The 144,179-nt window shown below is 41.8% G+C and overlaps 3 protein-coding genes across 3 annotated transcripts; all 3 read right to left on the bottom strand.

The window, feature by feature from the left end:
* Positions 1 to 30,439: 30,439 nt before the first annotated feature.
* Positions 30,440 to 79,912, bottom strand: LOC104338186 (mucin-5AC). Its single transcript, XM_075427124.1, has 31 exons — positions 79,717 to 79,912; positions 56,535 to 56,600; positions 55,876 to 56,137; positions 55,353 to 55,467; positions 54,635 to 54,725; positions 53,663 to 53,772; positions 53,236 to 53,452; positions 52,152 to 52,277; positions 51,558 to 51,675; positions 50,599 to 50,737; positions 49,479 to 49,589; positions 48,834 to 48,903; positions 48,019 to 48,156; positions 47,770 to 47,934; positions 47,203 to 47,297; positions 46,284 to 46,410; positions 45,278 to 45,533; positions 42,686 to 42,738; positions 42,224 to 42,324; positions 41,229 to 41,380; positions 40,657 to 40,795; positions 40,456 to 40,569; positions 39,746 to 39,925; positions 38,277 to 38,516; positions 35,592 to 35,748; positions 35,176 to 35,304; positions 34,681 to 34,807; positions 33,932 to 33,975; positions 33,643 to 33,840; positions 31,362 to 32,350; positions 30,440 to 30,661 (listed from the first exon to the last, which is right to left on the bottom strand). The coding sequence occupies exons 1-31, from the start codon at positions 79,910 to 79,912 to the stop codon at positions 30,440 to 30,442; spliced, it is 5,247 nt and encodes a 1,748-aa protein (XP_075283239.1).
* Positions 79,913 to 89,512: 9,600 nt separating this feature from the next.
* On the bottom strand, positions 89,513 to 101,384 carry LOC104338187 (intestinal mucin-like protein). The gene is made up of 15 exons (XM_075427123.1): positions 101,181 to 101,384; positions 100,238 to 100,412; positions 99,808 to 100,058; positions 98,178 to 98,361; positions 97,587 to 97,785; positions 96,454 to 96,632; positions 96,169 to 96,238; positions 95,750 to 95,850; positions 95,356 to 95,387; positions 92,866 to 92,988; positions 92,660 to 92,758; positions 91,794 to 91,919; positions 90,939 to 90,996; positions 90,249 to 90,354; positions 89,513 to 89,738 (listed from the first exon to the last, which is right to left on the bottom strand). The coding sequence occupies exons 1-15, from the start codon at positions 101,382 to 101,384 to the stop codon at positions 89,513 to 89,515; spliced, it is 2,133 nt and encodes a 710-aa protein (XP_075283238.1).
* Positions 101,385 to 101,555: 171 nt separating this feature from the next.
* Positions 101,556 to 136,366, bottom strand: LOC104338188 (uncharacterized). Its single transcript, XM_009944210.2, has 30 exons — positions 136,294 to 136,366; positions 132,731 to 132,802; positions 131,462 to 131,723; positions 130,309 to 130,423; positions 129,745 to 129,835; positions 129,232 to 129,344; positions 128,515 to 128,731; positions 128,043 to 128,168; positions 126,892 to 127,009; positions 125,561 to 125,699; positions 123,793 to 123,903; positions 123,313 to 123,382; positions 122,386 to 122,523; positions 122,137 to 122,301; positions 121,283 to 121,377; positions 120,133 to 120,259; positions 119,303 to 119,558; positions 118,653 to 118,702; positions 117,955 to 118,055; positions 117,677 to 117,828; positions 116,984 to 117,122; positions 116,773 to 116,886; positions 116,265 to 116,444; positions 115,535 to 115,774; positions 114,790 to 114,946; positions 114,025 to 114,153; positions 113,541 to 113,682; positions 112,261 to 112,304; positions 111,955 to 112,161; positions 101,556 to 110,671 (listed from the first exon to the last, which is right to left on the bottom strand). Exons 1-30 carry the CDS (start codon positions 136,364 to 136,366, stop codon positions 101,556 to 101,558), a joined length of 13,059 nt encoding a protein of 4,352 aa, XP_009942512.2.
* Positions 136,367 to 144,179: the final 7,813 nt, after the last annotated feature.

The raw sequence follows: 144,179 nt of genomic DNA, 5'->3' as shown, positions 1-144,179 counted from the left end.
CACACAGCATGGAAGTAAGAAGTGGCTAAGTACTTTCTGACAAACTTCAGGACTTAAATTCATGTGATACAGAGCCTCATTACCTGATGACCCAGACTCAGCCTTCATATTGAGAGAATGTTTCAAAAGAATATAACATGATCTGTGTCTTCACTATTGAAATATAGCAGAAGTGCTAAAATGTACCTCAGAAATGGCTCAGCCTGTTGAGATAATCTGAATATTTTTATACTGAAGGTGATCCATTACTGCTATCTTCAGTGAGGGGAACATAACAAATAGTGAAAGCAGCTGGGAAAATCGTGGAGCTAAATTTCTTCGGTGTTGTGGTATGGTCAGCTGTCAGCAAACAGCATGACAATAAGGACTGTGCTGTGACTATCTCTGTATGAACAACCACAAACTTGCTGTGATACTGGAAGTTAGAACACAGCATTTTTGTTTCTTTGTTGCTTTTATGTTTTAAATAAAAAAGCTTGTTTGTGCTGTTATGTGAGTTGGGTTGGATGGGGTGAAGAAAGCTTATGCAAAAGAAATCTTCAATCCTTTTCTACCAGAGGCAAAATCTAGTTAAGCATCTTTACTCTCTAGAGGTGAAAAGGCAGAGGCTTTAGAAAGAGGAATAAGTAAAATGGATTCGAGATCTGCAGTATCTTAATTTTTAGATTCTAAACTAGTGTAAAACAAATGGAGTATGATTGGTCATTTGAGGAAGGTCAGCATACTGTGTTTTAATAGTCCCTTCTGACTCTGTGTAGAAAAGAGATGTTCTTTAGTTTGTAGCCAATTTCTTATAATGTACGAGATCCCCCAAATCATGAAAATGTCAGGGCTGTGTATGACAATCATACATCGGGCATATACCTCCTATTTTGCACATATCTCCTATTTTCAGGATTACAATAAGTGAACTTTATATACTTCTGTTAGCTACTGGTGCAGTATCTGGGGAGCCTGATAAGCCAAATCAGTGACTTATCCTCCCGTTGGCAATGTAATCTTGAGGCTGAGGAAATGAAAGTGTGAAAACAGAAGATATAAAAGTAAAGGTATCCATAAGAATGTTCTGGTATAACTCATTGCCAAGAAGTATGTTGCCTCTTAGAAAATAGAATCTGTGCACTATCAACAGATGGAGTTGTGTTATGTGTAGTGGCCAAGTTAACAACGCAGAAACCCCATGTTTTCTTGAGAATCAAGTAGGTGACATGAATGAACATATCAAACTCCTTAGACATGATGTTACTGTCTTAAAAACATGGGAAGTGCTGTCAAATATCAGTAGAGGGAGAGAGGTAAGGGAGGTGAATTAAAGTCAGAAGACAAAATCAACGAAATAGCTCCTTAAATCACTGCATGGAGGTGCAGTTTCAAAAGAGGAGGAAACAGGATAAGTTACACTGAAAGGGGGGGGGGGAAGAGAAATGTTGGCATAAAGGGAGAAGTATTTCTCTTGTTTAGTATTCCTGTATCATGCAAATTTTTTAAAATATGCAAAAGACTTAGGCAAAGATTGATAAATAGGGACCTACTGTTCTTTATTAGCCAAAGTAATTTGGAGCTATTGTTTCCCAGTTTACAGGGCAATTGATTTAATCTAATCTTTAAAATTACTTTTAATGTATTTGGTGTCCTGGGTTCGGCCAGGACAGGGTTAATTTTCACCAGAATCCAGGAAGGGGCACAGCCGGGTGGGCTGACCCAACCCCAACCTGGCCAACCACAGCAGGGTATTCCATACCATATGCCATCATGCTGGGTTCCGGTGGGGGGGGCAGCGCGGCGGGAACTCACTCGCGGCGCTGGTCCTGTCCGGGAGAGCGGGTCTGGTCTGCAGTCTGTTTTGTCGTGTTTTCTCCTTATCTGTATCGTTGTTGTTACTGTTCCGTTTGTTTGCTGTTCTGTTAAACTGCCCTTATCCCGACCCACCAGTTTTTTGCCTGTTTCTTTCCATTCTCCGGCCGCGTGGCGCTTTTGTTGCTGGCGGCAGCTGAAACTAAAACATTAAATTTGCTGCCCAATGTGGGGCTCAATTACGGCAGGGCTGAGCAGCGTGTGTTAAAACAGCTTTCTTAGATTTTGTTATAATGTGTTGTACGTATTTACTGTGTTAGTTAAACAGTCGCCAGTAAAAATGTTTCTGTCTTTGATCGGATGGCTGTGGTTTTTGAATCCATACTTGCTGTACTTGTTCCCTGTGGTGCTGTTCATCATCACGGGGAAAAGGATCAGGATTATGATTTTACTGTACTGTACGATATCGGCTTATGACATGATAGCATCACTGTGCATGAAATTAGGCTTGTATTTGCATGTGGCACTGCGGTCATTTTCGTACCTCGGATCCTATGTTCTAGAATTTGTTAATAATCAAACCCAATCTGTGGGGAAAACCGGAGGGGATACCTTCCCTCACTCTGTCACCCCTCCTCTCTCCCTCAGGCTGGTCCTAATGGCTTTTGAGAATTTCGAGTACCCGTGGGATGCTCAGGCCAGCACTCTCCTTTTGTTCTGCCTCCTGAATGGGTTTTGGGCCTTGTTTAGGGTTAAACAAGTCGTTAAGAACACTGTGCAGAGACCTGCCCCGGGGCCAGATAGCTGTGAGTGGCTGGGTGTGTGGGACAGCATGGGCAAGTACCTAGGGCAGTGGGCACCACCGGTGTTTTTTAAACTCACCCCTGAACAAATACAGAATCCGGACAATCTGGTAAAATATCTGCAAAAAGTGTGCTGCCACCTTGGGAACTCCAGAGAGACACAAATCACTGCAACATGCTGGGGTCTGGCCCACGCCTACCGAGCTGCCCTGTTCAACACTGTTCAGTGCCCTAAAGGGGAAAAAGGGGGAAACGAAGCGGCAGGCACTGTGACTGGTGCTGCCGCCCCAGCCGGCCCTGCAGCCCCTCCAGCCCAGCAGGCAGTCACAGCCCCCCCGACCGGCAGCACGGCTGCTGCAGCCACTGGCGTGGTCCCGGCTCCCCCGGCGGGCACAGCAGCTGCTCCAGCCCCAGCTCCAGCCACAGGCACAGTGACTGAGCCCAATGACCAACCTGTGCCAGCAGCAGTCACCCCCGTAAAACTAAAGAAAGACGCAAAGAGAGCAGATCGCTCCGGGAGGGATGACGATGAGCCAGGGTCATCGCGGGAGATAGAGACAGAGATCATCACCCGGTCCCTGTCCCTGAGTGAGCTTTGAGACATGCGGAAAGATTTCAGCCGCCACCCAGGCGAACACATTGTCACCTGGCTGCTGCGGTGCTGGGATAACGGGGCCAGCAGCTTGGAGTTAGAGGGCAAGGAAGCCAAGCAGCTGGGATCCCTGGCCAGGGATGGGGGCATTGACAAGGCCATTGGGAAAAAGGAACAAGTCCTCAGCCTCTGGAGGAGACTTCTGTCAGGCGTGAGGGAGAGGTACCCCTTCAGTGATGATTTTGTATGTTATCCTGGCAAGTGGACCAATATGGAAAGGGGTATTCAGTACTTGAGGGAATTAGCTGTGCGGGAGCTGGTTTACTATGACACAGACGATGAGCAGGTACCCACAGACCCAGATGAAGTCCAGTGCACACAATCCATGTGGAGGAAGTTTGTGTGGAGCGCACCCTCCTCATATGCCAACTCACTGGCAGTTGTAAACTGGAAAGGTAAAAAGGCACCAGCAGTGGATGAGGCAGCTGTCAGACTCCGGCAATATGAGGAAAGTCTCTCTTCCTCCCTTGTCTCAGCTGTGAATAAATTGTCCCGGCAGTTCCAGCAATTCAAAGAGGATATGTCCTACTCCCCACCTGTGCGGGCCAGCATCTCAGCTATTAGGGGCAAGCGTTTCTCTGCTCAGGAGAGAGAGTACAGAGGCTACACACCACGGGGCACCCTGTGGTTTTACCTGCATGACCACGGAGAGGACATGAGGAAGTGGGATGGAAAACCCACCTGAAGTCTAGAGGCACGAGTGCATGAGTTACAAGGTAAAACAATCACAAAAGGGGATTCTCTTAGGAAAAATGCCCCTCCACTTTCCAGCAGCCAGCTCTCCAGACCAGGTAAACAGTTTGATCTTGATTCCAATCCTCTGGAAGGGACCTCCAAGTCATTCTTACAGCAGGTGAGCAGCAAATTCTCTGACCAGGATTAGAGAGGGCCTGCCTCCAGCCAGGTGGAGGAAAGGGACAACCGTGTTTATTGGACGATGTGGATTCAGTGGCCTGGCACATCAGATCCACAAGCGTATAAAGCTCTAGTGGACACTGGTGCACAGTGTACTTTAATGCCATCAGATTTCAAAGGGTCAGAGTCCATTTGTATTTCGGGATTGACAGGGGGGTCCCAAGAGCTGAGTGTATTGGAGGCTGAAGTGAGCCTCACTGGGCAGGAGTGGCAGAAGCACCCCATTGTAACTGGCCCCGAGGCTCCATGCATCCTTGGTATAGACTATCTTAGGAGAGGGTATTTCAAGGACCCAAAGGGGTATCGGTGGGCTTTTGGCATAGCTGCTTTGGAGACAGAAGAAATTAAACAGCTGTCCATTTTGCCTGGTCTCTCAGAGGATCCTTCTGTTGTGGGGTTGCTGAGGGTTGAAGAACAACGGGCGCCAATCGCAACCACAATGGTGCACCGGCGACAGTATCGTACCAACTGAGACTCCCTTCTCCCCATTCATCAGCTGATCCGCCAGCTGGAGAGTCAAGGAGTGATCAGCAAAACTCGCTCACCCTTTAATAGTCCCATATGGCCAGTGAGAAAATCTACTGGAGAGTGGAGACTGACAATAGACTACCGTGGCCTGAATGAAGTCACACCACCGCTGAGTGCTGCCGTGCCAGACATGCTAGAACTTCAATATCAGCTGGAGTCAAAGGCAGCCAAGTGGTATGCTACTACTGACATCGCTAATGCATTCTTCTCCATCCCTTTGGCAGCAGAGTGCAGGCCACAGTTTGCTTTCACCTGGAGGGGTGTGCAGTACACCTGGAATCGACTGCCCCAGGGGCGGGAACACAGTCCCAACATTTGCCGTGGACTAATCCAGACTGCACTGGAAAAGGGTGAAGCTCCAGAACATCTACAGTACATCGATGACATCATTGTATTTTGACAAAGGGGAGAAAATAGTTCGGATCCTTCTGAAAGTCGGTTTCACCATATCTGCAGTACATTGACGACATCATTGTATGGTGTGACACAGCAGAGGAAGTTTTTGAGAAAGGGGAGAAGATAGTTCAGATCCTTCTGAAAGCCGGTTTCGCCATTAAGCGAAGTAAAGTCAAGGGACCTGCGCAAGAGATCCAGTTTTTGGGGATAAAATGGCAGGATGGGCGCCGTCAAATCCCAATGGATGTCATCAACAAAATAGCAGCTATGTCTCCACCCACCAGCAAAAAGGAAGCACAGGCCTTCCTGGGTGTTGTGGGTTTTTGGAGGATGCACATCCCAAATTACACAGCCAGATTGTAAGCCCTCTGTACCACGTGACCCGGAAGAAGAATGATTTTGAATGGGGCCCTGAGCAACGACAGGCATTTGAACAAAGTAAACGGGAGATAGTTCATGCCGTAGCCCTTGGTCCAGTCCGGTCAGGGCAAGATGTTAAAAACATGCTCTACACCACAGCCGGGGAGAATGGCCCAACCTGGAGTCTCTGGCAGAAGGCACCAGAGGAGACTCGAGGTCGACCCCTGGGGTTTTGGAGCCCGGGATACAAAGGATCCGAGGCCCGTTATACTCCCACTGAAAAAGAGATTCTGGCAGCATATGAAGGCGTTCGAGCTGCTTCAGAAGTGGTCGGCACTGAAGCAGAGCTGCTCCTAGCACCACGATTGCTGGTCCTGGGCTGGATGTTCAAAGAGAGGGTCCCCTCTATGCATCATGCCACCGATGCTACGTGGAGTAAGTGGGTCGCGCTGATCACCTAGCGTGCCCGAATGAGAAACAGCAGTCGCCCAGGAATTCTGGAGGTAATCATGGACTGGCCAGAAGGCAAAGATTTTGGAGCATCGCCAGAGGAGGAGGTGATACGTGCTGAAGAGGGCCCACTGTATAACAAGCTGCCAGAAGAGAAGAAACAGTATGCCCTGTTCACGGATGGCTCCTGTCACATTGTGGGGAAGCAGCGGAGGTGGAAGGCTGCTGTATGGAGCCCTACACGACAAGTCACTGAAACTGCAGAGGGAGAAGGTGAGTCAAGCCAGTTTGCAGAGGTGAAAGGCATCCAGCTGACTTTGGACATTGCCAGTCGAGAGAAGTGGCCAGTGCTCTATCTTTACACCGACTCCTGGATGGTGGCCAATGCCTTGTGTGGGTGGCTGCAGCAATGGAAGAAGAACAAGTGGCAGCGCAGAGGCAAACCGATCTGGGCTGCCCCATTGTGGCAAGATATTGCTGCCCATCTGGAGCAGTTGGTTGTAAAAGTGCATCACGTGGACGTCCACATCCCTAAGAGTCGGGCCACTGAGGAACATCAAAACAACCACCAGGTGGATCAGACTGCCAGGATTGAAGTGGCTCACATGGATCTGGACTGGCAACATAAGGGTGAACTGTTTATAGCTCGGTGGGCCCATGACACCTCAGGCCACCAAGGAAGAGACGCGACATACAGATGGGCTCGTGACCGAGGGGTGGACTTGACCATGAACACCATCACACAGGTTATCCATGAATGTGAAACATGCGCTGCAATCCAGCAAGCCAAGAGGGTAAAGCCTCAGTGGTATGAAGGATGATGGCTAAAATATAAATACGGGGAGGCTTGGCAGATTGACTACATCACACTGCCACAAACCCGCCAAGGCAAGCGCTATGTGCTCACAATGGTGGAGGCCACCACCGGATGGCTGGAAACCTACCCTGTGCCCCATGCCACCGCCCGGAATACCATCCTGGGCCTGGAAGAACAAGTCCTGTGGCAACATGGCACCCCCGAAAGAATCGAGTCGGACAACGGTACTCATTTTCGCAACAGCCTCATAGACACCTGGGCCAAAGAACACGGTATCGAGTGGGTGTATCACATCCCCTACCATGCACCAGCCTCTGGAAAGATCGAACGGTACAATGGGCTGCTAAAAACCACTTTGAGAGCAATGGGGAGTGGGACTTTCAAAAACTGGGATACTCATTTAGCAAAGGCCACCTGGTTGGTTAACACCAGAGGGTCCACCAACCGGGCTGGTCCTGCCCAGTCAAAACCTCAGCGCCCTGTAGAAGGGGATAAAGTCCCTGTAGTGCACATGCGGAACATGTTAGGGAAGACGGTTTGGGTTAGTCCTGCCTCGGGCAAAGGCAAGCTTGTCCGCGGGATTGCTTTTGCTCAAGGACCTGGGTGTACCTGGTGGGTAATGCGGAAGGATGGGGAAGTCCAATGTGTACCTCATGGGGATTTGATTTTGGGTGAGAATAGTCAATAAATAAAATGTATGAAGTTAATTGTTAAATAACCCTGTCGCTGTCAGTTATCACTGTTATAATTGTTATGTGTTGTACCAGTAGTAGCATAGTAAGAATCATCCAGATTAAAGAAGCATGGACTTTTTTGATGAACACCTAGCAGAGTACAGCGATGATGGAACTGGACCTGGTTTTCAACAACTGGCACCCAACAACTTCATGAAGATCAACATCTCCTGCAGACTGTGAGCTCCGGATGCAGCAAGTGACCGCCCATCACCACACATCACCTCTCCTGCCACAGGACACCATTACGACAGATGGAGCCCGAAGTCGTGGATTAAATGAACTCAGCGGACACTTTAGAGTGATGATCCATAGACTAAGGGAATGATATCTGGAGACAGGAGAAGTGGTGGTGATCAACTGGACAATGGGGGACCTGGGCATGACATAGATGGTATGGAATAAGGGGTGGATAATGTCCTGGGTTTGGCCAGGACAGGGTTAATTGTCACTGGAATCCAGGAAGGGGCACAGCCGGGTGGGCTGACCCAACCCCAACCTGGCCAAACAGAGCCGGGTATTCCATACCATGTGCCGTCATGCTGGGTTCCGGTGGGGAGGGCGGCGCGGCGGGAACTCACTCGCGGCTCGGGAGCGTGCGACGCCGGTCCTGTTTGGGAGAACGCCTGTGTGGGGTCGTGCGGTTTGTTCTGTGTTTTCTCCTTATCTGTATTGTTGTTGTTGCTGTTCCATTTGTTTGCTGTTCTGTTAAACTGCCCTTATCCCGACCCACAGGTTTCTGCCTGTTTCTTTCCATTCTCCTCCGCACCGCAGCGGGGGGAGGGGCGGCCGCGTGGCGCTTTTGTTGCTGGCGGCAGCCGAAACCAAAACAATTTGGCTATTTTGAATGTTGTTGGCTTTTCTGTTTTGGAAAGCCTAGAGCAAGCATAGGTCACCAATTTGGACTGGGAGATAAAGGACCCTGCATATGAATGTTGTACAGCTATCTTACCCAGTTTAGATTGTTAGTGATATTGAATTCCGTCCTCCACCTTATGGACTCTGGGTATGTATTATAGATATCAATTTAATTTAAAACTTAACAATTGTCTTTCATGTGGTTAAGTATTACAGTTCCACAAATGCACTGACTTTTACAGAACAGCAGCATAACTTTCATGTTTGCCCAGTTTAGATCATCAGACAATCAAGCCTGTAGATGGTTTTATTCACAGTGGGATATTTTATTCAATGAGCTGTTTAAGATTCTCAGTATGGTCGACAGATTTTCTTTAAAAGGCATTATGTTGACACATCAATAAAATGTACCAACTGGGTAGTTTCACCATATACGTGTATATTACTACAGAACATTCCCTAATGCAGTAGTGTCTGTGACTGACTAGTTGGTGGAAAAGAAAAATGAATGTTCTGTTCCCTGATGTAGGTAAATGCTTTTCTATGGTAATTTTTAGGGAAGCATCAGTATATTTGATTATGTTAAATATCATAGGATGAAAAGTGAGCACTTTCTGATTAATACCCCGTGGAAATGACAAGAAAGAGCTCAGGATTTGTTTTGTATTATGTACTACCTCTGGTTTTAAATATTATTTATTAATCTGTAGTTCTATAACTGGAACTATTTTGCTGCTATAATTGTACATTTAACATATTTGGAAATTTTTCTGTAAAATTAAGGCATACATGCATTTTATAATTTCAAGTTCTAGGAACTTGACAGAATACAGAATAGATATATTTTAACATAAATGGTAACTTCTTGTGTATAAAACAAATGTATGTCTTCATGTTTTCCTATTTAGCTAATTTCTCTGCTTTGACGTAGTTACTAGAGGTTATTTAGATTTGTAATTGTAGTATAGCATTTGCTCCAGAGAGAAATCTACATGTTTATCTCCTCCTGAATCCTGTTTACTTAACATGCAAATTCCTTGGTTTTCTTCTGTGTAGGTTTGAGAGAAAAAGGTACAAAAATAATTTCCCTTAAAAAATGGAAGCTGTATTCTAAGGAGAACAGAGAAAATTCTGTTTCTGCTCTGGGCTAGTTTTCAAAGAAAAAAAAATTAAACCAAAATAACTCAAACCCCCTAAAAAACCCACTAATCAAGATTACCTCTTGTAAACAGTGAAATGTGGTGCTGATTTTTCTATTTTATGAATGCGGTACATGAACACTTGAGGATTGCAATGGCATCTTGAAATTAAACTAATGGGTAACTGATCAGCTACCTGGAAATAATGTGATGTTCAGCTTTGAGAAATAGCCTCTACATCTTCCATAATTCGGGAATTTAAAATAAAGATTTTTACATGCTAATGCAATTGATCTGTGGATGAACATGCTTTGCAAGGCTTGATGTTTCCAGTGGAACTAAGGGTTCCTGGTTTAGTTTTCTTTAGAGCAGAATAATGACCGTTAGAGGGCAGCTTTAGACTTGGAATATACTGCGAACATGTTAATACAGTGCTTTTAATTGTTGAGGGAAGCCTGTAGACCAGAAAATGTTAGGGAAGCTTTTTAAGTGGTGAACACAGTGCTCAGAACGTAGGGACTAGGGAGTTACGGAGGTAGAGTGGAAAGCACACAGATTTCATTGACTTCAGTCTGAACTCAAAGCCAACTTTCAGAAGCACTTACAGATGTTTGTTTGTTATATGTTACAGAAGTGTCGCTGGGTTGTTTGCGCTCTGCGCCCTGACCTGTCAGCTCTGCACTCATCAATTTGTCTAGCTTGGATTAGTATTGCTAGCTCTGCATTATAACGCCAGGTCTAGCATGGCTGGCAGATGTGAATGCCTCTCGCACAGGAAGCGCTCCTACAGCCAGCAGTGCTGTTTTTTCACTGCAGTCCAGTTCTAGATCCCATCAGGCTCCCTCTGTTCTTATGGTGCTATGCCCAAAGTGCTAAACCCTCTGGAAGCCAGAAACTTGGGAAGCTATGCTGAAGTTGTCCAACTGCTTGACCCAGTGGTTGCTCTGTTCAGTACTGTTTGGATGTCTCCTCATAGCAATGCCTGGCGTCTAGGGTCTGAGGATGCAGTGGTGAAACTGTAGAACTGCTGGTGCACAGCTGGTCTGGCTTCAGCCCAGGTCCCCAGTGAAAAGTGGCGTATTCCTGGCTCAGAGAAGGTGCAGGGAGTGGTACACCTGTCTGCTCCACTCACAGCTAGTAACCCTGCCTGGAGCCTGGTTACCTGCTGTCGGACAGACAAACCATGGATAGCTGAGAGGTGGATGGAGTTCAGCAGTAAAGGGCGAAGCTTACAAACCTGCCTACTTCTCCCCTCTGGTTAATCCTAATAAGATATCAGGTCATGCCTGTGAAGGCCAGTAGATAGGACTCTGCTGATTTTGTTCAGGGATTGAATTTCACTGCTAAATACACACGTATAAAATGTGCAATGATTTGATCAAACAGTTCCTCCTTTGTTTTTCAGCCAAGCCTTCAGGGCAGGTTTCAGGCTTTGTATTATAACAGCTGTTGATAAGGTGAGTGCTGCAAACAGTTCAGGTCAACATGATGAACTACTGTGGGAAAAGGCAGCCAATTTTCTGAGTAGTGTAAATCCATTCAAAATATCTTAGATAGCAGAGGAAACAAATGCACAGTTTAAAATCATATCCTGAACTTATTTGCAAATATTGATAAAATAACAAGCAGGAGAATTTTCTGAATTCCCTGCCTTCATTGACTTCACCTTAAGTATTCTTCAACTAATTAGAGCTTTCATTCATATGTAGGATTTGTTTCTTCAACTGAAGAAGCAAGTGCTGATTTCTACAGCCAGATACCTTTTGATCTAAAACATGAAATGGTAGTGATGAATGAAGTTTTCCCTCCTTTTTTTTTAATATTTGTCTTCTGGACCTCTCCACCAATTACAGGGAGAACAAGCTACAACCTGCCTGTTATCACACCATCTTGGCAACTAGAATACTGTGAGCAAATGAGGGTTTTTTTTATCTCTACCTTTTATGCTGGTGAGCAGTGCTATTTCGAGTTGAGTGGGTGAATTTAACCTGACGCAGTAAATAGGTTTTGAGAGCATCTTCATTCCCAAAGGCTGCTAGAGAATATACCCATCGGAGTTAGAAAAGTCCCTGACGCCATTGGACTCTCCATCATTTAGTTAATGAAGATGGGTATTGAACAGTCACTGAAGCTGAAAAACGCTGACAGTTTTATTGATCAAATAAGAGACAAAATGAACAAGAAACCGGTCTTGTACCTGTCATTGTGAGGTCTGTTAGGACTATTGCATCCATTAAAATGACTGGCAATAAAGCCTTCTCTACGCACAAGAGTTAAGTGCAAGGTAGCTACAATATTTTCTGATTTTCTTTTTGAGACACTGCTTAAACCTTTTTCCCCAAAATGTGATTTTCGTGATCAAATTGAAATATATTTCAGAAAAAAAAGCCAAGATTTCATTATTTGATTTTTTTTTTAATGAGTAAGAGATGAGAAAAAACAGAAACTGACATAAGATCTGTTGAAGAAGGAGCGCAAGTTATTCTGAGGAAAACATGATTGCAGCTTCCCTAGGATCTCCGTTTTCTTCTTCCAAAGAACATCTCTTTCTCCTGCTGATACTGGAAACCGTATGCTACAGTTGTTTTCGATTGGGAGTCATATGTTGCAGAGGTTTCTGAAGTGCATGCATTCGTACACTGACATTGTTCCACGTAGATGTAGTTATAACTTATGCTTGTTCCATTTTGGCAAGTCAGGGTCACCTCTCTTGTTTGGCTGCTGTACTCCCGACAGCAGCTACACTCATATTGCATCTGGTTTGCTTCAAGAGAATACCTATGTTCCAGCAGGAAAAGAAAATATCTTCTGATTATAAACTGTCACAGAGAAACCCTCCAGTGATGTTTGTTTTGGGGTTTATTGGGAGTTTTGGGAGTGGGTTTTTTTTATCCTCTCTTCATCCCTCCCACTCACACACTTATGAATGTGATTTTAATTCCATGTCTCTTCAATAGTGAAACTGCTCTTGCTTCCATTGAGTCTGATTCCGCTCAATGGGATTATATAAATGTATTAACTTTATTGCTATTGTGCAATCACAGAATCATTCAGGTTGGAAAAAGACCCTTAAGATCATTGAGTCCAACAATAAACCTAGCACTGCTAAGTCCACCACTGAGCTATATCCCTATGTGCCATGTCTACACATCTTTTAAATACTTCCAGGGGTGGTGGCTCAAGCACTTCCCTGGGCAGCCTGTTCCAATGCTTGACAACCCTTTCAGTGAAGACATTTTTCCTAATATCCAATCTAAACCTCCCCTGATGCAGCCTGAAGTTGTTTCCTCGTGTCCTGTCACTTGTTGCTTGGGAGAAGAGAGCAACACCTGCCTCACTACAGCCTCCTTTCAGGTAGTTGTAGAGAGTGATATGGTCTCCCCTCAGCCGCCTCCTCTCCAGACTAAACAGCCCCAGCTTCCCTCAGCTGCTCCTCAGAAGACTTGTTCTCTAGACCCTTCACCAGCTTTGTTGCTCTGCTTTGGACACTCTCCAGCAACTCAATGTATTTCTTGTAGTGAGGGGCCCACAGCTGCACACAGTACTCCAGGTGCGACCTCACCAGTGCCGTGTACAGGGGCACGATCACCTCCCTACTCCTGCTGGCCACACTATTCCTGATACAAGCCAGGATGCCGTTTGCCTTCTTTGCCACCTGGGCACACTGCTGGCTCATGTTCAGCCAGCTGTCAACCAACACCCCAAGGTCCTTTTCTGCTGGGCAGCTTTCCAGACACTCCTCCCCAAGCCTGCAGCATTGCGTGGGGTTGTTGTGACCCAAGTGTAGGACCCAGCACTTGTCCTTGTTGAGCCTCATACAACTGACCTTGGCCCATCAAGTCAGTCTGTCCAGATCCCTCTGCAGCGCCTTCCTACCCTCAAGCAGATCGACACTCCCACCCAACTCGGTGTCATCTGCAAACTTACTGAGGGAGCACTCAATCCGCTCATCCAGATCATTGATGAAGATACTAAACAGATCTGGCCCCAGTACTGCACCCTGGGGAATATCACTTGTGACTGGAAGCGATCTGGATTTAACTCCATTAATGCCACAACTCTTTGGGCCAGCCATCCAGACAGTTTTTTACCCAGCTAAGAGTAAGCCCATCCAAGCCATGAGCAATGAGTTTCTCCAGGAGGATGCTGTGGGAAACAGTGTCAAAGGCTTTACTAAAGTCAAGGTAAACAACATCCACAGCCTTTACCTCATCCATTAAACAGGTCGCCTTGTCATAGAAGCTTAGTCAAGCAGGACCTGCCTTTCATAAATCCATGTTGACTGGGCCTGATCACCTGGTTGTCCGGTACATGCTGTGTGATGGCATTCACGATGATCTACTCCATAACCTTCCCAAGGACCGAGATCAGTCTGACAGGCCTGTAGATCCCTGGATCCTCCTCCCAGCCCTTCTTGTAGATGGGCGTCACATTTGTTAACCTCCAGTCAACTGGTACCTCCCCTGTTAGCCAGGACTGCTGACAAATGATTGAAAGTGGCTTGGTGAGCACTTCTGCCAGCTCCCTCAGTACTCTTAGGTGATTGATTAACTTGAGAGACCAGTGTAAAGGAAGCCATAGAGATGCTAAATTACATTTTTGGAACTTACACTGAGGAGCCAGGACAAGTTCCTTCACAATATGCCAGCTCAACAGGTTCAGAAGATTCACAGTCATCATGGCTGATCACAGTTTTTTTGCTGTACGGTTTGCAGTTTGTGGCTTCGTAAAAAGAGGGGAGAAAGAACACATACGTCAAATCTCTAGCTCAGAGCTAACTGAATATTAAAACAGTTTCAAGGTGTATGATGTCTGATTATTGAGGATCTGCAGTATGTGACAGTGTGTGGGGGATACTGTGTAATGTATCTGGAGTTTTCAGGTTATTCTTTGATCTCAGTTGTACAGTGTCTTTGGAAGATAATGTGGAGGCTTAAGCATTGGTAGTTTGACTTGTGGTGTTCAGTATCAGTAAAAGAAATTTGCTTCTTCTTTTTGAATTGATAGTGAAACACAGGGTCTTGATAAATAGAATAAGTGAAAACTGGGGGAGTGAAGAATCCTTGCACCACTCAAAGATAGAAGTTAATTACAGGGCTCTTCAAGCAAAAAGCATGAACACAGCATTACTTACGTTTACATATTTTGCAGCATCCATCGTGAGTAGTTTCTGCTTCATCCTTGCAAAGTAAAGCAGGAGGATTTGTATTAATGTGCAGATGACAGCCATGAGTATCAATATGAATTAACATTACTGATACTGGGCAGAAGGCTCCTCTGTGAGGAACACTGAATGAAACCGTGGGTGTCTTACTGTCCCCACAATAGAAGTCTTGAATCCTTGTAGCCTCATGTAAAAACACTGGGCTTTTCTTATTACTGATGTTACAGCAAGATTAATTCCATTCTTAAGATATTCTTGCAACTTTAGTGAAAATGATTTGTCGTATTCTTCCTTGCCCTGCCTTGTTCATTTAAAGTGCATTCAGCTGGTGAAGAATTGATTAAAACTTACAGGATCGCACTCTCCTGGGTCGTACTCGGGGCATACTTTTTTAGTTTGGACTGCAACAAATTGATCTTCAATTTTTTCACATTTGTAATGGCTGCAATTATCAAGTGGCAGGATCTCATCAACCTAAGATTTTATAAGAAAAGAAAACAATTACTTTTTTAATTGCAATGACGTATAGTATGATTACTTCGAAAATGCCTGAGCTAATTAAGTTGTCACACCTCAAAGATTCTCAGATGCTTCTAAACTACTTTCAAGTGGCAAAAGCAAAATTTTGCACACTGTGGCTAACTTGAAAGTTTAAATCCTGAATCTGAACACTCACACCACAAATTAGAAACCGTTGCCCAGTTAACCACACACATCAAGAGTTTATTATTCCAAGTAAGCATTCAATTCAGAATGCTACTGTGTTGTTTTTAGAGTAATTTCAGTGTTAATTTCATTTTTACGAGTAAGGCATGTGAGTTTACTCTTAGCTGTTCTAGCCTGTGTTGGTAATAAAGAAATCTGAAAATGAAAGGAATACTTACATTGAGCACGTGAACAGTGTTGTTACTTAATTTGATTGTGCAAGATACTTCAATACACTTCCCACAGCACTCTCCATCCTCTGTCATATATTGATAACCCTACTCACAAGGAGATGAAAGAGAAAGTAGGTTGAGTTGGTGATGGAGAACTCTGGTAACTGAGAGCTGAGTGGGCAGCCTATAGAATCTGAACTCACCAGTGGGCAAGATGTTTCACATTGAACTGCTTCGCAATGCACAGTATTTGCATGAGTCACTGGATCTGTCTCAGAACTGCAGGTACAGTTCTGACATGAATTGGTTACTGTTGACATTCCAACCTGAAAGATATAAAAAAAAACCCCAACCAAACCCAAATGGCAACAGTTTCTGTATAATGTATAGGCAGAGTTGAAAGCATTGCAGAGAACCATTATGGTTGCTGAAATGCATGTGCAACTGAGTTCTTCAGCTCTCTTTGAATATAAAGTTGGCTTTATGCCTTGCCAGAAAGCACATGTTAGGAGGAAACTAAATGAAGCAATAGAAAAGAGAAAAGTAAATTAAAAAAATGTAGATAAGACTAGTTTGTAATGCCTCATTGTTTTACCAGCTTTTCAATGCTCCATTTAAGAATTATTTTTCCAGGTAAGTCATATTCAGTGGTTATAAAACAGTTGTAATTTAAAAAAGGAGATTAAAATAACTGGATACATATGCAGATGCATAAGCAGAGATACAAATTTACACATGGATTTTAGTCTTTTGGAAATATACCCCCAAAAGGCTCCAGTGCTAATGTTTAAATGTTGACTAGATGACCAAAGTACCAATGTTGGCAAAAGATTTAGGTATCAATTAAAGCAAAAATCCTAGCTTTATTTTTGAAGGTTCTCTGGTCTCATTTCAGAAAGTAGTTGAGTTTGGGCTACTGATCAGCTCGTTTGGAAAATTTGTTAATTCCAGAAGTGGGAGAGAGTTTAAAAAGAAAGTACATCACTAAAAATGGTACACTTTTCTTTTATGCTACATGTTCTATTCTTCCGTGACAATTTTTTTTTTTGACATTAGAAAAAACCCCACATTTCAGTTAAAAGCCAGAGATAAAAAAACATGTACTGGGAAAAACACTTTCTCAAAAGCTAATTTTGGTAGAAAGGGCGTACGTTTCACTTCCAGCAATATACCACTAGAGGTATAACATTCTTACCATGTATATGGTACCGTTAATCACACAGATGCCAGGAATTTGTTCTGAAAAACAAAACCAAAAAAACCCTGAGTGAACTCAAACTGTGAGACTCCCTGAGAAGTCAAGCTTAGACCTCATGATGAGTATAGCTGGAAATTTAAGTGAAGTTTCATCTTTGAAATATAGCTAGAAGAGTTGAGGATGAATGTCTTCAAACTTGAGCTATTCAAGTAAAATCCCTTTTTTGCCCTCTTGATATCAGGTTCACTTCAGATTAAATTAGTTGTTCCCTCTTTGAGCCCTAGAAGTCCAGTAACCTTCAAAGATGCCTTTGTGATTGATTCTTTATGACCTCTCAGATCATGGTTTGGATGGAAGATTGACTCTGAGCTGAGAAAAGGTATTCTTACCATGGTAATATAAATAATTTGACAACATGGCAGAGATCATTTGTGTCTTTCACACAACTACTTCAAACTTGGCTGTTCCTTTGTTCTGACCTTCCTGTTTTGGGCTTAATTTATGGCTGCTTTTTTCTTTTTATAATTTGTATAAGTATATATGTATAAAAATACATGTATATAAAAATTATGTATATAAAGAAACATATATAACTTGGATTTTTAAATTTTCATGGGCATTCAACTACAGTGTAGGTTTCATTATTATTTTTCATACATTGACAATGTAGTTACTGATTATAATTCACTTTGTATTATTGCTTCGTGTTACTTGCTTTTGTAGTTAACTGCAAAGCTTTCTGCTGGCTTATTCTTGTGCTTATGCATCTTAGTTTAGCTACAGTTAGGCTAAGGTTAATGTGCTGCAATGTTACATTAATAACATTGAATAAAATGCATTAATAACCTTTATAATTACAGATACATAGATAGCTGAGCTACATAGACCACCTGAAGGTTCAAAGCATTATCCTGCTCTCCCACCCATTCCAATTCTCTCAGCAAGCTTCACTGAAAATAACATTTTGTTTTTAAACAAACTTCTAATGCATATTTAGCAAAAAGTCGATGCATGTTCACTGAGCCAGAACAATTTAAGGAAGGTTTTGCTGTTATTGTGATACATGAAGAACTTGCTTAGATATTAACAGAAGGGCAAATGTAATTCACCAGGATGTGTAGCCTGGTAATTATATATGTATTTTTAATACTTACTGCATTCAAGTTCAGGACAACATTGGTCTTTTGATGTTAGTACAGGCATGGAAACAAATCCTAGGTCACAAACTGGTGTCTGAACTGTTTGGCATAACAGCGGCTGGCATTGTACAGTAGCATTGAGGGGATCACAGACACACTTCTGGCATTCACTTATCCAGTTGTCTCCAGGCTGAAAATACGTAAATGATTTATTCTTAAGTGCTCTCTCACCCTAGCTGTTCTGTTTCAACTTGAGATATACTCTCAAAATTGGTAGACAGTTCAGATAAGAGTTTTCTTAGCACTTGATTTCAGGCCTTAAGAGCAGGCAAGCTAAGAACAATCACGGAATTTTCTTCTGTGTAGAAAGAATGATGTTTTAACACTTTCATAGCTGGTCTACTTATTCCTATGTCATTTAAATGTCTTTTCTTAAAAGAAAACGTCTCTACCATGGTATTACTGACCTTTTCTGTCTCCAGATTACTTAAAAGCCTGGTAATGCCAGGTTGAAGAATTCTATGCTGTCAGGTCATTGGTAACATGGCAAACTTTGTTATTGAAATATATACAGGTTGGCTGGAAATGGCTATTACAGGACAGAAATTTGGCTCATTTTACAGTGGTTGTATATTAGAAAACAATGAGGGGAACCACCTTTCGTGGAGGATTGACATCAGTACAGTTTCTTTCTACTGAAGTAGTGAGGGATGTTGCTGTGGTTGATGAGACAGAAGCAGATACATGTTCTGTGGATGTTGTGGCTTCCCAGGTGACTGAAGTAAAAGGAGTTGTCGAAGGACATGGCCCCTGGAACGGGTCAATTTCGCATTCCTTACTGCAAAGTGCATAAAAACTACAGCCGGCTCTGTCTGTTCTGTTGTATACCACTTCCCCTGTAGAAGAAAATTGGAGGAGAAATTAAAAGACTGATGAAAATACTTAGGCGAAAAAACTCAAGAAAGTATTGTGAAAATATAAAATGTATTCGTGTATAAAAAGTTCTCTCTTTGGATCAGTGTGAATTGTTATCTTTAATTGAATAGAGTATCAAGGGTTTATATTGCTTATGAAAATTTTTATAACCATAAAATAAGACACTTACCAGGTGAAAAAAAATTACCAAACACGTGGCAAAAACATGGAGTTGTTCTGCTTGATGTAACATATGTACTTGCTTCTGTTGTGACAAGTGTGCTGGGGGAAGAACTGAAGATTGCAGAAGTGCTTGTAGTAATATGACTTGATAATGATGTACCAGTTGTAGCTACTGTTGAGCACAAGACACGCTTTAGTTTGCAGCACAACATTTTGATATCATAATTTTAACATATTGGAGAGGACCGTTCAACATTCTGCAAATCAAGCCAACGATTTTCTTGCATGCATCTATTTGGCCTACTGCTAAGTGCAGGTTGTAGAAATCTTTTAGCTTTATGCTGAGTATTATCTAGAATTTGGCAACTCCTATGACATTCAGCTCTAATGTTTTAAAAAGTTTCAAAGTTGCCAGAGACTCTGTCAAGTTCAGGATAAGTAATATCAAGCTATGGGGTCCACTCACAAGCTTGTCTAACAGATAATAGTACCAGAGGGACAGATAGATAAAAAAGTGGTTTATGTGCTGGAAAACAAAAGGATGATAGAGGAAGAAGTCACAGAAGACAATGATAAAGATGTTGTTCTACTGAAAAAGCTGCTTGTAACCTTTCCAGAAATACATGATGACATACCTGGGACAATTGTATTAGTGAAACTTCTGGAAAAAACAGTGGTAACAGTACTTCCTCCAGTAGAAGAAACAGATGTTGGAAGATTATCTGTACCACCTACAGTGCTTGTACTTCCTGGTTGGGAGAGAGTGGAGGCAGTAGTGTGTGATGTTGGAGGCTGTGTTGCCACACTAGGGGTGTGCGTTGGAACAGATGTGTCTGTGGTCTTTGTGGTGCTTCCTGCAGTGGTCCTGGAGGTGCTGGCAGTGCTAGAGGGTGAGGTGGGCACTGTTGGTGTGTATGTGGTTGTGGTGGTTGTACCTTCTGATTGAGAGGGAGAGGTCCTGGTGGTGCCAGTCTTGCTGGTGGTCGTGATGATGTTTGTGCCTTGTGTTGTTGGGGCAGTGGTAGTGGGGACAACTGTGGTGCCAGCGGTTGTTGTCATTGTTGATGGTGGGATGGTGGAGGCAGTAGTGGGTGCTGTTGGAGGCTGTGATTCCACACTGTGGGTGTGCGTTGGAGCAGATGTGTCCGTGGTCATTGTGGTGCTTCCTGCAGTGGTCCTTGAGGTGCTGCCAGTGCTAGTTTGTGAGTGGGACACTGTTGGTGTGGGTGTGGTTGTGGTGGTTGTGCCTTCTGATGCACTCATAGAGGTCCTGGTGGTGCCAGTCTTGCTGGTGGTCGTGAGGATACTTGTGCCTTGTGTTGTTTGGGCAGTGGTAGTGGGGACAACCGTGGTGCCAGCGATGGTTGTTGTTGTTGATGGTGGGGTGGTGGAGGCAGTAGTGGGTGATGCTGAAGGCTGTGTTGACACAGTGGGGCTATGTGTTGGAACCGATGTTTCCGTGGTCGTTGTGGTGCTTCCTGCAGTTGTCGTGGAGGTGCTGGCTGTGCTAGTGTGTGAGTGTGACACTGTTGGTGTGGGTGTGGTGGTTGTGCCTTCTGATGGAGGGGGAGACGTCCCGGTGCTGGTGGCCCTGGTGATGGTTGCGATGGTGGTTGTGCCTTGTATTGGTTTTGTGGTGCCAGCAGTGGTTGTCGTTGTTGATGGTGGGGTGGTGGAGGCAGTAGTGGGTGATGTTGGAGACTGTGTTGCCACAGTGGAGTTGTGTGTTGGAGCATATGTGACAGTGGTCACTGTGGTGCTTCCTGCAGTGGTCCTGGAGGTGCTGGCAGTGCTAGTGGGTGAGGTGGGCACTGTTGGTGTGGGTGTGGTTGTGGTGGTTGTGCCTTCTGATGGAGGGGGAGAGGTCCTGGTGGTGCTGGCCCTGCTGGTGGTCGTGATGATGGTTGTGCCTTGTGTTGTCCTGGTGGTGCCTTGTGTTAACCGGGTGGTGGCAGCAGTGGTTGTCATTGTTGATGGTGGGGTGGTGGAGGCAGTAGTGGCTGATGTTGGAGGCTGTGTTGCCACACTGGTGGTGTGTGCTGGATAGGCTGTGGTGGAGGAGCCTGTAGTGTTTCCTGCTGATGGTGGTGTCGTCTGGCACTGTTGACTATCACAGCAGAGCACCTTGATCTCGTAGTCGAAGCACATTGGGTATTTTGCGATTTGATCCTTATTTCTGCACACAAAACCAGTGTCAAGGCTGCACTCAAATTTCTGTTCCAGTATGGCCACAATCTTGTCAGAATAGTCTATAGCACGACACCTTATGTCTTGTGGATTGTCGCACAGTGCATACCCTGCAGCCCGGATTTTTTCAAATGTCTCTGTGTCCCCATTTTCACTACCAGGGCTGGGGGAATCCAAGTCAAACCACTGTGTCCAGGAACAGCGCTGCTGGCAGCTGTTTGTGGTGTTGGAGGTGGTGGCAGTGCTACTTGCTGAGGTGGGCAGTGTTGGTGTGGGTGTAGTTGTGGTGGTTGTGCCTTCTGTTGGGGGAGGAGAGGTCTTTATGGTGCTGGCCCTGCTGGTGGTCGTGAGGATGGTTCTGCCTTGTGTTGTTGGGGCAGTGGCACTGGGGATAACCATGGTGCCAATGGCGGTTCTAGTTGCTGATGGTGAGATGGTGGAGGCAGTAGTGGGTGATGTTGAAGGCTGTGTTGCCACAGTGGAGGTGTGTGTTGGAGCAGACATGGCTGTGGTGGTTGTGGAGCTTCCAGTAGTGGTCCTGGAGTTGCTGACCGTGCTAGTGGGTGAGGTGGGCACTGTTGGCGTGAGTATGGTGATGGTGGTTGTTCCTGCTGTCACAGGGGGAAAGGTCCGGGTGGTGCCGGTCGTGCTGGTTGTCGTGATGATGGTTGTGCCTTGTGTTGGCCGGGTGGAGCCAGCAGTGGTTGTCCTTGATGGTGGGATGGTGGAGGCAGTAGTAGGTGATGTTGGTTTCTGTGTTAACAACGTGGACTTGTGTGTTGGAAGAGATGTGGTTGTGGTGGTTGTAGTGCTTCCTGCGGTGGTCCTGGAGGTGTTGGCAGTACTAGAGGTTGAGCTGGGTACTGTTGGTGTTGGTGTGGTTGTGGTGGTTGTGCCTTCTGATGGAGGGGGAGAGGTCCTGGTGGTGCCGGCCTTACTGGTGGTTGTGATGATGGGTGTGCCTTGTGTTGTCCGGTTGGTGCCTTGTGTTAACCGGGTGGTGCTAGCGGTGGTTGTTGTTGCTGATAGTGGGAAGGTGGAGGCAGTAATGGGTGATGTTGGTTCCTGTGTTACCACAGTGGGGGTATGTTTTGGAGGAGATGTGGCTGTGGTGGTTGTGGTGCTTCCTGCGATGGTCCTGGAGCTGCTAGCAGTGCTAGTGGGTGAGTGGGACACTGTTGGTGTGGGTGTGGTTGTGGTGGTTGTGCCTTCTGATGGAGGGGCAGTGCTCCTTTTGGTGCCGATCTTGCTGGTGATCGTGAGGATGGTAGTGCCTTTTGTTGGCTGGGTGGTGCCTGGTCTTAACCGGGTAGTGCCAGTGGTGGTTGTCGTTAATGATGGTGGCAAGGTGGAGGCAGTGGTGGGTGCTGTTGGTTCCTGTGTTGCCACACTGCGGGTGTGTGTTGGAGCAGGTGTTTCCGTGGTCTTTGTGGTGCTTCCTGCAGTGGTCCTGGGATTGCTGGCAGTGCTAGTGGGTGAGGTGGGCACTGTTGGTGTGGGTGTGGTTATGCCTTCTGTTGGAGAAGGTGAGGTCTTTGTGGTGCTGGCCCTGCTGGTGGTCGTGACGATGGTTGTGCCTTGTGTTGGCTGGGTGGTCCCAGTGGTGGTTGTCGTTGCTGATATTGGGATGGTGGAGGCAGTAGTGGGTGATGTTGGTTCCTGTGTTGCCACACTGGTGGTGTGTTTTGGAGCAGATGTGGCTGTGGTGGTAGTGGTGCTTCCTGCAGTGGTCCTGGAAGTGCTGCCAGTGCTAGTGGCTGAGTAGGACACTGTTGGTGTGGGTGTGGTTGTGGTGGTTGTTCCTTCTGATGGAGGCGTAGAGGTCCTGGTGGTGTGGGTCTTGCTGGTGGTCGTGATGATGGTTGTGCCTTGTGTTGTTAGGGCATTGGTAGTGGGGACAACTGTGGTGCCAGCAGTGGCTGTCATTGTTGATGGTGGGGTGGTGGAGGCAGTAGTGGGTAATGTTGAAGGCTGTGTTGACACAGTGGGGCTATTTGTTGGAACCGATGTTTCTGTGGTCATTGGGGTAATTCTTGCAGTTGTCGTGGAGGTGCTGGCAGTGCTAGTGTGTGAGTGGGACACTGTTGGCGTGGGAGTGGTTGTGGTGGTTGTGCCATCTGATGGAGGGGGAGAGGTCCTGGTGGTGCTGCCCCTGCTGGTGTTCGTGATGATGTTAGTGCCTTGTGTTGTCCGGGTGGTGCCTTGTGTTAACCGGGTGGTGCCAGCGGTTGTTGTTATTGATGGTGGGAAAGTGGAGGCAGTAGTGGGCGATGTCGGTTCCTGTGTTGCCACACTGGTGGTGTGTTTTGGAGGAGCTGTGGCTGTGGTGGTAGTGGTGCTTCCTGCAGTGGTCCTGGAAGTGCTGGCAGTGCTAGTGGCTGAGTAGGACACTGTTGGTGTGGGTGTGGTTGTGGTGGTTGTTCCTTCTGTTGGAGGCGTAGAGGTCCTGGTGGTGTCGGTCTTGCTGGTGGTCGTGATGATGGTTGTGCCTTGTGTTGTTGGGGCAGTGGTAGTGGGGACAATCGTGGTGCCAGCTGTGGTTGTCGTTGTTGATGGTGGGGTGGTGGAGGCAGTAGTGGGTGATGCTGAAGGCTGTGTTGACACAGTGGGGCTATGTGTTGGAACCGATGTTTCTGTGGTCATTGTGGTACTTCTTAGAGTTGTCGTGGAGGTGCTGGCCGTGCTAGTGTGTGAGTGGGACACTGTTGGTGTGGGTGTGGTTGTGGTGGTTGTGCCTTCTGATGGAGGGGGAGAGGTCCTGGTGGTGCTGCCCCTGCTGATGTTTGTGATGATGGTTGTGCCTTGTGTTGTCCTGGTGGTGCCTTGTGTTAACCGGGTGGTGCCAGCGGTTGTTGTCGTTATTGATGGTGGGAAAGTGGAGGCAGTAGTGGGCGATGTTGGTTCCTGTGTTGCCACACTGGTGGTGTGTTTTGGAGGAGATGTGGCTGTGGTGGTAGTGGTGCTTCCTGCAGTGGTCCTTGAGGTGCTGGCAGTGCTAGAGTGTGTGTTTGGGACTGTTGGTCTGGATGTGATTATGCCTGCTGTTGGAGGCGTAGAGGTCCTCGTGGTGCCGATCTTACTGGTGATCGTGATGATGGTTGTGCCTTGTGTTGTTGGGGCAGTTGTAGTGGGGACAACTGTGGTGCCAGCGATGGTTGTCGTTGTTGATGGCGGGGTGGTGGAGGCATTAGTGGGTGATGTTGAAGGCTTTGTTGACACAGTGGGGCTATTTGTTGGAACCGATGTTTCTGTGGTCATTGGGGTACTTCTTGCAGTTGTCGTGGAGGTGCTGGCAGTGCTAGTGTGTGAGTGGGACACTGTTGGCGTGGGAGTGGTTGTGGTGATTGTGCCATCTGATGGAGGGGGAGAGGTCCTGGTGGTGCTGCCCCTGCTGGTGTTCGTGATGATATTTGTGCCTTGTGTTGTCCGGGTGGTGCCTTGTGTTAAGCGGGTGGTGCCAGCGGTTGTTGTTATTGATGGTGAGAAAGTGGAGGCAGTAGTGGGCGATGTTGGTTCCTGTGTTGCCACACTGGTGGTGTGTTTTGGAGGAGCTGTGGCTGTGGTGGTAGTGGTGCTTCCTGCAGTGGTCCTGGAAGTGCTGGCAGTGCTAGTGGCTGAGTAGGACACTGTTGGTGTGGGTGTGGTTGTGGTGGTTGTGCCTTCTGTTGGAGGCGTAGAGGTCCTGGTGGTGTGGGTCTTGCTGGTGGTCGTGATGATGGTTGTGCCTTGTGTTGTTGGGGCAGTGGTAGTGGGGACAATCGTGGTGCCAGCGGAGGTTGTCGTTGTTGATGGTGGGGTGTTGGAGGCAGTAGTGGGTGATGCTGAAGGCTGTGTTGACACAGTGGGGCTATGTGTTGGAACCGATGTTTTTGTGGTCATTGTGGTGCTTTCTGCAGTTGTCGTGGAGGTGCTGGCAGTGCTAGTGTGTGAGTGGGACACTGTTGGTGTGGGTGTGGTTGTGGTGGTTGTGCCTTCTGATGGAGGGGGAGAGGTCCTGGTGGTGCTGCCCCTGCTGGTGTTTGTGATGATGGTTGTGCCTTGTGTTGTCCGGGTGGTGCCTTGTGTTAACCGGGTGGTGCCAGCGGTTGTTGTCGTTATTGATGGTGGGAAAGTGGAGGCAGTAGTGGGCGATGTTGGTTCCTGTGTTGCCACACTGGTGGTGTGTTTTGGAGGAGATGTGGCTGTGGTGGTAGTGGTGCTTCCTGCAGTGGTCCTGGAAGTGCTGGCAGTGCTAGTGGCTGAGTAGGACACTGTTGGTGTGGGTGTGGTTGTGGTGGTTGTGCCTTCTGTTGGAGGCGTAGAGGTCCTGGTGGTGTGCGTCTTGCTGGTGGTCGAGATGATGGTTGTGCCTTGTGTTGTTGGGGCAGTGGTAGTGGGGACAATCGTGGTGCCAGCGGAGGTTGTCGTTGTTGATGGTGGGGTGGTGGAAGCAGTAGTGGGTGATGCTGAAGGCTGTGTTGACACAGTGGGGCTATGTGTTGGAACCGATGTTTCTGTGGTCATTGTGGTGCTTTCTGCAGTTGTCGTGGAGGTGCTGGCAGTGCTAGTGTGTGAGTGGGACACTGTTGGTGTGGGTGTGGTTGTGGTGGTTGTGCCTTCTGATGGAGGGGGAGAGGTCCTGGTGGTGCTGCCCCTGCTGGTGTTTGTGATGATGGTTGTGCCTTGTGTTGTCCGGGTGGTGCCTTGTGTTAACCGGGTGGTGCCAGCGGTTGTTGTCGTTATTGATGGTGGGAAAGTGGAGGCAGTAGTGGGCGATGTTGGTTCCTGTGTTGCCACACTGGTGGTGTGTTTTGGAGGAGCTGTGGCTGTGGTGGTAGTGGTGCTTCCTGCAGTGGTCCTGGAAGTGCTGGCAGTGCTAGTGGCTGAGTAGTACACTGTTGGTGTGGGTGTGGTTGTGGTGGTTGTGCCTTCTGTTGGAGGCGTAGAGGTCCTGGTGGTGTGGGTCTTGCTGGTGGTCGAGATGATGGTTGTGCCTTGTGTTGTTGGGGCAGTGGTAGTGGGGACAATCGTGGTGCCAGCGGAGGTTGTCGTTGTTGATGGTGGGGTGGTGGAAGCAGTAGTGGGTGATGCTGAAGGCTGTGTTGACACAGTGGGGCTATGTGTTGGAACCGATGTTTCTGTGGTCATTGTGGTGCTTTCTGCAGTTGTCGTGGAGGTGCTGGCAGTGCTAGTGTGTGAGTGGGACACTGTTGGTGTGGGTGTGGTTGTGGTGGTTGTGCCTTCTGATGGAGGGGGAGAGGTCCTGGTGGTGCTGCCCCTGCTGGTGTTTGTGATGATGGTTGTGCCTTGTGTTGTCCGGGTGGTGCCTTGTGTTAACCGGGTGGTGCCAGCGGTTGTTGTCGTTATTGATGGTGGGAAAGTGGAGGCAGTAGTGGGCGATGTTGGTTCCTGTGTTGCCACACTGGTGGTGTGTTTTGGAGGAGATGTGGCTGTGGTGGTAGTGGTGCTTCCTGCAGTGGTCCTGGAAGTGCTGGCAGTGCTAGTGGCTGAGTAGTACACTGTTGGTGTGGGTGTGGTTGTGGTGGTTGTGCCTTCTGTTGGAGGCGTAGAGGTCCTGGTGGTGTGGGTCTTGCTGGTGGTCGAGATGATGGTTGTGCCTTGTGTTGTTGGGGCAGTGGTAGTGGGGACAACCGTGGTGCCAACAGTGGTTGTCGTTGTTGATGATGGGGTGGTGGAGGCAGTAGTGGGTGATGCTGAAGGCTGTGTTGACACAGTGGGGCTATGTGCTGGAACCGATGTTTCTGTGGTCATTGTGGTGCTTTCTGCAGTTGTCGTGGAGGTGCTGGCAGTGCTAGTGTGTGAGTGGGACACTGTTGGTGTGGGTGTGGTTGTGGTGGTTGTTCCTTCTGTTGGAGGCGTAGAGGTCCTGGTGGTGTCGGTCTTGCTGGTGGTCGTGATGATGGTTGTGCCTTGTGTTGTTGGGGCAGTGGTAGTGGGGACAATCGTGGTGCCAGCGGTGGTTGTTGTTGTTGATGGTGGGGTGGTGGAGGCAGTAGTGGGTGATGCTGAAGGCTGTGTTGACACAGTGGGGCTATGTGTTGGAACCGATGTTTCTGTGGTCATTGTGGTACTTCTTAGAGTTGTCGTGGAGGTGCTGGCAGTGCTAGTGTGTGAGTGGGACACTGTTGGTGTGGGTGTGGTTGTGGTGGTTGTGCCTTCTGATGGAGGGGGAGAGGTCCTGGTGGTGCTGCCCCTGCTGGTGTTTGTGATGATGGTTGTGCCTTGTGTTGTCTGGGTGGTGCCTTGTGTTAACCGGGTGGTGCCAGCGGTTGTTGTCGTTATTGATGGTGGGAAAGTGGAGGCAGTAGTGGGCGATGTTGGTTCCTGTGTTGCCACACTGGTGGTGTGTTTTGGAGGAGATGTGGCTGTGGTGGTAGTGGTGCTTCCTGCAGTGGTCCTTGAGGTGCTGGCAGTGCTAGAGTGTGTGTTTGGGACTGTTGGTCTGGATGTGATTATGCCTGCTGTTGGAGGCGTAGAGGTCCTCGTGGTGCCGATCTTACTGGTGATCGTGATGATGGTTGTGCCTTGTGTTGTTGGGGCAGTTGTAGTGGGGACAACTGTGGTGCCAGCGATGGTTGTCGTTGTTGATGGCGGGGTGGTGGAGGCATTAGTGGGTGATGTTGAAGGCTTTGTTGACACAGTGGGGCTATTTGTTGGAACCGATGTTTCTGTGGTCATTGGGGTACTTCTTGCAGTTGTCATGGAGGTGCTGGCAGTGCTAGTGTGTGAGTGGGACACTGTTGGCGTGGGAGTGGTTGTGGTGATTGTGCCATCTGATGGAGGGGGAGAGGTCCTGGTGGTGCTGCCCCTGCTGGTGTTCGTGATGATGTTTGTGCCTTGTGTTGTCCGGGTGGTGCTTTGTGTTAAGCGGGTGGTGCCAGCGGTTGTTGTTATTGATGGTGGGAAAGTGGAGGCAGTAGTGGGCGATGTTGGTTCCTGTGTTGCCACACTGGTGGTGTGTTTTGGAGGAGCTGTGGCTGTGGTGGTAGTGGTGCTTCCTGTAGTGGTCCTGGAAGTGCTGGCAGTGCTAGTGGCTGAGTAGGACACTGTTGGTGTGGGTGTGGTTGTGGTGGTTGTTCCTTTTGTTGGAGGCGTAGAGGTCCTGGTGGTGTGGGTCTTGCTGGTGGTCGTGATGATGGTTGTGCCTTGTGTTGTTGGGGCAGTGGTAGTGGGGACAATCGTGGTGCCAGCGGTGGTTGTCGTTGTTGATGGTGGGGTGGTGGAGGCAGTAGTGGGTGATGCTGAAGGCTGTGTTGACACAGTGGGGCTATGTGTTGGAACCGATGTTTTTGTGGTCATTGTGGTGCTTTCTGCAGTTGTCGTGGAGGTGCTGGCAGTGCTAGTGTGTGAGTGGGACACTGTTGGTGTGGGTGTGGTTGTGGTGGTTGTTCCTTCTGTTGGAGGCGTAGAGGTCCTTGTGGTGTGGGTCTTGCTGGTGGTCGTGATGATGGTTGTGCCTTGTGTTGTTGGGGCAGTGGTAGTGGGGACAATCGTGGTGCCAGCGGTGGTTGTCGTTGTTGATGGTGGGGTGGTGGAGGCAGTAGTGGGTGATGCTGAAGGCTGTGTTGACACAGTGGGGCTATGTGTTGGAACCGATGTTTCTGTGGTTATTGTGGTGCTTTCTGCAGTTGTCGTGGAGGTGCTGGCAGTGCTAGTGTGTGAGTGGGACACTGTTGGTGTGGGTGTGGTTGTGGTGGTTGTGCCTTCTGATGGAGGGGGAGAGGTCCTGGTGGTGCTGCCCCTGCTGGTGTTTGTGATGATGGTTGTGCCTTGTGTTGTCCGGGTGGTGCCTTGTGTTAACCGGGTGGTGCCAGCGGTTGTTGTCGTTATTGATGGTGGGAAAGTGGAGGCAGTAGTGGGCGATGTTGGTTCCTGTGTTGCCACACTGGTGGTGTGTTTTGGAGGAGATGTGGCTGTGGTGGTAGTGGTGCTTCCTGCAGTGGTCCTGGAAGTGCTGGCTGTGCTAGTGGCTGAGTAGGACACTGTTGGTGTGGGTGTGGTTGTGGTGGTTGTGCCTTCTGTTGGAGGCGTAGAGGTCCTGGTGGTGTGGGTCTTGCTGGTGGTCGAGATGATGGTTGTGCCTTGTGTTGTTGGGGCAGTGGTAGTGGGGACAACCGTGGTGCCAACAGTGGTTGTCGTTGTTGATGGTGGGGTGATGGAGGCAGTAGTGGGTGATGCTGAAGGCTGTGTTGACACAGTGGGGCTATGTGCTGGAACCGATGTTTCTGTGGTCATTGTGGTGCTTTCTGCAGTTGTCGTGGAGGTGCTGGCAGTGCTAGTGTGTGAGTGGGACACTGTTGGTGTGGGTGTGGTTGTGGTGGTTGTGCCTTCTGATGGAGGGGGAGAGGTCCTGGTGGTGCTGGCCCTGCTGGTGGTCGTGATGATGGTTGTGCCTTGTGTTGTCCTGGTGGTGCCTTGTGTTAACCGGGTGGTGGCAGCAGTGGTTGTCATTGTTGATGGTGGGGTGGTGGAGGCAGTAGTGGGTGATGTTGGAGGCTGTGTTGCCACACTGTCGGTGTATGTTGGAGCAGATGTGTCCCTGGTCATTGTGGTGCTTCCAGCAGTGGTCCTTGAGGTGCTGGCAGTGCTAGAATGTGTGTTTGGGACTGTTGGTCTGGATGTGATTATGCCTGCTGTTGGAGGTGTAGAGGTCCTGGTGGTGCCGATCTTACTGGTGATCGTGATGATGATTGTGCCTTGTGTTGGCTGGGTGGTGCCTTCTGTTAACCGGGTGGTGCCAGAGGTGGTTGTTGTCGTTGACGGTGGGATTGTGGAGGCTGTAGTGGGTAATGTTGGATGCTGTGTTGTCACAGTGAGGGTGTGTGTTGGAGCAGATGTGGCTGTGGTCATTGTGGTGCTTCTGGATGACGTGGGCACGGTTGGTGTGTGTGTGGTTGTGGTGGTTGTGCCTTCTGTTGAAGGAGGAGAGTTCTTTGTGGTGCCAGTCTTACTGGTGGTCGTGATGATGGTAGTGCCTTGTGTTGACAGGGCAGTGGTAGTGTGGACAACCGTGGTGCCAGCGGTGGTTGTTGTTGTTGATGGTGGGGTGGTGGAGGCAGTAGTGGCTGATGTTGGAGGCTGTGTTGCCACACTGGTGGTGTGTGCTGGATAGGCTGTGGTGGAGGAGCCTGTAGTGTTTCCTGCTGATGGTGGTGTCGTCTGGCACTGTTGACTATCACAGCAGAGCACCTTGATCTCGTAGTCGAAGCACATTGGGTATTTTGCGATTTGATCCTTATTTCTGCACACAAAACCAGTGTCAAGGCTGCACTCAAATTTCTGTTCCAGTATGGCCACAATCTTGTCAGAATAGTCTATAGCACGACACCTTATGTCTTGTGGATTGTCGCACAGTGCATACCCTGCAGCCCGGATTTTTTCAAATGTCTCTGTGTCCCCATTTTCACTACCAGGGCTGGGGGAATCCAAGTCAAACCACTGTGTCCAGGAACAGCGCTGCTGGCAGCTGTTTGTGGTGTTGGAGGTGGTGGCAGTGCTACTTGCTGAGGTGGGCAGTGTTGGTGTGGGTGTAGTTGTGGTGGTTGTGCCTTCTGTTGGGGGAGGAGAGGTCTTTATGGTGCTGGCCCTGCTGGTGGTCGTGAGGATGGTTCTGCCTTGTGTTGTTGGGGCAGTGGCACTGGGGATAACCATGGTGCCAATGGCGGTTCTAGTTGCTGATGGTGAGATGGTGGAGGCAGTAGTGGGTGATGTTGAAGGCTGTGTTGACACAGTGGGGCTATGTGTTGGAACCGATGTTTCTGTGGTCATTTTGGTGCTTTCTGCTGTTGTCGTGGAGGTGCTGGCTGTGCTAGTGTGTGAGTGTGACACTGTTGGTGTGGGTGTGGTTGTGGTGGTTGTGCCTTCTGATGGAGGGGGAGACGTCCCGGTGCTGGTGGCCCTGGTGATGGTTGCGATGGTGGTTGTGCCTTGTATTGGTTTTGTGGTGCCAGCAGTGGTTGTCATTACTGATGGTGGGATGGTGGAGGCAGTAGTGGGTGATGTTGGAGACTGTGTTGCCACAGTGGAGTTGTGTGTTGGAGCATATGTGACAGTGGTCACTGTGGTGCTTCCTGCAGTGGTCCTGGAGGTGCTGGCAGTGCTAGTGGGTGAGGTGGGCACTGTTGGTGTGGGTGTGGTTGTGGTGATTGTGTCTTCTCTTGGAGGGGTAGAAGTCTCTGTGTTGCTGGTCCTGCTGGTGTTTATGAAAATTGTCGTGCCTTGTGTTGGCGGGGCAGTGGTAGTGGAGATCACCATGGTGCCAGCGGTGGTTGTCATTGTTGATGGTGGGATGGTGGAGGCAGTAGTGGGTGATGTTGGAGGTTGTGTTGCCACACTGCGGGTATGTGGTGGAGGAGATGTGGCTGTGGTGGTTGTGGTTCTTCTTGCGGTGGTCCTGGAGGTGCTGGCAGTGGTGCTCGCTGAGGTGGTCACTGTTGGCATGGGTGTGGTTGTGGTGTTTTTTCCTTGTGTTGGAGGGGCAGTGGTCTTGGTGGTGCTGTCCCAGCTGGTGGTTGTGACGATGGTTGTGACTTTTGTTGGTGGGGTAGTGGTACTGGGAATATCCGTGGTGCTAGCGATGGTATTTGTTGTTGATGGTAGGATGGTGTAGGCAGTAGTGGATGATGTTGGAATTTGGGTTGCTGTTGTGATTGTTTGTGCTAGAGCTGATGTGGTCTTGTATCCTGTTGTTGAGATTTGTGATGTCTTTGCTGTAGCTGAAGTTGCAGTCAGTGGTGTGGTGCTTTCTGTATCTTTCGGTGGTGTTGTGGATACTTCAGTTTTTTGCGGTACAGTTTCTTTTTTGACAGTTGTTTTTGTCTTCGTCTGTAACGTAAATTGTGTTGGTTTTACAGTACTAATTGTTGTGAATTCTTTTGTGGTGATTGGTGTTGTAGTTTGTATCTTTGAACATGGTATGTAGCTGCAGCATAATATTCTGATTTCATAATTATAGCACAGCATAGATTGTTGGTCTTTGTTATTGCATATTAATCCTCTGCTTTGACTGCATTGTACCGTTTGGTTAAGACTGGATATTTCAGTTTCTGGGTGTTCTTTGGCTCTGCATTGAACACCATCTGCATTTTTGCACACACTGTATCCTTTATCTCTGAGATTTTCAAATGTTTCATAATCTCCACTGTCCGTTTTGTTTTCAGGCTGTGTGCAGTCATACCATTCTGACCATGCACACACACTCTTCACACATACAGTTGGCACTGGTGTTGCGGTTGTCATTTCTGTAATTAAAAAGGAGGAAATGTAAGTCTTGTCTGTTCTTATTAAAGAAAGTGCCAGGAAAAAACTATTCATGTTCCATAGATTTTAATGTTGTATGTGTTAGTATGGTATTTTAATTTTAATGAACTTGTTTTGGCAGTCTTAATTTCATTTCTAAGATGGCTTTTGATCTCATGCCTGTATTCTTTTTTCTAGTGGTACTTTATATGAGATTTATTTAAAAGTTGTAGTTAAATGTAGCTAATATGATATCCTTTGTGTGGAATGTCAATATCTAGAATAATGTGATCTCACGATTGCTATGGTATAAGTAAGAGGAGGGTTTAGTCTCTTTACTATTATCTCTGTCCTTAAACTTAACTGCATAGCCATGCAGGCTTTAAAATATTTTTACAGGTTAATTACTTTTCTACTTATTTTAATATTATAACATGTAATATATTAATAAATACAAAAGATAAAATAGATATTTAACAGATATGTATTTTATGTATAATACATTATAATATAGAATACGCACGTACAATATATATGAAATATACAATCTAATAAGTATTTTCTATTTATTTTAGTAAGATTTCTTTGCATACTCTTAGCATTATGAAGATAGCCATGTGGAATTTATATCACTTTCTTCATATGAATTTTACTTAATAGAAGACTTAGAGTTGAATATTTAGTTCTTGCTGTAGCATTGTATAATTTTGTGGAAATATTTCTCGCAATTTCTCACAATTACATGTTCAGTATAATGAATTAACTGCAGGAATAATGTAGAAGTGTACTTCAGCAGTAGAAGGAAACTGTTGATTTGGTTATCAAATACAATTAGGAAAGGTTCCAAAGAAAGGTTTTAAATAATTTGAGCATTCTGTCAAAGCAGATATCTTATCTTTAGTTTGCACCCATATAGTAAATAATTTTTAAAATGGCAGTAATTGTCTTTTGTGTTTTCAGAAGTTGGTTTAGAACCACGAAGTTTTGTTTGCAAGGATATGAGGAGATTCTCCAGGGTGCAATGATTAATAAGCTCTATTATTTTTTTCCCCTTGAAAAACCATGGTGAAACAGTGGAGACTGAGTTTGTCAGAAATGCTGTACTCACTTCTACGTCCTTGATTATCATTATCTTTGCCAACTGAAGCTGCCAGATGGATTGGTGGCTCCAGCAGAAGTCGACAGTTTCAAGTGAAATGATATGCCATTAACTGATGAAAGAACTCTCCCTTTCAGGCAATTTGCTGTCCCTTTCTGAGATTTTTCTGTAATTTGAAAGAGTATTCATGCATACCTGAATCAGTAGTTGTGGGCTGACTTGTAGAAAATGTAAATGGTATTGTTGTTGTTAATACGTCACATTTAAAGATATTTCTGTTTATTGTTCCATTGACGTCGCATGTTGCACTGAAACACCATCCAGTTCCATCTGTGGTATTGTAGATGAGTTCACCGTATTTATAGCTGTTCCCTTCATAAATGCAGTGGCATGCTATAATGCAGAAGAAATTCATTGTCAAGCATCTGTGAAATGATAATATCCAGTATTTCTTTTTTTTAATAATTCTTCTTAGCTGTCTTACCTTTATCATCAAACTTGCACTGTAAACCTTCTGATGTGCATTCACTGAAATAAAAAACATAAAAACCCCATATATTTTTGGATTATGAGGTAATTTTATTAGTCATCTTTCTGCCAGATGCGAACATCAAAAGACAGGACACTTTGTGTTTGTTCCTTGAGTGTCCAGTTCATGTTGGCTTGTTTTTTGCCATTGTTTTCCAAAATCTTTCTTTATATTAAACCCAAACTTATAAACAGAAGTTAAGCTAAATATTATGTAAAGCTACATACAGAAGTCTTAAAAAACACTTTTCTTCTTTCCTCCTTGTCACTTTCCTTGCACCTGCAATGTTTTTGTACTAAAAGGCAGGCTAATAAGGGAAAGAGTCTAAATACTACAAGCAGTACAAGAATGTAATAAAATCCGTAGAAGTACACCCCTATTAGATATCTGTGCTCCTAGAACAATATTTTTCCTGCCACAGGAATGGAAAATAGAGAAAGCCTGGTCATAAAGGACATACTTTTCCTGTTGTATCTTTATGCTGAGGATTTACAACATAATCAGGAACAGATTCAACAGAACATAAAGTTATGTAAGAACTTCTTTCTACTAATGTAGTAAGAAAACTGGCATCAGATAGTAAGGCAATCCTTCTACACAGGCAGCAGAAACTAGTCCTGTCATGTAACAGGAACATGCAATTTCCCACTGCTGTTTTGATTGTTTTTGTTTGTACATGATTAGGCTGGTATGTTAAGTCTTACCATAAATTACATTCATCCCGTCTATATATCTTTCCATCTTCATTATCATAACAGTCGCAGAGACTGACGCACTTCATCTGATCCTCATGAAAATACGGCTTGTCTGGTGGGCAGTTAGGGTAGCAGCCTGAAGGAAGGAGAAGTGCATATAGAAGGCAGAAAAAGAATGAGATACAGCCAGCAAAAGTTTTATTTGTGCATAATGCGTTCGCAGGTCTTGTTTTTAATAGTCATTATTTTTACTACTTATTTTTTTCCAGTAATTCTAGGAAGTAATGCAGAGTACTAGCATCAGCAGATCCCGCCCACAAGGACTTAGTCCTTGGGAAGTTTTTAACTCCAGTTTCCATACTTTGACTCCTTTCATGTGGATGCAATGATGTTGAAGAGAATTGAATGGTGCAAATGCAGCTGGTGAGGGAAATACACTCCATTAAAGACCATTAAAAACATAATAAAATGTACCCACTTAAAGGTACTTGTAGCTCTTTTTACCTTCTAAACCCGGCAAGTTATGGAGGCATTTTCCACTTGGGTTCCTACAGGTCTTCATACAGGCGGCTCCACAAGGCTTATAGTGCCACGCACATTCCCCTTGTTGATTATAGTAATCACAAAACAGTGCTAAGGAGAAAAAGAAATTTGGACATGATCAGAAAAAAATAAAAGCAGTTTTTTTGACTCAGGTCTGTTTATCATATCCCTGCAATGCTGCTTGAACAGTCTTGAAAACTGTGAATGAGAACGTGAAATTGTGTGACCGTCTAAACAGCTTAGTGTGAAAAGTCTACGCAGCGAGATTATAATGCACATACTTAAGATACCCAGTATGTGTTCAAGGACAGGACATCAGCCAAGCACTGTATATTTAACCACACTCTCAGAAGAAGTGTTTATGACATAAAACTCACGACAGATTGATGGTGTTCTCCAGGCTATGCAGACACCAGCTTCACTACATGCTTGAGCATAGGCAGCTACTGCTGTACAAAAGCAATCACAGTCTCCTCCAGTGTCACATGCGCAAGCATCTGTCACACATGCTTGGTAATATTTTGCAGGTTCAACCTGTTATGAAAAAGAAATGTAATACTGTACATCCTACCTTCTAAATTCTTTCTTAGCTTTGCTATGGTAATCTTCTTAAAATTGTAATATCTCAGAAGAAAAGCCAACATCAGTAATTTCTTTTTCTTTTCTTTATATACACTGTTAAACACCAGAGGTGATGCCAGATGATACATCCAAATCACATACTGACAGATTCTTAGACACCCAGACTTGTGTCCTAGTAGAAGATTAGATTCATGTTCCCAAGCAACATTAGGCAACTGCCCTTGAAAATGAAGGTCTCTGCCAGTGGAAAGAACTGAGGTAAGAGCACAAGTTACCTGCATTGTTTGGTATGTACTTAGTGTCAGATAAAGGCTATGCTGATAGTTTGTTGCTATGTTATTATTTCATTGAGCTTGTGTTCTGTACATGGTATATGAGAATTTTTAGTTGTCACACTAAAAGAAAATTATTATTCATTTGTAATAGGTCAAGATTTTCTATGAACTAAATGTCCTTTTATTTCTTACAGATAGGGACTATATAGGGATGCGAAAAATAACAAGAAGGGCTTCTCTACAGGTATGTCAGCCGCAAAAAGATGGTCAAAGAAAGCGTACCCCCACTCATGAGCGAGACCGGCAAACTGGTAACAGCAGATGAGGAGAAAGCTGAGGTACTCAACAACTTTTTTGCCTCAGTCTTCATTGGCAACCTCTCTCCTCACCCCTCCCAAGTCGATGGATGGCATGAAGGAGACCAGGAGGGTAAAATCCCTCCAGCTGTAAGTGAAGACCAGGTTTGGGACCTCCTGAAGAACCTAAACGTACAGAAGTCCATGGGACCTGATGAGATGCATCCCAGAGTCCTGAGGGAACTGGCTGAAGTAGTTGCCAAGCCACTCTCCATGATATTTGAAAAGTCATGGCAGTCAGGGGAAGTCCCCATTGACTGGAAAAAGGGAAACATCGTGCCCCTTTTCAAAAAGGGTAGAAAGGAAGACCCTGGGAACTACCGACCTGTCAGCCTCACCTCTGTGCCTGGGAAGATCATGGAACAGATCCTCCTAGAAGCTATGCTAAGGCACATGGAGGCCAGGGAGGTGATTCGAGACAGCCAGCATGGCTTCACCAAGGGCAAGTCCTGCCTCACCAACCTAGTGGCTTTCTATGATGGTGTAACAACAAGGGTGGACAAGGGAAAACCAATGGACGTCATCTATCTGGATTTTTGTAAAGCCTTTGACACGGTCCCCCACAACATCCTTCTCTCTAAATTGGGGAGCCATGCATTTGATGGGTGGACCGTTCGGTGGATAAAGAATTGGTTGGATGGTCGCAGCCAAAGGGTAGTGGTCAATGGCTCAGTGTCCGGATGGAGACCAGTGACGAGTGGAGTCCCTCAGGGGTCCGTACTGGGACCAGTGCTGTTCAATATATTTATCAATGACATGGACAGTGACATCGAGTGTACCCTCAGCAAGTTTGCAGATGACACCAAGCTGAGTGGTACGGTTGAGACACCAGAAGGACGGGATGCCATCCAGAGGAACCTGGACAAGCTGGAGAGGTGGGCCTGTGTGAACCTCATGAGGTTCAACAAGGCCAAGTGCAAGGTCCTACACCTCGGTCGGGGTAATCCCCAGTATCAATACAGGCTGGGGGATGAAAGGATCGAGAGCAGCTCTGCTGAGAGGGACTTGGGGGTACTGATAGACGAAAGGCTGGACATGAGCCGGCAATGTGCGCTGGCAGCCCAGAGGGCCAACCGTGTCCTGGGCTGCATCAAAAGAAGGGTGGCCAGCAGGTCGAGAGAGGTGATTCTGCCCCTCTACTCTGCTCTGGTGAGACCTCACCTGGAGTACTGCGTTCAGCTCTGGAGCCCTCAGCACAAGAAGGACATGGAACTGTTGGAGCGGGTCCAAAGGAGGGCTACAAAAATGATCCGAGGGCTGGAGCACCTCTCCTATGAGGACAGGCTGAGAGAGTTGGGCTTGTTCAGCCTGGAGAAGAGAAGGCTAAGGGGAGACCTGATTGCAGCCTTTCAGTACTTAAAGGGAGCCTATAGGAAAGATGGGGACAATCTTTTTAGTAGAGACAACAGTGACAGGACAAGGGGTAATGGTTTTAAACTAAAACAGAGTAGGTTTAGGCTGGATATAAGGAAGAAATTCTTTACAATGAGGGTTGTGAAACACTGGAACGGGTTGCCCAGAGAGGTAGTGGAGGCCCCATCCCTGGAAACATTCAAGACCAGGTTGGACAGGGCTCTGAGCAACCTGATCTAGTTAGCGGTGTCCCTGCTCGCTGCGGGGAGGTTGGATTAGATGACCTCTAGGGGTCCCTTCCGACCCAAAACTTTCTATGATTCTATGATTCTATAAATCTGTCCCATTGGAGGGGATTCAGATGGAAGTTTTCCTGACATAATTCAAAGTGAAACATGCTATTAAATAAGGTACGCATGTTAAATGTGTGAGGATAGCAGCTTCAATAACACACCGACCTAAGTCTTTACACAGTAAACCTCTGCCCTGGTAATACCTGAGAGTGACAGGCAGCAAAGATGTTGCTGTTGATGATGCTGCACTTCTTCTCTGACCAGGACTTTCGATAAGGGTTGGTGGAACATGGGTCCTTTATGCTGTTAGCATCAGGACACGTAGAGGATACTTTCCAGCTGTTTCCAAACTCTAGAACATTTTCTACCACAGACTGACTCCTTGTAGTAAAGTCATTGATGCCGTTGCCATCATAATTTCCACAGAGGCCACAGATCTGGCCCTGCAAAAGGAAGTAAATAAAAAAATAATGGACGTCAGAAAACTTGAAAGAACACCTGAGACTGAAAGAATACTTGAAATTCAGGTCTTATCATGGTATCATTCTATTCTAACATTCCTGACCATCTTCATTCTTTGTTTCTTCAGCAACAGAACACGACCACTAAGGCTGGAAGGACACTGCGGCTGACATTTCCTCTTTTAAAACTGAACAATAAAACCTTCTTTGTTATTGCAACCTTCTGTCTTTGAGGTATGTCTTTAACAAGGAAAAGAGGACTCACAGTTAGCTGACTAAGCTTTTCATTTAAGCCTTGTTATATAAAATAAGATGTACACATAAAAAATAGCCTTAGAAAGGTGTCATAAATACTACCAGTCCAGCCACATAGTCTACTCATTGAGTCTTTACTGTTGTGACTGCTTACAGCTATAAAAAGAAATGACATTTTCCTTGTACATCCAGAAATATCCCTTGCTCTAAATTTATGGATCTCTAAAACAGTGATAGGCTACAATAGATGCTATGCTTGCTCTATGAATCTAAGGTGCATACTTTCCATATTACTACTACTTTCTTAAAGTGCCAGTGGGTGAGGCAGCAAAACAACCTATGATACTGAAATAAATTTGTATATCTGGTTCTAAATTACAATTAATTTGTATACCTATTTGAAATGTCACTGTGGTATACAATAAGATAGCAAATTCCTCATTTACTACAGTTTTTAGTGCTTCTATGTCATAAACTAGAAGAAGAAGTGCAACAACACAAATACATTTTCCTTATCGCCTGTGTAGATATATGCTTGAAAAAGACATGGTAGCATTTTATAAGAGGCTTTCACTCATAATATTTCACTTCCTTGTTCTTGAAGCATGATAATTTGATTCGTGTGTCAATCAGAGCTGGAATAATGGATTACTTTCAAGATCAAGACCTTTACTAAGGTTATGTGGGTAATTTTAAGAAAGTCAAGTCCAAAGAAGCTGTTTGCCAAATGTTCTGTCTGTCAGGACAAACGGGCACTGAAAGCTGCCTTCAGAGCTCAGAGCAGAAGCAGGATGATGACATGGCTTCCTGAGGGATCAGAGGAATGAAAGCAACTTGGGATGTCCTGCAGGAATGCTAGAGACATCACCTGTTTCAGATCTTGACAGGGTCTCAACAAAATTCACACCCAGTCCAAATCTGGACTGTAAATGGCCATGTAACTGCTAGTTTCGCACCTTAAAAGCAGGGCTGAGCTTGATGAAGATGCTGGTTTTCTTGTCCCATATGAGGATCAGTCCACTTGTGGTCTCAATCACCAAGTACACACCCATATAGCGGACTGTGTATGGCACCTCATCATTTTGTCCTCTCTTCACAACACTGACATGCTCCTCACCAAGTATCAGTTCATAGCTCTGAAACAGGAGGAGAAGGTGTTTAAAAATTAACTCAGTAGTTGCAGCTCTGCTCTTAAACATGTTTTCCTGCTCTTAACAGTACTACAAATAGTTTATATAATGAAAACAAATAATCCAAATACGATAAATCAAAACTATATAGTTCAAATCTCAGGTTCCTGGAACTATTGTAAAAAGGTATTTTAAAAGGCATAGGTCAAAAAAGAGTGTTTTGGTAGTCATGGAGGAACCACAATGCACAGAATAAAATAACCTTCTGACATGATAGGTTGAATTTCTGCTAAGGACAGTCTTCCTGTAGATCTGTAGTTTGCCCAAGAGTGGTATAAGATAGGGTGGGATATGGAAGATAGAAAGCTGGGAAGCTTTACAAAATGTTTCACTTGAGTCTGATTTAAGCTTAATTTACATGTTGATTTGCTCTTTAAAATATTTTTCCAAATTCCTTGAAGCAATGTATATCAAGTCTTCTCCTAAGCCCTAAACAGATACATAATAAAAATGGTCTGTGTGCAAAACCTTCTTACCTCTAAGAAAACTTTGATAGATTTTGAGCAAGTTGTCCCAGTGTTGCCACAGGGAATATTTTCAGTGATAACCCTGAAGGTCCCATTGGCCGTGCCACTCTTCCCGCAGTGGTCCTGGGTAGAGAATAACATTTAAAAATATACTATTTTTGAGAACACAATCAAGGTTACGTCTCATTTGCTGTTGCTAATTATCTGTACCTGGATTAGTGTGTATTCACAGTTTCCATTGAAGCTAAACGTTTTGTCATCAAAGGTATTATAATGACCATCTCCATAAACAGCACAGGTGCCCAGACATTGATCTTCGGTGCATTCCCACTTCCTATTCTTGCATACACTAGAAATGACAAGAAAACATTTTAATAATACAGCAACTCATCGTTTTGTGTAGATGTATCCCAGTAACTCAGTATTTGTCTGGCGGCAACTCTTCCCTGGTTAATGTTGTATTGATTCTGGAGTTAAAATAATCTTTTATATTTTTCATATGAAGAATTAAAGCAAAGTTCTATTCTGCTACTCTGAATGCATTAACTGCAAAATAGGATAATACTTCATGAACACTGTAGTCCCAAAGATTTGCTCCCACTCTATGCTTTGGCCATCTGCCTACATCAGACGGAAACCTGTTTGTACTGTTTAATCCAAACCTAAAAGATCCATCAGCTGATGAAATGTGCAATCCAAATCTTTCCTCACTGCTGTACTATTAAAGATCTTTGGAAAGGCAAGTGATAGAACTGGAGTGCTACTTCTGAGGAAATATTTACCATGTGTTACAGTCAACATTGATCTTTTCCCCGGGCTGATACATGGCTTCATTGTGAATACAAGGACAGTCCTCTTCAGGGATACAACCACCATTCTCATCTAACACAAGCCCAGCTGGGCACACGCAGCCAGATATGCATTGCGTGCTATACTGGAAAAGTCAAGAGGAAGATACAATTTCAGCATGAAATAATCACAATAGGAAAAGGAAGATTAAACTCTCATAAAACATCTTATATGGTCTTATTGCTGTCCAGCTTAAATGGGAGAGGACTGCAAAGTACTTACGGGACAATGGAACAAAAAGGAAGTTATTAGCCATTGATTCAATAGAATATAAACCTGTTCAAGATAAGTGTTTAATGTATACCAATCCTGATTACACTGTTGGAATCTGTGAAATTCAAAATACATTAATCTTAAGTCTTTCTCTGTGTTAGCTGAAGAAGCCTTACACTTTGTAGTGGGTGATTTGTGATTGAATGGAACTTTAAAAAGAAAATAAATAATGTATTTTTCAGTTTGGTTGAGTTACATTGAAATCTGTTTATCTCATATGGTATTTATTCATGAAATGGCATGTGGCTACCATGCACTTAGGTGGAGTAATATAATTAGATGTGCAAGAAGTTCACCATTGCATCATGGTATGGGAAACAATGATTTCTCCTCATCAGTTAATAGCCAGTAATTTTCTGCTTAAGAAGTAAAATGTGTGGCAGATCCCTAGATACTTTCACTACTAGTTACAGTTACCTGCAGTAGCTGAAGAAAGGTAGATGCTAATCTTATGGATTAAATTGGATGTTACTTTATTGTATTTTGGTCTAAGGGTCCCATTGTTCATGCTTCAAAACACAGTTTTAGGCTTTTGCTACAAGCACAAATTATATGCTTTGTAGATTTGAAGCAGATCAGCTAGATCAATTAATTTAGCACTAAGAGCACAGACAAAACCTGGAAGCACCACTTCATCCAGCCATGGCATACTTACACACTGCATATCCAAAGTCTGGCAACTTTTTTGACATTCTGCTCCAGTTGTTCCTGCAGTGATATTTCTACAGTTGAAGTAGACCATGGGAGATTCACAGACTAGAGGAAAGAAAGAAGTGAGAGCACAGGGTTTATCCCACAGCTGTAGCCATTAAAGCCATCTAGAAATTCTTTGGAAATTGTATATTCCAGTTAGTAGGGATTGCTGTCCCTATTCAGTCTGCTAAATAGATTCACGTCAGACCGCTCAATTCCCAGAACCCCCCCCTCCACTGCTTCAGAAAAGAAACGCTATGAAAAAGAGGTCTTAGCATTAATCTAGGTTCACTCCTGTCTTTTATGTTAACAGTTGCACTATAACTAAATGAGAAATATTTCTGTTATTAAAGATCCACTAAGAAAATATTTATGTCCAAAATCTGGCACAGAGAAAAGGATTAAGTCGAAGGTTTTTTTTTACCTGGAGTTGGATTGGGTACTCCAATGCAATTCAAACTTCCCTGGATGCAAGTGCTGTAATAGAGGGAAAACCATATTTTTTTTCCTCTCAAACCATGTATGGAGTCTGAGAGCTCCTTCTCTCTTGTCAAGTTCCAGAATTTTTGAAGCCACAATGCTGTTTTGCAGTCTCAGGAAAGAATGCTGTTTTGCAATCTCAGGAAAGAATTTCCCTCAGTACCACTACCAGTGCTGCTTTCATACAATATCCATTATTGCTTAACAGGAAAAATCATAGGTTGAAATGAGTATATGTCCCTACTTGTTAACTACTTTTTCATAAGATCTCCCCTTGCTAGGATTGTCATAATTTTATGCTGGAAAAATCATGTAAGTAAATAGAAAATGTACCTGAATACAATTGCTCTATCAATCTGGAAATATCATAGAATCACAGAATCATGTAGATCAGAAAAGACCCTTAAGATCATTGAGTCCAACCGTAAATGGACTGCCAAATTCACCAATAAATCATGTCCCTAAGCACCACATCTACGTGTTTCACCAACAAATCATGTCCCTAAGCACCACATCTACGTGTCTTTTAAATACCTCCAGGGATGGTGAATCAACCACTTCCCCGGCAGCCTGTTCCAGTGCTTGATAACCCCTTCAGTGAAGAAATTTTTCCTGAAATTTTATCTAAACCTCCCCTGGTGCAACTTGAAGCCACTTGCCCTTGTTCTATCACAGAATAGAGCTGCTGGAGCAGGTCCAGAGGAGGGCAACGATCTGAGGGCTGGAGCACCTCTCCTACAAGGAAAGGCTGAGAGATTTGGGGTTGTTCAGCCTGGAGAAGAGAAGACTGTGGGGACACCTCATAGCAGCCTTTCAGTATATGAAGGGGGCCTATAGGAAAGATGTGGAAAATCTTGTTAGAAAAGCCTGTTGTGATAGGACAAGGAGCAATGGCTTTAAACTAAGGGAGGGTAGGTTCAGACTAGATATAAGGAAGAAATTTTTTACAGTGAGTGTGGTGAAACACTGGAAGGTTGCCCAGACCAGTAGTGGCAGCCCCATTCCTGGAAATATTCAAGGCTAGGTTCGACGGGGCTCTGAGCAGCCTGGTCTAGTTGAAGATGTCCCTGCTCACTGCAGGGGGCTTGGGCTAGATGACCCCTAAAGGATCCTTCCAACCCAAAGCTTTCTATGATTCTATGATTCTACGATTCTGTGTTATCTGGGAGAAGAGATTGACGCCCACCTTGCTACAACCTGCTTACAGGTAGTTGTAGAGAGCAATAAGGTCTCCCCTGAGCCTCCTTTTATCCAGACTAAACAACCCCAGTTCCCTCAGATGCTCCTCACAAGAATTGTTCTCTAAACGCTTCTCCAGCTTCATTGCTCTTCTTTGGATGTGCTCCAGCACCTCAATGTCGTTCTTGTAATGAGGGGCCCAAAATTGAACACAGTTCAGCTCATATTCAGCCAACTGTCGACCAACACCCCAAGGTCCTTTTCCACATGACAGCTTTCCAGCCACTCTTCTCCAAGCCTGTAGCGTTGCATGGGGTTGTTGTGACCCAAGTGCAGGACCTGGCACTTGGCCTTGTTGAACGTCATACAATTGACCTTGGCCCATCAATCCAGCCCATCCAGATCCTTCTGTAGAGCCTATCTCTCCTCAAGCAGATCGACACTCCCACCCAACTTGGTGTCATCAGCAAACTTACTGAGGAAGCACTCAGTCCCCTTGTCCAGACAATTGATAAAGGTATTAAACACAACTGGCCCCAATACTGACCCCCACTTGTGACCAGCTGCCATATGGAATTAGCTCCATTAATGCCACAACTCTTTGGACCAGCCGTCCAGACAGTTTTTTACCCAGCGAAGAGTAAGCGCAATTCTAGCCATGAGCAGCGAGTTTCTCCAGGAGGGTGCTGTGGGGAATGGTGTCAAAGGCTTTACTAAAGTCCTGATAAACAACATCCACAGCCTTTCTCTCATCCACTAAGTGGGTCACCTGGTCATAGAAGATCAGCTTAGTCAAGCAAGACCTGCCTTTCATAAATCCATGTTGACTGGGCCTGATCACCTGGTTGTCCTGTACGTGCTGTGTGATGGCACTCACGATGATCTGCTTCATAACCTTCCCCAGGACCAAGGTCAGACTGACAGGCCTGCAGTTCCTAGGATCTTCCTCGAATCCCTTCTTGTAGATGGGTGTTACATTTGCTAACCTCCAGTCAACTGGTACCTCCCCTGTTAGCCAGGACAGATGCTAAATGATTGAAAGTGGCTTAGTGAGCACTTCTGCCAGCGCCCTCAGTGGATCACATCTGGCCCCACAGACTTGTGTATGTCTAAGTGGTATAGTAGGTAATTAACTGTTTCCCCTCGGATTATAGGGGCCTCGTTCTGCTCCCCATCCCTGTCTTCCAGCTCAAGGAAACATGTACCACTCTTAAAAGTTGAAAACAAAGCTGAAAAAAATGAGAAAGCATTGTATTTAAATTCAGGCAAGGCAGGGTGACACCATTTTAAATATAGCAGATTTGAATATGAAAATATATATACTATTTCTTAAGTATTTTGCTGAAGATTCACTTACCATACAAGCCTATTTTCATGGACAACTTCTCCAAATGGTATGGGAGATCCTCTGTAGTAGCAGGGGCATTCATTAGCAGGCACACATTTCCCAGTCTCATCCATGTAGGTTCCATTTACGCAGGTGCAGCCATCAACTGGAACAAACTTAATGCTGCATGTGACATCAGGCTCACTCAGGGACCGGCAAGTCGGTTGACAGGAAGAGATGGTATAGCTGTAGTTTAGGGATTTGGGACATGAGGTGGTGTATTTTGCTTGAGAGAGGAAAACAGAATAGGGTTGTTAGTTCCAGATGGTAATTTCTAGTGGGAAAAAAAGAAACCATAGGCAGCAGAAATAACATGTAAATGATATTGTGTACCTCTGCCTATGTTGCATCTTTCACGTAAATGTATGCCTGAGTACTTCCAGAGTTAGACCTGAAAAGCTACTGTACATGTGGAATGAATGATGTATGCAAAGAAGAAAATACTTTTTCAAATGAAATTTCAGAAAGAAACCTCCATTTGACACTGGCATTTGTTTCCTAGACTTCTAAACCTTTTGAAGTATTAGACAAACTGTCTCCTTGAATGTCTCCTGGTATGCTGAAAAGAGACCTACTGGATCAGTGGAACCCAGCATGCAGCTTCAGAGACCTTTCATTTGCAAGTCTTCTGGTTAGTATTACTAGTACTGTTATTCTAATACATCCCGTTTTCTCTACAATAACTTGTGATACATAAAGCTATAGTGGAATTCAAAGTTGCACAGAAACAGGTGGAGGCACTTCCATAACAGCAGTCTCTTTCCTAAGCAAGCTGTATCCCCCATCTATTCACATTCACTCTTGCTAGCAATGGATTGATTCTAGGGAAACAGTAAAGAATTACTTCCAGCAGTACACGTAACAAAATCCCTTCCTTAACACTTACTATATTTGCCCAGAAAGCAGTATAAAATAATCTCTGATCAGCAATTTTTATTGATGTGTGTTCTTAGGAAATGGGATAAAGAGTACTTACAGCAGACATCAGTCCTCCATCCATGCAGCTGGATTCCTTTTGCAGCACAAGCTCTCACATAGGACGACAGGGCTGCACACAGACAGTCCTCGCTATTTTCACAGTTACATGTGTCAAACATGCAGTTCTAAGAATGCAGAGAAAAATAAAGTCTCAGCACTGGTAATATTGTCAATCTGAAAAAATTAATGTTATCCTTCTTGTTGTATGCACTAATCCTTCTTCAGCTATGCTTACTTATAGACAAGACTAGCATAGCTTTATCACTTTCCAGTCTTTTGTCTAAGTTTCCTGGCAGGGGAGAATGATGGTAATGGAAATCCAGTCAACGTCTGCAGTTATTATTGGGAAATAGTGGTCTTAAGGACTGTTATACATTTAACAGCTTCTTGTTCCTCTCACCCATATTTATGAATATGCTGCACAATGGCATACAAATCTCTATTCACAGTATGCAGTCTAGACACATGATTTCACCAGTGTCCGTACCTGGATGATTCATAGTGAAAAGAAAGATTGGCAACACACTGATAGCAGAATGATGGTAATTAGCTGATGGGCTTTCTGTGCCAAGTATTAATGAGGTATGAGGCTGATGAGACAACAATTCACTGATATTCAAGCAAGCATCTGTCACGCAATTACATACACTTCCTACCATACGTACATATCTATCCAGGAGTAAATAGCTGCCTTTTCATTTGCAAGCAACTCAGGATCCTGAAGCCAAGACTGGCAATTGAAATAAGGTAATGTTACCAGACAGACAGAAATAGATGTTGAAAGAAGCAAGTGCTGCAATACAGAAATGAAAATACAGCCACTGCGTAAGACAAGAGACATGTCTGATTTTCTGGTAGCTAGTTGTAATGATCCTGTTTCTATTGTTTCTAAAGAGAAAAACAGTCTAACAAAATACCGTGTGGTAAACAGAGGGATTCACTGCATAGTGACAATCAGCAAAAGGTCCTTTGCTGTCAGTTAATAGTCCACACCAATGCTGAGCATATTTTTCTGTGAAGAGAACAAACAATACAAATGCACATTACTCTTTGTATTTCCTTAGTCACAAAAACACACTGCCTTGGCTTTATGAAGCCAATTCTGGAATTACATCAAATCTCTCCTTCTCCTGTATGTTTTTCACTCAGCTTCTACGCTAAGGTGAAGACGACTCACTGAAGGGGATGAGTAAAACATTTCCGAAGATACTCCTGCAATCCACTCCTCTGACACCAAGTTGTAAGCTTAGACATCCTCTCTGTTTTCAATGACAGTACAGTTTCCTTCGGTTATGTTTCTGTGACTCCTCCTTTATTTTGTTACTTATCCCTAGTGCTTTCATTTTGGATATTTGTTTCTGATTTCAGATATATGTTTTTACCAAGTGTGTAAGTCTTTATTCTCTTATGTTTGCTTTCCAACGAATGTGTTTTCCTCAGAGATGAGGAAAAAATACCTAGAAAACATTCTAACAAGCACGCACCATTGTCGATGCTGAGTGCGCAAGGGTTCTCAAAACTGCGCTGAATATTAGGGCATGAAGCCTGAGTTCTCCACGTATTAGCAAATGCTGTTGCTGTTCCTTCAATTACTCCACTTATGGCCTTGAAGTCATCAGTTTGGATGTCATTGAAATTTCCACAGAGACCTGTTGAAAAGCAGTGAAAAGTTTGTACTGCTCGTACTAGACAAAAGACATTAAGCAAGATGTTTTTATATTTCATTCACCTACCACAGGTCTGATCTTTGAAAACAGGATCCAGTCGCACAAACACTTGCATGATGGGTGTGAACTGGATTTCAAGGTGGACACCAAAATTTGTCTGCATCATGATGAAGAATGATGAAGGTCTGAACATGGTGACATCAGCTACAGATGCAAAACAGAACGATCACTTTCTGAATGAGGTCAAATGCTGAAAACAGTGTATACTTATACTGTTCTTCTTGAATTTCTATCATAATTGTTGCAAATTCTGAGGTGAAATAAAGCCAATCTCTATGAAAATGAATCAGAAATAGAAATCAAAATTTACAGTTCAGAATTTGCTTGTACCTACAAAGTTGTTACCTTTATTTTCTGTCTCAACATTAAGCAGCTGGAGGTTACTCCTTCCAAGAGAATGAGAAGCAAAAACTGTCTGGCACTGAGCATTAAAAAGAATACTTCTCTTTTTGTTTCTAGGCTTGTACAGCATACATTGGAGCCCTCACTCCACTGGAGAGGGAAACTAAGCAGATCTGGAGGTCAGAGATATCGCATAGAATCATTAGTTATTGAGACAGAAAGCAAAAATCAAATTTCTGTCTGAGTGTAAGTGCTGTTTGCTTCTGTTTGAACTCTTGCCTATGCTTGTACTTTCTCCCATTTCTTTGTGAAATAAGAGCACTTGTGTGACTCAGGAAATATCCAAAAGAGAACTGAGGTGTGAACATGCAGGTTCTGAACAACTCACAGTCCTTTCATCTGCCATAGTTTAAGAAAATAAGCTGATTGGAGTTGAAGATCTGATCTTATTGCTCATAGGCTGTTACCGAAAAAAATACCTGCTGAGATGGGCAGCTGGGTGTAGATGGAGTTCACAAACACACCACCATCAGGTTTGACCTCAATGAGCTGATAAGAGGAACAAGAGACAACAGTGTGAAGGATAATTACAGTCCAAAGAGTAATGACGGGGATGACTCCAGTGATATTCATTTTAAAATATTAAATAAAAAGGGGAGTTTTCTGTGATTTCACCTCCTTCCTCATTCCACTTTGTACACTTCACTAATTTCCCTGCCATAAAAGAATTACTTTTAAAGACACTTTCTCAAATCCTTAGGAAATTACATGATCTTGGTTTCTTTGAACATGTCTTTGTGATGAATTACATCCCTTACTGTTGTCCTTGTAGTTTCTAACCTAAAAGCTCAGGTTTTTTTCCATCTAATTGGGAGAGAAAACAGCTTTTTTTCTGCTTTGTGGGTACAATGTTTTTCTGCATGAACTTCCACAAAGCCAAATTTATGGCTGATCTGATTTTCATAATAAAATAAATTTATTTTCACTTTCTTAAAGTGACACACACTTATCACATATGCTGACCATTTGAGAGAGAAATGCAGTTCCCTGACTGATTAAGGCCTAGCTTCTTTGCTCCCCATATTTTTATATAGGCATTTCCCATGCTTATTTTGCATTCTTACAGTTTGTCCTTTTTTCACGTTGAGGGTCACTGCCTTTAAGCATGTCTCAGTGTCTGTTAGTCCACATTTGCGTAGTTCTACCAGGATGGTGAATGTTTCATCTTTACAGTGCTGAAAAAAAAATCCAAAAGTTATTTCATGAAAGGCTAATTACAGAAGCTTTCCCTGTAAAATTTTCTCTCAACTCTGAAAAAATATTTCTGTTTCTGGAGAATCCCAAATCCAGGCCTTCTTTGGCCTTTTGTAATGATTAGGAACAACAAGAGAATTAGAATCTGGTTTTGCATTTTATTGATTATATCCATATTTGGAGTTTTTATTCATGTCCACTTCTAATGTTTGATTTGATTCTACTGTAGCTCTCATCTTTCTGTACCTGGCATCAATGCTAGACAAAAATTCCAGATAAAACATTTTTTCAGGAGGACAGTAACATACAGCTTTTTTTTTTGTTTTTTAACTGAATTCTGCATATGGGGAAAAAGGAAAGCAAAGAACAATGAGAAAAAGCCCCTAAAAGATCAAATAATTTCACTTGCACATTGCTGTAATTAAATATTTTTATTGTAATTAACTTTTCATTTTTCTATTTCTTTTCACTTATTTTTAAATTTGTTTAAAAATGTTCAAAACCAAAATGAATTATATCAGTTGACTTGAACTGATTTTCTGTATTTGAATTTCCCAGAAATGAAAAAAAAAATTAGTCTTATAAATTCAAAATATTATTTCTTTTCAAAACAGTCAGTGTAGTTTTTCAGACTTGTACCATTTCACCCAATACCATATACTACACTAACATGGCAAAAATTATGCAACTCCGTAAGAAAGATAGATTAATTGCATTGAAGAATGTAGACTAGGCAAGTTCTTAAAACAGGCAATGCTATTCAGCAATTACTACATCACAGAACTGGAAATACCCCAGTAAACACCATACACTGTTACATGACATCCTCATAGTTAACTGACGATTGTCATTTGTATGGCAGCATATGTTCTAGTAAACATCTGGCTAAGTGAGAGGCAAGTTAACGTCTGTATATCAAAAAAGATAAGTTCCAAAAGTGTGGATTGAGATCACCTTTCTATAAATGACCTGGTAATATCTGATTCCCACCTTAGAAAGGACGTAAGTGCAGTCTCCATGGTAATTGTAATGTTTTTTATCAAACGTAGAAAAGTGTGAACCTCCCTCTACTGAACATACTCCTGGGCACGACATGTCTTTGCAACTCCACTGGCCTCCATCACAGGTACTGGGAGGGAGAGAATAAAGTTAGCTGAAATCAGTAACAGTGGTCCAGAGTAAAAGGAATTATGATGACACTAGGTTCAGTTACTTTGCTACTGTTTTTCCCTTCAAGCTGTAGTTTGATACACAGTAAATTTAGATTTAATACTTTCCAAAACATAGTGAACAGGTGTAGAAGGAATGACTCTGGTATGCATTCACTTTGCTTATTTAATTGTTTTCCTTCTTTGAGCAGGTGAACTCTCCTGCAAAAGGTATTGGAAGAATAATTGCTTGTTTTTCACAGCTAACACAAAGCACAATGACAAAAACAAAATCTATTCTGTCTTGTCATATACATGTACCAGAAACTAACGGAAACATAACCCCACATCTACTCCTGACGTACAGCATATCTGTTTTCTAAGGCGATGTGGTAGCGCGCAGGTACAGGATTAATAATTGTGAAATTAAGGTTGTATTGTATCATCCCTTGCTTTCTCCAGAGAAAATAAATATTTGCAGATATATAAATGACTGCAACTTCATTCCCCTTAGAGGATTCCAAATGTTTGAACAAAATAAACTAAGAGGAAGCATTTTAATTGACTGGTGAGAAATCTAAACATTGTAAATCCTTGCTTTGATCACCCTGAGTTAGAGTGCAAAGCTAGTTAAGCCTGTTGCTAAACAAAATGAAGAATGTTCTTTAGGGATACTTTAGAACTGTAGTGGTCAGTTAAACACACATATCAATTACCAATGATGCAATTGCATATAATAAACCATTAAACTCATTAAATATATGACAGAAAATCGTAAGTTAGAAAAGTAACAAAGGTTACCAGGATTGGCACTGCTCTGAAAAAGAAGTGCCTGTAGCATAGGTGTTGCCATTGTAAAAACAGGAGCACTGCTGACGAGGAATGCAGCCAGAATTGTTGATGTCATCAAATACAGTCCCTAGGTTAAAAAAAGGACAAAAAGACGCATTTCCTATACACCATTTTTGTTTGTTACAAACCATAAATATCATCCTAGAGACAGATCTGCAACTGTTGTGAATGGACGTAGCTATGCTTAGGACAGTAGGACTATGCCAGTTTGCACAGTGAAGGAGTCAACTTTTGTATTCTTAAATTCTTTGTATTCTTAAATTCCACCTGCTTTGAAAGAGGAAATTATTGTAGCACAGGTGGCTTGCTGAGACGCCGGTCTTGATCTGTTTACTGTTCTCCTTTCCTGCTTTCTGAATATTGCACATGTACTGGAAATTAATTCAGATACTTTTTCTCAGCTGAGACACGACAAATGCTTGTCACTTGCAGGTGTGAAAAATGCATATACAGGAGGCTTAAACCCCATGGAACCTGCCCAAATACTGCAGGTAAGCTGTTGTTGTTCTTTAAAGTCAGAGACATGAGTACATAAAAACTTGCCTAGGGGGCAGAAACAACCATCCATACAGTGTTCTTCACAAAACTGAGATCGTTCAGGGTTGGTACATGTGTCAGCACAGGGGGAGCTGCATTCCTGGTACTGCATGTTGTAAGGACATGTCTTGGCTGAAATTTTAAAGGAGGAGAGAATTTTTTAAAGTCAAAAATATTTCTGGTTCACAGTATATGTAAATATTTATATGCATTTAAGTTTTTCAGCTAGATGTAAAACCACAAACTGAACCGCAGATCCACTGCCAGCTCTCAAAATCTGCAAATTTCGTCACCTAGATCCGTATTTTACAGTTGAGACATGCTTTCCATGACTGTCTGGTGCTGAACTGGCTCAATGACTGGATTTTAGGTGACAGGAAGTTAATGACCCCACAGAGTCAGCAAGGTCTCTGTTTCTACCGCAGGCACTCTTCTCATGAACTATTCACTATTGCTAGTGAAATGTAAGACTTAAGTTCCCAAAGCTTTAGTATATTTGCAAGCTTTAGATACCTTTTGAAGGGCGAATAGAACCTCATGGGGTTTTGTTTTGGAGGAAATACTGGTGACAGTATCAACAGCTACACCCCATGACCTAATATGTGTTTAATTCAGTGCAAATCTCTGTGAAGATTACAGTGGTGCAAACTCCTCACTACCAAACAAAAGGAGATAAATAAGTGCATAACTAGCCAAAAACCTGTGACAACCCAATCAGTTAATAATTGAAAATGAAAAATACTGTAGCCATCATGAGAAAAGGAGAGAAACAGGAATACAAGCAAGAAAGTACGCCTCATTCTTTCTCCTTTCTCCTTTATTTGCTTCCTTTACTGTCCTAGTTAATTAAATAACACTTTGACTCTCCATTAGAGTATCCATGTAAGTGTTTGATACTGTTTAATCCAGTTTGCATTAAAACCCTTAGCTCGTTTGCTGAAGTCTTTATGCTGGAACTTGTACATCAGAACCCTCCGAACAATACAGTCTTAAATAGCCTGTAATTTCCCATGCATCCTCAGCATCATTTGACAACTTGTTGTTTGTTAGTTACTGAGCATAAAGTAAGGCTATCTCCAGTGATACTTACGGCATAGTGTTGAAGTTCTCCAGTTCAGAGGATGCCCACCAGCATGAGCACACTGCCGGGAGTATTCAGCAAAGGTATCACAGATACATGAGGCATTTTCAGATTCTTCAGAGCGGCACAAGTCATCCTGGCAAGCCATAATGTACTCTCTAACATCAACTACGTCATTACACTCTGCAAATGCAGAGCTGGTCAATGTTTTCCGGCATATGTCATCCTTGTGCGAAAAAAAATTAAACAACTTTCAGAAAATAGAAAGGACCATTTTTTTTATATTATTACTTTGTATACTTATTTTTTGATAGAATCTTATATTCCTCTTTAAGTTGCTGTCACCTGAGGGCTTTTCATATTGACCTGTCTGAAGCTGTAGAAGGGTACAGAAAAATTTGAAAGTAAAATAAAAGAATAGTCAAAGGGTCCTTACAAAATTATCAGTGCAATTATCTGGCAGGGTAGAAGTGGTGTCTTCACAGTGTTCTGTTGGCCCATCCATTTTCTGCATATTCCCAAATTGCACAGCTGTCATCTTAATATCTGCACAAAAGAAGTTTAGTAATGAATGTTGAGGTTTTTTTGTTCAGTGTAACTGCCTGTTATCTTTCTCTCTTCACAAGAATTCTGCTCAAGACTGGCCAAGGCAGCTAGTTCCCTTAAGTCTTAAAATTTGATCATTATCCCTTCTGAAGGAAGCACTACATCACTGTCTCAATTTACCCTGCACAGCACCCTGGAAAAAGTAAACATTAGAAAACAATTCTCAGCCTATTACATCTAGATGCAAACTAAGATTTTTACCAGAATAATAAGAAGCTTTTTTCAGATTATATTGAACCCATGCAGGGAAGAAAGAAAATAATCTAAATGGGGATTTGAACAATGGACACTGCTGTGAGACAAGGTTTAGGAAAAAGCTCAAGATGGGAATAGATAGCCTGATGCAGATATGATCTTATAAAGACCACAGTTCTGCAGAGAAATGTGGATACACCAATTTTTAGACAGAACTCAAACAATAAATGTACTGACTACACAATACAATTGCCTTTTATTTTATTGAATATATTTCTTTATTTATTTATGTCATTAGTGAAAATCTGGCTCACTTTTATGGGGTTAGATGATTAGGTAAATAAACCCATGGCACAAAAGACATACAATCAGTTGTTAGCACCAGTACTATATTTGTACTTAGAGTATCAAATCACATCTGATCTCTGTACCATATGTGGATCTCTGTACCACATATTTTTCAATAGAGGTTAAATCATATCTTAACACTAAATCATTGCATAGGATAGGAAAGAGGAATGAAGACTAATAAGTTAGAGTTGAAAGAACAGAAAAAAACCATGTTGGAGACTTCAGAAACCAACTTTTATTATTTAAAAAAACTTACTGTTTGAATAGAACTCGTTGTAAATTGGAAAGCCATTGAAGTCTCCACAAAGTCCACAGGTCTGATTGGCATATTTCTCATTCAATTCCAGCTAAAATGATGTGCAATAAGTTGATAGAAATTACTATGAGCATTCTAAAATATATTCAAGTTCACTGAAAGCACCTGCACCTGTTGCCTCTAAGTATTTTTCATTAGATCTGTGTAATTTTATTTAGCAATCTAATTCAAACCAAGGGGATAGAATGAAGAGTTGTCTTGGATTTGATTCACAATGCAGAGTCCAAGCTATTGATGCTATTGATGCAGACTTAAGTTTTCACTGTAATATCTATACTGCTCTCAGCCTTTTTCTCTCTATTCATTCCTCAGAAAGAAAATCAAATCCACAGTAAAAATGAAGTTCTAAGAGAGTGAAATTCGCTAGAAAATGATATTTGAAGGGGTAAGTAGGTCCTATAGCAATGCCAATACGTTAATGACATAATGAAAGTGATTTTTCACCCTATTTTAAGCAGAAGTCTGCTAGCCACCAGAAGTAAATCTATGTAACATTTTTTAGGACTACCTGGATGCAAACCTACCTTTATTAAGAAAGAGTTGCTCAACAGTATGAGATGGGATGGCAATAGTAATCTCCTAAACAGATAGGGACTGGCCTAATCAAAGGTTAGCTCTAGTCTCTGAAATTCTAGACCAGTCCAGGAGCAGTTCTTACCAGGATACTGTCATCTTCATTCCACATTAAGACAATACCCATTTTGCTGGCAACTTTGACATAAATGCTGCTTTTCTCTATTGTAATTCCAGATTGGCTGTATGGCAGTTGAACTCTGGGAAAAAGCAGAAAGAATGCTAGGTATTTTCTGATCCAGATGTCTGATAAAGAAAAAATAAAAAAGGCTTGTGGTGTCCAGCAGCTGTAGAAATTCTAAAATAATGCAGTTGTGTGGAAAGAAAAGTGATTAAAAAATAAGATGGTCCAACCTCATCAAATATGGATCTGAATTTGGATCCAACCTCTCAGGATTTTTTATCCAGATTTTATTTTTGAGGTAATCTTTAAGGGAAGGATTGATTTACTGTGAAAGGAATTAATAGCAACTTGCTCATTATTTATATTGGTGAAACTGTCGGATTTATTGAAGAACACATTTTTTTTTCCCCTAAATACACCAAAGTACTTGACAAGTTTGAAAAAAGATCTGTGGTTACCAAACACATGTTATAAATAAACTTACCTGTTGCTGTTAATCATGACACCATCCTTTGTTAGTTCAGCAGCTACACCTTCAAGTTTCATGGTGATATGGTTAATTGTTGGAGCATTTTCCACCACTATGCGCCTAATCTGGATGTTGAAATCCTCATAGGGAGCATTGCAGAGTGATGCAAAAACATAATTACATAGCCCAGGGAAGGAATATATGTCTCCATCAAAGGTCTTGAAGTGGAAGTTGCCCCATGTGCTGCACACACGGCCATTGTGAGCAGGATTGGAAGCTGTGAATTAAAACTAGCTGTAAAAAAACGATTTAAAATTCCCAGCCTCAACATGGTGAAAATCAGCTTCATTTTGTCATCAAATAGTTTTTGCCTGCCTACCTGCATTTCTCATTTTCTGCCTATTCATTATAGAACTATGTATTAATACTTCACTCATATCTACTACTCATATAACCCTATAAATGGTTATAGATACGTTCAGCTAAAGCTTTATTAGTTGTCCACATTTCAGCTAAGATAACATTCAATATTATGCTTCTTAATCACCCTCTTTATCCTCTTAATAATCCGTGACTTCCTTTACTAGTGTCTCTCCCTTTTTGTATTAGATTCCTCTGTCTACATCCCCTAAAATTGAAAATTTCGTTGAACACATTTCATATAATTTACTTACGTGTTATCACTGGATTTGTCAGCATTGGCTGGATGATGTTCACCTTAGATGAAACCACAGCAGAAGCTAGAAAAAAGTAAGAAAAAACCCCAAAACTAGTAATTCCAAAAATGGCACCCAAAATTCACGTAGAAAGGACTAGAAAGTTATATGGCAGATCCAATGAAACAATGTTAAGCCTGTTTTGTTTTACACAGGGCATGGACCAGGTTAAAAATGAGTACTGAAATTCAAAATCAGGATAGGTAGATCATAAGAAATTGCTTTCAGCAGTGATGATCTGCATTTTCTACCTTTTAATTTTGACCCTTTCTTGAAACTCTGTGTTATGACAGGCAGGAATTCACAGCTTTGCATATTGGAATGCTTCAGGCACGCTGAACAATACAAAAGGTTAAGCTGCACTAAATTAGACTGTTACTGGTACAAAAGCATAGTTGCCTTCTCATTACACCTCCTCTTTCTGAGGAGGGAATAAAAACTTTAATTATTCCCTTTGCTCTCTGTTTAATATTTTTCCGTTAAGTGGCTGAAAACCATTAGAAATGACCTGGAATCCACTGTACAGGATGATCACAAATCATTACTTGGTAAAAAGCAGTCTTGATTTCCTAACATCAGCTGCTGACTTTACAACTTGCCAAAGTGTTCTTATTTCCTTGTTTATAAGGAACTGTCCTGATTTCGTCTGAGATAGAGTTAACTTTCACAAGAAGCTGATTGGGCTGACCCAAACCAAGCAATCAAATGGGCTATTCTATACCATGTGACATCATGCTTGGTATTTAATTGGGGGAGCTGGCTGAGAAGTGGTCTTTTGCAACTCAGGAGCAAGCTGAGCATGGGATGGTGAGAACATTGCACGCTGTATATTCTTTTTATCAGTATTATTGTTTTTCTTTTCTTCTACCTTTGCTATTCTGTTAAACGGTTTTTATCCCAACCCCCGAGTTCTGCCTTTTCCTTCTGGTTCTCCTCCCTATCCCACTGCGGCAGGGGAAGAGTGAGAGAGCAGCTGTGTGTTTCTTTGTTGTAGCTGGGGCTAAACCATGACAGAACCAAACATCCTGCACATAGATTCCACTTTGATTGTATATATACATATTCATGCATATGTTCATGCAGCCTCTACAAACATACATCTGTTTTCTTAGTTATTAATATTATCTATTATAATACAAAGGTAACCATGCCATGTGTGTTTAGCAATTGGTATCTAATAAAGATATTACTATTCTTTGTATATAAGGAGGCTTGTTAATACACATTTGTCTTTATTTGACATTACTGGCAATATGCTAAGGAGTTTTTTTTGGGCTTGTTTATTGTTTAGTAGAGATGTAGCAAATAAATACAAATACACATACAAGTTTGAATACATAGTATAGACAAACATACTGTTTTGGTTTTGCCGAACAGCCTCAGTGTATGTGCTTCCTGTTTCCTGTGGGATTTCAGTCTGGGCTCCTGTGCAGAAATTGTGAAAATCATATGAAGTACAATGTCCTGTATCGGAACTTAAAAGCAAAGCATTTAGATAGTAACAAAGGACTCAGATACATCTCTGTAAGACAAAGGAGAGAGTCCTTTATCAGATCAGAAAAAATGAATTGGGCCCTCAAAAAAGATAAAATGTGATTACAGACAGAGACTTTCTGTTACAAATATGCAGAGTTTGAAATCCAATTAACATTTCATGTACGTCTGCACTCTTTGTTTCCCTTAAAACTCACTACACAGGATTCTAATGACTGGATCACAGCCCTTATGTCATTGTTGCATGAAGTCTTACTAACATGTGAAACAAGTACAGGAAGATTTCACAAAATGTAAGAGTCATTTATTAAACTGCTGTGTAGCAGATAGGCAATAATAGGAAAAGGCACAGAACTGGTTAAAAGAAACAAGAGACTTAGGGCTTGATCCAGTAATGACTGCAGATATTTATATGTGTTTCTTTAGTGCCTAAGCATAGGACCTTTTCTTCTGGACCAGATCTAAACCCACAATCAGGGATACAGATTTTCTTTACAGCTGGATGGAAGCAGGTACATCTAAGTGATAATACAGGCACCCACAGCCTGAGCAGTAACCCAGGAGAAGCAACCAAAAGATCTGCGTGTCCTGTTCTACCTCTCTTCTCACTCTGCAACGGTTCAAATGCACATCTTCTCTGTGGAAAATGTTAAGCATCATACTGTAAGTCTATTTGGCCAATGGTTCTTGCTACCCAACCTGAAGCTGAGGCACAGTGTCAAAAACATTGGGACAGTGACAAAAAAGGAAAAACTAGACCATGATCATGTGACCACGTGATTAGGGCACTCAGCTACATCAAAGCGGTCCTATTTTTGTGCCTTGCTTCAAGGATTATTTTTGTACCTCCAGTTAAATGGTTACTGTATGAACTGCATGAGCTGTCTTTCAGATGAGTTCTGCTTCTCTCTATCATGATTCCATAAGTTTTTAATTCTTCTCCATGCATGGCCCAGCAGTACCATACCAGCGGAGGTGTTGGCAAAGACTTTTGAGAGATGACAAATAATGACCTGAACAATTTCATACCTAGAAAAAGACTGACACTGAGCTCCTTGGTTGGTGCTCTAGGCTCTTATCTTTTATAAGTAAACATGGCAGGCATTTCCTGTAAAAGAAAAATGGCTACAACTTCATCTTGTGAAGGACTGAATCCTGTCAGCATGTGCTAACAGTGCTTGGAACACATTCATCACCATGTACATGTAACCTGTCAAGTCTAAATCCTCAAAGGATTTGCATGATGAAATGACTAATGTCTGAATCCTAATCAGGATTATGTGAATGACTACTCTACGTGTCTAAAGCATTTCTTGGTCAAAGAGGAATTGTCTATATAATTTAGTCCTAAAATAAGCCCCCTTTTTCCTTATACAATAGCTGGGAAGAGTTCACTGACTCAGAACTGGATCCATAACACCCTTCTTGCTGAATAGGGAGCCACACTGGTGGAAGAGGGGGAAATGCTGAAGTCGGAGGTCTGCCATAAGTGTCAGTCCCCATTGGTGCTTACATCCCTTGCTGAAAATTTCCTCCACTTAAGAACCTCAGCCCAAATAGCTCCATGAAAGCTGGACAACTACCTTTGCCTTAAAAATAACTGGATCAAGAGCAATTAGAAAAAAAAAATTGTAATGTAACTTCTATCACTTCTATCTGTGCCCACCATATAAGCAGATTGAGTACTTGATCTCAGAGCTGAAGGATGCCTCTCTGAATGGATTCAAGCCCCCACTCCCAGACAGGTCCCCAAGAGACTCCTGTCTTTGGAGGAGAGGATTCTGGGCAGCCTCACCATATCTAGAAGTTGCTGCAGTGTCTGCAGTTTCTTTCAGACATAAGCTTTTAATTCTTTTCTCATTTAACTTTCTGCTTGACCACGAGTGATGTACAAAGAAGTAAGACAGAGTTTAACCATTTTCCATTTCCTGTTAGCCTTTCAGTATCACAGATAATATCATTAGGTAAATGCATTCATATAATTATAAATTATAATGATCAGGTGAGGAAAAAATTATACTGATCAGGTGAGACAAATGCCTCTAAGTCTGAATAATATGCTAGAATTTGCTCTCACCCAACATATCTATAGGAATCTCAGCAGGCATAGAATCATAGAATGATTGTTTATTCTACCATGAGAATATTTTGTAACAGAGCAAAAAGTATATACGTGTATTTTAGTCAGTCAGTTTTTCTGGAGGAAACTGCAGGCTTTTGTTTACTTAACAAATGCATCGTTTCCAAGGGAATTCTAGCTGCATTGGTTTATTTAGCGATTGCACAATGCTACATTTTGACCATTATAAAAACAAATGTGTCTCAGTTGTAAGAATAGTCAAGATAATTCACTGCTTGATAATTTGAGAACTGACTTAATTATTAAGAATATTTCTGGATGCACTTTGCTAAGTCTATATCCAGCTGCCAATCTGCATATGCAATTATAGTTACAATCGATTTATAAAAGTTAGTATTTGACCCAAAATATAAAGTCAGGTACAGAGTGTTCGTGGACATGGCATGGGATTGTGCCAATATTCTTCACTCAGGACATCTGAAAATATTTTCCACAGAGTGTGATTCTAATAAAGAGAGTTTACTGGACAGTGTCAAACCACTACTCATATTTCAAAGCAATCTATCAGATTAGCATTGCACAGTACAAAGAACTTTCTTGTTCAATGAATGGCTGAAGATACTTCTGACTGACATTGCATAACTCTAAACGTAAGCTTATAGTCAAAGTGATTGTTGTATATTGTGCTTAAATCAACTTGCCAGTATTTTAGTGTTTATTTCACAAACTATAAAGTAGCCTAAAATTGTATTTGCACTGGTCAATGTTTTGAAAATTATATGCAAGATAAATTTACATAAGCAATCTGAAGATTTTTAAATGTTAGCTGACAGGGCTATAATTAATGTACATGAATGGGAATAACTTATCAAGTTCATACTCATGCAAGTATTCTCAATTTGAGCGGCCCCATTGGCTTAATAGGGGTACTCATAAGAATGAAAACTGCCAAGACCAGCCCTAATGGATAAAACGCTGAGGAGAAAAACATACAAAATGATGGATTGCATGAGCCAGATAAATCTCCCAGTCCTGCTCACAGTCAATATCAGTAATTTATATAAATATTTTGTGTAGGGTATTATCAGTGCACAATTGGTTACTGCAAATCATTGCCACATGAATATTCCCTTCTAGTCTCTTTTGCAAAAGAAGTTGCAAGAAATCTTGAGGAATCTGGTATTAGCTCCTGGTAGGTGACAAGATTCCGGAAAAGATTGACCAGTGGTTTGCTCTAGCAGATGGAAAATGCAGTGTTATAAATTTCATAAAAAACATAATATTCATGGCCAGTCCTAATACAAAATGGAGCAGTAATAGAATGCTTTTGGAAGGCATAAGTGATACTGAAAAACTGACATTTAAAAACATGAAAAATGGTGCTTTTTGATTTGATCTTCAAGGCTACCTACCAAATGTAGTTACATGCAGTAGGTTCAGGCAATATTGAATTAAATCAGTCAATTAACAGACAGACATTAAGTATTTAATGAAAATTAAAAAAAGAAAGATATAAAGAAATGTTGTTTAAATGCAACCAACTGTTAAGTGAAAAAATAACATGAGTATAGCTGTTTAAAATATATTACTAGATCTAAATAGGTTTATTTTTTTTCCAATAAAGAAATGGAACTTCTTACCTATCTGATGGATACAGCAAACTGCTAACAGGAAAGCCCATTCTGGTACCCATATCCCTCTGCCAAACCCCATCTTGAGTGGAGTCTGGCACAAAGATGTTGGGTTTAGTCAGGAGGAGTAGAGTAGTTCACCTGTGCTTTGCCAGTCTTATATAGTAGGTGACTTTGGCTTCAGTCCCAGATTGATTCAGAGAGTCTAGAAAGGTGGGGTTTGGGGGATTTTAGCAAATGAGCAAGTAAACAGAAGATGCTCTTCCTTCCTCAGAAACTGGTCGATGGTATTTGCATTTTGGGAGGAGTATATACATATACGTACGTATATTTTGTTAATGTTCAGTCTAATAAAAAAACATAGCACGGTGGCAAATAAAACACAACTCCTCCTCCACAAATAATAGGTCCTGGAACAAACTTAATTTGGTGTTGCTTTACAGATATGCAGATGGCATGCAAGTACCTATGCTAAGTTTTTCAATGCTGTAACTGATGCTGGGGAACCCAGCTTTAGGAAGTCACTCCATGTCGCTTGGGGCAGGTAATCTTCTTGCAAAAATAACAGACTAATAACCTTGAAAGATCCTGCACTATCACAGGATCACACTGAGTGTATGCCACAGAAACCCTTCTGTGTCCCTGACAAGCATTAGGCACCTATCTGGTGAACATTAAGCTAGCTTCACCTAGACTGTATCCTACATTTGTTAGAGGTGGGCCTAAACCTTGAAATTTAGTTCTGAATTATCTGTATGATCTGATTTTGCCTTCTTGTGGAAAATGTCAGGAGTAATTTGAGGCACGCAGCCTTACACCAGCTTTGTAGGAGAAAAAAGGTGTTAAATGCATTATGGCCTGCGACCATGATCACATGGTTTCAGTATCTTTCCTGTGTAATTCTGTTCACACCCATGGAGTTGAGGACTACAAATTAGAGAAACAGGCAGTTAATCAGGCATATAGGGCTTGCTAGTAAATGTTTCACATACTTTTTTTCTTAACATTGACTTTTGCAATTCTACTGGATTATAATTTCAAAAGCAGGAATGAATGTGTACTTGAATAAACACAGACAGTATTGCTACTTAATGTCACTTTATCCTTTTTTAACTTGGCATCGGAGATAGGTAGGATAAGTTGCTCTGGGCAGATTTCTGTCTCTTCCAAGATCAATAGACCTTACTTTAAGATGGTAAAAGACGTACAAAAATGTTCAAAGTCAGTGAAATGATTCTTTTAAAGCTGCTACTTTTGGCAAAAATGATGCACAGTCCAGCACTTAATATACACAGAATGTTTGCCCTCAGTTCTTCATCTTCAGCCTCCTGCCACTTTACAAGGATGAAGGTAGCTCATGGCTCCAAAAAATCTTCATCATAAGAAAAGCAATAAGAGCTGCTGCTCAGTGAAGGCTTTAGCAAGGGGCACCTGGGAGATATAATTGGGGTGGAGGAGCCACAGGAGAAGGAGCAAAAAAAAAAAAAATTACCTATACTAGGATGCATAGAGATGCAGAAAGGACTGACTTTACTTAAAAAGGGACGTTATTATCTTCTGCATATCTGGTAAGATGCAGTTCAGCAGTCTCTACTGATGTTTGTCTTTTCTGCTGAAGCAGGGGAAGGAGACAAAGTTGGGAAGGTGTCCTAATTGTAAAACGTGATCACAGCTAGATGCCTAATTCCCTTGGGTTCCTATCAAAATCCTACCACACAACTATAAATTAACAATATTTCCATAAAAGAATAGGAGAGTATAATAGAATATTCCATTCAGGTGTTACTGGATTGAATTGTGTCATTTTTTCAATTTATTTCAGTTCAACCCTTATTGCAGCTTTTGTTTAGCACCAAATATAGAAGATCCTCACTCATTTAGTATTATAAAATAAACAAAAAAGAGTTCCTTTATGAAGTGTCATCTGGATTTGATTTTTGGACTGAAATGAGTGGTAGTTTACTATGGCAAGGTTGGGGTACTTAAGTCAACATATTGGCCTGCTATAGCATGAAACATGTGCCCTGTTAAAATATCCAGGATGTTTATTGAAGTTACATCTTCATAATCAGTAATAAGCTGTTTACACACCCTAGATCTATATCTTCATGCTTCAGCAGACCAGGAGAAAAGAAAAGACTGGATTTCCTGCCCATAGAACATTGTTATATTCTTTGCCAATACTCATGATGAATATAAATTCATCTGTACATAGAGAAAGCAAATGATATCTTTTTTACGTGACCAGTTAGCTGTATTAAATAAATACACACTAGTCTCACTTAAGCAATTAAATAAGCCACCCAATAAACTAGACTTTCAGCAACTAATGTGCATACACCTTTAGCAATGGGCTATATGTGATGGTCAGAAGTTGCAGAGCTTGCTTCCTTTCTTAGTTACACACACCTCAGCATGAGAGGAAAAACAGAGTACCAGGATCTTCTTGTGTTACTTTAAAACATTTGGAGAGAGCTTCTTGTTTCCCATTGGGTACACTAGAGTGAGGGTCTACTGGTGAAGGGAGGAGTTTTCTGAGGGGGCAGTTAGTGCTTCTGATACCCGGTGAAGGTGAGGAGGGTGTCTGTGCTTAGGATCACTAGGTGTGTCAGTGGGGTCAAGGCTGTTTTTTCCTTTTCCTTATCTCTGTTACTGGAGTTGTTTCTAAGCAGAGTGCTAACATCAAATGCTTCTTTAACTCTTTGTGACTAGAACAATGTGTACCAAACTCAAATATGCTACTTCACTAAGCATTTATCAGTGCACAGTATTATATAGCTGTTACGAAGGTTGTCCCAGTTGTCTTTGAAGGTGTTCTTCAAAAGATGTTGCTCAGATATTTTTCTCAAAACTTTACATCTTCTGGAGTTATGATTGCTACTGCTCAGAATGATTTTTTTTTTTTTTTTATCTCCAGGGAATAGTGGCATTTAAATGATGTTCTAGTGTTCATCTTATCCAGCCATACAAGCTCTTTCTCTTCCCTCCTCTTCACCATAAGGAGTGGGTGAAATTGGTAATAACAAAACAGGTACAGAAGAAAATCAGGTCACTCTGTTAGATGGCTTATGGAATGAAAGTTATCAGGCTAGGAGATTTTACTGACTGCTGAGGGAATCACATCTCTAGATGAGAGTACCACAAAAACCAGAAGAGTTTAAATAAATTTATTTGTTGGTCAAGTGGGTGGTTGCTCCAGGTCATTCTTGTAGATTAATAAAAAGTAGTTGGAGGACTTTGGAGTTTCCCGGGTCATACAGTGAAAAGAGCTTGGCTACATAGGAGGGGAGGAGCAAGCTCTCCTCTTCAGTTGTGTGAGAGGAAAGAAACCCCAGAAGCAAGTTTTGAAGTATTTTAGTAACAGAAACTGAAGCAGCTGTCTTTATTGTTAATCTACACCAGGAATCCACTAAAGGAGCACAGTTTTGATATTGCCTGGCACTAAAACACTTGTGTTGCAGGAGGGAATGTTCAGGGAGGTGTTGAAAGTATTTTTGTTTTTCTTGCTTTTCTGTCTGTTTTTTCTCAATTGTAATGTGAAACTCAGAAGCTTATCTCGACATCTCAGAGTCAAATAACATGGAGATTAATTTAGGGTAGATCTGTAGAGTTGATAGAGACCAGCTCATTTTATAGAAGGTTGCTGGAAATTAATTACAACAGCCAGGGATCTGGCTGACAAATATTCTTCTGACTCTTATTTTGATCTTGTATCAAAAATCTGTACCAGTGGATTGGTCACTAAATTACCTCTTGTAAACAGTAAATCCAATATATGTGCTATTTGACTCATAATTCTGACAATAGATGTAATCCCTCTAATTTTACCTTGTCTTGTTGGTTTACTGCATAGAAGTAGGGACAACATTTGAGACTGATTATACCAATTTAATGTAAAATTTCAAATGCCAGATAAAATGTGGATATTATATATATTATACTATAATTACAACGTGAGAGTACATCATATAACGTAAGGGTGGCAAAGGTAAGCATTCAGAAGTTAGGAAGTGGTAGTATTAAGGCTATTAATGAAACCAAAATTCATCTGCCTTCCCTGTTCAAATTACAACTCCACTAGTGTTGCGAACTTCTACCTCCTCACAAGAATGATAAACCACAGATAGTTGGGACTCGGGTAAAGCTACACTGTTCCTCAGATCTGTGAAGTCCTTGCTTGCCATGTGAACAGGGAAAATGAATGAATAGTGAGATTGGTTAGAGAAGAGAATATTTATTGTGGTGTTGAAAGTAAAGTAGTGATGTCTGCAATGAAGGTAAACCAAGTTGTGATTAACTTAAGCAGAGGATCTGGCACATCCTTTCCGCCTAGGTCTGCGGAGGTTTAGTTGTTCTCCTTGGGTTGTGCTGCTCATGCTTTTCTCACCTTTCTCTGATAGCCTCAACTGTTCTTTGCTTCCATCTGTCTACAGGTGAATCTCCAGGATTTTGCTTTCCAGCCCTACCCATGGACTGATGCTCACTCTCTGCCCTTTTTTCAATGGCCTGTTAACTTCCCCCTATTAAATGTGTGCACTGCCACTGTGGAAGAAAATGGTAGGCACGCTCTGGCCATAGGCTCTTTTCCCTTGTTCTTGGAATAGATGATGCAGTCTGTTTTCTGTTTAGTATAACATGTTGCACCACTTGAGATATCTCAGAGAGGTTTCTTCATGGAAAACAAAGCTGCACACAGCCTCACGGTGCTTTTGCATGTGGAGAGGGTGTTAAACTCCTGCAGTGAATGGCACATGAGCTCTCTGTTGTATATAGTTATTGCTTTTTAGTTTGTTACAGTAATTTCAGAACTGGTTATGCAAGGCACTATTCAATGTGGAAGAAAACTCTGGCTGTGGAGATCAGATTGTCTAAACGCAAAACAAGTGAGAGCTGAGTAGTGAAGTTTTGAAGAAATTAAGTAACTTGACTTGTTTGTCAGTGACATTAGTCATAGTTCCTTCATTGCAGAGTGACATCTTAAGTGCACGGTTGTACTGTTTTCCCCTTTCTTGATTTTGGAAGAGGAGCCTGTAACTGGTATCTTGAACTGTTGGCAGGCAAGGAAGAACAGAGCTCTTGCTCTGTTCACCTTATCTAAGGGGAATGAAAGATGCAAGAAAAAGAAATTAAACTTATGCATAATACTTTGGCAACAATGGCTTCTGCATGTTTCAAACTGAATTCATGAAATGTGGTCATTCATGTTGTGGATTTCAAATGTAATAGCTCTTCTTAAGCGCACAGCTTACTGGGCTTCTATGTCAGTATACAACCCAGGTGAGCTCAACACCTTCTTTCTCACTGTAATTCTTACTCCTGGGTTTTAACTCTGTGAGTACTCAGTTGTACTGGCTGATTTTTTTTTTTATCCTTTAAAAATATGTGGAAAACTTTTAGTAGCTTTTGCTGCCAGAAAGCTGCCATGCCTTGTCTTATCTGAGTACTTTTGATTGTTAGGCGCTATTTATTAAGTTGAGAAAATACATACATGTATGTGGTGCATTATTTTTATCAGATTTAATGTCCTCAGGTTCATCGTGCATTTAATTCAACTAAAAGCACAACTTTTCCATTGTACCTGCTATCTGGAAACTCAGCTGGTAGATTTTTCGCTTTCAGTATTTGCTTGGTTCTCACTGTGTTAGGATGGTGTTTATAGCTCTAATTTGGTTGCTTTGTCTGGATTTCAGTTTTGTTTTCTTCTTCTGCATAGTGCTAAGTATGGCTTTCTGAACTAATATTGCCTCTGATGCTTTGTTATCTGTTTGGCATTCACTGTCCTGTATGTTATTGTGCTTTTGCTTTGCTTGTGCGTAGTTTCTTGGTTTCATGAATTGCTTATTCTGTGGATGCTAATAAAATACACAAGCCAAATCTGGCCTGTTGAATCCTTGGTGGGAAACTTCGATATAGTTCATTTTTTCCTTTGTTTTTCTTCTCCACAAGCTTGGCTTAATTCTTTCTCGTGCTCCACTAATTGTATGTAGCCCCTCATTTAAGGGATTCTTTTTTCCAAGCACATTCAAGTTTTCATTTGCATTTCTTTATCTACTTCAGAATCTGCTGTTGAACAAATTTTGGTGTGTTTTTCCATGTATCATGAGGCTTTCTCAGTGATACTTGATGAGTCATTTCTGCATCTGTTCCTCAAAAGTTTGTCTTTGAGTATGCTCAGATTATTAGTGCTGCACATATCCTCAACACTTGAAAGGCTACATTTATGCCCATACTGAAGACTGTATGTGGGGACCAGGCTATATGTTTAACTCCTATCTGCAGTACTGACTGAGTTTAGAGGCTCAGCTGGACTTCTGCCTAAGGACTCAAGGTTATCATCCGTTATCTCCTCGTCTGTCCTGTTCTTCAGATTAACAGAAGTGTCCTGGGTTTGGCCAGGACAGGGTTAATTTTCACCGGACTCCAGGAAGGGGCACAGCCGGGGGGGTGGGGGCTGACCCCACCTGGCCAAACAGAGCCCGGTATTCCATACCATGTGACATCACGCTGGGTTCCTGGGGAGTGGGGGGGGGCGGCGCGGCAGGAACGGACTTGCGGCTTGTGGGGGCGCGGCGTCGGTCGTGTTCGGGAGAGCGGCTGTTTGGGTCGTGCGGTTCGTTGTTGTGTTTTCTACTTATCTGTACCGTTGTTGTTCCTGTTTCCCTCTGTTTGGTGTTCTATTAAACTGCCCTTATCCCGACCCACAGGTTTCTGCCTCTTTCTTTTCATTCTCCTCCGCACGCCGGCAGGGGGAAGGGCGGCCGCGTGGCGCTTTTGTTGCCAGCGGCAGCTGAAACCAAGACAAGAAGTTAGCTGGTGTCCTTCCTGAGCAGACAAACAACAACACAACAATTTAGTTTTCGGTTCACCGGTCTTCTGCTCCCTCTTTCCCTCTCTATCACCAGTAGAGAGTATGAGTATGTACTCAATCTACAAGCTGAGAAAAGTCAACTGGAATAGTCCGATTTGCAAATAAAATCTCAACATAGATAGTTATGTTGTGGGCTAAGTATGCAGCAGAGTCTATCTGTTTCGGGATGGCCGATGCTAATGGTCAGTGCACATGACCACAGTGCTTCCTCCTGTCGCTCTCCTCTGTAACATCCTCTTCTACCCCATTAGTTCAGATGTGGTTGCCAAGAAGTTCAAACCCACCTAAAGCAAAGCTGCTGCTATCTTCTTTTGCTCTGTACTGGCTACATGTGCCCAATCCCTCCCTCGCCTCCAGCCTTGGCACTCTCATGATCCCCACAATGAACAAGGTTACTGAATGACCTGGCTCCAAAATTGTATTGCCCGTTTGTGCAAGATTATCGATCACAAATTTAATTATTTTCTAAAGTTTTGACAAGTATAAGAATCAAAAATTTTTTGTGGTTTAAGATCTATTGTTTCTACAAACTCTTGGGTATGTGAGCTGAAAACACAGCTTTTATAGATAACGTATTTGCATCTTGAAATTTTTTGGAGGGAGCTTCCAGGACTTCATACAAGCCCTCCTTGTCTTCTCGTAGCACATCTAGACGGTGCAGGAAGCCTGTAAGCCTTTTCCTCTTCCTGTTAATTCTGTTTCAGTCTTTCTTTTCCTTACTAGTTCCTGTTTAAATTTCAGAGCTTCTCTTTAATGTCTAAAAACCACCATGAGATTGTTAGATGCGCTTCTGTCTACTCAGGAACAGGGAATCAGTATTCTAGTTTAATTGCTTTTTCTATATATAGTCATCGTTCCTCAAATGCTTCCTAAAAGTAGGATTTTCTGAATCTCTAGGCATTGTCCTGTACATAAGACATTGCAAGGGCTGCCGTATCTGTGGAGGAGAAGGGCTATGAGCTGTGCAGCTGTGGCTTTATTACCCTCAAAAAATGCTCCCCATATGTTATCTGTCAAAACACTAGTAAGGACTAGATATTCAAAACAGAGTCCATCCTGGTGCTGAGTACAGCACCTGCTCTCTGAGTATGTTCTTCAGTTAGCAAACAGAAGAAGAGAGGCAAAGAATGAATGTGAATTTGGTGTTATTTCTCTTGCTCCAGTCTAATCAAAGAAGCTAGGCAGGAATAGGGGTAAGCAAGCTTCTGCTTTCCACAGATTACAGCATCATCCTTTATTTTAAGACCAAACAAAAATTATGAGAGCGCAAAGTGCTGCCTGCCACTTCTGAGGGCAGGTGAAGCAGTAGAAAGAACTGAGTTTCAAACCACTTGCAACTCATTCAAAGTACTTAGGAAACAAAAGCTGGGTATTTCTGCTTATGTCTGAGTATGAACGTGGATAGGACACAATTCACGGTAAGAATCTTGATGTTTCTCTGACTGCAGTGTTTGACTGCTGCTGATTGCAGCAAAAGGTTTCAGAGTAATAGAGCCATATTAATTACCATTTTTCTTCTACTGCTGAGATGAGTTTTAAGTATTGTTCCTTAGAAACAGAAAGAACATGCAAAGTAACTCGCACTTGGGTTAAATTAATTGCCACTCTGCATACAGTATTTAAGGGCCAGTCCAAGCAGGATGTTGATGGATCTCATGCAGCCAGGTTTTGCTCTGACAGAGGCTGCAAGTCACCCATTCAATCTTTATTTGCACATCATACCCTTTTTGTTGTATGCACCTAGATACATGCTGCTCTCCTAGTTTACCATAATGTATATATTGCATCTGCTGAAGGAGATGATCCTGACAGCTATAAAGGGGGTTTGTTTCTTCACTTCTAGTTTCAAATTCCTGAAGAGAATTTGAAATGAACCAGATTTGATTTTTCCTCATTTCTGTGGCATACATGTGTAAACAAGGGAGCTTCCACAACTTTAGCAATTTTATTTCATCCAAACTCAACTATATTTTAGGACTACATTCAATAAAGCTGCTGACTGATCTGTAGAAACATTGCGAAAAACAGTTAAAACTATTCTTGTGGCTTTCTAAATGTAGTGAGCAAGATTCTGATCTTGTTTACATTCTAGTATGTCATAGCCAAAGGCACTCAGGTACCCCGTTACAGATAAGAAGCTTGAGAATCAGATCAAAAGCAGATAATGTGGTATTAAAGTGGTTTAGTGAAGACAAGAGGTTATTCAATGCTGAAGAGGTGGTCTGAAATCCTGAAGGTCATTATCCCAATACCTGCCCATCACAAGCTCTTTATGAAAATCATGTCACTGCATATAGGATCTCTTCAAATTTGTGGGTTAAGGTATGAACTGTTTGGATCCGATGTAGAAAGGGTAGACTTAAACATGAAAACCAATGCCTGGGAATAAAAATCTTGCTGCTGTCTCATTGCTGAGCTTGTTGGTTCTCTGTCAGGAAACAGTAGGCAATAGTATGAAGTGCTGTACACTGCTGTGAACTTTCTCCACTGTTCTACTTTTTTCTTTGGTGAAGAGTTTCCATGCACCTAAGCTGCATGCTCTACAGTAGCCCTCACTCCTGTACCTAAATCTTCAATTCTGCTGCTATCCACAGACAGCAAATAGCCTCCTCTGCAACTCCAAGCTGTTTGTATTCACCTAAATGTCCTACCAAATGGCCTTCGATTCCTTTTAAACTGAACCTGTGCAGCCTGCAACACCACTAATTTTATTCCAGTATTCACCCTGCCTATCGCTTCATAAACCCCTCCACACAAAATATCTATCAGATGCTTTCTATCTCTTTATGTAAATAAGATCCTTGGACATATGCTTGTCATGTACTCCTGAAGCAGCCTCTCTTCTTGACCACTGTTCCTGGATGCAGAAGCATGTCTTGCCCTTCTGATAATGGTGACTGGTGAAGGGTATAATATGGGTATAAAAGAAGAGGAAATACTGGGAAAGGCATTGGAGAAGTAGAGGTACAGTTGCGTTCCGTAAAGACATGTCTTCCAGCTCCAATAACAACAATTTCCAGTTGCAGTTTATTGTAGCTCAAGTAACTGCTCAAACATGTTAATTCTATTCTTTTGATAGCATCTAAGTCATGAGTAAATATCAAAGAAGCTTATTAAAGAGCATTGCATATATAAGTGATTGAAATTTCCCATCAAAATGGAAAAGGGAGGACACAGATCTTTTCATCACATGTTCCTTAGGGTATCCCATACTATCCTGAGATACTGTAGCTCATTGTCTATGTAGAGCATAATATTTAAACTCATGTACCCAGTGCTTAGGACTAAGATAAAATGTTTTAAACAACCTGTCAGACTCTCTCAACCCATCTGTTAATGGGCTAGGTAAAGCAGTTGAACAGAGTTTCAAATGGCTTGTAACTCATTCAAAGTACTTAGGAAAAAAAAGCTGGGTGTTTCTGCTCATGTCTGCGTAGAAGAATGTGGATAGGACACAATTCACAGTAAGAACCTTGATGTATGTTGCAAGAAATGTTATTAGAAAGGGCGTAAAAATAAATTGACTCTAATTCAGAAGCAAAGTAGTGGAGTGGTGTGGTCGTTAACAGGAATCTGGTGAGAATATGGTCTCTTACAGAAGTGGCTACGGCAGTTTGCTGAGAGTCAGAAGTCCTTGGATTTATTTTTAACTTTATGATTTCCTTGCTGAATGCCAGTGTGCAAAATTCCTCGGTGTCTCTGATTTCCCTTCTATCTTCTGCCTGGCTAAAATATATTTATTATAAATGTCTTGAGAAGGAAATAAAAAATTCTATATTTACATACCAGTATGATAGGAATTTCATACTGGTTGCTACTGGAGTAAAAAAACCCTAACTGCTCGTTAAGAATGCTAACCCTTTTCCCCAGATTTTGGTGTGCGGAGGATAGGAATAGGCTCTTCCACCTGCAATGACTTTGTTATATCCTGGCACTAGGAGCAAATTAAAGTATCTTTCAGGTTGTCCTAATCTGAGCAAAGGAACTCTTGTTCCACTCGTGTAAGCAGTGCTTCACCTCTGACTTTGGCTGTATTGAAAAATGCTCAGGTGAAGCCGAACATCTGCTCTGCAAGGACTTCCCATACATGGAGGCATATGCAATGCCTTGCGTCTATCCTTTGTGGCTCACAGATCAGTATCGCAGCAGCCCTGAGTTTGGTACAGTGGTTCTGTGACATTTCAGATGATAATTTCAAAGTAACATTTAAAGTTTCAAATCACAAATTTGGCAAACTCAAGGACTTTCTAGGCACGTTTTATACATTCAAGAGATAAACTGACTTATTTTTTGTTCCCTTTCAAGTTGACAAGGAGTTTTTCCATTGTATTCAGTTTGAACATAATCATATCAACTGTGAGGGAACCTTTTGGGACTTTTGTACGTAATAACATATTGTTGGATTAACATCAGACACAGCTTGATTGTGAAGGCGAAGGTGGTCTCGATCACAGAGCATACTGCATATACATTCTGGACAATCCAGTGGGTTTTTCATTTTGTGCTACTTTGCTCCTAACAGAAGCAACATTCTGTATATATCGAGATCAAAGACAAGTAGGACTTTGGGAAAGAATTTCTAGTTTGACCACTCATGGAAGAACTGAATGAGCTAATTCTGTATGTGGTTGTATCCAAGAAGACATCTGGCTCTAGAACTATTTGCTAGGATATTTGTGGATCAAAACTATATAAAAGTTCTGAATGGTGCAAAACGTTTGGTATGTTATATTTTGAAACCAAGGAGAATAGAATAGGATGTCAGGAAACTCTCATTGTTGTTCTTTTGGGCGTACCTGTTTAATAGTCACTATTCTAGCTAATATTTGCTCATAAAGAGAAAGGAACGTAAGTCTATTTATGCAAGTCAGTAGTTTCTACACCAAAATTATTTTAAAAATAATTTTCCTCAGATATTTTTCATTTAATAGCCCTTGAATGTTGATGTGATAAAGTTGTTCCTGGGGGCTTACAGGCAGGAATATTATCTGAATCGATTTAGTGAAGAACACCTTGAGAAAAGAACGATCTTCAGGTATTTTTTCTGTGGTCCTGAGGTCCAGATAATGAAAGTGATGACAAAAATCTATGAAAATTCTTATTTTTCTTAAAGTATACTAATCTGCTAAAATGTAAGAATTTTCACTTGTATTTTGGTGATTATCCTTAGATATCCTCTATTCTTCACAGTTGAGTAAGAATTTAACATATGTAGAACATTATTCAACTCCCACTGAAATCAGTGACTTCTATGGAAGTTCATACATATTTTATTAATCCTTTGGTAATATATTCATTGATGATGACTGTATCCTTTCACATGCTGACTAAGTGGGCAAAATTGTTCCTATCCCAAGGCAATGTATAACGCAGGATCGTGGAAGCTGAATGACTGCATATCTACTGACATGAATGATTCTGAACCATCAGTTGTGTGTTAGAATGTGACCAACTCTAGTTTTGATTAGTTCCTGAATCTTTTTTATATCTTTACCTTATAGCACTTCGAGATGTAATTATAAATCTTTTTCCATGCTAAGACCCTCTTTCCAATTGCTATGACTTTGTCAAGATTTTAATAGTTTAGCTGACATTTTACAGACTTTTGATCTACTTGTGTCAAGTATTTTTGGAAGGAGGAGGTGGAAATATTTCGGTCAGAATGATCTAGCTGTTCAGAACGTGGTAAGAGAATAAATTGCTTGATGTATCACTTAACAAATCAGTGTGTTGCAGCACACGGGAATTCGGGGGGTTCTTGCTTCTGTTTAAAAAGCATGCCTTGACAACTACACTTGACAAGCAGAACACTATTCATTAGAATTTACCAGAATTCAAGTTGTTCATACAGCTGCTGATGCCTTCCTAGGAGGAGGTTACATTTAGCTCAGAGAGATCTCGGTGTTTCTATTGTGTGGTAAAGCATTTAATGGATGCCAAATAAAGCTCTTAACCTTTCTGTAATTCAGCAGATAAGCTAGGTACCGGGAAACAGAATCAAACCTTTCTGAAAAACTTGTGTTTGCTTTGTTAATATGTTGAAGGTTTTTTCCCCCCAATACTAACATAAAATAAGAACAATAGGTAAGTTGGTTTTGCCCAGAGGAGAACTAATTCCACTCTGCTCATGTAGTATAAGAATGACCACAGTAGATGAGAGGAAATGACCATCCAACCCAATAGCCTATCTGTGGCAGTGGCCGACATAGCATGTCAAGGAAAGAAAATGGCAAGCACAAAGTGATAATTCTGAAGAATACCCTCCTATGCTCCACAAATACGTTGCTCGGCATCCTGATGTGGTTGCCTTTTGGTTCGCTATCTCTATGGCTTTGTTGTTGCTGTTAAGATAAAAGGGCATACGGATCACGGCTGCAGTCAGTATGGAGAAGCAGCATACTTAAAATAGAAACTAAAAAACTTTGAATACTGACCAGTTTCATTTTTTTCATGACTTTCTGTTGCAACTCAGCTGTTGCCAGCAGATGAGCTTCCTCTTCACTGCCCCTTTTCTTTCTTCTCTTTGCTGTTGCTGCTACTGGACTAGGAGTGTGACAGCTTCCTCATACAGAAGTCAAAGGGAGACGGAAAGGAGAGCACCAACTGGGAGAGAGGGGAGAGGAGGAAAGTGGGACTTCAGGATCATAAAGGGGGAATAGCTAGAAAGAATGAGTGAGGACACAATGCAGAGAGGTGTCAGAGGGAAGTGTATACGTATGCATGAGTGAGGAATCTGAGAAAATGTGTGAGGTAGCAAGCGAAAAAATGAATGGGATAATATAACTGTCCCTTCAGATACTGGAGGTAAACTAAATTAAATGCCACAAAAGTTATTGGTTGGTCTTTGTGACTGAAAGAGTTAAATAACTTGGTGTAAAGCATTCCTTTCTGTACTGTTCTGGGCAAGCCATGGAAAGGACGTCATGCTTCTGAATTTTATTTGTCTTGGGGGTGGTGTACGGACATCCTTGTCTCTGAGTCTCCTTTAAATGACATTGCTTGCTGGTGTTTAAGAAAAATTTCTGTCCTGAGTCAACTTTGATCCCTCCCCGCTGATGACTACTGTTCACTCCATGAACACTGGGACTGCTGTCCTAAAACTAGCAGAGCAGGGGCCACACTACTACAGAAATAACTAGTAAAATCCCGGTTTCAAGCAGTTGTCTGTTTCCTTTAAGCTTCATAAATAGCACAGGAAACCTTAGATGCCTATCACTGTTCTCCGCCTCCTCTCTTCCGTGTCTTTATGTTACCTTTTATCTCTAAGAATTCTCATGTTTCATGTTTGTACAAAGCAGCAGAGAGTAATTCTACGCCACTCTACTGCAAGCACCACCATGGCTTAATAAATATCTAGATAACTAGTAATAGGACAAAGCAGACAGATGTGAACAAAATGAAACTCTAGTCTGGTTTGGCAAAGTATGTATATGCATATTTCAAAGAATTGATTCTGACCATAGAACATTATAGTGTCTAGCACAGGAACATCCTGGTCTGTGTGAGTGGGGTTCTTAGCTGTTGGGGTAACTCTAATGCCAAAGCAAGCATTTAGTTTATTCTGAAATGCGTATGTACTTAAACTACCTTTCTGAATAAGTATGTGGAGTGGAATTAGATATTAAGTGGAATCTGACTTTACAGAGATAAGTAAGCCCCGTTGTTCCAACACAGCTACTCATGAGTTCAGAGTTTCGTAAATTCTCAAGAATGTTGCTGAGTTCACAGCTAAGAACTAGTACTCCACAGCCCCGAAATCAAAATGTCCTTAATGAAATGCAATCAGAAAACTAGAAAAAAACAACAGAGAATGGAGGGGGAAAAAAAAAGAAGAAACAGAGGGGGAGAGAGAGTAGTCAGAGTAGGATCGACTTTTGCTTGCTACTCATTCCCTTCTATAAAGGAATGTTACTCATGTTGCTGTAAAGATTTTACAGAAATATGTCAGCCAAAACTCCCAGTCCTTGTTCTGTGTTCCTGTAGCCTTCACAAGGCTTCCAAACAGAGTGTCTTGATTACTTATATCAATCTTTTCAATAGAGAGTACATTTTTGGTGAGGATTTACTTTATCTACCAGCAATTATTTTACAAGGCTCTGATAGGCCTGCAAGTGCATTGTGTTGGTGTAGAGCCAAGACAATCCCTCAAGGACATTTTTAGGCACAAGGCTGAAAGTAATACAACTCTTCCACAATGGCAGTCTCTGTCTGACTGTTTGCTCTGTATGGATTCAATTTATGTGATGCTTGTTAAATATCTAAGCCTTTGTCAAAATGAATAGGAGATTTATTATCAGGGATAAAATAACAACTACTCTCAACCTTTGCAGAACTCAAGGGCAAAGCAGTTTTTCCAGTTAGAAGGAAGACTTTGTTCACTACCAGCAACTAATGGTGTCACACACATGGATAGAAATGGAGGACCGTGAAACAATCTACCATGAAACCAGATTCAGTAAACCAAGCAACAACCACCACCCCTCCACATCAAAGTTAATACTAGAGGGACCAATGTTTTCTGCTGGGAACAATCCCTCAAGACCCAAGACCCTTTCTGGGATGTGTTTACAGGTAAAATAGACTGCTTGTTTAGAATTTGTCTACATTGTTGTTGCATATTTATGTGCCTTATATGCAGTGTGGTGATATGCGAATGTAACACTACAGTATGCTCTACTTCAAATAAGAAAACAATATTGCACCAGTACAGCTAGTGGGAGTAAATCCTACAAGTCTCTTTTACATCTAGTGACATATATATATTACAGTAGTAGTACTAATTGTTTAGAGTGTCTGCAGTGAAACAGAAGTACATGGAGAAAGCAAACCCCTAAACATATTGCCGAAATAATGCAGGATTTTCCTTAAAGTGTCTATGATGCAAATATTTTCCTGAAGCTAACTGTGGGCAAAATTCTGTCCCGACTGTGCAAATCCAGTCCTCCTGGCTTCAGCTGAATGGGCTAGGAAAGTAGGATTTAGCTGTATTTCACCACTTTTTTCACCACCATTTCACACTTCCTTAGGTTGATTTATCTATGACGTAACTCTGATGGCAAAATATTTAGTCATCTTTTTTTGAAGCTGACTGGAGGGCTTCTCTGCCAAAAAGCTTGCTTAATTTTTCTAATCTGCCAGCTGAGCCAACAAAACATCTCTACATACAAACCTCATACCACCTATGACCTTCATTTGGGAGAGAGAAGACTGAACAGATTTCAGGGAAATAATGGTACAAGTAGCTTCAGATTAATTACTGAAAAGAAGAGGAACAAATTTGGTTGAAATAGCGAACAACAATAGACCACAAATCTGGACTTTCCCTGTAGATCCTTTCCCCTCTGGATCCTGGTGCACTAACCACAGAAAATAGTCTTAATGTGAGAGTTCATATATATATATTTATATATAAAAATCCAGATTGTCTAACAAACACAGCTGAAATATCTGAGTCGCATGCTAGACTGACATACAACTTTTTAGGAGAAAGGAACAAAATAACCTGTTGCCTCAAGGAAAATACCCTGTTTTTGTATTATACTAAAGTTTAAGTCTGACTAGACAGACCAATGATCATCTGTGCAGCTGCTGATAGGTGAATAAGTGAAATGCACAGCTGTGAAACTTCCTGTGTGACTCCGAAAGCAGCTAGCTATATTTCCTGGAAACTGATACAGTTTCTTCAGAAAAGTGAAAACGTATGGACTTCATTTAAAATATGAATACTCATTATTATTTAAGAAAACAATATGCTTAAAATACGTATTTTGAAACTTTAAGAAAACACATACATGTTAGTAAACAGAATGAAGCTGTCAGTAGCCTATAGCATGTACAGAAGACATGCAATAGAATAATCAGTACAAATATGCATTATGCTGCATGAAACAACAGGCATTAAGAATGAAAGAAAGAATAAATAACAAGACAGACATAGCGTCAAGAAATATAAGAAATGATAGAATTGCTCTTTTAGTAAGGTGGCAAACAGGCTGTCCTTGCATACATTTTACTCTTTTGTTTTAAGTGACCTGTTTGATCTTGACAGTCATTACTTTTGCAGTCAGGATACCTGAGTTCATTGGTATGACACATCAGATTCTCAGCAGTGCCAGAACACAATTTGGCACACCTTATGGAGAGGAATATATACAGCTTTGAGTCTTTCCTATATTGTCCTGATTCAGGCCAGTGTTTGAACTAACAGAATCCTCAGTCTCGCCTGAAGACCCTGTGAACGACGCAGAAATACACATCAGGCAGAGACAGGGAAGCATCTGCTAAGGCACACAGATAGCTGTAAAATGCAGTACCTGTGCAATTTTCGTGTGGAAGGCAACCAGGATTAAGCAGCAAAACTCACTGATAAAAACAAAGAGGTTTGGAAAAAGGACATACTTTCAAAAAATGGCTGGAGACATTTATCTCTCTTCTCTCTTAACCTTTAAGGAAGCTAAAAATGTACCAAACCTCAGTGACGTTAGAAACTGGACGTTATGGAGAATGGTGGGGCAGCTTGCTTTGTTCACCTGTGTATAAATACTGTGTGTTTGTACCACCTGTATAAACACTGTATGGTGTGTGCTTTGCGGCAGAGAATATAGGAGGCAGCCAGGGCACTGCTGTGCTCTGATTGCGGGGACTGACGGAGGCTGGCCCTGGGGCTGCAGCAGGGCCACAACAGCCCTACCGCAGCATAGGGGGGGTTTGGGAGGCAGTTTCCCACCAGCGCTTTTCCACCCTTTACATGTTATCTCAGGTATGAGTTAACAGGTTACCTTGCTGAGGCAGATTAGCTTGTGCTCTACCAAGTAATTTTGATATGGAAAGCCTGTGATTTCATTTGCGGTGCCTGCTTGCACAAGGGGATGGGGTGTTTCCACCCCAAATTCCTGTCCAGGGGTGAGGAAGGAGGGATCAATTAAAAGAAAGGGGGTAGAAAAAGTCCCAGGCCTTTCAGGCACAGTTTTTATTGCTGTCCCAGGAGCAGAAATGCAGCAAACTTGCCAAGTCATCTCAGAATAGGTTTCCCGAAGAGGTAGAAGCTACCCTGCTGCGGGAGCATACCTCGCTGCCTTTCTCCTGAAGAAGTGGTGATGATGGCGAGCTGCCATCCCTGGAACTCCAGGCACCCTGCGCGTGTGGTACAGTGCCTGTTAACCCTACGGCCGGGGGACGCACCGTGGTAAACTACATCCGACGGCCCCCACAAAGGGCTGCACTTTCTCTGGGAGGCAGGTGACGCCTCGCACTGGGCGGACATCGTCCCTAGGGAATGTACCCAGCCTCAATGACAGCCAGGGAACATGGCACCCCTCAGGCCAGCCGCCTTAGCAGCTCAGCTGCCAGCTACCCAGGAGCAAGGCAGTTCCTGCTGCTGGCCCTGCAGGTTGAAGATGGCATACCTGAAGGCCACGTGGGGAAGGGGGTCCTCTCTCTGTCGTATTTCTCAATATTCTCAGGAGGACACTTCGGGAGCTCCGTGAGTTTTGGGTTAGGCCCTGGGAAGGACACAGCCTCCTTCTGCCCATCCCTCACAGCTCCTGTGCTGTTACCCTTTTACAGCATAATCTTGAACAGCGTCTGACAGCTGTGATGGTGTTTTAAATGGGAAAAGCTCTCTGAAGGTAGTGGGTGGTTGTTCTCTTTCCTCCCTCCTGAAATGCTCTTACATCATGGATGAAGAAGTTGTAGCACATTGACATAAATTTATTTCATCCTGTACTGTTTACTCTGAGCTCTAGTAAAAGGAGTTTTCAGAGCGCTGTGTCGGGTACAGTGGTTTGATTCTTTATTAAGTAATGGCATTTGGGACTAGATTGTGTGTGAGAAATTATTTGTAATGCATTGCATTAATTCTATCTTTGATATAGGCTTTTAAAAAACACAGCTCCCAGGATTGAAGCAATTTGCTACTGGGTGGCTTTATTATGAGCAGTTTCTGAATGCTTAGCTTGGCCACCTCACCAGATCTGTTTAATCTCAAATTGCTCAGAGTGAATTAACAACTTGAAAAAAAACCCGAAACAACAAACCTACCTTTAGAAAGATGGCCCTTTCTTTATCGTTGCTGTCATAAATCCAAGAAAGATTGTAATCCTCATCCTCTGCTTTGTGTTTGATTCCCAGCATACAAAGGCCTGATGCTCCTATCATGTGTGCTAGAAAAACCGTGGAATAACACCAGTGAGACCATACCAGAATGAGTGAACCAAGGCAGGAGAAAGTCTCTGCCCCTCTCTGGTAATTTTGATCTATTTATTTGTTTCGAACTTTTTGTGTGTTGGTCAAATGTGCTTCTTCAGTTGGGTAAGAGAGGTGTGCTTACTGAGGCATTTGGGATGTTCAGTAATTTTTTCAGTTGTGGTGGATCACCTGTAAAAAAGAGTCTCCAAGTAATTTTCATAGTTTCCTGAAAGTCTGAGTGATGAGTCACAGTGTATACTTGTATTTTCCTGTGAGGTAAATTGAGATCCTGCTAATATCAAGTCCACTGTACTTACGTCAGTGTAATGCTGATAAGTTTTCCTGTGTCTCTTGGAGTGCAGGCTAGCTTTGATGGTCTTGTGGCCTAGGACTGCAGTTTTATGTGAATTTCTGCTTCAGGAGTGCGATAATGGCTTCTTTGGTACGGAGGCAGAAGAGCTCATGAGCTTTGTGAGATTTGCACGAGTTGAGCAGATTTGAGGAATTCTTCGCCCTGTCCCTGCAGTGCACTCTGAGCCTGGAGAACTGAGAGGGGTGGGATTAGAGTAGATCATGTAGTCTTTTAATCAGCTGAAGTCTTCCTCATGCAAAATAAATGGCTGATGTTTTAAATAAATTTCATAGTGCAGTTGTATCACAGGAGAACTTGTAGTAGCTTAAGCATAAACAGGGTTGACCCAGATTCTTGCACAAATAAATCTCTGCATTTCATATATAAAGGCAATCAGTAAGATCAAGTATTCCCATGAGGTGAACTTTTTCATTGTGTTCCCTCTGCTACCAGTCTGTTTTTTGGCGATCCTACAGAAGCCTCCTCTCTCTTCCAGGGTGTGATTCAGCAGTGGCTATGCTGGTTTTACATAGATGCAACTGATGCCTTGTTGCCCACTGCTGTGGAAGGGCTCCCTTTCATGAGTGAGTTCTTGCACTGGTGGAAAGGCACATGTGAATCTGTGTGGTCTGATGGCTGACTGAAGATCATATGCTTTTTGGTGACATTCCTCCTTTTCACTCAAAACCACCGTTTATCTCGCAAAGAAGGTGACATCGTGAAATTCTTCAGGAAAGAATTTAAGAGCCAATCTAATAAATCAATCATAAGCTAACATGGTAAGGGGCTACTCTTTGTTTGTGTAAAAAGTCAGATTTTGTGAATTTTCTGCTAGATGTTTCTATTCTACTTGAAAGCTTGCTTCAGAGATGTCTTTTCTTCAGGACCTCCAGCTTTCTAGGGTGAAACAAAATTGCAGACTACTCTGTTATTTCTGGTTAGTAGTTGCTATGAATTAACAGGCTCTATGTGTGAAGCCTCTGGTACTAACAATTTCAGACTGAAGATAAAAGACAAATAGGAGGTAGGATTGTTGATGAGTTTGTTCTATATATATCTTGCTGGTCTTTATACAAACATATACGTATATATAAATAAATATAGAATCTATAACAATGTAATATAAGTTTACAGTGACTAACAAATTTTTTTCTTTCATAAAAGCCCAGAGTATATTTGAAATCTGAGAATGGTTTATGTTGAAAAATCACTTCTGACGGAATCTCAGCTGAGATTGAAAGACTGTTGAAATACTGGTCATTAAAATCCTGTCTAGGATGACTGAGGGACAGATTATATTGATCGCATTATTTCCTTGCTAAAGGTAAAGGTTTTTTACATGTCTCTGTTAGATCAAGTGTACTGTGATAACTTCTCTATTATGAATCTATGCAACTGCACCTTGCCATGAGGTATGTGATTCAATATTGTTTTGCATTATCTTCAGTCAACACAAGTTTAGTGCAAATTAAATGCTCATTTCCTATAAAATACCAGAAATCTGAATAATGAACCTGAATTTCTGTTGGAATGAGGTCATAATAAAGCACAAAAGTGTTAATTGCAGATCAAGTGATAAAACTGCATCAGGTAGAATAATCTCATTCTCTAGAACAGAGCAACCACCAACTAATGTAAATAAGAAGGTTAGGTCTGTTGTGGCAGGAGATCATTCCGTGACAGTGCTTCTTACGCCTTTTCCTCAGATTCTGTATCACCTACTGTCGTATTTTTTCTGCCAATTCTCATATTGTGCCTGTGTTGCAGTTGGCAGTCATGAGCCTCAGTAGGTGTGACACTGAGTTCAGTTTTGGTCCCAGAGCTCCCTAGAGATCTGCTGAAGTGGAAGGAGAGGTTTTGACTGGCTTCTTGTTGGGTAAGGGAACAGATGCAAAGTCCACAACTGATATTCTCCAAGAATAAGTCCAGTTCCAAATTTGCCTTGGAATCAGCATCCCCTCAAATATTTCTGACATTCATTTTTTTGAAGTCAGTGAAAACCAGTAACAGCCATGGGGATGTCGTTGAGCTTAGACTGGTGCAAGTGCAGAAGTAATGATTTAGTTTCAGGATTAGCCACTAGACTCATGCAGTTGTCTGCAGCATTTTGTGAGAGTTAGTGTATGAGATGTCTATAATTGCTCATGCTTACTTGCTCCAGTTTTGACGGCCTGGACAGCCTTTACTTTCTTAAAACAGAGAGACAAAAGCGGGATTTTATTTATGTGTATGACTGTAACAGCAGAAGAGGAGTTAGCAGACAGAGTAAATTTCTGTCTGTTTTAAAGATTTTACCTATGTGAATAATTGTTAGTAACAACAATTATTGTAACAGTGCAAACGTTAGTTAGTTCCTTATAAGCAAATTGTAGTCATAAAAAAGTTATAATGAATGCCAAAGGAATCTGAGACTAGAGAAGGAAGACAATTTTTGAAACCATAATGAGCATGTGAAAATCTGAGAGTCATGAGGACTGCATCATTTATAAAAATGCACTTTCTGTGCATTTATAATTGTGTTATTATTACATTAATAGTGTTCAAATAGAACTAGTCTCCTGTCCTCCTAAAATTCTGTTTTAATTTGGCTGTTGCAACAGCTGCTTTTTTTCTTTTTATTCAATGGTAGAACAAAAACTATGGAAGAGAGCTCCCTCATTTGAATTGGGTTTTGCTGTTATCGAGTCGTTTCCACTCTTGAGTTGTCTTTTAACAGCCCTTCTCCTGGGTTGTGCCACAAACAATCCTAAGTATTTCCATAGCTGCTCTCAGAATGTGATGAGGCTGAAAAGCTGGCTGCTGTGCTTTTAACAGTCAAATGAATTATTTGAAGTGGACTCCTAGGCAGTAAATCTGAATGACGTATAATTACAGATTGTATTTATATGTTAACGGTAATTACAAAGTATAGTTGCAAAGTGATTATTAGTGATTTGTTATTTACATTGCAGAGTTTTAAAATGCTGTGTGGAAAAGGGGAAAAAATAAGCTGGTCATGCACTAGTTAGACTACGTAGTGCAAGTCCTGAGTGGGGAGCAAGTGTTCAAATGCCCAAGATAGAACTGCTGCCAGCCAATATTGAAATTAGACACAAAACCTTTGGAAACTTTTTGTACAGCTGGAATAAGTTCTGTCCTAAGTGAATGATTTGTCTACTGCAATTTGTGTTCCAAAGATGATCAGATAAGAAAAAAAAATATCAAGTAATGTATGAACAAGTCTTGGTATGTTATGTGGAATGGATGCCTGTGGATTCAAGACTAAGTTAAGAGCAAAATTTATCTTAACTCTAGCCTCACTTTCAAATCATTATGTGGTTCACTTCTAAGTGCCTTGAAAGAAACCCTTTTGGCAGAAACCCTTTCATACAGGTTTGTAAACTGTGGGCCTAGAGCCCTCTAGTGTTGGATTGGTGTAATATACATTAATTATCTACACTAGCATAGTTCAATGGCCTTCACAGTATTCTGATCTGTGTCGATAAAGAGCTACCAAGCCTATCACTTTCTTCCACCTAATTGTTTATTGACTCTATTATTTATCTACAGCTTAAAAAATCTGCAATTTATTTTTGAGAGATATAACTGACCTCATTTATCCCAGTTTTTAGAGAGGTTTACTTTGGAGCTGTTACCCTGTCTGTGTCAGCAATAACGCAGCGCAGAGACAGGTCCTATGCAAATGAGAATCTGAGAAGCCTGTAAGGCTGGTCTACTACATCCACTGCATCTCTCTATTTTTCACTTACTCCATGTCTTGTTTCAGGGAGTCCTTGCAATTCCTTCAACTTGATCTTTCAAGCCCAAAATATGTTGTCCCCTGTTCTCCTTCTCTTGAATTGAGGGTTCCCATTTGCTCTTCCCCAGCACCGAGACTATATCTGTGATACAGATCCTTCCTTGTCCAAGTTGGCATCTGAGGGAACTGGCGGAGGAGCTGGCCAAATCACTCTCCATCATATATCAGCAGTCCTGGCTACCAGGGGAGGCCCCAGATGACTGGAGGATCGCCAGTGTAGTGCCCATCTACAAAAAGTGCCAGAAGGAGGATCCTGGGAACTACAGGCCTGTCAGCCTGACCTTGGTCCCGGGGAAGGTTATGGAGCAGATCATCTTGAGTACGCTCACTGGGCAAGTGAAGGACAGCCAGGGGATCAGGCCCAGCCAGCATGGATTTGTGAAAGGCAGGTCCTCCTTGACCAACCTGATCTCCTTCTATGAGCAGGTGACCCACCTAGTGGATGAGGGAAAGGCTGTGGATGTTGTCTACCTGGACTTTAGTAAGGCCTTCGACACTGTTCCCCACAGCATCCTCCTGGAGAAACTAGCTGCCCGTGGTTTGGATGGGTGTACTCTTTGCTGGATAAAGAGGTGGCTGAATGGCCGAGCACAGAGAGTGGTGGCGAATGGAGTTAAATCCAGCTGGTGGCCGTTCACAAGTGGCGTTCGCCAGGGCTCAGTTTTGAGTCTGGTCTTGTTTAACATCTTTATCAACGATCTGGATGAGGGGATTGAGTGCTCCGTCAGTAAGTTTGCAGATGACACCAAGTTGGGTGGGAGTGTTGATCTGCTTGAGGGTAGGAAGGCGCTGCAGAGGGATCTGGACAGCGGTGGATTGATGGGCCGAGGCCAGCTGTATGAGGCTCAGTAAGACTAATTGCCGGGTCCTGCACTTGGGTCACAACAGCCCCACGCAATGCTGCAGGCTTGGGGTCAAGTGTCTGGAAAGCTGCCCGGCGGAAAAGGACCTGGGACTGTTGGTTGACTGCTGGCTGAACATGAGCCAGCAGTGTGCCCAGGTGGCCAAGAAGGCCAACAGCATCTTGGCTTGTGTCAAGAATAGTGTGGCCAGCAGGAGTAGGGAGGTGATTGTGCCCCTGTACGTGGCACTGGTGAGGCCGCACCTGGAGTACTGTGTGCAGCTTTGGGCCCCTCACTACAAGAAAGACATTGAGTTACTGGAGAGTGTCCAGAGAAGAGCAACGAAGATGGTGAGGGGTCTAGAGAACAAGTCTTGTGGGGAGTGGGTAAGGGAGCTGGGGCTGTTTAGTCTGGAGAAGAAGAGGCTGAGGGGAGACCCCATTGCTCTCTACAACTACCTGAAAGGAGGTTGTAGTGAGGTGGGTGTTGGTCTCTTCCCCAAGTAATTAGCAATAGGACAAGAGAGGAAATGGCCTCAAGTTGTGTCAAGGGAAGTTTAGATTGGATATTAGGAAAAATTACTGAAGGAGTGGCCAGGCATTGGGACAGGCTGCCCAGGGAAGAGGTGGAGTCACCATCTCTGGAGTAGTTCAAAAAACTTGTAGATGTGGCACTTCTGGATATGGTTTGTGGGATTCCTGGAAGAACAGGCACATATTGTGAGCAACCCAGACACTCTGAATATGGACTTGATCGGTCTGTAGCAGCACAGACCTCAAGGCCATCGAGAGGCCGGCTGCGGGTAAATGGGTGTTCTATTAATAGATGCTTTATGAATAGTGACCAATCATAACCAAGTGCTGTACCGAGTGCTGTCTATGTGCTGTCTATATAATCCAGATTCTCTGCTAATAAAGTTGACTGTTATGGATCATACTGATCGAGTCCTCGTTCCCACCGCAACAAAGGTTTAGTAGGCATGGTGGTGTTGGGTTGATGGTTGGAGTTGATGATCTTAGAGGGGTTTTCCAGCCTTAATGTTTCTATGCTTCAATATGTCCTCAGGCACAGGTTCTGTGTGCCTTCATGGTTTGCCTTGGCTTATGTTTCCCTTCCTTGTTTCTTTGCCTCCTTGTTGCCCCATGCCAGAAAAAAAGTCTGTCCATTCCTTTGCTTCTCTTTCTGTTTTTTTCTTTGCCACCAAACTCTGGGCTGATTTTGGCCTTTGCTGTCCCTGTCATTATCATATCTTAGTCTTCCCATGTGCCACAGATTATATGTTTCTCATTCCTTTCTTCCTCATCATATTAGTTTTCCCTCTTTCATTGAGTTGTATGAAGTGTCACAGACTTGACACACAGGAAGTTTTCCATGGAAGAGCGTAGCTGCTGGGATGCTGAGATACCGGCATTGCATGGAGAAACAACTAATGATGCTCAAGCAACATGCAGAGAATCTGTTATTTCAGTGGGTTAGCTGTGGACAAGGAGCTGCTGTGGACCAAAGAAGTGCAGAATAATTGATTTTGTATTATAGACAATCTCTTTTCCTTTCTGCAGAACGAGTGGGAGATGAACAACTTCCTAGTTTGCTTGGGAAGGCCAGAGAATCTGTCACTCACTGAACTGGTTGCGAATTCAGTAGTGGTGCTATATTGGAAGCCTGGTGGGTTAGGTGGAGAGGAGGGACCAGAGCAGTATGCCACCTGGGACCTCACTGGAAAGTGGAAGAGCCTAAGGACTGGAAAAAAGACAGCGAGATTACATGTTGTCAACAGGAAGCTGGGAGGAAGTAGGGATTTTTGCCAGCAGGAAGTATGACGTTATTAGTGATCCTCAGGGAGAACTCAGTGCTCACCTCTGAGTAGGGCAGTATATGGATTGTTCTCTTTCTGTGAAAGAAAAATGGGTGAGAAACCAGGGGGGACACTTGCAGAAAGCCTGTGTTGTTACCCTGTTACTCCCTCTGCTGAGCTGTCCAAACTGTGGGCTAGGAGAAAGATCTTCACCTTTAATTTTTTACTATTCCCTCTACCGATCTTTGAGCAGTCATTTGTAGATTGTGTAAAACATATTGCTTGGCATTATACAGTCTACAGTCAGATCTCTGGTGGCTGGTTCAATGTATAGTGTAACTAAAGCTGCATAGTAACCTGTCAAAACTTATAGACTTACAACAGTGCGATTTCAGGTTTGAGATTTATGTATGCTGCAGTGAGCTCTAAAATATGAGACTAATTGATTTGGAATACTATGGATAGTTCTGTCCATCAGGTAAAGAACTTTCAGAGCTACAAAGTATGTACAGACTCAAAGATGTGTTTGCTTACTGAAAGCTTACTAATTGATAGAATCTGAAGTGAAGCCACTTCAGAAGACTTGGAACCCTTTCAGTATCAGCTTTTGAGTGCCTTCCATTCAAAGCAGTGTCAAAGCTCTATAGGGGGTTAGGTACCGCAGTTTAGACTGACATTTGACCTGAAGCTATTGAGAAATGGCTGCAGTAGGATGGGAAGCAAATATTTTAAGGGGCCAGCAACTCTCATGTAAGTGATTCACTGAAAAGTCAAGGGAGACATGCTGTAAAATGCTTAAAGTTTATTGATCATCATTACTGTTTTTTGTAACGAACAAAAATAAGACAATATTCCAAAACAAAATAGAAGAAGAAAACACACCACACCCAGATAACATGACTAAGACTAAGAAATGGGAGAACATTAATTCTTAAAGAAATGACCAAATAAATCAGTTTTCTAAAAACAAAATAAATAGCAGTGGTTCAACTTTTAAAAGCTTCCTAGGAAAGAATTTACATTTATTATTATTATTATTATTATTATTATTATTATTATTGTTATTATTATTACCTTTTGTTTACAAAAGTCCTTCATGTGCCCCTGTTGGCAAAAATATATATATAGTTCTTCTGTAAACAGTTAACCACAAACAAAATAATTCCATATTTTCATACAGTTACTATGCTGATGGTGTTATGTAAACAAAGAGTAGTAGTATGCAGCAGCTTCTTATGATAGGATTTCTTTCTATTTCTCATGACAATATACAGGGAAATTTACCCATTATAAATAGTTCAAAATATTGAATTTATAGTTTTGAGGAGGTATGGCTTTCTGCAGTCTGTTTTCCTGAATGCAAAAAGAAAAATGAAGAAACAGTAGGGTACATTTTTCCTTGGGTTTGGTTTGCTTGTTTTCTGGCCTTCAGCACTTGATTTGTCTCAATGAATTGGAATTAAATGTTATAAAAAAAGGTCAGTCTATGTCAATGGAAACACAAGATATTGTCAAGTGTCTATACTATGCCACCACAGGCAAGCTTCAAGCCAGAAAAGAATGTTGTTCTCATAATAGACTTTGTGCAAGTGTAAATCCAGCTCTCAGTCTTAAGGTACAGCACTTCTCAGAAGACAAAAAAACTAAAAATGTCAAAATGATGTTATGCTGTACCTCTCAAGGTGTAAAACAAAAGACATGAAAAACAATCGGAGATATGTTGGTAATGAAAACTGAAATAATTTTGACAGACCTATTGAGTTTGTATGCAGAAAATATCATCTGTTCATCCAAAATTTTAGCTGCTTTTGACACTTTTGTATTTTTTCAAAGTTTTTTTTAAGTTTTATGTGCAACTCTTCTTTGACAACTTCTCTATAGTTCTGATTTTAGACATTTGCTTGTTCCTGAGAGGCCTTTATCTGGTTTGTTGCCTGTTGGGTGCTGACTTGAGGAATGCACTCAGCGCTCACACAGCTGCATTTCTCCACATAGGTGTATGAGTGATCAAGGTAGGTTCCATCACTGCATGTCAGAGTCACCTTTCTTTGGCTGGTCTTGGTTTCCTGACAACACGAGCATTTATGTTCCATCGTGTTCGCCTTGGGAGAATATCTGATTTCAAAACCAATGAAAGACAAAAATTCAGAAATTATGTGAGAAATACCACTTCCCCTCCCACTCATTACTAAGTATAATCAGAAGTGGGCTTGCATGTGGGACTGTCGATCAGTAATGCAATTCTTATAATATTGTGGAGAAATATAAGTAAGTTGCTCCTATTGTAAAAATAGATGATTCTAGCTCTTCATTTAGGCACAGAAAAAGTAGATGAATTCATTCAGATCACATATTAAGCCAGTCCAAAAAGAAAGAATAGTGAGAAATAATCTTCTACTTCTCCAAACTTGGGCCTACTATGACACTGAATAGGCTGTTAAAACATGAGTATTGAACTAATTAAGCTAGTGCAACATCATGTCTGTTAAAAAATCTGGTTAGTACAATGAAAACAGCTGATGACTGGGTGGATGTTGGATGTATCAGAAAATCACTTGCAATGTGCTTTATGTAAGTAGTGTAAAGAGTGGAAGACAAGAGACAAGTATCTTTTGTACCACTTACCGTGAGTAAGCGTCACAGCTGCCTTCACAGTATGTCATCTCAACAGGTGCAGCAGATACACATTCATGATATTTGATGACAGTCATAGTATTGTGCTTCGTACAATCTGAGGTTGTCACAAACCAAGGGAAAATATGTTAAAGTGTATGTGTATGTAAATAGGTATCTGTGTATGACATACAGTTTGTAGTAGAAAACTGAGATGGATGGAACAGAAAGGGGAAATTAGGTCAAAGTGCATTTCTCTTTTAATTGCTATGGGCCAAATGATGACTCTTGCTGCTTGTGTTATCAATGAATAAAAAATTCTGTTTTGCTTATACAACTTTGGTGCAGGATGCAGAAATAAAGAGCAGTACAGTGGCAGCTACTCAATGCACATCCCTCCTCCCAGGACTGGCTTTAGTTTCTTCCTTAAAGACAATGTGTATATGTGGAAGTTGGAGAACAGTCATAGTTCTCTGCCTCCCACAAAAAGGCTACCATGTAACAATAGGGGATGGGAAAGTTCACTATATCAGTGTTTTCCAAAGCGCATTCCAGAAATGTTCCATTCCTTTCTTTTTCCACCTGTTTCCTTTCTCACCCCAGTGTGAGGTGGTGGTCCCAAACTGTTCACCTCTTCTGCCTATTCAATTGCCATGCAAGATGGACTAATATACCTATAAGGCACATATTATTATTACTTACTCCTTGGTTTTTCAAGGCACTCTTTACAGCAGCCATCGTCAGATAGCTTGATGTCATCCTTGAGTGGGAAAACAGAAGAAGACAACTCAAGTTTCGTATCTGCATACTAAAGCAGAGCCTTGCCCTGCTTCCTACGTTTCACTAGCACCAGAAAGTTCTTTGTATTGACATGAAATCTAATTTCAAGCTAGTCTTAAATATTAAGGGCACACTACTTCAGTGTTAGTAACAGCTGTTTTAAAGCTGACATTGAGGGGGACTGGAACAGGTTTGCTCTTATCAGAGTTCAGTAGTAAAATTTCAGAAATAAAGCTTGTAGCATGTGTGGGATATTTTGAGTGACCAAAGCCAGTACAGGTGAAGGATGATGTCAGACATGGTAACACAATTAATGAGATAACTGACTCCCCAGATGTGTGGGGCTGGTTCTAATCTACCCTGAGCTGTATTAAGTTGAATGATGTTGTGAACTGAAGTAGCTTATTTTCCTTCACCTTTGCTCTCAGTAGGTGAATTCTAGAAAAGAATTTATAATCTTCAATAATTTAGGAATAAAAATCCCATTACTTTTCAATAAGATTCTTGCTGCTAGGCCATCTGACACTTTTAGGAAACCAAAACACTGTGCTGTACCCTTTTCTCTAGTGCCAATCCTCAGGAAGGATTAATATATCACCCATTTTAATTTTGATTTGCTTTTCTGAAATGAAATTTGATGGGGACCAGATTCAGAAAGGTTAAAATGAGAGCCACATCCTGTGTGATGCTTCTGCTATTAAACACCAAGATCCCTCTCTCACTGATGCTAGCCACTGCAACCTTTTCGAATATGAGAACTGGTAGAGGAGTACTTACTGGATCACACTCATGGTTAAAGGGAGGACAGCTTTTCAGTGAGATAACTGGAATGAACTGGTCATCATGTTTTTCACATCTGTAAGTGGTACAGTTATCACCAGGTGGGTTCCAGATTTCTTCAACCTGAAAGCAGTTAAAATTTAAAGTGAATAAAAATCGTCTTACATAAAAATGAAACACTCGCCACCCCCCCCGCCCAGTGTCTTATCATTGCTGCCTACTGTAGTTTGATTATTCAAAAAAATTTCCTTGAATTTCAGCTGACAGTTACTTGTCATACTATCACAGTACTGTAAGTCTTTTTCATTAACCGGATGAAAAGGCTGTATTTTTATCTGAGTATGGACATGCTTTTTGTGTTAATAGAATAAGTATGTAGACTCATTTGGAAAGATTGATTTGTGTTTCAGTGGTTTTGTCATCACAATTGATGGGAATGTCCATTCAGACACACAGCAGAATTTCTTCAGGTTTCACTGACTCATCTTGTGTGTCAGCTAATTTGAGATTTGTGGTTTGGAGCAGAAAACTGCCTCCACAGACAAAAATTATCTTTGGAGCAAAATGGGTGCTATCTTTTCAGACCTGAAGGCCCATTGCTTTCGTTTATGTATATTTCTACATTGATCTCTTGAAAGCCATTGCTCATTTTCACAGTTGCTTCCAGAAGTCTTAGTCAGAACTGGCATTTCATGGCTCAAGATACTGTTCAAGCTGTGTGAGACAGACCATTCCTCTGCCTGAATAAACATTTGTCTGACATGAAAAAAGATGCAATAAATAAATGTGGCAAAGACAAGGAGAGGAAAGAGTGGAAAGTCTAGCAGAGTTCACCAAAATCAAACTGAAACAGGGACAGTTACTTGAAGCACGTGTGTAATGTTGTCTCCCACAGTCACTATACAAGCCGCTGCCTTGCACGTCCCACAGCACTGTCCAGGTGTCTTTGTATATTTATAACCCTGTTGTGAAAGAAACAGGAAATGACATTGAATTGGGACACTGACTTTAACTGGTGGATATTTGAACTGAGTGTGGTAGAAATTGCTGACAGCAAAACAGGACTCACAGCTGGGCAGTATGTGTCACAGATAACAGGCTTGCACTTGACAGTAGCGTGGTGAGGGCTTGAGTAAGAGGATTCAGAGCAGGTGCATTCTTCACAGGGGCCTAATGGAATGACAGCTCCAGGCTAGGGGAAGGCAGAAAAAAAGTCATCATCAGTCAGTAAAAGCAAGTTACTTTGCATATGTACATCACAGAACGCAAAGCTGAACTAGGTCTGGGATAAACTATGCTTAAATAGCATTTTGGTTGTTTTATTTAAGCAGAGTTTCTGTTGTTGCTAATATCCATTTTGGAATTAAATTCTGCTAATGCAGAAAGGAGAGCAGAACACGTTTTCCCTGTATGGAGGGTGTTGACATGCTGACCTTGATTAAGTAATTAATAAATTTTTATTTTGGGCTTTTCTGCAAAATATGGTCAACTACAGGAATCTCAAAAATATTGCATTGTGAACCTATGTGAAGGTATATTTTTATAGTGAGTTCCTCCGTGTACTTACTGCATAGTAGGTTGTGTTGATTACACAGCCATGTCCTGTAAAGAAGAAAGAAAGATGGTGTCACTTACACAGAGGTGTAAGTTTTCAGGAGCAGAAGTATGTGAAAGAAGTGCTGCTTTGTTGGCCTAATATGATAACACAGACAATTTGCATCTTTCTCTCTTAAGGTTTTTGTGTTCATAAACTCAGAAAAATATAACTGTGAATAAGACATGAAGAAGATGCATAGTACTTACTGCATTCAAAGGAAGGACAGCATTTTCCAGGCTGCACTGTTGTGACTACTTCCTGTCCCTCTAAGCACTGGGGTGTGACCTCAGGGCAGAGGCTAGTGTTGCAGTCTGTTTAATGGAAGACAATATAGAAAATAATAAACTCAGAATTTTAAAATGAAAGTAATTTTGGTTTGCATGAACTTCAGAAGTTTTCCTGTGGGGCAAATACGGTGTTGTTTACGCAAGCTAGTTTAATGACTGATTCAGTATATTTGCCTAGCTATTTGTAAAGTGAATGGGCTTTTCCATAACCTTTGTAAAACAAAGAACTGTCTGAGAAGAATAGTGGTGATTGCTGGAAAGAGATACTTCTAAAGAGACATTTGTATGAATTGGGAAATCTGATGACTGCCAGAGGTTCAGGAACTTTCTTCAGCAATTTTTCAATGTTAAAGATTTTTTTTTAAATTAAGATCATTTTTTTATACTGTTCTTCAAAACAGAAAATGCTTTGAATAGTTTTTGAATATTGTTTCAGGTGGTGGCAGCATTAAAAGTTGCAAATGTTAAATTATAAGAGATTTCCAGTTGCTTTTCTGTATCTATATAAAATCTTTTCAACTTTAAATTTGTTGTCTTCAGGCATCTAGTGAATGCTCTGCAAGGAGGTTCTAAAAAGTGAGATGAGGGAGAAAAGTGTTATGAAATAAATGAAAAATATTTTTAAAAAGAGAAATTATTGCTGTAGTTCCCCAAAATGAATATAGTTTATTCACCATGATAAGAAAAACTAAGACAGTACTTACAGCACTCAGTCCTGGTACAGCATGGATCTTCTGGTATCTGTATCTGAACAGGCATGTAGCCTGGTTCATCACAAAATACTTGCTGTGTCAAAGAACATTTGTGTTTTGTACAGTGCACTTTAAGAGTATTTTTGTCACAGACACATTCCTGGCAATCTTTTGTCCATTTTTCTCCTAGCTATATAAAAAAGAAAAAGACAGAAGAAAAAAAATTATATGTAAATTCAAACCAAAATAATTTTAATTGTTTCTAGTTGACTTACTAATGGTTACAGTGATAGCTGATTACATCAACCTTTTCATATTTCTAGTATTTTCAGATTTTATAAGAAACCGTCAAACTGAAGCTTATTAGTGGAAGATACTGGAGATCACTGAAGGTTCTGAGCATGTTCACACAGCTATCACTTTTTGTTTATCAGTAGTGTCAGTATGAGGGATGCAAGAGGTCTAAAGAAGGAGTGATTGAGATTTGCATGCATTTTTGAATAGGAAATTATCATACGCCATACTCATTTGCACATCAGGTTACAGAGAGAAATTTCTGTACTTTATATGTAGCTGAGGAACTAAGAATGCAGATTATCAACACTATCTGCAACAGGTAAACTTTGTTATCTATCAGTCCCTTGATCCCTAGTAAATTTAGCAAGCCAAATTTATGGAAATAAGCACATATGCCAAAGTTCCACTGCTACCATCTCTCTCTCTTTTTCTCTCTATTTTTTTTCAGTATGTGAGGTGATGGTTATTGAAAAAATATCCTGTCAATTACTGCTGAATTTCTTAGGGAGTAATGCGGTTTCTGCTCTGGCACTCACAGTTGTTGTTAAGGTTAAAGGGGAACGAACATTTGGAAAAAACCCTGAAGTCTCCCCCAGTCTAAGCAAAACTTTGGTTTTGTGAAACAGTAAATATCCTCTTGATTCACTTATCTGTGCTTGACAAACCACACTGATTGTGCTACTCACCTGTCTGGATACTCCATTTGGTTCACTACAATCTGGAACGGGGAAAAAAAAAGATTAATGAAGATTTACACCACTGAAAACTTACACAAAGGAGTAAATTCATGCAGTTTCAAATAGAAATACTGTGCAGATAAAACTAATAAAAAAAAGAATATGCAGACTAGTTCTTCCAAGATGTAGATTTCTTCCATCCTGACAGGTCTCATGTAAGGAAGGAGAATGGAAAAAATGTAATACTGATTAGTATTTGATTTTTGGATGGGGAGACTAAAGGAGCTTAAAGAGGGTGATTTTCCCATGATATGACCATGTAGAAGACAGCAGTAGAATACAGGCATCATGATGATGAATCCTTATCTCTATTTATTCCCCAAACTAGCTACAGACTACTTACAGCATTCAGAGACACAGATGCTGCTGTCTTTACTCAGGAATGTCTTTCCTTCGGGACAGAAACAGCCTTCAGTTACTGCATAGCCAGGAAGCTCGACAAGGCTAGAGTGGGAGGAATGTATATATTTGAGTACAAGGTTTTTGCAGTGAAGCAGGAGAGAAAGCAGCATATGTAGAAGGTTGCTGTGTCAGATACAAGGGACACAGAAGACTTTATATTTTCTGAAGTGCAACAGGAAGTGCATATTCATAGAGCTGACTGATATTTATAAATCTTGAATAATGTTCCAATTTCACAACACATTTTATTATGAAGTAGCTTCATTTTCTAAGGAAAGTAGATAGATGGGTAAAAATAGAAAAAAAAAAAGAGAAAATGTAAGCAGTTGTTTTGCAGTGGATTTTTTGGTCTTTCCATACCTTGGGTCACAGGTAGCAGGATTAATAGGCCCGCATGGTCTGTATACCATGCTTGCTGGACAGTTGTATGCTGTATTGGAAAAAGAAGAAATAAGATCAAATATAGACAGTAAATGCAGTTTTGCAGCAAAAGTGACTGCAGCTTTGCCACCTTAATCTGCAGTTTGTGAGTAACAACGTCACTGTATTTTTGTAGACAGTAGTCAACTGTTGTAAAATGTGTTTACTGAATAGACACTAATTACTACATTTCTCACACATGATTTTGAGTTTGCCAATACTTACGGCACGTATTGTTCGTCTTTCCTCTCCAGTCAATGCAGACACCTCTAGCAGCACACTCTGTAGCATATATCTCCAAACTGGAACACTGCATGGATTCATCAGCTATGCGACATCCATCAAAAACACAGCCTTTGAAAAATGGTTCTGGTGGTATCACAGCATGGCATTCTGCAAAAATCCTGTGTACAGGAAAGAAATCAAATCCCTTTCATGCTAACCAGTCATTACATAAAATCCAGCTCTTTCCAGTTAATGGCACATGACTCTGATTCAGGAAGGAATGTATTATGAGGAAAAAAAAAACCCCTAAGAATGGCCAATAATCTGGAAGGTAGATTCAGGAAAGGAAACACTAGGAAATCTGAAGCCCTATTGTTTGTCTAAAGAGGCTAATGGTCGTAGTAAATTCCTATGCATACACAACTTTTCATTAGTCTGACACTAGAAATTTCATGAAAAAGACAACTGTGTCAGATTGAGGAAAAAGGATGGCAGAAGTGGCTGGGAGACAGAAAAATTGCACATACGATAGCTCACAACTTATCAGACACTACAGCAAACATGTGTAAGAGGGCCTTTATAAGTGACCCAGCTGAAAAAAAGCTTTTGTCAGAGCTCACACAAGTATAGGAAACAAGCCTTTGTACTTTTGGAGCTCTGTATTTTACATAAAATGTACAAAGAATGAAGGAAGTTTTTCAGCTGAGATGTTTGTCTCCTCTGTTAACCTGGTTAGTAACCAGGTTCTTCACAGTTCGTACTGAAGGCCTACTTCAAATTTAGGGTTCAGTCTTTACTTAATAGCATAACTAAGAGTGAGTGAGCATAACCAGGAAGGTTGGGAAGGGGAAACAGAACCTAAATCTGTGTGTTTGCAACCCAGGGAGTTGATTTTAGTGCTTGCTGCATTCCTGAATTTTTGACTTCACCTCTCCTTGCTCAGTTATCTTTGGCATGCAGGTCATCAAAGAAGAGCAGTTTCTGTCGCAACAGCCTTTCACTGTGTATATCCTGTCAATAAACTGACATTTTCAGCTATTATCACAGGCTAGGATGATAGTTCTTACTCTTCTTGTAAGATACTGAGACAGTTTTGTTTAGAAAGAGTGAATTCATTCAGGTTTTTTTCTTACTTGCTCCAGAAAAGCTTGCAGAGATGAGGTGTTTCACAGTGAGGCTTTGGTGGAGGTGTAGTTACAACTGGTGGTATTGGTACTCCATGGCATGACTTGTTGTTATCAACGATCCAGTGATGAGCCATTTGGGGACAGGAGGAAATGATTTTGCCACTCGGTAAGCGACATTCATCTGATTTATTATTTGTGCATGTTCCTGGAAGAGATAAGTTATGTAAGTCTAATAAGCCACATCAGAGATGCACAATACATTATTGAGCTGATATCACATTTAGACATAATGTGCTCATGAAATGTATAAGGTGCCTTGCTTCATAGGGAGTGCTTTCTTTACAGTTATATGAATTTTAATTTAGGTTAGGGAAAACCAAACAAACCTAAAACCCCAGCCCCAAATTAAAAAGAATAAATTGCTGAAATACTGAGCTTTTCATCCTAGAGAAACTGAAAAGGAGAACTGTTTTCATTTCCACTTTACTAATGTTTACAAATTTCTGTCAGTCAAGAGACTGCACAGTCAGAGTGCATGAGAATAACCATGTTAGGGTGGGGAAAGAGTCCCACCTCCAATTAGTGCATCTGTCTTACCACACTGTCCTTCTGTGTTGTTGCCGAATTTGCTGTACGGGAGTTTCACGGAGAAAATCAGCCCACTAAAGGTGATGGTTGCACCAATCCCTGGTATTTCAACAATCATGTTGATGCCAAGTGTGGAGAAAGAAATGCCATCTTTTTTGAAGCCTGGCTTGACAATCTTTTTGTTGAAGTACATCTGCATGCAGGGTTAAAAACAAGACAACATCAGAATAAGCAATGCTTCTGCTTGATTGCTTTAAATAATGTATTTTCTGATCTTCATAATCATGCATAATTCCATATTGTTGTGCATCACATCCAATGCCCATAAGCATAGCAATAACAGCATATATATGCATTAATATCTCAGCTTATACAGCTATACTGCTACAGTAAGATAGCAATCTAGGTGGCCTCTATGTGCCATGGTTGTGCAGATTGTGAGCTAATGCACTGCATTCTAAATGCAAATATTTTCTTTGTATCTCTCATAATTTTGTTTGCTGTAAACACTTTTCATATGAAAATGAGTGGTAGTTTTCTTTAACTACAGAAATATTCCTGCTACTATTACATAATAACTTTGTTGCAAAAGCACTTTGTCCCTATGCTACATGTTGCTTGGTGTTGGAAGAGTTGTCTGAATTCAAAGTGAAGTCAAATGTCCCTGGTGCTAGTTTTAAGGCATATTTATTTGTTAATCTAAGCTGTTCCATTTGCAGCCTGTATCTTATATGAGCTAATGAAGGTGGACATATTTGCCTAATAACTTTTTGTCAGGAATTATTCTGCAACTTTCTTCTCATTGAACTGGGATAAACTAAGAGCTAAAACTGTCAGTTACTGTTTTCTTTCACAGGGAATCACTGGACTAACTGTTTCATCATGCCTTTCTGACTGTAGGTAAGGAGAAACTGGCATGGGTCTGTAGGGGGAGAGGGCGTATTGAGACGAGCTTTTCCTCCCACCACTTTGTGTTTTCTAATCAACTAATAAATTCTGAAGTGTAACAGTGGGACTGACATTTTGTTTTCACTGGCTTGTCAGCACTAATTTAGGATCATGAAGGTGAAGCAACACCCCTGGTCACCTCTTGTCTTCAGCTATGCCTCTCTTCCTAGCAGGGAATTGGATGGGGAATGATGTCCTGGCTCTGTTTGGAGCTGGAAGTTCCCTATGCAGGGGAAGCAGGCCCTAGTCATCCAGGTGATGAGGGATACATACCCATCTTCACCATGAGAGAAGAATCATGCTTGCTATTTGCATTCGGGTTTCTTCATAATGTGTTTGTTTACATAAGTGAATGGCATAATGTACTAGTTTTCATGAAACGTGAATCAAGCAGCAGTGTGAGCATTTTTTCTGTCTTGTGTCTCTCTCAGCTGTATTAGGCTGTTTCCTGGTGTTATTTATATGTACACATACATGCACATAATATATTCATGTCTGCATGTGCTAAGCTGTTTCCGAAATTTTGTTCTCAGAAATTGGTACAATCTTTTGTTTTTCCTAACAATACCCTCTGCCCTCATCACCTCTGAGACAGGATATTCTAACATTGCATTTCAAATGAGAATCAGTAACACCTATGGGTCTTATTATTTTTTGCAAAAATAGAGAAATAAAAAGATGTGTATTTTACCACATTGGTCATCACACCATTCACGAGTTGACGGGTCAGCACTACTTCTGCAGATTTGTAGAAAATAATAATGGATTTTGGGCAGGAAAGTCCGTCTTCTGCATCGCAGTAATAATTATCAATGTAAACACGGAAGTTGTCGTATTTAGGTACAATCTGTTTCACCAGGACGTAAGTGCAGTTTTCAAGGAAAGTATAGTAGGTTCCGTCAAAAGTGATATAATGAGGATCACCCCATCCACTACACACACCTGGTAGAGAGAAAATATTTAGATTAACGTGAAAATTATTGTAGGAGAAAGAACTTAGAAACTGAAGTGAATATATTATAATTTTTAAAGCAAACCTAAGAAAACAAAATGCCTATATAATCTGTGCAAAGTTTTGCTTTTTTCAAAAAAAGATTATTCCTGAATCTACTGGTGCTTACATTGACACTCATAGTGGTAACAGCAGCCATTTTCATCAGGTACCAGTATTGCTGGATATTTGTTCGCACAGGTAATTTCCTTTACAGGTAGGCAATGCGTTGGAATAACTTCTACCTTGTTGTCTCCCTTGCAGAGGAGTTCTGTACAGTTGGACAATTTGTATCTTTGTCCACGCTGCAAAAGGAACAAAAATTCCTGTCACAGGAGTTTTTAAGCAGATATGAACTTCACTTATATTTCTAGTTTAATGGTATATTGTTTCCAGTAATGGTGGAGTTGGAAAGGAAGTTAATATCTGTTATGTCTCTTTAATCTGTGGTACTAATGGTTTGTAATGTTGACCAGAGATATTCATAATTCTGACCATGATATGGAGGATCAGAAACTGTCTTGTTTTCCAAATTTCAAGCAAAGACTAAAATGAAAATCTTCACTGATAGTACAAGTTTTCAATATTCTACAGAATTTTTTTATGCTAACAGGAGGTGGGAACCTTAATTCCAGCTATTTCTTCTGCATGAGGAGCTCTTCTGAGGTTTGGGGGGCTTGGGGGATTGGTCTTAGGTTAAGGGAACTGATGTCCTTTGTACTAAATGTGTATACTGTACTTCATTACCAGCAGAGACCATCACTATCAAAAAAAAAAAAAAGAACATGTACAGAAGAACAGAAGGTTAGTTATTTCTGCAATGCAGTGCATGAGGGCTTTATGCTAGCGCTAAAGTCATTAGAAAAGATTGTTGTAGCTTGCTTTCTCAGTATGAAAAAATATACAGAGAAGGCAGATACAAATTTTACGGCATGTCTATTGACCATCATTAGCAACACTTATTCAGGCAGTCTGAACATGTAAGATTTAAAGACTGCAAACTATTCCTTTCTGGTGTCAACATAACATCGATGTTACTTCAACAATCATAACATACGACAGACAATACATACCTGTAGGGGAGGGTAGGAAGCAGAAACACAAACATTAACATGAACGTTTCCAGAAGTGGTAGATAGAGGAACAGATGTTGTTGTGGTAGACCATTCAGTGGAAGTAGTCGTTAGAGGCGTCGTATTGTTACAGTGTGCAGTGTATCGTTCAACTGTACATCTCCGACTACAAATGGCATAAAATCTACATCCATCACTATCCATTTTGCTGTAAATCAAATCACCTGAAAAAAATGAAACAAATAAAGTAAGAAAAAAAAAAAAAAACAAGAAAAAATAAGGAATGTACTAAAAAATAATTGGGGAAAAATGTGATGCAAAATAAGTAAAAAACATTAATTAAGAGATACGCAGCATGAAAAAAAAACAGGTACACTAACCAGGTGAAAAAATATCATCCGCAATTTTGCAGAAACATGGTGTTGCTACAGAGGGAGAAGAAGTGCTGGTGCAGGGGGATTCGGATGTGGTACTAATTGTAGTAATGCTGGTGGTGGTAAAAGGGGTGCTGACTAGGCAGTTGTAGTTGGGGCTGCAGCAGCGGACGCGGATCCTGTAGTTGAGGCACATCTTGTACTTGCCAGTCTGGTCACTGTTCTTGCACACGAGTCCAAAGTTGACGTCGCACTGCACGACCTGTCCGACTTGTTGGATGGCAACCTCGGGGTACTGCTCCGCTTGGCACTCGATTTCCTTTGGATGTTGACAGACTTCCTTGCCGGCGGCGCGGATGTGCTGGTAGGTTTCGAAGTCTCCCTGGCTGGGCCCTGAGGAGGGGAAGTCGACGTCGAACCATTCGCTCCAGGAGCACACTTCGGCACAGGTGGTAGTGGACTGTGTGGTGGTGGTGGTGGTCACGCTGGGCGAGTATGTGGTAGGCGTCGGCACGGGGCTGGTGGTGCTGGTGGAGGTTTGCCATGTGCTTTCTGAGGAGGTGGGCACGGTGGTGGAGGTGGAGGTCGTGACTGAGGTGGAGGTTGGGGCGGTGCTGGTTGAGCTGCGGGTGGTGATGGTGGTGGGGCTGGTGATGGGCAAGGAGGTGCTGACTAGGCAGCTGTAGTTGGGGCTGCAGCAGCGGACGCGGATCCGGTAGTTGAGGCACATCTTGTACTTGCCAGTCTGGTCACTGTTCTTGCACACGAGTCCAAAGTTGACGTCGCACTGCACGACCTGTCCGACTTGTTGGATGGCAACCTCGGGGTACTGCTCCGCTTGGCACTCGATTTCCTTTGGATGTTGACAGACTTCCTTGCCGGCGGCGCGGATGTGCTGGTAGGTTTCGAAGTCTCCCTGGCTGGGCCCTGAGGAGGGGAAGTCGACGTCGAACCATTCGCTCCAGGAGCACACTTCGGCACAGGTGGTAGTGGACTGTGTGGTGGTGGTGGTGGTCACGCTGGGCGAGTATGTGGTAGGCGTCGGCACGGGGCTGGTGGTGCTGGTGGAGGTTTGCCATGTGCTTTCTGAGGAGGTGGGCACGGTGGTGGAGGTGGAGGTCGTGACTGAGGTGGAGGTTGGGGCGGTGCTGGTTGAGCTGCGGGTGGTGATGGTGGTGGGGCTGGTGATGGGCAAGGAGGTGCTGACTAGGCAGCTGTAGTTGGGGCTGCAGCAGCGGACGCGGATCCGGTAGTTGAGGCACATCTTGTACTTGCCAGTCTGGTCACTGTTCTTGCACACGAGTCCAAAGTTGACGTCGCACTGCATGACCTGTCCGACTTGCTGGATGGCAACCTCGGGGTACTGCTCCGCTTGGCACTCGATTTCCTTTGGATGTTGACAGACTTCCTTGCCGGCGGCGCGGATGTGCTGGTAGGTTTCGAAGTCTCCCTGGCTGGGCCCTGAGGAGGGGAAGTCGACGTCGAACCATTCGCTCCAGGAGCACACTTCGGCACAGGTGGTAGTGGACTGTGTGGTGGTGGTGGTGGTCATGCTGGGCGAGTATGTGGTAGGCGTCGGCACGGGGCTGGTGGTGCTGGTGGAGGTTTGCCATGTGCTTTCTGAGGAGGTGGGCACGGTGGTGGAGGTGGAGGTCGTGACTGAGGTGGAGGTTGGGGCGGTGCTGGTTGAGCTGCGGGTGGTGATGGTGGTGGGGCTGGTGATGGGCAAGGAGGTGCTGACTAGGCAGCTGTAGTTGGGGCTGCAGCAGCGGACGCGGATCCGGTAGTTGAGGCACATCTTGTACTTGCCAGTCTGGTCACTGTTCTTGCACACGAGTCCAAAGTTGACGTCGCACCGCACGACCTGTCCGACTTGCTGGATGGCAACCTCGGGGTACTGCTCCGCTTGGCACTCGATTTCCTTTGGATGTTGACAGACTTCCTTGCCGGCGGCGCGGATGTGCTGGTAGGTTTCGAAGTCTCCCTGGCTGGGCCCTGAGGAGGGGAAGTCGACGTCGAACCATTCGCTCCAGGAGCACACTTCGGCACAGGTGGTAGTGGACTGTGTGGTGGTGGTGGTGGTCACGCTGGGCGAGTATGTGGTAGGCGTCGGCACGGGGCTGGTGGTGCTGGTGGAGGTTTGCCATGTGCTTTCTGAGGAGGTGGGCACGGTGGTGGAGGTGGAGGTCGTGACTGAGGTGGAGGTTGGGGCGGTGCTGGTTGAGCTGCGGGTGGTGATGGTGGTGGGGCTGGTGATGGGCAAGGAGGTGCTGACTAGGCAGCTGTAGTTGGGGCTGCAGCAGCGGACGCGGATCCGGTAGTTGAGGCACATCTTGTACTTGCCAGTCTGGTCACTGTTCTTGCACACGAGTCCAAAGTTGACGTCGCACTGCACGACCTGTCCGACTTGTTGGATGGCAACCTCGGGGTACTGCTCCGCTTGGCACTCGATTTCCTTTGGATGTTGACAGACTTCCTTGCCGGCGGCGCGGATGTGCTGGTAGGTTTCGAAGTCTCCCTGGCTGGGCCCTGAGGAGGGGAAGTCGACGTCGAACCATTCGCTCCAGGAGCACACTTCGGCACAGGTGGTAGTGGACTGTGTGGTGGTGGTGGTGGTCACGCTGGGCGAGTATGTGGTAGGCGTCGGCACGGGGCTGGTGGTGCTGGTGGAGGTTTGCCATGTGCTTTCTGAGGAGGTGGGCACGGTGGTGGAGGTGGAGGTCGTGACTGAGGTGGAGGTTGGGGCGGTGCTGGTTGAGCTGCGGGTGGTGATGGTGGTGGGGCTGGTGATGGGCAAGGAGGTGCTGACTAGGCAGCTGTAGTTGGGGCTGCAGCAGCGGACGCGGATCCGGTAGTTGAGGCACATCTTGTACTTGCCAGTCTGGTCACTGTTCTTGCACACGAGTCCAAAGTTGACGTCGCACTGCACGACCTGTCCGACTTGCTGGATGGCAACCTCGGGGTACTGCTCCGCTTGGCACTCGATTTCCTTTGGATGTTGACAGACTTCCTTGCCGGCGGCGCGGATGTGCTGGTAGGTTTCGAAGTCTCCCTGGCTGGGCCCTGAGGAGGGGAAGTCGACGTCGAACCATTCGCTCCAGGAGCACACTTCGGCACAGGTGGTAGTGGACTGTGTGGTGGTGGTGGTGGTCACGCTGGGCGAGTATGTGGTAGGCGTCGGCACGGGGCTGGTGGTGCTGGTGGAGGTTTGCCATGTGCTTTCTGAGGAGGTGGGCACGGTGGTGGAGGTGGAGGTCGTGACTGAGGTGGAGGTTGGGGCGGTGCTGGTTGAGCTGCGGGTGGTGATGGTGGTGGGGCTGGTGATGGGCAAGGAGGTGCTGACTAGGCAGCTGTAGTTGGGGCTGCAGCAGCGGACGCGGATCCGGTAGTTGAGGCACATCTTGTACTTGCCAGTCTGGTCACTGTTCTTGCACACGAGTCCAAAGTTGACGTCGCACTGCACGACCTGTCCGACTTGTTGGATGGCAACCTCGGGGTACTGCTCCGCTTGGCACTCGATTTCCTTTGGATGTTGACAGACTTCCTTGCCGGCGGCGCGGATGTGCTGGTAGGTTTCGAAGTCTCCCTGGCTGGGCCCTGAGGAGGGGAAGTCGACGTCGAACCATTCGCTCCAGGAGCACACTTCGGCACAGGTGGTAGTGGACTGTGTGGTGGTGGTGGTGGTCACGCTGGGCGAGTATGTGGTAGGCGTCGGCACGGGGCTGGTGGTGCTGGTGGAGGTTTGCCATGTGCTTTCTGAGGAGGTGGGCACGGTGGTGGAGGTGGAGGTCGTGACTGAGGTGGAGGTTGGGGCGGTGCTGGTTGAGCTGCGGGTGGTGATGGTGGTGGGGCTGGTGATGGGCAAGGAGGTGCTGACTAGGCAGCTGTAGTTGGGGCTGCAGCAGCGGACGCGGATCCGGTAGTTGAGGCACATCTTGTACTTGCCAGTCTGGTCACTGTTCTTGCACACGAGTCCAAAGTTGACGTCGCACTGCACGACCTGTCCGACTTGTTGGATGGCAACCTCGGGGTACTGCTCCGCTTGGCACTCGATTTCCTTTGGATGTTGACAGACTTCCTTGCCGGCGGCGCGGATGTGCTGGTAGGTTTCGAAGTCTCCCTGGCTGGGCCCTGAGGAGGGGAAGTCGACGTCGAACCATTCGCTCCAGGAGCACACTTCGGCACAGGTGGTAGTGGACTGTGTGGTGGTGGTGGTGGTCACGCTGGGCGAGTATGTGGTAGGCGTCGGCACGGGGCTGGTGGTGCTGGTGGAGGTTTGCCATGTGCTTTCTGAGGAGGTGGGCACGGTGGTGGAGGTGGAGGTCGTGACTGAGGTGGAGGTTGGGGCGGTGCTGGTTGAGCTGCGGGTGGTGATGGTGGTGGGGCTGGTGATGGGCAAGGAGGTGCTGACTAGGCAGCTGTAGTTGGGGCTGCAGCAGCGGACGCGGATCCGGTAGTTGAGGCACATCTTGTACTTGCCAGTCTGGTCACTGTTCTTGCACACGAGTCCAAAGTTGACGTCGCACTGCACGACCTGTCCGACTTGCTGGATGGCAACCTCGGGGTACTGCTCCGCTTGGCACTCGATTTCCTTTGGATGTTGACAGACTTCCTTGCCGGCGGCGCGGATGTGCTGGTAGGTTTCGAAGTCTCCCTGGCTGGGCCCTGAGGAGGGGAAGTCGACGTCGAACCATTCGCTCCAGGAGCACACTTCGGCACAGGTGGTAGTGGACTGTGTGGTGGTGGTGGTGGTCACGCTGGGCGAGTATGTGGTAGGCGTCGGCACGGGGCTGGTGGTGCTGGTGGAGGTTTGCCATGTGCTTTCTGAGGAGGTGGGCACGGTGGTGGAGGTGGAGGTCGTGACTGAGGTGGAGGTTGGGGCGGTGCTGGTTGAGCTGCGGGTGGTGATGGTGGTGGGGCTGGTGATGGGCAAGGAGGTGCTGACTAGGCAGCTGTAGTTGGGGCTGCAGCAGCGGACGCGGATCCGGTAGTTGAGGCACATCTTGTACTTGCCAGTCTGGTCACTGTTCTTGCACACGAGTCCAAAGTTGACGTCGCACTGCACGACCTGTCCGACTTGTTGGATGGCAACCTCGGGGTACTGCTCCGCTTGGCACTCGATTTCCTTTGGATGTTGACAGACTTCCTTGCCGGCGGCGCGGATGTGCTGGTAGGTTTCGAAGTCTCCCTGGCTGGGCCCTGAGGAGGGGAAGTCGACGTCGAACCATTCGCTCCAGGAGCACACTTCGGCACAGGTGGTAGTGGACTGTGTGGTGGTGGTGGTGGTCACGCTGGGCGAGTATGTGGTAGGCGTCGGCACGGGGCTGGTGCTGCTGGTGGAGGTTTGCCATGTGCTTTCTGAGGAGGTGGGCACGGTGGTGGAGGTGGAGGTCGTGACTGAGGTGGAGGTTGGGGCGGTGCTGGTTGAGCTGCGGGTGGTGATGGTGGTGGGGCTGGTGATGGGCAAGGAGGTGCTGACTAGGCAGCTGTAGTTGGGGCTGCAGCAGCGGACGCGGATCCGGTAGTTGAGGCACATCTTGTACTTGCCAGTCTGGTCACTGTTCTTGCACACGAGTCCAAAGTTGACGTCGCACTGCACGACCTGTCCGACTTGTTGGATGGCAACCTCGGGGTACTGCTCCGCTTGGCACTCGATTTCCTTTGGATGTTGACAGACTTCCTTGCCGGCGGCGCGGATGTGCTGGTAGGTTTCGAAGTCTCCCTGGCTGGGCCCTGAGGAGGGGAAGTCGACGTCGAACCATTCGCTCCAGGAGCACACTTCGGCACAGGTGGTAGTGGACTGTGTGGTGGTGGTGGTGGTCACGCTGGGCGAGTATGTGGTAGGCGTCGGCACGGGGCTGGTGGTGCTGGTGGAGGTTTGCCATGTGCTTTCTGAGGAGGTGGGCACGGTGGTGGAGGTGGAGGTCGTGACTGAGGTGGAGGTTGGGGCGGTGCTGGTTGAGCTGCGGGTGGTGATGGTGGTGGGGCTGGTGATGGGCAAGGAGGTGCTGACTAGGCAGTTGTAGTTGGGGCTGCAGCAGCGGACGCGGATCCGGTAGTTGAGGCACATCTTGTACTTGCCAGTCTGGTCACTGTTCTTGCACACGAGTCCAAAGTTGACGTCGCACTGCACGACCTGTCCGACTTGTTGGATGGCAACCTCGGGGTACTGCTCCGCTTGGCACTCGATTTCCTTTGGATGTTGACAGACTTCCTTGCCGGCGGCGCGGATGTGCTGGTAGGTTTCGAAGTCTCCCTGGCTGGGCCCTGAGGAGGGGAAGTCGACGTCGAACCATTCGCTCCAGGAGCACACTTCGGCACAGGTGGTAGTGGACTGTGTGGTGGTGGTGGTGGTCACGCTGGGCGAGTATGTGGTAGGCGTCGGCACGGGGCTGGTGGTGCTGGTGGAGGTTTGCCATGTGCTTTCTGAGGAGGTGGGCACGGTGGTGGAGGTGGAGGTCGTGACTGAGGTGGAGGTTGGGGCGGTGCTGGTTGAGCTGCGGGTGGTGATGGTGGTGGGGCTGGTGATGGGCAAGGAGGTGCTGACTAGGCAGCTGTAGTTGGGGCTGCAGCAGCGGACGCGGATCCGGTAGTTGAGGCACATCTTGTACTTGCCAGTCTGGTCACTGTTCTTGCACACGAGTCCAAAGTTGACGTCGCACTGCACGACCTGTCCGACTTGTTGGATGGCAACCTCGGGGTACTGCTCCGCTTGGCACTCGATTTCCTTTGGATGTTGACAGACTTCCTTGCCGGCGGCGCGGATGTGCTGGTAGGTTTCGAAGTCTCCCTGGCTGGGCCCTGAGGAGGGGAAGTCGACGTCGAACCATTCGCTCCAGGAGCACACTTCGGCACAGGTGGTAGTGGACTGTGTGGTGGTGGTGGTGGTCACGCTGGGTGAGTATGTGGTAGGCGTCGGCACGGGGCTGGTGGTGCTGGTGGAGGTTTGCCATGTGCTTTCTGAGGAGGTGGGCACGGTGGTGGAGGTGGAGGTCGTGACTGAGGTGGAGGTTGGGGCGGTGCTGGTTGAGCTGCGGGTGGTGATGGTGGTGGGGCTGGTGATGGGCAAGGAGGTGCTGACTAGGCAGCTGTAGTTGGGGCTGCAGCAGCGGACGCGGATCCGGTAGTTGAGGCACATCTTGTACTTGCCAGTCTGGTCACTGTTCTTGCACACGAGTCCAAAGTTGACGTCGCACTGCACGACCTGTCCGACTTGTTGGATGGCAACCTCGGGGTACTGCTCCGCTTGGCACTCGATTTCCTTTGGATGTTGACAGACTTCCTTGCCGGCGGCGCGGATGTGCTGGTAGGTTTCGAAGTCTCCCTGGCTGGGCCCTGAGGAGGGGAAGTCGACGTCGAACCATTCGCTCCAGGAGCACACTTCGGCACAGGTGGTAGTGGACTGTGTGGTGGTGGTGGTGGTCACGCTGGGCGAGTATGTGGTAGGCGTCGGCACGGGGCTGGTGGTGCTGGTGGAGGTTTGCCATGTGCTTTCTGAGGAGGTGGGCACGGTGGTGGAGGTGGAGGTCGTGACTGAGGTGGAGGTTGGGGCGGTGCTGGTTGAGCTGCGGGTGGTGATGGTGGTGGGGCTGGTGATGGGCAAGGAGGTGCTGACTAGGCAGCTGTAGTTGGGGCTGCAGCAGCGGACGCGGATCCGGTAGTTGAGGCACATCTTGTACTTGCCAGTCTGGTCACTGTTCTTGCACACGAGTCCAAAGTTGACGTCGCACTGCACGACCTGTCCGACTTGTTGGATGGCAACCTCGGGGTACTGCTCCGCTTGGCACTCGATTTCCTTTGGATGTTGACAGACTTCCTTGCCGGCGGCGCGGATGTGCTGGTAGGTTTCGAAGTCTCCCTGGCTGGGCCCTGAGGAGGGGAAGTCGACGTCGAACCATTCGCTCCAGGAGCACACTTCGGCACAGGTGGTAGTGGACTGTGTGGTGGTGGTGGTGGTCACGCTGGGTGAGTATGTGGTAGGCGTCGGCACGGGGCTGGTGGTGCTGGTGGAGGTTTGCCATGTGCTTTCTGAGGAGGTGGGCACGGTGGTGGAGGTGGAGGTCGTGACTGTTGTGCTGCTGGTTTGTGTTGTAGTTCTCGTATGAATATTTTCTGTCTTTGGAGGAGGTTTTGATATTGTAGTTGACTTATGTTTGGTTTGTAAGTGTGGTGTTTTTGTGACTTCAGTGGATGATGTACTTGGTGTAGTTGATAAAATAGTCGTTTTTTTTTGTTTTGTTGTAAGCGGTACTGTAGTTGTTTGGCATGATTCTGTTTTATTTGTACAGCATTTAAATCTAAGTTTATAGTTATAGCAGATTGGTGGTAGTTGGTCTTTATTGTAGCATTTCAACCCTTCTTCTGTGTTGCATGTTATGTGTTGCTCCAGGAGGGTATATGGTGTGTTGGGGAATCTTACTGCTCGACATTCCACATCCCTTCTGTTTTCACAGACTTTGTATCCCTTTTTTTTAATGTTCTGAATTGTATCAAAGTCTCCATCATCATACCCTGACTCTGGATAACTTACATCATACCACATTGACCAGTAACATTCTTCTTTTATGCAGAGAGGAATTGTTGAAGAAGAAGTGGTGATAGGTGTTGTTATTTTTGTTGTGATTGTGATTGTTTCCTTAGTAGCTGAAGGTGTGAATGTTGTGCTTTCCAAAGTTGTAGTCACTGGAGATGTTTTAGTGGTTGAAAATGATGTGGTTTCTTCAGTTGAACTTGATGTTTCTGTGCTCTTAGCTGCAGTTGTGATCTGTGTTGATGTGCTGAAATGTGTTGTGGAAGAGCATGGTACAAAAACACAGCATAAGATTCTAATTTCATAATTGTTGCACATCGTTGAAATTTGATCTTTGTTGTAACATATAAGCCCAACTGTTTTACTGCATTCTACTTTTTGGCCAAGATCTTTCAGTGGTATATCAGGGAATTTCTCTGCTCTGCATTGAACAGCCCGTGGAGCTTTACAGACTTCATAACCTTTAGCTCTCAAATCATCAAAGGTTTCAAAATCTCCGCCATCATAGCCAGGGGTTTGCAGACTCCCATCATACCATTCTGACCACTCACAGACTTCATGAACACATACTGATGTAGTTGGTGACACTGTGAAAGAGAAAAATAAGAGACCACTGAACTTAGAATAAATTCCTGTAGATATTCTCTTTTTTATCATACTAAATGGGCTGAAAATTTTCTGAAGGTCATTTGCTTGCATTATCAGCCTGTAGTGCATCAGTTCAGTGTACTTGTAATTTAAACTGAAGTAGAACAGAAAATCCATCACTTAGTGATCTAATGTACTGACACACTTGGAACTGTCACTTCTCAAGAGAATGCCAGTTATCTTTTACCAAGTGCTGAAATAGGTTTTGGACATAATTTGTACACATTAGGGGAAAAAAAATCTCAGTTTTTTGCATTTGATTCAGTGTCATTGCTGGGTTTGTATCTTGCTTCGGTATTCATTAGTCTCTCTATAATGTCAAAAACTGAATTCAAATCCAGTGGAAAGAATAACATTAAGTCTGCACATCAAGATTCATAGGTACTTTTTTCTTCCAAATGAGTTGACTCCTCATATAATATGCCTCATTGTCTTTACTCTTCTATTAGAAGTAAAAGATGTCTAATGCAACTTTATTACAACCGCTACACTTCGTACTTCAGCTCTGGTCTTAAGAAACCATTTATTGGTTGGAGAGCAGTCCATAAACCTTTGCAGGTGAATTCTCATTTTGAAATGGTTGGAAAATGGCTAATGAATTCCAGCAGTGCTGATGGTTTCTGTGATTTCAGAAACCTGTAGTTATAAATTTTAGACTGAATGCTTATTTCGCTAAACAACATATGCTCATAGTATTTAGAGATTACCAACCTGAAGAATACTAAACAGGAATTTTAGAAATGAAAATTTCAGTATCTCAATGCCAATATATGAGCCATCCACTTAGTACTGTAATTATAAATACCATGAAGACTACCAAAAATTTTACAGAAGGTCATCATTCTGTAATTTAACAGGAAAAATAATGAATTATATGTTCAGTAAAGATTATTCCAGGTATAGAAATAGTTAACAATTACAACTAAAAAACTTTAATTTTTTTTTGTCGTTCACTATGTAGATAAGCAAAATAATAATAGTGCAGTGCAGTGGTTTCCATTTTAGTGTTTCAGAAGTGGGTTTCTTTTCTATATTTACTTCCTTGTATTAGTTTGGCTACCAAATACTGACTAAAACTGAATGCTAATAACAAATGAGACTTACTGTAATTTATTTTTAGGTTATATTAATTCATTTATGTTGTGAGTGTGGGCATGTTTTTGTAGCTGTATTTTACTCGCTAGTGAGCAGAATATGCTTTTATAGGCTATAAAGGATGTACCTGTGGAAGTCGTGGCAGGTGGTGTAGTGCTGAAGTGAAATGTTGTTGCTGTTGTGGGTGAAGTTGAGACTGCACATTCATAGACAGCCCTTTGAAGCGTTCCATTGGGACCACAGGTTGCAACAATACACCCTCCTGTGCCATCTGTAGTACTGTAGATCACATCTTTATAGTTGTATTTCTGTTCCTCATAAATGCATATGCATTCTGTAAATCAAAAGAGAGTGTTATTCCTTGGTGTCCAAAACACAGCACAGAGTACCTTGGATGCATCCTATTCAGATAAAAACAACTTTGTCAACATACCATATTCATCATATTTGCATTTTTTGCCATGATTTGTGCATTCACTGGAAAAGAGAAAAAAAGGGAGATAATGAATGTGAAGATATGGGTTCATGACATCGTTTTATTTTTTCAATGTTTTTTTATCAATCCTTTGCTATTCATTGTGTGTTTAAATGTAGAAAGACCCTGTCTTCTCTGAGGTAGATATTCAGTTCTGCTGTACAAAGTCAGGTTAAATAGGATCACTCAGTGTTCTGGCAAGGAAGACAACTCTATGCCAGTATACTAAATATGCAGTATCCTTATCGGTGCTTTTGGAGACGGAGCAAAGAGGTGGGGAGGGGTGATTTGAAATGTTCTTATCTCCCTGACAAGTACACTTGTTTTTTGGAAGGGAAAGTGCAGTAGATGTATCATTTGAGAAAGGATCACTGTGTCATGAATGTTGAGTTTGTCTACACAGAGAATTTCCATCAGACTTCTAAAAGATACCAGAACTCATTCTGTTTTTAGAGGGACTTTATCTATTATCTGTTAAGAACTGAATCTGGATACATTTATTTACAGTGACTAGGCGCATCTGTTCATTGAATAAACATAAGTAAATATAGATATGTACGTAACAGGATAGATTTAGTGCTGTTAGTGACATAGATGATGTAGGCAAAGCTGTCTACGAACTGCAAAACATTCCATGAAAGCTGGGGTAGCTCAGATAGGCTTTGTGCTAAGCTCCTTGCCATTCTGGCTGTACTGCTTACAGTGTTCAAGTGTAGCTACTTTAAAGGTGGTTCTGCTAACTTTGTGCTATTTGATAGAAGGCTTAGCAGCACTTGTCCCAACGTGTCATCAATTCTGATGCAATGTGTGGGAAAACTTGCTGACTGTTGCAAATATTCAAGTACCAGTGCAATAACAGGAACAAGCTTAAAACAATGAAGATTATTTGCCCACTAATGTCTAAATAATTTCACGTAATGGTTTTGGGGATATCTTGACAAAAATTCTCAGACTATTGTTGTAACTATTATTATTTTGTTTTTACTTATTTTAATAATGATAATAATTTATAAGTACTTCAATAAGAATACAGAATATGTGGTAAATCTCTCTGTGATAAAATGTTTCACCATGTCATAGTTTAAGTTCCTGGGAACAGAGGAAAATTAGACATTATTCAGCAGCCTATGACTGGCCTAGTTCCTGCTGGCAAACAAAATAAAACAAAAAACTTAATGCATGATGAATTATTTTCTGTAACTTTAAACTCAACATTTAAAAATCTTGACTAATCCTACCATGATTGACAATTCTGCTTTGAAGGCATCTGCAGTCCTGGTTTGTAATTTTTTCCATTTTCATAACAACCACAATCAGAAACACAAGTCATGGTTTCTTCATCAAAATAGGGCTTATTCTTTGGACAGTGTGGATAGCAGCCTGCAATAAAAAATGAGTTATGTTGACACTAGACCTTCCACAAGTAGAAGTAATTCTGTACTCCACTTATGTCTGCTTTCCTCAAATTATCCCATATGGTAAGTGGAATTACAGACTCTGTTACTGCTATTCCTTTGGTTGCACACCAAGCTTTGGAGCATCTTGTCCTCATCTTCACTCCAAACAAGTTCATGATCCATTAGGGAGTAAGATACTAATTTAAAAATATCTTCTTATAATTTCTAATATAAACATGTCATATACTCAGTAACATAAATTTTGTTAACCATATTGTGTTTAAACTTATTATAAGTAGAATGAGATATGCATAATTATGTTTACCTTCCAAACCTCTCAACTCATGGAGGCAGTTCCCACTTGGATTATTGCAGGTCTTCATACAAGGGGCTCCACATGGCTTGTAGTGCCACTCACATTCCCCTTGTGGATTGTAGTAATCACAGAACAGAGCTAGAGGAAGTAGAAATGACAGAAAAAGGCCTTTGATCTTAATGCTCTACAGTTTTGATGGATAAAAATCCCATATGATCAGCATAATCACATTGGTGGTGAATAGTATATTCTCTTCTTTCTAGTTTAATAGCATTGTTACACTTCTACCACCTTTTGACACCTATCAAGTTATAAAGCATAAAACAAAGTTACAAATTAAACATGAAACATCGATTAATTCAATCACTTATTTTAGCTAGTATGCACTAATGTTTATTTACACTTAACCTGATGTAGACAGGTGGGAGTGTAATGTAGTATTATAGTTCACCAGGTGTGTGCCATGATTGACAAGTAAATCAGACACTCGTGACACCACTGGTAAAGTTACTATGAATGGTTTCATTTTAAGAAGGTAGATTAGCTTCCAGTGATTTTTCCAATTTGCTTTGTGGTTTTTTTGCTGTTTTTACATACAGCAGTGCCTCTTACAAATACAGTTTTTTCCTTCCTTGCTTCCTTGCTTCCTTGCTTCCTTGCTTCCTGCCTGCCTGCCTGCCTGTCTGTCTGTCTTCATTGTGCTTGTTGTTCTTTTTTTCTTCTCTGTTTTATTTCCCTCTGGACCCCTTCAAAAAGTAGTAGGGTGAGACTCACGACAAATTGATGGAGTTCTCCATGAAATGCAGATATCCAGCTCATTGCACGCTTGAGCATAGGCGGCTACTGCTGTACAGAAACATTCACAGTCTCCTCCAGTGTCGCAGGCACAAGCATCATCCACACATGCTTGATAATATTCATTTGGTTCAATCTGTTGGAGAAAACATTGGAATTTTCATGCATTTGTCCTCTTTGTAAAGGTATTCACTGTGCTAGAAAAGCTGAATAAAATGTCTGAAACTGACAACTCTGTAAGTATGAGAATGATAAGAAAGAAAGAACCCATAAGTAAGCTTTGAAAAATCAAGAGGAAAATGTAGAGTAAAGCTATTACTAATAAGTTGTAATGTGAAGAACTATTTGATATTGAAGATAAATTTGCAGAAAGAATACTGTTACATTACTACAAGCTAGCACACAGTCAAATTCATCTGGTGGCTGGTGTTTATATTAGTAGAAAATGATGGCATTAGAAAATAAATGTATGCAGAGATATATCTATGATTGTCCCTTCTATTGAAAAAAACCAGATATCATTTTCTTTAGTGTACTAGTTCAAGGTACAAGCTGAGAAAATGAAAGTGAAAATACTTTCACACTCCCTGTGACCCTGGACCTTAGTCTGACTTTATTTTGTCAAGCTCGACAAAGCCTATTTTAGTGTATTTTTCAGTTATCACACATAAAAATCAATGTAATCTCTGGCTTAGGGAATTTAAGACTAAAGTTTCTGTCATACCTGTGAGTGACACTTTGCAAACACTTCACTGGTAATTATGCTGCACTGCTTCTGCGCCCAGGCTTTCCTATATGGGTTCACAGTGCATGAATCCTTGGTAAGATTGGCATTTGGGCAAGTAGAAGACACTTTCCAGCTATTGGCAAACTCCAGCACATTTGCTACCACAGACTGACTGCGAGTAGTGAAGTCGTTATTTCCATTGCCATCATAGTTTCCACAAAGTCCACAGACATGTTCCTTTGTGGGGATAAACACAAAATTACAAAGATCAGGAAGGTACAGTTTCTTAGTATCTGCAAGTAACAGACTTCATTTAAGATTATCGAGGCCTCTTCAGTAACAGTCCTGGACATTTCATAAAATACCTCTCATGAAGAGATGTCTAACTTGTTGTTAGCAAGGGTAAGGATAGGAAGCAAAGTAGACTCATGGTTTTTGTTCTTAGTATTGAGCGAATTAATTTTATCTAATCCTGAACATACCTCTTCAGTAAGGGCTTTTCGTGAAGAAAGTTACTGAAGTAGTTGCCATTATTCCATTGCTGAATAACATAACTTAAGGAAAATCTGTAGTATGCAATCTAAGTCAATGCTACAAGGATAACAACATGCAATTGCTGCTCTTCCAGTCTTCCAGTTACAGCCTAAATGTTCATTTTTGTCTTTGAGTGATATCCTGAATAGGTTTCAGAAATAATTTTATCCAGGTTTTGGAATTTAAAATGTACCTGAAAGCTGGGGCTAAGTTTGATGAATATACTGGTTTTCTTGTCCCACATGAGTATCAGGCCAACAGTAGTGTCAACCACCAGGTAGATGCCCATGGAACGGATTTGGAATGGCATTTTTCCTCCAGGTGTCCTCTGGATGACATCAGAGTGTCCATCATTGAGTACCAGCTCATAGTTCTAGGACAGTAAAAGAAGAAGTTAGAGGCCAATTAAAAAAGTCACCTGTTGGGTACAGTTTTAGATATTGCCAGTTACTGTTATTGAAATAACTCGGTTATCATCAAAATTATTCTATTCAACAACCTGTTGTTAAGCAATTTCTCTTTAGAATTCCCTCCTTTGCTTTCTTTAGCAGAGAGCAGAATCGCTGACAGTGACCAAAGAAGTGTAGTAACATTTTCACTGTCTTGGAGGACACTTCTACAATGCAGTCCATCTGGGACTGCTTGTTCCATACTTCTGGCACATTAGGCCTGAGACAAAACTTATTAAAGAAAATATTTACCCCCAGGAAAACTTTAATAGACTTAGAGCAGGTGGTTCCTGTAGTGCCGCATGGAACGTTCTCAGTGATGACTCTGAAGGTTCCCTGATTCATACCTTGTTGACCACAGTAGTTCTGAAACGGGAGTGATATTCAGTATTAACTATGCTACATGGTCATATGTGAAATGCAAGGTACTTTGATAGTGCAAAAATCTGGGAAGGACTGTTACCTGGATCAGAACATATTCACAGTCTCCTTCAAAATCAAAGCGTTTGCCATCAAAGGTGGTGTAATGCCCATCTCCATAAACAGAACAGGTTTGCAGGCAAGGTTCCTCAGAGCAGTGCCATTTTCTGTTTCTACATGTGCTACGTAAGACGAAAAGCACTTCAAATGTAAAAACCAGATATACATGTGATACTGCTATATGTACATTCCTGCATGTACATCAATCTGATTTTAAAATGTGTTAAGCTTATAACTAAAAAATTAAGTTTGCTTATTCTCAGAAATGTAGCATAGCTCAAGAGCCTTTGGGATTTACCCAAGGACTGTATTGCTTCATAATGTCATGAATAATTTGAGTTAGAAAATACTTCAAATGTTTCACACTTCCAAATCTTGTTGGATGTATTGGAATGTAAGCATTGCCTGTAAGGAAAAAAAATCTTTCTTAACTTAAATGAATATGGCAACATCCAAACTGTATTTTTCTTCGGACCACTTGCAATTTCTGTGCTGTATGCCATTCATGCTGTATGTATTGTAAAAAAACAGACAGAGCTTGCTTTTTAGGTACCAAGTGGGTCATCTTATGTAGGATTTGTTCCTATAAATCTTGATACTGCTAGAGTGAAGTACTATAATTCACCTAGAGCTTACACTATTCCCTTCAAAATAATATTTTTCAGTATGCTCTTACCAGTTGTTACAGCCAACTCTGATTGATTCTCCTGGACTGTAGGAATTCCCATTGTGAACACATGGACAGTCTTCTGGAGCTATACATCCACCTTTGCCGTCTAACACTTGTTTATGAGGACATACACAGCCAGAGACACAGTGGGTTCTGTACTGTAAGGACCATATAGAAGACATGATGTGAAACATTATGCTGATGGAAGAGTCCAGCTGCAGCTGGTAATTGTAAAAGAGATCTAGTTTAATATGTTTTCAACTGGGTATAGAGTCTATACTTACACATTCCATATCTAGAGTCTGACAGCTCTTCTGGCATCCTGCTCCTACTACATCTGCAGTGGCATTGTCACAGTCAACATAGACCATGGGAGGTATGCAGACTGAAAGAGAGAAAAGCCATGAGGAATGTGAGATCAACCATGTATTTATATCTTTGTGTTTCCTTAATGTATATTGAATGGGAAAAAAAAAAGAGATTCCTTCTTTGAGATATGTGTACCTTCATATAATATATTTGACCAGAAAGAGAAACTGTATATTGTTTTGAAGTCATGTTTATCTGTTTTTTGTGCTTATGCTTGGACTACTCATGGAAATTAATATTTTGTTAACTTTTTGAAACCCTTCCTTTCAGAAAAACAAACAAGAAAACAAGGATCGTGGACTACTTTGTATGTTTTAGGCTTTTAGTACTTCTATTTTATTTAAAAAGTGGACTGTTTTCTCCTCACTTTCAGTGGGGTGACCAAGTATTCTTTTCCCCAGGGTAACCCAGGGGGTTATAACTTGTTTCAGCCATCTGAAAGGTAAGACAGTATTTATTTCTATTTTGCGAATATCCTCTACGTAACAGAAGTCATCTGTTCATATTCTTGTTTGATTTCACACTTGTACAATTCACATAATTATGACAGAAAAAGAGAGAACTGAAAAGGATGAAGATGGAGAGTTAAAGAAAATCTTAAATTATGTGTTACCTGGTTCAGGTTTCTCTCCAATGCAGCTCAGCTTTCCATAGGTGCAAGTGCTATAAAAAAAAGAATGAATATGTTTTTGCTTTTTCATGTAAACTTTCAGCTTGTTTCTTAATGAATTTGAAATAATGAAAAATTACCATGTGATAAAACAGAGAAAAAGTGTCCTTTATGAGAACAGTATCAGAACAGTACCATTCCAAAATTTTTATACTAGAGCAGACCGAAATATGAGTATATTTTATATAGAGGCAGGTTTGCTCTGTCCATGTGCCTGGTTAAAAACTGTCCTACAGAATAGTTCAGATTCCATTCATAATGGGAATAATCTGTAAGGGGATTATCAAGCATGGAAGCGTTATCACCAAGGAAGAAGTCTTTTATAGTCATGGATAAGACAAGCATGTGTGGTGAGGAGTGAGTGACTGACTGAATGGGTGGGAGTCTGGCTGTTAGCCAAGGCTAACCACCACAGTTTGTAGTTGAAGTACAGTTTTCCAAACATTAATAGCTCTAACAATTTTTAAGGATCTGTGATTTTTTATATCAAAATTATTAAGGAGAAAAATGCATTTGATTTGAATAGATTACTGAATGTATATAAGGTTTCATGACTGCCTATTTCCAATCTCATTTGTTTACAAATCTCTTACCAGACAACACCGTTATCACGAATAACTTCTCCAGAAGACAGAGGCATTCCTTTGTAGTAACAAGGACAGCTAGAAGCAGGCACACATTTGCCACTTTCATCCATGTAGGTTCCATTTATGCAGGTGCAGCCATCAACTGGGACAAACTTGATGCTGCATGTGACATCAGGCTCACTCAGGGACCGGCAAGTGGGTTGACAGGAATCGACATTGTAAGTGTACTTCAAGGATTTCGGACACAAGGTGGTATATTTGGCTTGAGAGTAAAAAGGTGAGTTACATTTGTAGTTCATTTAAGAATCAATGTAGGTAAAAGTGCAGTACTTGAGCTAAAGTATATATGATAAACATGGTAATGTATGTACTTGTGCTTTCCTGATATCCTCGATAGAGTGATTTCTTTTTGTACTGCCAGAGCAGAATTTTCCCTTATAAATGTGTCATGCATACAAATGTTCTGACCAGATTAAAAAAAGGAAAAATATTCAATTATATTAATGCACAGTGTGTTTTTAACTCATTGCTATTTTTATATTTTTTGTCAAAGTAAATTGAGAAACATGCTGCTTATTTTATTCCTATTGCAAGGGTATTGAGGTCCATGTTGCTTCAGCTGGTTCTGACGAAGTAATCTAACAAAGCCTTCTATTTTATATTTCTCCCTGCTTACTGCTTGTCTATTATGGTATTCCTTTCCTACTCAAATACTTGAAAATCAATGCTATACTTAAAACACAATTTAACAAAATTTACTGTGAGAATCCCTGAGAGCTGTTGTGTGTGGCATTCTCGATGACCATTTTCCAGAGGCAAAGGGATGTAGAACTTACTGCAGGCTTTGCTCCTCCATCCAGTGAGGAGAACTCCTTTAGCAGCACAGGCCCTGACATAGCTGGAAAGGGCAGCACACATGCAGTCCTCACTCTTCTCACAGTTACACGTGTCAAACACGCAGTTCTAGGGACAGAGGATGACATATGATCATCAGATTGTCATGTCAAAGCCACAGTGCTCTGTACTTCTAAGACTGTCACGTTTGTTAGAGCTAAAAGTGAGTGTAATCCGTATGCACAAGTAAACATAAGCCTGTTTTTCAATTGAAGAATTCTTTGAGCACTTTCAAAAAAAATTTTTTGCAAGGAGAGTGAGTAATTAGAGGTCCATAATTTAAAGCTATTTTTTCTTTTTCATGTTCTTTTTTACTTTTTCAGGTGTTGATAGCTTTCCCAACTAGTTGCAGTTTGTAGGCACTGTGCTATATATGCTTAGAAGTAGTAGAGGGTATTTGATACCACCCAACTTTTAGGGCTTAGGCTTAGGAGCCTGGGCTCTCTGCATCAGAGGAACAAAGAAAGCAAGAAGTCTGTGTTGCTATGCAGGTCAAGGTCTCTATAGTGTTATCATTCCAGAAGAGGTTTTTTGGACATAATCTTACATATTTCCAGTAGCAGGAAGACTTTGTACAGTCCCCAGGCAGTCTGTTCCAGATCTTCATCACCTTGAATTTCTGGAACATTTTTGTTCACGTCTTATCTAAATCACTTTGCTGCTTCTTATACGCATTTCTTGCCTTGTCCTTGGATATACGCAAAAGCCTTTTGAAAGCTGTTCAGAGCAACTAAGCAAAGTGCTATTTAAGATTCTGACTAAAGCTTTCTCTGTGTCTCAGGAGCGATGACTTTTGTCGTTAGGCCTGATAAGGAGTCCAGGGAGTCCAAACGCCTAGCTTATGCATTTACGTTACTACATAAAAATATAGGCAGCAGGAATATGTCTGTGAGGTTATACTCCTGGGAATGGAAAGAAAGATGGCTTTGCAAATGAGTAATTATTATGATGTGTAGATAAAAGTGAACCCTTGGCTTGAAAAAAACTGTCATGAATACATCTTCTGCCAGTTGGCAAGTTATTCTCTCAGGTGTTACTAGCACAAATCTGAGTCTTTATCTTTTAAATAGAAAAGAGTTAAGAGCCAAGTACCTTCTGGTAAACTTCAGGATTCACTGTTGAGTGACATTCAGCAAAAGGTCCCATGGTATCAGAGAGCAGTCCACACCAGTGCTGCGCATACTGGTCTGTGAATTGAAAACATTGTAAGAATTTCTATTGCACTTTGTTGTCTAAACTTTTGTCTTGGTGTAACTCTGCTTCCTGCAGGGAAAATGCAGAAGCTTAACTTTACAACAGAATACAGCTCTGAGTTTGCTGAAACACAAACAATTTTTCACTGCCTCTATACAGAAATACACTCTTCATAAACTGAATGCTCTTAATTCATAGTAGTTGTCATGGAATGAAATAAGACATCCTTAGCTGGATTTTGAAAAAGAAAGTTCACATTGTGATTTAAAAACATACTAGTTCATCTCAGAAAACAGAACAGTGGCTTGTGATGAATACTCAAAAACTACATATTTCATTGGCTGAAATGGAAACAGAGAGCTATGAAACTCTGAACTGTAAGTCTGGTTCTCAGTTTAACAGTGGAAAGACCACATTGAGTCCCACCTTCAGTGCAGTTATGCAAAGCATTTTTCTTATATGACAATCAGTCCTTTCCAGGAATGGGTCCCTGATACGCTGTATGGTTCCAGTTTCCCTTAAGTAAGTTGGCAAAAACGCTTGCTTTCTATATCCAAAGGAGTATTTTTAAAGATCCAAAATATGATCCTAGTTATTATTTATTATTTGAAGACTTCTAGTGTCAGCTAGGGAAAACAGTGTGTGTGCAAATGGTCCACTGTTATTTTGGCGAAATGCTTGGTGATTGATCAGCTTATTCCTTCTTCCCGTCTTAAAAGAGAATAGAAGATGTCACTATATGCTGAAGTTACCATTTTGTATGCTGACAGTACAGGGGTTCTCAAAGGTATTTTTGGCATCAGGACAATCAGCCCGAGTTTTCCAAGTATTGCCAAAGGCAGCTGAAGTACCCTCTATTACACCACTGGTGGTTTTGAAATCATCTGTCTGCATGTCATTGAAGTTTCCACAGAGACCTGAAAGGAAGCAGATGGGCTGTGAAAGTCTCCTACAGAATGAAGTATACTTATGAAGGCAGTTGTTACGATAAGATCACTTACCACAGGTCTGCCCTTTATGTGATGGGTCTAAATCTATAAAAAGTTGCATGAGAGGCACGAGCTGAACCTGTAGCTGAAGACCAAACGTTGTCTGCAGAATGATGAAGTAAGATGATAGTCTGAAGATGGTGACGTTTGCTAGGGATGTAACAACGTAAGAGTTATAATTTCATCTGAGATGAGCAGTTGAAATAACTGTTCATTATATATAGGGATTCTACAGCTGTGTTTGATATGATCCTAATTTCTGAAGAACTGGGAGAAATCATTGTCCATACAGTATTTCAAATCCAGCACCAAAGCTGGCTGTATTTACTCTAAGCAACAAATGCATAAAACCTCTCCACTTTCTGTGAGGTGTTTTAAAATAAGAGGAAGAAAACACAATTCTATTGCTACTTAAAAGACCATCTTTACTTGATGAAAATGTTAAAGCATGATTTAGTGGTAGACTCCAGACTGGACCTATTCTGTCCTTTCATGGTTTGTTTTCTGTTCAGCTGCATTAGTCTCTGAGTAGAACTGTCCTGAGAGAAACTCTCCAGTGAAAAATGTGCACCAAGCAAAGGAACAGAGGGAAAACAAGGAAATAGAGAACTTGAAATAACGGATTCTTGTTGCATATTAGAATTTTTCTTTCCTCTCTTATGGCAGTGTTTGGATCTGGAAGTGTGCAATGATACTATTTGCTTGACATGAATTTCCATTTAATTAGATATTGCTAAAATTAAACCATAATTCTGCTGAAATTATGAAAGTTGAATAGGCAAATCCTATTACCTTAAAAACGAGAGACTATGCTCTACTGGAGTACCTTGGGTTTGCTGCAGTGTAACCCAAGGCAGAATTGGACTTTAGGTTAACCTCTGTAATGACATACTAAAGTCAAAAATGAGAAACATCACAGAAGTCTTCAAAGGAACTTACCTGCAGAGAATGGCAGCTGTGTGTAAATCGTATTCACAAATACACTGCCAGAAGGCTGGATGACAATATTCTGCCCACAAGAAAAGGCAATGATTATCAAGCACATTTAGAAAGGTAAACCACGTTCCAAATGTTTTATATCTACTATTGTTCAGGATAAATGAAAAACAAGTGGGAGGAGACTATGATGATGTTTTCATTCCCATACTATTTCTTTAATCTTTATTATTATAGTCCATTGACTGTCAGAACAAACAAGCAAAAGCCCAAAGATTACTAAATGACAGAAAACTATGAAGACCTTCACTTCCAATGTACCTATTTTTCTCAATTTTTCTTTGAATAATGCTTAAATGAGATAAAACAAAAAATCAGTTCAGATTTCCTGTCTGTGCTGTTGAGTGTCATTTGAAAACTATTTGTCTGTTAAGCTTTGAAAGCATCTCTGCAGAATGTTAGGTGTCTACATTTGCTACTTACAGTTTGTCCTCCACTTAGGCTGATGGCTATACCCTTCAGGCATGTCTCAGTGTCAGTCAGGCCACACTTGCGTATATCTCCCAGCACCGTAAATTCATTGCTGTCACAGAGCTAGAAGAAGAAAACAAAATATATTGTTAAAAGGATTTGTTATATTAAAATATTGTTATGTTAAAAAGGTTCACACTCAAATTGCATTCTTAGTAAAGTGATTCTTCTAAAATATTGCTTATTCCTTTTCTTCCTGCTCATATGTTCTTACATATATGTATACAGTCATCAGGTAATCTGACATTCATGCAGTCTGGACAGTGGAAGTTATCCATTACTTCTGACATTTAAGGGGAAATTAAACACACTGAGCTGAACATTAAAACTTCCTAATGTTTAGGTAATAATAGTTTAATACGCTAGAGAAGAAGAAAGTAGTGTGCCTCTTTTGCCCTTTGGTTATGGTGTTTACGTGGGAGAGAAATTGTTTCCAGTCTCTTCTGCAATGAATAAATTACCAAAGTGCTTGGTGATTTGGACATTCCTTTTTAACTTTTTGCATTTAAATGTGCTCTCATAGGAGAAAATTAAGATAAAATCACTTTTCGCTAAGCTACTGATTAATGGCAAAATTCAGTTTTTATCTTGGTTCTGCTTTTTGTTGGGGTCTGTCTTGTGAGCTATATTCAAAGTGTGCTTAATGGCCAAGATGTTACAAGGAAACATGCAGAAGGCTACGATTCTGAGCATGTCTTATCACTTTCTTGGCATAATGAAGATTAAATAGAGGAAAACTGAGATGCAGAACTACAGCCATCTGAAATTTAGTGTTAAGATTGTGGGCTTTTTGACTTTTTGTGTTCAAGTGTAGGGTTTTTGGTACCTCCAGAGCATCTGAGAATCTAATTTTATGTGTTGATGCCAAAATGGGAGTTTAACGTGTAAGTCTGACCTATGCTCCCATTGTGGATTGAGCCCAGTGCTTGTGTATGTCATCAAAAAGTTTAATTGATTTTGTCTAATCTATTTTTAAATTACCTCATTATAGCTCATTTCTAAGTTGTTATGGTTCTCTTTCTTGGTAGCATTCAGTTTAAACTTTTTGAGAATAGGTTTTATTTAATATGAAGTCTTTATGAAAGCTGTTTACATCATTCATCCAATACAAAAAAACAACAAATATACTTAGGATTCTGAAATATGCAAATCTGTAGTCATTATTTTAGATATATCTACTCAGAATACAGTCCCTACAAATCTAAATACTCCAGTAAATCTTAGATATTTTTGTAAGTCATCAATTTCTAATTCAGGTTTTAGAATACACTTACGAATTCTTAGATTTTTGCTTTTAGACTCTAGTGACTTCTGTGTTTACTGGGAAAGACTATTTGAAAGGTCGATCATCTTAGTGAAATAAGTCCTCTCCCATGAATTTTGTATAATAGTAATTCTATTACGAATTATTGTTAATCAAGCCATTGAACTATATTGACTGTGACAAAAAGGACAGTACCAACGGACATAATAGCATATTGCTCAGAAAGAAGTAGTTATAAAACAACAGACAGGAAATATTTTGTTAGAACACTAGTGGGAAGAATGGAGTTTTTTCATGGAACCTAAAAACTCAGTAGAATTCTTAAACGATGATCAAAGAACACAAAACTACCACAATATGTTTAGTTAATATAACCCTAACAGAAGGCCCCGTGGAATCCATTTAAGGCTCCATGTTGACCCTCTAAGTTTCAGAAAGATTGTGATTCATTTTTACCTTGGTGAGAACATAGCTACAGTCTCCGAAGAAGGAATAATATTTCTCATCAAATGTTGAAATGTGGGAGCCTCCTTCAATACTGCAAGTCCCGGGGCATGACTGGGTAACACAAGACCATTCACCTCCAGCACAGGTACTGAAATGAAGTAATGTAAATATAAATAAAATAAGAGACAATAAGGGCACTTGATGCCTTCATTTTCATCTTGAAGCATTGATCATACTGTCAAAGAAACCAGTATTGCTTTGAAATCTCAGAAGGTGTGGGACAGGCACATTTATATTAGTAACAAATTTTTATATATTGCTGTTCTTTTCCAGTCTTTGGGCAGAGTTCAGTCCTGGTGAACCTAGCATCCAGTCTGCTACGTATGAAGGATCGCCCCTGATCTCCATTGGCATGGCTCAAGCTTCAAACCTGTTAAGTATGTCTTGGAAAATAACATGCATATTTGTGGTTCTTGTATTCATAGATAGATAGGTGCATTTGCATACACTTAGGGAATAATACTTCAGTATTATACACTTATGCAATATATATATAAACATTATAGCATACACTTATGCAATATATATATAAACATTATAGCATACACTTATGCAATAATACCCCGGTAATATAGTGATATTGAAAAAATATATATCTATCAAACATGCTTCTCAAATGTGATCTCCCACTCTGTCTAATGCAACATCTTGCTAAATGTCATGTCTTCCATAATATTCATGTGAGCATACTAATGCACAGTATTACAGTGTAGTGCTGCAAAGTACAGAATCACAGAATCACAGAATGGTAGGGGTTGGAAGGGACCTCTGTGGGTCATCTAGTCCAACCCTCCTGCCGAAGCAGGGTTGCCTACAGTAGGCTGTAGAGGACCTTGTCCAGGCGGGTCTTGAATATCTCCAGAGAAGGAGACTCCACAACCTCCCTGGGCAGCCTGTTCCAGTGCTCCATCACCCTCAGAGGGAAGAAATTCTTCCTCATGTTCAGACGGAACTTCCTCTGCTTCAGTTTGTGCCCATTGTCCCTTGTATGTAACACAGTGATGCACATTTTTAAACACCTCTGATATTTGACTTTGATTGCCTCCTTTAATTGCTTGGTCTTGAAATTGGAGTACCTATATCTAAACTCAAATTTTTTGCTTCCAAGTATAAGGAGAAAACAGAGATGTAAGTATCCTCTAAAAATGTGAAATCAAAGAACTTCAGTTGACAAGTAGCTCCTCATTTCTTTTTAAGGGGAAATAAGTGATTTTCCCCTGTCTTCAAAATGTTCAGGTAACGCACCCTAATAAAAAGTTATGAGAAAGAGAGTATGTTACCATGATCTGCATTTAGATGAGAAAGAGGCACCAGGAGCGTAAGTTTCACCTTCATAGGTACAGTGGCATTCTTTACGGGGAACACAGCCAGCACCATTAATGTCATCAAATACCATTCCTAGGGAAAGAAATGGTCTGTTAGTCATTCTGTGCACTATAGAACCTGCTTTTGTACACGTATCTGGCAGATGCCTGAAAGCAAGTTCCATGTCTTCTGTATTACACAGAAAATGAATAGAAAGTACTTTAAAATAATAGGATGCCAGCTACGTAGAATTGAAGGGCTATATTCCTTATAAGCCTATCTAAAATCTTGGGGTGATGAAAAAAGATGTCTAGGGAAACACCTTTCTGTTATGGACGTCATTAGACTGGAATTAGGGTTAAAATTACTAGATAATAAGGTGAAATAGATGAACCATTTGTAAGACTGCCCAGGGACATATTTGTACAGTAAATATTTTTATACCCAAAGGCAGAGCATTATCTAAGAGAAGTCAGTGCTATTATACAAAAAAGTGATGGTGAATTCTGTGAGCCTTCATGAAGGATGGGCAGAAGACCCACAAAGGATGAAGATCCTACCATGCAGTCACTCACAACAACAACAGTTCTCAGCCCCAGAAGCAAGCGTGCACAGAGAACACACTTCTGTTGTTTGTCTTGTACTGATATTCAGTTCTCCTGCATAATTCTCTGAAGCACCAAATTTTACACACTGTTTAATGCTCTCTCAGCTCCTTGTTTAGACACGCAGTGCTGGACAGGAAGCGTTTGGTAATCTGGGGAACCAGACACAACTTTGCTAACACCAGGAGTTATCATTGTGGGCAAAATTTGACTGAACATACATGCTTGCTGTGAACTGAATATAGATGCTGAGAATAGAAGACTTCCCCTTATTGTTAGGAGTGAAATATCTTCTTCTCAGGTCAGTCATTATGTACATGTCTTGGACACGTTTGTTGTTTAAAAGGGCATTTTTAATAAACTGAATAGAAATGTGCAGCAAGGAAGAAATGTAGTTATTACTTTGATGATAAGAACAGCAGTAATGTGGTGAGAATGATAAAGTAGGAAAGCCGTTAAATGTGTACAGGTAAGTGTTCTAGCAATTTTGCCTATGAGAAAAGGGCAGGAAAGAAGCTTGCCTGGAGGACAGACGCAGCCATCTGTACAATGATCTTCACAAAGTGCGGATCGTTCCGGGTTGCTGCATGTGTCAGAGCAGGGGGACCCACATTCCTGGTATTGCATGTTGAAAGGACACACTTTGGCTGAAAGTAGAAGGAGTATCATAACGCTGATTTTTCCTTTGAAATGCTGAGAAAACAGTATTTGCAATTGAAGATGATTTCTGTCAAGATATAACGGAGAATCCCAATCCAAGTGGAGGCTGTAACATTTTAGACTTTCTGGTATACACTGAAAACCCTTAGTAATGCAAAATCCTCTAAGCTTCTGCATTCCCAAAGTCTTGAGTATGCTCAGGTTAAAACTGATCTTATGAAAATTACATGCACCTTTAAATGGCTGTCTTCTTCAGGAAAAAAATTCATATATTTAAAGTTTACTAGATGTGGGTAGTAAGCACAGGTGAAAGTCCCTTCCTGAGACACTTACAACACAGTTTTGACGTTCTCCAATTCTGAGGCTGTCCACCTGCATGAGCGCACTGCCGCGAGTATTCAGCAAAGGTGTTGCACATGCAGAAGTCAGCCATAGAGCTATCACAGTGGCATAGGTCTTGTACACAAGTTTCGATGTAGTCCTGAACATTCACAAGTGCATTACAGCTTGTAAATGCATTACTGGTTAGTACTGTCTCACAGATAGAAGCCTAGGAGGGAAAACAGAGAAAGTAGAGCAAGAGTTTAGAAAATATGAAATTAGTTATTTAAGGCATGTAGCAGAACAAACCAAAGGTCCATCTGGTCCAGAGACCTGTCCAACAATAGCCATAAGCTGATGTTTAGGGAAAAGTCGAACAACAGAGCAAGTACACATGGAACTCCTTTGATTAATTCCCATATCTTCCCATATCTTGAGTTACTTTCAGCTCAGGTGACTTCCCAAGCATTATATTGTTTCATTGTAGTAAGACATCCTCAGTGAATTCCTCTTTCATAAAAATATCCAGTCTTCTCTCAGAAGGGGAATGCATCTTTTTAGCATTCGCTTTAGTAAAGAATAAAAAATTAAATTTAGAAAAATTTTCTTTTGAGACCTACAGTTGAGTCATATTCATGCTGTATTTTTCCAATTCTACCAAATTTTCACCAAAGACAGGGAGAATGTGTTTTACACTGACAAAACAAATTTTGAGAGAGAGGTCCTTACAAATTCAGCTGAGCAGTTCACCAGAACAGCAGGAGGAATAGGATCAGCACACTGCTCTGTGGGTCCGTCCATCTTCTGCCTATTCCCAAACTGTATGGGAGTCAGTTTTGTCTCTGTAGAAAGCAGTCCAAATGTTAGAATGATATTTACTGTTTTATTGGCTTTTGCATGGAGATGTTTTCTTTTCTGACACTACCTGCTGTGACATGAACAGCAATTACCAAATAATATCACTATAATATGAAAGGCAAAAGGAGATGAAGAAGGTATACAAGGAACTGGATCCTAACTATTGAAAACAAGTGGAAACTTGATGTGGCAGGTCTTAAAAGATCTAACAGTGATGGAAGCAGCCTAATACATATCAAAAACATTATACGTAACTGACATCATAGAAATACATAAACAAGTATCACTAGTTTGGCAGTTATGACCTACAACATATGTTACAGTAAACTGCTAAAAGAAAGAAAGACAAAGTGCCGATATTTCATAATGCTTTTTATTACTTACTCTCTGAAATAAATTCATTGTTGATTGGAATTCCATTGAAGTCCCCACAAAGCCCACAAGTTTGATTGGCATATTTCTTGTCTAGTTCCACCTAAAAGAAATGAGGAAAGAGAGCTTAGGTTCATAGTAATGTTAGTCCTGGTGGTTAGGAACACAGCCTACGTCAATATTGCTTATGTACTCAAAATTTGACATATATATGCTGTGCAGACTGTGTCATGTGGTAACAAGGTAGGCACCATTGGGAAGGTCAGTGGTCACCAAGAAAAACTTGATGTTGTTCTAGGGCTGCGGCTGTGAACATCAGCACATTGTCAGGTCTGGAATCTGAGGAGTACTTCACTGTGAGGTGGGGATGTTATAATTGGACGTCTATTGATCCTGAGCTGAGCTTGATGGAAAAAGAAGGGAAATTGGGACTAGAATGGAAGACAGAAAAATACACTAAAAATGGACACAAATCCAAAGGTAACTAATGTCTGCCCAGCTGATTAAGACTGTGAAGATGTAAACAGACTACTTTCAAAATACAGTCTTTCTGCTATGTTTTGGATGTTTTCTTACCAGGAGGGCATCCTCTTCATTCCAAAGGCAGGTCAGTCCTAACTTGGCAGAAACTTTCAAATAGCTATTACTTCTCTCTATCAAGACTCCCATATGGCTGTAAGGCATCTGAACCCTGGAGAAAGATCACTGTAATTCAGTGGGGGGTAGATACAAAATATCCGTTGAATATCCACACTGATATACTTTCTCATTCTGTTTGAGAAACTTCAACACACAGAAGTGAGGAAATTAGTCAGAGCAGTAACTAAATACAGACAACACAAAATTGTAACACTTTGTCTGTTTCCTATGCAGTTGCTTCTCATTGTACAAATGGATTAGCCTTGCTTTGCCTGCTGCTCCTTTTGGCTCTCTTTTTTAAAGTTGTTTTGCTAGGTAAAATGTTGTCACGTGTCTTCAGCTGTGTTGCTCAAGCAAGTGCTGGGAGGTTCTGTTTTGCAGGCAACATGCTTCAAGATATTGCTATTTATCCATTAAAGCCCTTGATAATGCAGGGATAGACTCTTCAGGCTTTCTGTGACATGAGTGCCTTTTACGAAGGTGTAGCAAAGACAACCTTTAGACTAGCTTGCTGTACATACCTGCTATAACACACAACTCACTGTGGGATAGCTGCCCAAATATTTACCCAGCCTTTTGGACAGTTTCACACCCTATGCCAAAGTCAGTGCTACCGCTGCTACACAGGTAGCAAGTTTCCAGACTAGCTCATTTTAACTGAGTGCAGATACAAGCTGCAGTCACTGCTTACTGCATACTGTTCAACACAAGGACAAAAACTGTCAAAAATTCCTCCCAAAGATCCTGTTCTGGTAAAATTAATTGAAAGTGGAAACTGAAAGGGTGTAAAACCCTAACACTTTTGACTGAATCCAGTTTATAGACTCAACTGTATACATACATACACAATTGTAGCAGTGAGACAGCATCTGGGATATAGCTCATCTGAACAAAATAGATACTGGGATAATCTACAGAAGTGGCACTTAGCTCACTGTCAGGCCCTCTTATTTTTGTTGATACTTCAGGAAGGGCCTGAGCCTTCCAGCTGCCTGGGAGCGGTGTGAGGTTGGGTGAGGGAAAGGGAAGCTCGCTCAAAGAGCCCACTAGGAGCAAGAGCAGTGATGGCAGCTTCAAGTTATGAACATACGGTTTGCCATCAAGCAGGACAGAGCCACGGGTCAGTTCAATCACTGTTCCTTCCAGCTTCATGAGGACATGAGTGATCGTGGTAGCATTTTGCACCGTTGAACGCCTAATCTGGATGTTGAAGTCCTCATAAGGAGATTTGCAGTTGGATGCAAAGATGTAATTGCAGACTCCAGGGAAGTAAAAGATGTCTCCGTCAAAAGTCTTGAAGTGGAAGTTACCCCATGTGCTGCACACACGGCCATTGTGAGAGGGGTTGCCAGCTGTGGATTTGAAATAAGCAGTAAGAATTTTCTGTAATTTGCTGTAGATACCCTCCCTTTAAATGCTTTTCCCCTTTGATTTCTTTCACTAGCCTCTGTCCAGAAAGCCATCCATTTTCCTTCTTGTCAAGCTATTTGTTTATCAATCTGTTATTTGTTTAGTTCACTTATCTTTTGCGTTTAATCTGTTTTGCATAGGGATGTAAGGCCTAAGATCGAAAGAGACCTTCCGGGTCGCGATGTCCAATGCTCTGGTACTGCTGACAGCCATATTCTATAAATCATTTCCTAAATATATGAAGTTCTAAAGTTTCACCATAAAACCCATTTAAAGTTAGTTTAAAACTAGCTGTTAGTCCTACTAGAGAAGACCACTCAAAGCTGCATGCTTTGAATGGTTGGAAGACTTTTGCCATCATCTTCCAAAATGTATTCCTGTCTCATGTATTTCTGGTTGTTCTTGTACAGTATTACACCCCACTTTGAAGCAGTTCCACCTCCCTGCTCTTCCCCCAACCCATTACAGAAATAACTTAGCTCATTTCAGTCTTCATTTCCTTAGAAGCAGGGTCTCCTCTCTCCCTGATATTCCTCACAGTCCCTCTCTGTGCCTCTTCCAGATTTACACTCATCCTGCTTGAACACAGCTAGTCAGAATTGTACTTTATACCCTAGGTAAGATATCTCACCAGTGCTTTGAACACATTAATATTTCACTGTCTTTACTGGAAATATAATGTGTGATTTATCCTAGTATTATTATAGATACATAAAAATATAAATTTCTTTTTTACAGCTGCATCATATTAACAAAATGCAGACTGAGTACTGGGGTCACATTTAGATTATCCCTGTTACCTGGTGATCTGACTACTTTTCTTGTTCATTTCTTATTTATGATGTTAAAGGATCTTACACAATTTATTAATTTCTTCAGTCACTCCATGCTCTACGTGTGTGATCAACAAGAACACAGATCTCTGAGCCATGACATTTGTTTAACTTACCCTTTAATTTCAGTGTGTTTTTAAAAGGTGGTATGATTGCCACTTCTTGGGATTTCGAAACTGGTGGAAAATCTGAGGGAAAAATAATCAAGTTTAATCTTATTAGAAGTCCTAAAGTATGGATAGAGATTGCCTAGTCTCTTTAGTGTTAACTTTTCCTACTATTAGTTACACTCTAGGGGGAAGTATCCGCAAGGGGTTTTATTGGTTGTTTTTACACAGTGCTTTGCGTTCTGTCTTCCTATATATTTCATTAACAGCCAAATCCCATAGACCATGTTCTTTAGCTGTAATACTTTCTTCCATTATTTGTTCAAGACACTCATTTGATGCTGGCCCTGATGTTCTGAACTCAGAAGCGGGAGTCTGATCCTTAGAGCACAGTGTTGTAATAGCGATGCAGAAAAAGCAGTGCTAATGTCTATGTCCGAACCTTTGCCTCTCAGTACACTTAGAAGCAGAAAGTTGCTGAAGTATATTAGAACCTGAGGATGAGAAAGAGGAGCTGTTTTTTTTCTGAAGCTCATATCTTTCTTTGTGCTGAGACATACACTTTTGCATAACCAACTCTAAGCAGATTTTTTTAAAAAGCAGTTTAAATTCTGTGAACTTTGATCATGTGCTTTTCATGCAAAGACTTCTACTGGTAGGACGCCGCCTTAAATTTTCCATGTCCAAATACAATATTTCCTCTTTGGATCCAGCAATGAAAAGGATAGAATACTTAGAGAACCTACAATGAGATTTTCTTAACACGAGAGTCTGAAGAATTGATGTAGTTTCCTCCTCAAAATTATCAAAATCATAGAATTTTGTGACTTACAAACTGTAGACTGTGAAATATCAGTCATTGACTTCTGCATTTAGACCAAAAAAAATCTAAGACAAATAGATGTTTCAGAAAGACAATCTCATTCATTCTTGATGTAAGGATTTTAAGAGAAAGCACACATATTACCTTCCTTGACAATCTGTTCCAATAACTAAATACACTATTATTAAATAATTAAATATTTAATTAAATATTAAATAATTAAATAAATTGTGGTACCTGTTTTAATTTCCAGCTGGTGACCTAACAAACTGCAGATTGCAGGGCAGGCTTAATGATTAATTATTTCAGCCTGTCATCACTAATATACCAGTCAACATTGTATCCTTCCACTCTGATTTTGCTCTGTACAGTTATGTGTCATGTATGATCTTGTAGTGCTTAATTATTCTAATGTTTAAGGTAGTTACCCTTTTCTTATTCTCCTGTGAGTGATGCAGCTATCTTGATGCAGCATGAAATATGTACCATTTATTACCTACTATCAGGTACCTGGGTGATAGGTATGTATACACACACCTCTTCTGAAAATACACTTTTAGATAGAAGGTACATACCTTTCGTGAAGTTAAAGATTAGATAACTCTGTCATATCCGTAGACCAGATGACTGGGCCAGACCTCAGAGGAAGTTCTCCAGTTTAGAGAAGTCAGAGATTGGCTGGGAATTGGATATATTGTACAGAGGATTTCTCTCTCTTTTTTTTTTAAATTTTTCTTTGTTTTGTTTGGGGGGGCAGTGGAAGGGAAAATATGTTCTAGCTAGGAATGAGAAGATTCTAGTAATCTTATTATTTATCAATTTAATTCGGAACAGGATCTTAGAAATAAAAGTCTTACATTTTTGTCGCTGCAGGATGGATGGAGAAACAGAGTTTGATTTTGTTTGTTGGTCATTATCCTGGGCTTGAACTGCATCAAGAAGAGTAAGGAGGAAAATGTTAATGTCTAATTTTCTTAGCTCCCTCAAAATTTCTCAATTCTGTCTATTTAAACTAGCAACAGTCAGTATACCAAAAATCAGCAAAGCTATGTTCATGCACATGAGGTCAGATTTGCATCAGGACCTGTGCTACATGCAGCCATGATGGTCATATACCACTCCTTCAGCTTTTTTTTTTTCTTTTTTTCTAATAAATTACTGCAGGGAAGCCTTCAAAAAGGTGCCTGTGATAATTTGAGCAGATCCTTATTCTATTATTGTCACAGTACTCCTGGATGCCCTTATAAGCTTTTCAGATAAAGAACTGCATTTTCTTAGTTTTTGTGATCACTGTGTGCTTTAAGCATCACTAAAACTGCTTGTCTAGCCAGAGGGCTTTAAAGTTTCAAGCACTTTTTGTAATAAGCAGCTGAAGGAAAACAAATGCAAAAGTCAGAAAGAAATAGGTCTTTTCAATAGATACATTTGTGACTGTGGATTTTGCCCCAAAGCAAAACTTTTTGTTTCCAGCGAAGAAATAATTTTTCATTGCGTTCCACTGCAGCTTTAGAATAGGAATACGCACAAAACCTGCAGGGGCCAGAGGGGCTTTTAATGCACCACTTAGTGAGAGTTCATCAGAGGGCAGATTGCAGGGGAGGCTATGCTGGCCGGAGAAAACTGAAAAGACAGGCTCGCCCTTTGCCGCACCCCATGACAAGGGCAGCCCGTGGGTAGCACCGCTAGAGGGGCTAATGCTGGAATCAGAGCTGCAAGACCTCCCCAAGTCCCTTCCTTTTTGCACCAGCTGGGGGTCTGCGGCTGGTGTTGGAGGGACACATTTTGCCTGTTTTTAAACTATGAATCATTTCGGCTCCCCTTCTCCACTGCCTAGCCTCAGAGAGCTTTTTGCTTCTCTCTCCATGCACTGTATGGCTCCAATGCTCTGCCTCACACCATGTGTCTTGCAGATTCCTGTTTCTGTTGCACAATGTGGTAATGCTACAACAAGACTTTTAATGGGCTATCCTTTGACACTACCACTTATTAACATAAGTTAGTGTGGAACTACCTGGAAGTAGGAAAAAGTAAAATAATACAATCTACATCTGAGATCAAAATGCACTAAAATGTTGTTGTTACCTTAAACTTTAAGGGAAATTAACAGGTGAAGTATACATATAAAAGATTTCCACTCATCTGTGAGTATTAAGTGCCCTCTTAGAATATTTAAGGAAACTCCATTCGTTTTCACTCTATCAGAAAACAACCCTGTGCTCTGTATGCAAGAATAGATGAGCTTTTAAAATCTGTAGTCTGATGTTTTTGAAGCAAAATCCCTTCTTTTTTCAATACTGTATCATCAGCTGATAAAACAGACAAAACTTTTAATAATGCATGCAGATAGACACCACTGATTTGTTCCTTCCTAAAGCCACTTCTGCACATTTTGGTTTGTGCAATTAGAAATGCTGTACCACCTTGAAGTGGACATCAAAAGCTAAATGCGAATCGTGAGGCATTTTGGTAGAAATGCATGTTCTGAGTGAGTTCCACTGAATTTGGGGAAGCTATTCCAGATCTGAGCTGGAGAAAATAGCATTAGAACATGGACTACAATATAAATTTTCAAGACAGTCGATTTCCTCTTCTTAGGAAGGAAATTATTTGTAACAGAAAAGCGAATCTTGCATAAATGTAACAGGTTCATTAGCTTCACAAAGCAGAGGAAAAAAAAACCTTTCAAACTCCAAAGCCAGTTATAAATTCTTTAAAGCAGTAAAAACACCAAGCAAGTGAATCTTCCTACCTTTGATCTCTATGAAGGCAAGTGCTAGTATTGATATCCATAGTGGTATTCGCGTCCCACCACCTGTGCCCATCTTCTGGAAGTCCGGTAGAAACTACCGAACTTGCCTCTGAGGAAACACCTGTCTGCTCCTGAGTCTTATATAGTGAGAGAGGAGGTTTTGGCTCAGTTCCCAGATTGTTTCACAAGGTTCTTAAAAGGTGGGGCTTCAGACATTTTAGTTTTCCCTTGTAGGTGCACAGGTAAATAGAGGATGCTCTGACTTTCCCTCAGATATTTGCACTCTAGGAGGAGTCTTCTTTCTACAGGTCTTTTTGATGAGATGTCAAGAAGTGAGCAGGAAGAATTTTAGCTCAGGCTTAGTCTTCCCAAATCATTATATATTATGGGATAAATACAATTTAAGGGACTTCCGAGTGACTTTTGAGTAGGAACTTGGAACGAATTACTTCACTTTTTAAAAAATTTTCATCCTTATGGTAAATGATAGCAACTTAACTTCTCAAAAAACACAATAAAGTTTTATCAGACACAGGTTTTTTTAATGAGTTTGCACCTGTCCATGTAGCTACTTTGCTTCTGAAAATGGAGAAATCAAACACCATCCAAGGTCAGCATTTATCCACAGGCCAGGCACAACACAGGACTTTGCAGCGAAAATCCTTCAGCATTGGAGAGACAGTAATACAGACCTTTCCTTGAGGGATTCTTCTTTTCACATGAGCAGTTTTAGTGCTACTTCAGCTGTTTCCTTTCCCAGAGAACACAATTTCACCATAACAAATTAGACTGATTTTACCAACAATAAAAAACCATAGATTTTCTAGGTGCTTGTTATTCCAGGAGACATAAAATTACAGAACTGAAAGAACGTTCTTTGGAATGTTCCTTATCTTAGGAGCAATGAGAGAGTGAACAATGTTCTGTGCATATGTTAATATATTTATTTACAACTATATTACTTTGGTGAATTAATCTTTTATCTTGTTTTAACCTGGGGTGCAGAGAAACACAGTTTGGTGGGTGGATAGGTCCCATAATTCCACATGTAATCAAACAGATCCTGCAAAGAAGAAGGTACTGTGACGGTCTTCGTGTTCTCTAGCAAGAGGACAAGACATAATTAGGTTTAAAACTGCAAATGAAGATTAGGTTAGAGACTGAATGAAAATTTCTCTTTGCAAGGATAATGAACTACCCCTATAGGTTGCCCAAGAAGACTACCAAATTCCATCACTGGTGGTTTTTAAGAACAGTTTAGAAAAACACCTATCTGAGAATGGTGTAAGTGCTGTTGACAGTGCCCTGGGGCAGGGGAATAGACTAAATGGCTGTTTGAGATTCCTTCAAACATGATTTTCTGTGATTTTTTTTTCTGAAAAAGAATACGTATTCTCTCTGTTGGAGCAGTTATATTTGAGGAAGTAACTTCAACATTCAGAGAGAAATAAAAGGCGGACTTTTCTCCCTAAGCAGTAAACAGAAGCAAGAAAAGATGCTGTCTTTCCTGAACATTTTAAAAGTACAACTGGGTATTATTATTTAAATAAAAATTACATAACCAAATAAAATTGGATGTGTCGAGAAAAAAAATTGGTTGATTTCAGTAATGAGTTATACCTCTGGCAACTTCATTGGTGTAGAAGTGTCTAGAATTTACATGTATAAATAAATACATGCAATGAAAATTTAAGGGACTGTTATTGCCTCTAACAGTTACTATCAAAGTTCCAGGATGAAGATCTGAAAAAGAAAAATTTTAACAGATATATCTGGTGAGTAATTAAAGAAATTATCAAATAGTATGGTAAATTTATGGTAAACTCAGCTGGGTAACACACAAAAACCTATTAAGTAATTCTATTGGTGAGAAGTAAAATATGCTTTATGAATCATTACATTGCTTACAACTGAAAAATCAATGCATATGAACAGTCAATATGCTGTGGTTTCATATACCCAGGTTAACATTTCCTGCATGTTCAGGAAAGTACTATGACCTCTCAGAGATCCCATTTTTGTCACTACTGATGATTTCCTTTGTGTGACCATCAAAAATTAGGCTGAAAGTGATCTACCATTAAATTTAACCCCTTTAAGGCACCATCAAAAGTGGTTCCCTATATCTGCATTTTTGGCTGAAAGTCTCAGATCTGTTATACACCATGGATCACATTATCCTTACACTCCTAAGTGGTTACCACATCAATTAATCCTCTTGTCATGTTAACTTCCATTATCTTGTGCTGATTCTTTTCAGAAATTATTATGAAATGTTTCAAAATACATGAGACTTGGAAAAATAATTTCCAAATATTTATGATAATATAATTTTATTGTTAATTATGGTATTATTTATATTTTTATGACTTCTTATTCTAAAATATTTTATTAATAATTAATAGTATTACTAATTATTCAAATAAATATTGCCTCTTCAAATTGTATTTCATCTCCATTCACTCAATAGACCTATACAGGTAACATGGGAGAGTATTTTTTAAGATTGGTTTGGAGTAACATGTCCAGATTTGTGTAACTGTTTGTGATCATACCAATCTACAGTTGGCTGCATAAGCAGAAGTATTAACATATTAAAAAAAATATTAATGTATGGGGAGGGTAGCAGAAATGTTAAAAGATGCTGACATTGCATTTGATCTGAAAGCCCTTACACTTCTTTCTATAGCTTCTCTTTCTTTTTCACGGGACTGTATTCCTACTCTCTGCATCTGCAATATTAAATTGAATGAAACATTTCAGTAAAGCTGTTGTTGGCATTTTCAGATCCGTTCTTTTTAATCTTACATGATCAAATGCTCTATGATAATGATGTGGTTCACTTATCTTACTTATGATTTCTGGATCTGATCCTTCATAATAAAAAATGAGACTGTCATACCTTATTTTCATACCTCCTCTCCATAGAACGCAAATAAAATATCATAGCATATTAGGTTAACTTTCAGGTGCAATAATGATTTAAATCAGCGTCTCCATTTATATTTCTAAGAGAGAGAATGATGGACTCAGAGGCATGCAGAAGGTCTCTAGTTCACCTAGTGCTATATTGGAATTGCTTCTTTTTGAGGGAAAATCAATTCTATCAATTAGAAATATTTTCATTGACAGAAACTACCGCACTTCCTCTGTACCAGCATTAAAATGCAAGTTAACAAAGGTCTATCTGCTGGACTTTTCTCTTACTTGTCATTTTCTTGCTTCTGAGGCCAAGTTTAAGCTCCAGATTTGATGCTGGGACATTAGGCTTTGCATTCAGCTGAAACACCATTCTGATTGTCCCTAGTTTTTGACCTATGCAAATCCAAACCCACATTTTTTGTCTGAAAGTTTCTACAGAGAAGTGAGGCAACTGATCAATTTCTACTCAAAAGCTGATCATTAACATTATAAGTGTTCTCTTAACTATGTGAAGATGAACTACCTAATAGTTGCAGCAGGTATTTTATAGTATGATACAATACAGTCTACATAAAGTAAAGCTATAGTTAAAGGCTAAAATAGGGATACAACTCCACTTGTGTCCTTTACTAGATCTTCGTCAAATATGGTGCCATTGATCCATTCCTTTACTTCCAAATGCTTAGATAAAACCCATTGAAAATCAAATCCCATTACTACTGGAGATTTGAATCCCTGTTTTGTTAACATGAGTCATTGTCCTGCTGTCTTTTAGTGTGTGCATTGTAAAGTACCAAGTACATAATCATTTTATCTCCATCGCAGCCTCTACGCTTTACTGTAAAACAGGTAATGCATAATAAGATTAGAATCTATTTCTGGGTTTATTTCTATTATCTATTCATTTCAAAGGTTGCAGTGTCATTTAGAAGAACCCAAGCAAAGCATAACCAGTTAAATCAGGCATTGGAAACTGTCTAGCTGCAAAATGAGAGGCTAGTTTACACCAATATGACTAGGTCATAAAATGTATAGAGTATGGTACCTCTCATTTTATTTAACAGATTTCCTTTGGGAAGAAATTCAGTCACAGAACATCCGAGAGTCCTGTAAGACTCTCCACCTGTGCAAAGTTAGTAAAGAAACCTCACTCTGTAAGTATTGCATGTCAAATCTACCCATGCTTTTATATTAAATGAGTTCCTTTTCCTGGGAAAGATCTGAAGTGTCATGACTGGTGTGGACTGGGTCAAGGGACAATAGTATTAGTATTACCACAATAACCCAAGATTACCACAAGTTCCCAGAGTAACCCTGTGCTGGTAAGAGGTGTTTTCCCTGCAATAAAACATTCAGAGGTTGAACAGAATTGTTTAACTCATGCCTTCCTTCACACCTTTTCCGCAACTCCAGTCCCAGATTTCAGATTGTCATTCCCAGGATTTTTGCATACAGAATAACCCTTCTCATGACTGGCTGCTTCTGCCATGTGTATTGTTACTGTTTCTTTGCTTCAGTTCTACCTGCAATCAATGCAGAATGCTCTGCATTCTTCTCTTCCTCTTCTACCTCCAGTGTCCTTTATCTTCTTCTTGACATACCTAGTTGAACACAACTTGGGATCTGTTTTTTTTTCAGAGTACTTGGCGGTACATGCAATGCTATATGTTCAGAGTATGGTTCCCATTGGTTTCAGTAGTAACCAAAATTTCAGCACTTCTGCATGTTCAGTCTTAGTGTTTCAAGCTCATTGTCCAGAAAATAAAGAATGCACAGTTAAAAACCACAGTTCTAATTTGATATAAATCTTCTAACTGGCTTCACAAACAAACTTAGTGGCACTCAAGCATCTTGATGATACTGTCCTTGTTCTTTTCAGCATTTTCCTCATTCAGTCACTTCAAATTATGAATTATAAATGTTCTGCAACAAACAAACAAATAAACAAGCAAAGCAGGAAATCTTAAAGACAATTTTACCAGAAAGATCCCTGCAACACTCTGAGTAAGAGAAGGTTCTGCAGAAAAAATGATGTGCATCCTGTACCATGAGGAGTATGAACACATGGGTCAGAGTAAGGTTTCCATGTTGTCTGAACAGGTCCAGGATATCTCTGTGTATAAAGGGGATAAACACTTAAGCGTCTTTATAGCTTGTAAACACAGACACCACAACCGTGCATACTAATATTTGCAATTGATATTATAGACTAAAAAAACGATGTACACACACATACCTGAGGACATATTTACATTGTGCCATGCTGCATGTTGCGGAGATCCCTCTGCTGACAACAGCCAAGGTCAATTTATGATAGGAAATAGTTTTACTACACTGATATGAAGTTGCAGCTAGGAGAACTGGCCTTTCTCTGAGGTACTGACACTGATTATGTTTGGGATCTGAGCTGATATCTCTACCCAGGGCTATACAGTTGTCATGGCAGCACTGCCTAAAGCCATCTGAAAGCTGTGCTCTACTATGCAGTGCCACAGTGCCCCAAAATAATAATAATAAAAAAGTCTTTAGAAGCAATTGGTAAGTGTTTGCAGGCTCAGAGAAATAAATGGTACAACTAGTAAAAAAGTGGGTGAAACAGCGTGCTGACCTGAGCAGTACATCTAAACCCTCAAAGGTACCTATTAGTGATGCAGACCCTCAAAGAAGTTTACAGGTTAGAATGCTCTGGTGGGCATCATTCTGCTGAATGACACACAGATACATCTCTAATAATATAAGCAACAGACTGTGTAAGAAGTGGGTATATATATATTATTACCACTAGTAAGTTTTGTCAGAAGTCCTGTTATTAGTGGAAGTGGTATGGTTCGTCTTCTGCTGGACCCTTGCAAATATAGCCTTAGTTAAAATCTGTAGCAGACTTTCTTTATTCAAAAAGTGAATGGAAGATATAATCAAATGCATGCGAATGAAGACAAACATGTAGAAGGAAACAAAATCCTTCAGTCCATCTACAATTCAAGACTTTGAGAAATTAATTAATTTTGTAGTTGTGGTATAAAAGTTAGCAGAGACCTCTTTAGCATTTCAGTTCAAATATTGCCATTCATTTCAATAATTGAAGTTTCTGTTACGTCATCATCCTTGAGGGGAGAACGTATTGCATAGGAGATGTGTGTGTGTTGAATTTCTATTGTAAAATAACTTTTAAAAGTTCCTTTATGTATATATTCTTGCTTTATATTTAGCATATCAGTTTACAAACTTAGGTAATGGTACAGCAGAAAGACTTGAACTGATGGAAAATGTTGGACAAAATACAAGGAGGTACAAACTGGTCACAAATTAATTTCACTTGGAAGTTTGGATAAGGTTTGTAAGTGTCAAAAGATTGCCATCAGTTCTGAAAGACCTTATTGCTGTAGCAGGGATCAGGACCATAAGTACTTTAAACACAATCTGGTGTTCACTCATGTGGTTATTGGTATGATGCTTTATATTAACATGGACTTCATTCATTGTTTTGTTTTTAGTTTAGCAAATTTTATGCAGAGCTTCTATTTATTTTTATAAGTTATCATTAAGTTTGCGAGGTCAAAATCTGGGAGGTATTGCTGTTTGGACCTTCAGTGCAGTTTCATGAGATCGTTTTAAATTACATGAGTGAAATCTGTTTCTTAGAGGGTTCTTGATTTTGTTTTAGACAGAGCTTAGATAATGACTCTCTCTTCAGTCATGTGTTCAATTATGTCTAACTATGTGTCCTAACATTTTGCTATTGAGTGTTATTCAAACCTCACTCTGAATATAGACTCATCAATTTCCCCAGTTACTTTTCTGTGGTGCCCAAGACTGGAATACCTGAGAAGTTCATCAATAGTAATGTATTGCTTTTGAAAATATGTTTGGAAATGCTTGGGATTTATTGTCTTTGTTTTACATATTGCTAGATGAGGCATAGAAAATTTCTGGGTATCCAGGAATTTTGAGTGAACTGCCTGACACCCTTAGAACTGATTTTTCAAAGTACGGAGCTTTATTTTGGTAGTGCGCATGTTTAGAGTGTAGACTTCAGGTAAAACTGTGAAGGTCCCACAGCTCTGCAGCTGAGATGCTGAAGTCTCCAGCACAGCGTCTAGAAGTAAACAAATCCCTCACTGTGAAAACTGCAGTTTAGACAGACATGTGCAGCATCAAAAAAGAACTATTCAAACCAAGGGAGAAATTGAATCCATTTCAACATGGTGACATCTGTGTTCTACATTCACTCTGCAACAGCCAAATTCTCCAGGCAATGAGAGAGAGGACTGTGGACAACTATCACACTCACAACATACTCTCCTTCAGCCTCAAATCCGGTTTCACCCTCCCTACAGCAGGTGCTTGATGTGCACCCAGTGAAACAGAAACCCAGTGGAGAACAGGAGGATTTAATCATATACTTAGAGATTGTGCAATACTGCATGACTTCAGATAGCCTGCACTCATTACTCATGTAAGTAATCCTTCCTCATTGAGTCTGATTAAGTAGAGGAGAACTTCTCACGAGAAACTGTCATTTCTCTGGGCTCTGTGTTGTACTTATCATAGACCGTGGTTTTTAGATATATTCTCTAAATATGCATCATGGAGGTGACTAATCGGTCTGCATGGTTTGCTAAGCTGAGCTGTTAGCCTCCTTATCATTTTGGAATGCCAAAGTATGATATAAAACAAGAATGCTGTCAAACTTGAGCAGCTAGACTTGTACTGTATTGAACATTCTATACGTCAGTGGATGGATTGTCTGTTAACCTCTTTCATAGACAGTTTTCAGCTTTATAGATCTGAAAACTATGAAAATCCTTATCTCCTTTGATCTGTTGATGCAAATGACTGAAAACTGGTGTTGCATCTTCATGTTTTGCACGTAAGAACTGTATTGGCTGAAATTTCTTCCCTTGACCTGAAATGACTGCCAGAGTTATGGATGAGTAGAAGATGATTCTGCTCCTTTCTATTGT

Source organism: Opisthocomus hoazin, chromosome 7, assembly GCF_030867145.1.
Source record: "Opisthocomus hoazin isolate bOpiHoa1 chromosome 7, bOpiHoa1.hap1, whole genome shotgun sequence".
In the NCBI taxonomy this organism is placed as follows: domain Eukaryota; kingdom Metazoa; phylum Chordata; class Aves; order Opisthocomiformes; family Opisthocomidae; genus Opisthocomus; species Opisthocomus hoazin.
The sequence above is the reverse complement of the archived record's forward strand: the minus strand, read 5'-3'. Positions and strand labels throughout refer to the sequence as shown.

Bases quoted from the DNA above. Each gene is read 5' to 3' on its own strand.
- LOC104338187 (XM_075427123.1), bottom strand. From the start codon at position 101,384: ATGGATAGTGATGGATGTAGATTTTATGCCATTTGTAGTCGGAGATGT. The intron at 100,059-100,237 runs GTAAGCACCAGT...TCTCTCTACCAG, and splicing joins TTACCACTATGAGTGTCAAT to GTGTGTGTAGTGGATGGGGT. The intron at 92,989-95,355 runs GTGAGTAGCACA...GCCTTCCCCTAG, and splicing joins CAAATGGAGTATCCAGACAG to CCTGGAGCTGTCATTCCATT.
- LOC104338186 (XM_075427124.1), bottom strand. From the start codon at position 79,912: ATGTCCGCCCAGTGCGAGGCGTCACCTGCCTCCCAGAGAAAGTGCAGC. The intron at 47,298-47,769 runs GTGCGTGCTTGT...TTCTCTTCACAG, and splicing joins CGCACTCAGCATCGACAATG to AAAAATATGCTCAGCATTGG. The intron at 33,976-34,680 runs GTAAGACTTAAC...TTTTTATTTCAG, and splicing joins CGGGATGAATGTAATTTATG to TGAATGCACATCAGAAGGTT.
- LOC104338188 (XM_009944210.2), bottom strand. From the start codon at position 136,366: ATGGGCACAGGTGGTGGGACGCGAATACCACTATGGATATCAATACTA. The intron at 122,524-123,312 runs GTAAGTTCCTTT...TTACATCCCTAG, and splicing joins ACAGCTGCCATTCTCTGCAG to CAAACGTCACCATCTTCAGA. The intron at 121,378-122,136 runs GTAACTTCAGCA...TTCAATTCACAG, and splicing joins TACTGTCAGCATACAAAATG to ACCAGTATGCGCAGCACTGG.